At 35.4% G+C, this 137,133-nt stretch overlaps 3 protein-coding genes and 1 long non-coding RNA gene across 6 annotated transcripts in view; 3 read left to right on the top strand and 1 right to left on the bottom strand.

Annotated features, from left to right (window-relative positions):
- LOC127869137 (uncharacterized protein DDB_G0271670-like) overlaps nt 1-4,395 on the top strand; it is a 13,386-nt gene extending 8,991 nt beyond the window's left edge. Inside the window, exon 4 of the mRNA XM_052411492.1 lies at nt 3,872-4,395. Within this exon, the coding sequence (XP_052267452.1) occupies nt 3,872-4,283 (412 nt within the window). The 3' untranslated portion in view covers nt 4,284-4,395. The remainder of the gene's footprint in view (nt 1-3,871) is intronic.
- Nucleotides 4,396-8,762: 4,367 nt separating this feature from the next.
- Nucleotides 8,763-11,151, top strand: LOC127865056 (uncharacterized). 2 transcript variants are annotated; one of them, XR_008042457.1, is made up of 3 exons: nt 8,763-9,030; nt 9,541-9,748; nt 10,524-11,151. It is a non-coding gene; the product is annotated as an uncharacterized LOC127865056 (long non-coding RNA). The 2 variants fall into 2 exon arrangements; XR_008042458.1 differs by lacking the exon at nt 8,763-9,030 and adding an exon at nt 9,183-9,215.
- Nucleotides 11,152-22,557: 11,406 nt separating this feature from the next.
- On the top strand, nt 22,558-34,193 carry LOC127865046 (uncharacterized). The gene is made up of 6 exons (XM_052404930.1): nt 22,558-22,564; nt 23,122-23,224; nt 26,405-26,527; nt 28,126-28,182; nt 32,047-32,093; nt 33,702-34,193. Exons 2-6 carry the CDS (start codon nt 23,143-23,145, stop codon nt 33,921-33,923), a joined length of 531 nt encoding a protein of 176 aa, XP_052260890.1. The 5' UTR covers nt 22,558-22,564; nt 23,122-23,142; the 3' UTR covers nt 33,924-34,193.
- Nucleotides 34,194-43,580: 9,387 nt separating this feature from the next.
- On the bottom strand, nt 43,581-133,062 carry LOC127877284 (uncharacterized). 2 transcript variants are annotated; one of them, XM_052422981.1, is made up of 18 exons: nt 132,638-133,062; nt 118,269-118,491; nt 117,292-117,436; nt 115,096-115,299; nt 107,954-109,334; nt 92,957-93,018; nt 90,510-91,152; nt 85,682-87,371; nt 84,034-84,185; nt 83,238-83,345; nt 82,614-82,679; nt 77,719-77,872; nt 70,949-72,281; nt 62,222-70,810; nt 61,778-61,889; nt 51,235-51,300; nt 50,414-50,484; nt 43,581-43,830 (listed from the first exon to the last, which is right to left on the bottom strand). In XM_052422981.1, exons 1-18 carry the CDS (start codon nt 132,751-132,753, stop codon nt 43,727-43,729), a joined length of 15,219 nt encoding a protein of 5,072 aa, XP_052278941.1. In that variant the 5' UTR covers nt 132,754-133,062; the 3' UTR covers nt 43,581-43,726. The 2 variants fall into 2 exon arrangements, with proteins under 2 accessions (XP_052278941.1, XP_052278936.1); XM_052422976.1 differs by having other exon boundaries at nt 62,222-72,281.
- Nucleotides 133,063-137,133: the final 4,071 nt, after the last annotated feature.

Raw genomic sequence — 137,133 nt, 5'->3', positions numbered from 1 at the left:
TAAGTGATGTGCTCTTATATTTAATTATTAAAATATCAAATATGAAATCTAAACACTGTACGAAAAAATGTTCAAATTACGGTTGTGGTGGTTGGCGTAGTGGTTGTAATTGTAGTTTCACGTACAGTCGATGTAAACAATTCTCTGAAAAGTGACGTTAAACAAAAAAAAAATCCGGATAATACAAATATATATTGGCATCTCATGATGCAGATTATTGTTAATATTTTTATATATTATTATAGAGTTTTCAAAAAATTTAAAATTGTGAGAAAAAAAATTCCTGACTCATTGGTAGGGGTCGAATTCGTGGACATTTTAAGCAAACACGAAAAATGAATCAAAAATAATAATATAATTAGATAGAATCTACATTTTGAAAAGCACGTCTCTAAAGACGAAATTTGACGCTAAAATCGTGATGATGTAGAAAGTATAGAAACTGGGGGCGGATATAAACATCAACACGGATATGGTTGAACTAGCTAAATTAACATTCTATGTTGATTATTCTCGTTTCGCTTATGATGCTAGAATAACAGTGCATGAGGGAAATGGTAACCATTTTTAAACCGAATTGACACTTACTTCAGGAAGACACAGAAAAAACAGGCTTTAAAATACAGAAATTCCAAATACAACTACGTCAAAAGTAAACCGTTTATTACGCTAGATTTCTTTTGCTATCACATCAAATGAACATATGTCAACAGTTTTTTAAAAACAACACACCAGATTTTGTGACCGTTTGTTGACCGTTTGTTGCTGTCTTAATCTTTGGAAATAGTATGAAAAGAATATTTTCGTAGATTAACAGAGCAGAACAGAACAAACATTATATTTAGCCTTATACATCGTCTCAATATAGAATATGAATAATCACCATAACACCATAATCGGAAATTTGCAAATCAACTACAGCAATGCGATTAACACATTAGAAGAAACATTTTGGTATTGAAAGAACATGTTTAAATGCCAACAGGAAAAATAGGAACCAATTCGTTGGCAGATTTGATAAAAAAAGAACATATCAATGGTAACAAACAACAGTACTAACATGTGAAAGAAACAAACTAGTGTTTAAAACTTCTATATTAAAGTCGCATTTTAATGTGAATGGATCCGGAATATTAGTTTCAGTGTTAGAGAAAACTTTCCAATTAATGAAAACGTAGTCAAAAACAAAAGAGACAAATAACCAGGCGTTTTCGATGGGAACGAGACACAACACTGCCAATAATAAGATAAATGCAAATCAGCGATATTGGGATGACTGTCAATAAACACTCTAGTAACTTAAATCACAAAAAAAAATAAACCTCAGCCAATTATTTTATATATAACAAAAAGAATCTGTGTATTTGGAAAAAAAAACGCTAATGACGATAAAAACAAGAGCTATAGCACCAGAACCGACACAATTAAAAACAAAACATACATGATTCACAAAGGCAACACAAATGACATCATAATATCAATAACGATAATAATTACATCCCCACAAATAATACGTGCAATTATTGCGTGGAACATATAGGCCTAAATGAATAACATTTCTCTTAAAGTTATAGTGAACATAAATGAAACAATTATCAAAGTGTGCGTCCAAATTGAGAGAATTATTTATTGCAAATATAAATATTCAACAGGTCTTAACAAAATCAGATGAAATTAAAGATCACTTGTGTCTCGAAATCGCACCAATTTTCTTTAAAACTTGTCTTAACGAACATATTTCAGGTAACATTTAATACATAAATTGATATACGTTCGAAAGAAAAGACTTGATTAAAAGGGTGGCGGTAAATTATATTGCACTAGAGTTAATATGTAATGTAAGTTATTCTTATTTTGAAATTAATACTTTAGAATCAATCATAATTTAAGGTCATTTTTTCAAATTAAAAACCATTCCTGGATAATATTAATCGTTTGTCTGTATACCGGTAATCACAGACTTGGAAAGCTGCTCACGAGGAACAACTAGAACGTTTATACTGGTAAAATATAAATGTCATTGGTCTTGGTAACATCCATTTTCAATTCAATGATCCAAACTTATACAATTTTAATAACACCTAATGGTATAAAACTGTGCATAAAATAAAATTTTCAACCCGATCGTAAAAGAATAACAGATTGTTGTAAAACAATAATAGACCATAATATATGCAAATTATAACAGAACAAAAATTATCAAAACATTTGTAGAATATTTCACATTTAGTGACCATAAAACTGTTGGTTTTATTCGATCACTTAAAGTAAAGTAAAGGAAACATGTAAACGACATAAAAAATATGTTTTAATCATTTTGTTAAAAGCGTTTTACAAAATGAACGTTTTAAATTTATGAATTGGTTTACCTAAAGCAAACAGGCGCCTTTTCAAAAACGAAAATTCATGAATAACAGCCAGACTGGTTTTCCAATGCAACAAAAGCTACGATATTTGAGATTTGTGACATTAACATGGTGACTATATTCAACATAAACAGAAACAAAATCAAGTGACATCACGCATCAAATATGATTAGAGACAATCCCTCACTTATGAAATCGAGAAAAATTGAAACTGTTTATTTTAATGGCAAAACAAAAAAAACATTTCAAAATTGGATACACAAAAACTTCTCAAAATCCATACAAAACTTGTCATAGAGAGAATTGAACAATAGTTGATAATGAAATTGACATTACAAATTAAATATATAAATTCTTCATGAATAGATCAGACATAATATAGGAGGAATCATATTCTCATGAATATGTTTATAATTTAAAAGTAACGCTGAACAAACACATTTTCAACTTTGAATTTTACATAGAGTGTATCAGTTTGTTTGAAGTAAATACAATAATAGACATAACAGCTATAATAGCACCACTGGCTTGGATGTCTAATTGAGCTACAGTCTTACTATTATTTAAATCGGGCAACACTGATTTGTCCACGTAATAACCAACCAATATCAATTTTGGCTATCATTTCAAAAATATTTTTTCACAAATCCATTTGTATTTTGAACTAGTGAGTATAATGCATTATTCATAATCTGGCTTACAGAAACATTATTCTTGCAATATAGCTCATACAAGACTAATAAATACTGGTACCATGTTTGAATCGGTGTTTTTAAACAAAGAAAGATCCCGTTTACTTTCTCAGTTATTTAATTAATTATATGTTCTACAATGCATATATTTGACCTATTATTTATAACTGCTGTTACATATAGGGAAATACAAACGCATTTTTACAATAAAAACTTTCTATACTTTATATAAAAAAGTATTATTTAAAATCGTTATTAATAGAAATGTGCGATCATGATTTATTGAACTTTTTAAAACATTACGTTGAATGAAATTAATTAACATAAACACCACACGACAATACAATAACGTTGTACCGTTTGTAATTTGGCACAATTATTAGTGAATTAAATGTTAATCTTTCCAAACAACGAATCGCACGGTCATTCATACGCCACATTAAATTTTACCACAACAATCGAGAACACTTTCCTTCAAATATACATAAAAAGATGTCTGCAGAATCGTATTGAACAATTAACATGTGGAAATAGAGACTAAATCGTAAATACCATCATTTAAACGTGCACATACACAATATGTTCTTGAAAAAAATGAAACAACTTTGCAAAATTATTACACTCGTATATATACAGAATTACTTAAATGGTTGCTTTATACTGATAATGAAGAGTGTATATTTAAGCCCTTTTTATATACGAAATAAACGTTATTCAATGTACCAATTACATATTATGTTTAATTATCAATTTTATATTTATTTAAATGTTTGCAATTTAATATGTATAAATGTGTGCATTTTCAATGCTTTTATCTAGTAGTAGTAGTAGTAGAAGTAGAAGTAGTTGTAGTAGTAGTAGTAGTTGTAGTAGTAGTAGTAGTAGTAGTAGTAGTAGTAGTAGTAGTAGTAGTAGTAGTAGTAGTAGTAGTAGTAGTAGTAGTAGTAGTAGTAGTAGTAGTAGTAGTAGTAGTAGTAGTAGTAGTAGTAGTAGTAGTAGTAGTAGTAGTAGAAGTAGAAGTAGTAGTAGTAGTAGTAGTAGTAGTAGTAGTAGAAGTAGTAGTAGTAGTAGTAGTAGTAGTAGTAGTAGTAGTAGTAGTAGTAGTAGTAGTAGTAGTAGTAGTAGTGGTAGTAGTAGTAGTAGAAGTAGTAGTAGTAGAGTAGTAGTAGATTTAGAAGTATTATTAGTAGTAGTTTTAGTAGTTGTTGTTATTGTTGTTGTCTAATAGGTATTAGTTATTAAGAAATTAAAATTTGTATTAGATCACATATTCAGTTTGCAAGGCTAATCTGCCTTTATACATCTAACATCTTAAATGTAATGTTTCCCTGACAAATTGTGTTTTAGCTATGCTGACAACTCCAACCACCCCTACAACAACCTTGGTAGTTCTACCGGTAAGATGTTATTTTTTTCTCTGCATAGTTTGACATTTTTCGAACAACCACTCAGCAATAACGTTATTGTTTAACATTATATGGAATTTCTAAATCTGTAGAATATTTTAAAGAATATAGATATAAGTTTAGATTATATTTTAATATATAATGTATATAAAAAGTACTGTACTCGTTTTATTCATTTTTTCCTTGGTTACTGCATCTATGGTTCATATGTTAAGAAGATGTTACGGTGATATTAATACAATACGCAAAAACCGGCAAATCATGCTTATTGATTCCGATAATTCCTTTTAAACCACACATTTCTGGGAAAGGTTATTTACCATGGTGCCGTGAAATGTGACAATAACCTAGTGGTTTCTTTTTTGCGCTTGACGAAGTGTCTTACAATTCTTATTACCTTTTTTACTATGTATTGTGGCCAGGCAAAGTATGTTAGAGAAAATTTGCTAAGGGTGAAATCCCGTTTTACAGTATGACATTGATCATCGCACTGTGAATGCATTTATAACATTGAAAGAGTGATATTGACCTTGGACCTTTGAGGACTGGACTTTCCCGTGACACTCTTTATGTGCTTGGCAAGCTCCATCCTTGCTGGAAGAGTTCTTATCCCGACAAAGTCTTTTCCGACGGCCACCGTTCCGCCCGTTTGGGAGCTCCCTTTACACGCAGTACTTTTCCAACAGTCATGTAAAACGTATATATTGTTCATAAATATAATCATGTTTCCAACAAGTCTTATAACAAATAATATATTCACTTGCGTGTGTTAGACGCGTAATTTTATCCCGTTCGATAATGTTAGATTATTTTGGGTTTTTTAGTTTTCATCTCGTCCAGAAGAATCTCTAATTAAACAAAAATCTGACTAGCAGCTTATGAAATTTAAAAACAAAAACAATAACTGCACCTTAATCCAATGACGCAGTCTAATCTAGTCTACATAATGGTTCATATCCTGGATTAATTATTTCTTGTTTCAAGTCAGTACCATATATTATGAAATAAGTAGTTCATATAAACGAAATATTGTGTCAAAGATGCGGTCATATACTATATTTTTGAGAGAATTTTCAATGAGAAACCATGAATAAACTAAGACAATGGAGACTCAGTATTTTGTAATCTACCAAATGTACTGGTAATTGTTACAAAATAAATTATTCAATAGTTGATACCATTGATAACAAGTTCATTGAAAATCTTTTGTCTTATATTTCTTATTACTTCTTCCAAGTTACTTGAAATCAACCAGTGCTGTAAAAATTGTACAACATGAAAAGCGTTTTGCATTTGACAATAAATTACTACCTTGGCACTTAAATTAGGATCCTTGGTTTTCGGTTCCGTTCAAGCTACATGACAGCAAAGATTCTAATCACCAAACAAATATCAACGTTCTGATTTTTCAGTGTTGTTGTGAGATACCGGGATGGAACGAACGCAAACAGGAGGAGGGCAAGGGAAATGGTCTCTTAAATAGACTTCGTCGTAGTCAGGATGTGAGCTTCTCAGACTATTGTTATGAAGGAGAAGAATGTTGCAAAGGCGTGGGCGATAAATCAACAACGACAGATGACTACGTGTATTAGGGTTAATACACTAAAAATAATCCAGTCTTGCACAGTTGAGATACCGTTTGACAATTTTGATGTATTGAATTTTGAAGACTCTGCAAGAATATGTTAACACATATTGTTTATTGTAAAGAATATGTATTCGATTCCTTCTTACATTAAAGTAGTGATTTATGTATTTTTATCTTTAGTGTCTGAAACGTATTGTTATAAGGAACGAACGAAATATCTCCTAAAGAGAGATTAGCAAATAATTGATTTCCTCATACGAAACGATCCGTATGTAACGAAACAACATTTGCATATTAAGGCTTCATCAAAGTTAGGTCAGTAGAATTCTGACTGACGGACAAACATCTAGGTAATTAAAATATATTATCGGGTTAATGTGTTTCAATTCCATTTGAATAAACGTCTAATTTAGAATTCTGTTAAATATGTATATTATTAAAAATAATTTAATAAAACGACAAAACGTAAACATAAACTAAAACACCGAATCCTAGCATAAGCGTAATATTTTTTATGAATAAAATTTAAACATTTTAATGAAATCATTGTTTATCTTAGCTATATGTTAAAATGAAATGACAGAAAAAATCCGAGCCATACTGATCTGGCTGTCGTATTAAGCCCCCATTTAAGAACCAACTTTGAAAGCAGTGAGATAAATACATGTCCTATAAGAAAGACAATATCATACAACTAGACCAACCATTATGCGATGTTTATACGCAGCTATATAGACATACCATAATAGAATGATTGAAAGATAAAGAGAACAATTAGAAATAGATCAGCGCCACTGCAAACGCATAGGACATGCGAAACACTGCCAGCGACAACACTTACCATACTTAAATAAGATTATATTCGTAATAAAGTTATATTTTAACCAATAACATAAGTTTTATAACATTTATTTTAAAAACAATAATAAAGTTGGTCCGTGTAAGATAAGAACACCTACTTCTAGTTATCATTTACTGCGTTAGCTATTGTTTTCCCGAACTATCAACACATAACACAAACGTATAATACAGGATCTGTAACAAGTTGTCATTTCATACCATATTTTATTTAATAAATCATGGTATGAAATTACAACGAGTGTCATATCTTTTTTATCAAATGTTTTTGAATGAGCAATGAAACTTTATTTTGACGTAAACGTCTTGATTAAACCGTAAAGTGGTTTTCATTGATTGACGTCACCTGACGTTACAAGGTCATTTCATTAAAGGGGCCTTCTCACAGATTTTGGAATGTTTTGAAGTTTGTCATTAAATACTTTATATTGATAAATGTAAACATTGGATCTAAAAAGCTCCAGTAAAAAATCAAGAATAAAAGAAAAAAAGAAAAACAGTAACCATCAGAAGGGGCTCGAACCACTGACCCCTGAATTTCTGGAGTAAAAAGTCTACCACTTAAACCACTCGACCACCCTTCTTCATACAATGATCGATGTAATTTATACTTAATCTAAGCAATCCTCGTAGTTTCACAAAATATAACGACAACAACAGAACTCTCCAAATTATTCAATCGTTTTGCGTTGCAACGCTTTATAATTTTCAGGTTTTTAAATCGTCAAAAGATGCATATAATGGCTATTTTAGAGCATGGTAAATGTTCAGTATTACTGTTTCCTCACAACTATCATAACTAAATCGAAAATTTGCGAATCTGAAACATTTTTTTTTCAATTTTGTCAATTTAACAAAACGTGAAAAGGCCCCTTTAAAATAATGTAAAGCGATCGGTCAGTCAAATAAAAGTAATCAGTGAAAAACTGAAAGCTATATTACGTATGTTTATGATGAAAATGTTATGGTTATAAAAAAAAGAAAACAAGATGCATCATGTGATAAAAGTTGCTAACATATATTGAACACGGATACACAATTATTGTATCATAAGCACTCCATTAATAATTGGAGAAAACGAAGGCAAAACCCTTGCAATGAGAACAGTATTCTAAAAATTCAACGTCTAAATTCTAATGAAGCTTTTTAAATGAAATCGTCATTGAGAGACCCTTCTAAATTAAGAAAAGTAGCCACAGCGTTCCAAATTCAGCTTCCCATATTCTTGCGAAACTTATATGTAACTTCAACTGCTCATAAACAGCAAGAACCCCATAGTTTCAGTTTTCCCTGTTATAGTCGGTAGCAAAAACACAGCAAACGTAATGTAATGATTCGTTTTATATTCGTCACTGGAGAGCACGTTTCGAATACAAACAACGGAGCCATCGATGCCACTGAACGTTTAGCCCGCTGCACAACATACAAGGGAACTTCCGGTACCACAAAATGCATGCTCTGATCTATCATCATCACACAATGAGGAACTTCCGGTAACACAAACACCCGCTACATCTCAAGTGCATTTATCGGCAGCCGATACTCAGGCTACAAATCCAGTTCTGATATCTAAAAACACAGATCAACACAGATAGAATAATAATTATGTTGTGCCACCGATTTTTAAAACTCCACTCTTGCCAAGTGACAATCAACTTACATGCACTACAGAATGTGATATTCCTAAACAACCGTCTGTGTGTAATAACACAGACACTAGTGCTACTAGTAGCTTAAAATCCCGTGGAAGACCAGCTGCACGCAGTTCAGGTGCCTCAGTTAGAGCGGATCGACGATCGATTTCATCGAAACCCTACAGCCGAGACATCAGTGCCTCACCGTGTACGCCTTGAATAGCGATGGGCACAAGGGAGGCAACTGCGTACGGCTCATTTATTACTGAACAATTCCTGCGCGAAATCTCGTTCATAAAAATAGTGCCGATAGGGGGTCGGAATTACGTCGTTTTTAAGGTGGTTTTCGATTGGATATGGTTAAAATAACCACTAATCATATAAGTTAATACATTTATGTTCGCGGGCAAAGCACTTTCGTTTCCACACAGTTGCGTTGAAGATTAAAAGAAAGCCTAAGAAAATTTCCGAGATCGAGAAAAATAGGTAAGATACATTGCCCAGTAGAAAAATTGCTTTTATTTTGAAGGTTAATCATTCTCCTTTCCATTCATGCCACTAATTGCTTTGCAAAATGCCGTAATTCTGCTGGTTGTTGCTAATGTATGGACCCACTATAGACCCATTTCACGAATGGCAAGATGGCCGCCGTTGTTGAAAATTCATACGACGTAAATATCAATTGTTCTTTTTTTGCTCTGTAAAGTTGCCTAAAAATGTGTTGTACGTGCTAAACATCATTGAAGGATATATTTATGCCGACATTATATCGTAATGGTAGATTTCATTCGTATATCTGTAAATAGACGTTTCGATAATACAAAATACAGACTTGCACTATTCGGACAGCAAGTATTTCGGATATTGCATTAATGATACAAGATACAAGAATCTTTATTTAACGTCGGATGTGAACAACAATTCGATACAGTCACTGTATTTTAGTTATATTATGTAGATATATTATTTCTTTGATTTCAATTATTCTTTTTGCAGACATATGTTTGATACTAATAAGTCAGAGTCTCAGGATTGGGAAGAGTTTGACTCGGAGTCTAACGGTGAGCGTTCGGAGTCTGACAGTGAACGGTCGGAGTCTAACAGTGAGCGTTCGGAGTCTCACAGTGAGCGTGTATCACCGCAGCCAGGTCAATTTACACAGGACCGGGCTGCAAAAGCTGAAAAGTTGAAGCTTCCGCATCAGGTACTAGATAAAAAATAATATGCAATTTTAACCAATAAATATTATTCTTAGTATATAAATGACATTTCAGCAGAATGACATTTTGAAACATAAACCCCATGTAATTTTATTTTATGGCAATGTATCGGTCATTTTGAAATACATTTATTATCAACATTAATTAATCATCATTATTGTAATTCACTAATGTTTATGCATTTGAAATATATACTGTTATACTTTTAAGAAGTCAGATATTACAAAATGTAGTTTAAAAAGACAGATATCACATAATTGAGTTTAAGAAGACTGATCTCACAAGATAAGGAAGAGCAGTCTTTTTTTTTTTAATTCTAAAGCTGTAGCCTAATCTAGTCTACAATCCCTCGCAAATTTTCATAAAAAGGCTACATCCTCTCAATTTTTTTCATTATATTCATGCACTTAACCCAAAAAAAGAAACTTACACCTGGAAATTACATTCCCCTATGACTAACAATGCGTGAGTTGTATCCCCAAATTTTGGGTTTCACACACTTTTTCCTATATAATATGAAGGCTAAGGCCCCTTCCCCCAACAGCCTTAAAAAAGCCTTGAATGGTAAAAACAATGAACCTTTAAGCTATTTTCCGTTTAAGAAAGTCCCTTCTTAAAGAAAATCCAGTTGAAGCAGAAAGTGTTGTCTCTGATAAGCCTGTGTGGACTAAACAGGCTAATATGGGATGACACTTTAGGCTCATGCATTAAGCCCCGTTTTCCCAGAGTGCAGCTCAAATGTTCATTTACATGTTACAGAGTACCGCAAGAAGCTGCCGTTTGTGAATGCGCCCCGATAGAGGAGATTGAGGCAAAGAAGCTGAAGGCAGCGGGGGGAAAAGAGAAGAAATCAGGAAGAAATCGCCATAGGCGATAACTGAATATAAGATTTTTTAAACCATTGGATAGGTTTGTTAGTCACCTATCTTAGGAAAAATACTTACAGATACATTAAAGTTCAAATATCTAGTGTTAGGTCTTATTTAAATAAGAAGAATTTTGGTTTTTGAACCTATTTAATGAAGCAAATGATTCTACTTTTGTTAAACATGTGTGGCAGTGAACTATTGTCTGCATGTTAACCTTATTTAAGTATTGGCTGTTGTTCTTGGGGTGTATTTATAATTTGAGGACTTATTTTACCTAATGGACAATTTATTTTAATTGAGTGAACAACATATAAAACTTGTCAAAACTATTGAAAGCCCCCTTAAGAATTTCATTGTTTTGTAGTGACCACTATGTCTGCTCGTGACACTGTCGGTCTGACATGTGAGAGTGCAGTTGAAGTAAAATGATTCATCAATCATCACTTATGAAAAATTTCAATCTTTGGGATTAGTTTTTGCCTATATGCTACCTTTGACTGACAAAAAAACCAACATCAACAATGTTGTTGTTTTTAATTTGAACAACTTGCATCGTGATTGGGAGGCATGTGTCATTTTAATTCATCATTATGTAATGTCGGGTAATTGGACATTTCACAAGTATTTGTATATTGTGTATGCACAACAAATATAAATTGTGTCAACAAATTATGTGTTAGTTCACCATTAGTTATCATTGAAAATAAAACCTTAAAAAAGCTGCAGAGTTGTTGTTGATAGCAGTAAAGACAAAGGCTATTCACGCACATAAATATATATTTGTATGCCCCCTTATTTTGCCATAAACTGTGCAGTAAAAAGTGCAAAACCAATAAAAAATACGTGTTATTAATATGTTTTAATGTGTTTTATATCTAAAAAGGCATTCACATAGATAAAAATAACTTATAAATGGCCAAAATAGCTGGTTAAATGCAAATGTCAGTTGTTTGCTGGCAATGAACCAGATTTTTGGCAGAAAAAACAGTAGAAAAATTCACCTATTTTTTTACGTGTTTTAAAAAAATCATAAAAAATCTATTTTTCATCCTAATAAAAAAAGAAAGACATCATTATGTTTGTTTTAAGTAGTATAACATCAATGCCAAATATCATTCAAATATTCCCATTTTAAAAAAATCATTGCCTCTTGCTACCTTGAAAAAACACGGATGCTATAAATAAAACTGGGAAAACCGGTAAAACCAGAAAAAGGTGACACCGGGTTTATCCCGCCAGCTATAAATAGACTAATAAATTAGAACGATGGGGAGAAAGCTTCGCTTCGGTGCGTTGTTCTTAATGTACAGGGTTTAATTACACGGAGAACTAATAAACTTTTCTCAGCTGAATTAAAAACAGTTTTTGAAAATAATGATGCTGTACTTTTAACAGAAACTTGGACAAATATAAACTCTGATTTACATGTTGATAACTTTGAGTACTATGTTTTGAACAGAATAGAAAATAAGAAGGGCAGTAAACGTTCTTCAGGTGGTATTGTCATTTATCTATGAAATAAATTTGTTTGTGATAAGACACTAAATTTTACAAGCCAGGATGAAATTATATGCATAAAAATCTCAAAGGACACATTGATGTTAGATAAAGATCTATATGTTTGTTTATGTTATGTTGTACCAGATGATAGTAGTCGCCAAACAATGATCGATAACAATATTTTTGATAGACTGACAACTTTTATTACAGAAATTGATGCGAAATGTCGAAGCAATTGTTATATTTTACTTGCTGGAGACTTTAATTCACGCACATCTGACTCGCCAGATTATGTAGTAGACGATTCAAATAACTCGAATCTAGAATTTTTACCTGACGATTATATTGCCGACGTAGAAATTAAACGTTATACACAAGATAAAGGCCGCATTAATAACAACGGGTATCAATTATTGGATTTATGTAAATCTTCAGGATTACGAATGGGTGCCGATAAATATATTGGTAAATGTACATTTGTTGGGCATAGGGGCTGAAGCTTAGTTGATTATGTTATTTGTTCACCGGACTTATTCCCGGTTATTAACTATGTTCATGTCAACGAACCAAACATTCTAAGTGATCACTGTTAAATTAATTTTGAGATTAATATGTACCGAGATGAATCGATTTCGGATGACAATAATTTAAACCGCTGTAATGGTGGTAAAGATTATGTATACAAATGGGACTATCGGAAACAAGAAATATCTTTAAAAAAGATATACGGCGTTGATTGTGGTTGGAGTTTATGGAAGGTAAAGATTTAAATGAATGAGATCAAGGATAGCTAATATCTTTTTCTGTGCAGTTTTAAGCTGCATCAAACGCAGTGCGGGATGTTACGCGGAGTTTTCGCGGCTTATTTTACATTATTACATATTGCTGGTCATAAACCTATAGATACAAAACAGAAAACCAAAGTCAACCGGCCACACGCGAAGTCTCCGTACATATTTTAAATATGTATACGCGCGTTCTTCGAACAAACCTGTTTGAGTGGTTTATCGGGCATTGCTACGTGTATTTAATTCGATTATTAACAGTATCGAGAATCATCGCGCTCATATTTAGTACATTAGTCAATATGCTGCTATAATACATTAGTAAATATGATGGAATAATTCTTGTTAATCAATTAAAAATAATATTTATCATGGTATTGTTGAAAACACATTAAGAATCTATTATTGACATGCCATAAAATAATATCGCTGGATATCTTCATTTTACATCTTTCTGGTGGTAAAGAAAATTCCAGTTCACCTAGTTCACGCTATAGCGTCTTTATTATATAACTATTATGTTACTGACCGCGAACTCCGAACAGCACATAAGGTATGACCTGTATATAAACTCTGACATTCAAACACACTAACCGCGAACTGACCCCTTATACCTCGCGGGTTGAAATGCAATGCATTAAAGTGAGGCATCGCTTCCATTGCTCTTTATACTTTTACATATAACATGTTGACAGGAATATGGAAGTCAGTACTAAATATGAGAACATGGCCTTTAAGTACACAACGTTCTCGCGCGGAAAATCCTCTGAAAATAAAAGGTGCACGCACAAACTGTATTGATGTCGAGATTGAGTGTAAAACCGTTCTATCTACTAAGCCTTTTAATCAGAGATAAAACTGTTTCATGCTGAACACGCAGTAAAACAGTGTTACAAAGACGCGGACATGTTTTCAATGTTCTAGTCGTATTATCAAATCAGCCAATGCAGTCAATGAAGTGTATTTATCTGTACTTGGCCGCGGGAAGTTTTATTTGAATTCTATTGGACGCTAACAAAGGTCAGGCTAAGGTGAAAAGCTGACGTATACAGCTAACGCCGAAAAAACTTGTTTTGAAAATAGCATATCAGCAGTCCTTGTACGCAATCAGCTGGAACACATTTGCCGTTCATTATCATGCGCTGTAAATCCAGAGGACATAACCACATGTATTAGTGAATTTAAGCTGTGTATGGATAACGTTATGTCTCCCTTGTTTAAGCGAAATATTAATATTGCCGAACCAAGTAAAACATCTGATAAAAATCATACATTTAATAATAAATGGTTTAACGAAGAATGTTTTATAAAAAGGGATACGTTTTATCATATGCTTAATATTTACCGTACGAATAAATCGGATACAAATAGAGTAAATATGGTTACAGCAAGAAGTCAATATAAAACATGTTAACGTAAATGTAGGTATCAATATGATAAAAATAAAACAACCGAATTATCAAATGCTCGCTATAAAAACGCGAAAGTGTATTGGAATTTGTTGAAGGGCTGTGCCAATGTTAAACCATCGACAATACCTTTGTCTGATTTTGAGATGTACTTTAAAGCGGTTAATAACCCAGAAACACATTTCTTCACACCAGATGAAGATGTTCTGTTTTTTATTGAAAGATACGAGCGCGATGAGCTAACATGTATGTTTGATGAACTAAATGTTTGTATAACAACCGATGAAATTTTAAAAGGCATTAATAATTTAAAAACAAATAGATGTGGCGGGCCAGATGATTACCTAAATGAGTGTTTCATTTATGGTAAAGCTGTGTTACTTCCTTTGTTAGAATCATTGTTTAATAAAAGTTTTGAAATTGGATATTTTCCAACTGAATGGTAAGAAGGATTTGTAGTGCCTCTACATAAAAAGGGAAATGTGAATGATGTTAACAATTATAGGGGCATAACATTACTGAGCACTTTAGGAAAATTATTTACACGAATTTTGAATTTACGCTTGTCAAATTGGGCCGAAAAATATAATGTTTACATTGAGGCACAGTCAGGATTTAGGCCGACAATGAGCACAGTAGACAATATTTTTGTGTTACATGGTCTCATATCTCATATATTAAATTCAGGTAAACAACTATATTGTGCCTTTATAGATTTTTCGAAGGCATTTGACTATGTTACAAGAGATAACCTGTGGTTGAAACTTATACAATTAGGAATTACAGGTAGGATTTTAAATATTATACGCTCCATGTATGTCTCAACTAAATCACGTGTTAAATATTGTAATATGTTAAGTGAAGGTTTTCCATGCATGCTTGGAGTACGCCAGGGTGAATGTTTAAGCCCGTTTTTGTTTGCCATGTTTTTAAATGATATAGAAGACATCTACCTTCACAGCGGTATTGATGTAAACACGTTCAAAATGTTTCTAATTTTGTATGCTGATGATATTGTAATTTTTGCAAACAGCAATCAAGAACTGCAAACTAGTCTTTATTTACTTGAACAATATTGTAACCAATAGAAACTCACTGTTAACACGTCAAAACGAAAGTAATGATTTTCCGTAAAGGTGGAAGAAACTATCAAAACCTAGCATTTACATATAAACATAACGCTATAGAAATTGTTCACAAATTTACATATTTAGGCACAGTTTTTACAACCGGTGGCTCATTTAATGAAGCTCAGAACACCCTATCATGGCAAGCACTTAAAGCTATATTTTAAATGAATAAATACTTATACAAATTTACAGATGTGACTGTCAAACACAGGTTAGACTTATTTGAAAAACTTATTGTTCCTATTTTGAATTATGGTAGCGAAGTCTGGGGATTTAGCAAAGGCCAAGCCATTGAACGTTTACATTTACGATTTTGCAAAAATACTCTATGCGTTAAGAGAAGTACACAGAATGATTTTGTATATGGTGAGCTGGGGAGGGTGTCCATGCAGAATATTAGGCATTTTAACATAATCAAATACTGGATAAAACTATTGCAATGCAATGAAAACAAATTTGCCAAAAAAGTTTACAATTTGCTGAAAAACGACTTTGAAAATAACCCAAACAAGACAAATTGGTGCTCACAAGTTAAAGCTTTATTGTGTTCCCTGGGATTTCAGGATGTCTGGATAAAACAGGGCGTCGGAAATGTGAAACTTTTCTTGTCGACAGTCAATCAGCGTCTTAAAGACTCGTTTGTGCAAAACTGGTCAAGTCGATTAAGTGACTCCAGTTGGGCCCTATTTTATAATAACATAAAATCTTTTGAATTCCAAGAATATCTTAACCTTGTTAACATTAAAAAATTTCGCATTTGTATAACAAAATTACGTGTGTCATCACATAGATTACATATTGAATCAGGCCGATGGAGTAAACCAGTAGCTACACCACTTGAAAATAGAACGTGCTTCTATTGTGATAAACTCGAAGATGAATACCATTTTATTATGGAATGCGATTTATATAAAGATTTACGAGATGAATATATACCAAAGTTTTTTCGCACAAGATCAAGTATGCATAAGTTCATACAATTACTTCAAACAAGAAACAGAAAAGTACTTAGAAACTTTGGCACTTATATATTCTATTCTTTTGAGTTGAGAAAACAGTACTTATATCAATAACATGCTCAATCATATACTACGGGTACACTTTTAATACATGCTTTTCTGTTTAATAAGTTTGTTGTAAAATATCTCCACTTTTCAACTTATTATTTTATATTAAACTTTTGTCACACTGTTTTCATATAATAAAACGTCTATTGCACTATCTCCACCTATATGTTTATCATCATGTACTTTGTATGCGGTGTTTTTGTTGCGTTTTGCTTGTACAAGTAACATATATTGACCTCATGGGTTTTGTTGTAAAAGATCTCCACCTTTTACTTATAAGTTTATAACAACCTTCTGTCACCCTGCTCTCATGTATTAAAACGTTTTTGTTTTTGTTTTTGCACTATTTCCAACTACATGTATATGTGTATTATCATATACGTTGTAAGCGCTGTCTTGTCATTTATTGCTTGTAAATATGTTGTCCTCATGGGTCTTTTGACCTTTTGGAACTTGTGAAATAAACTATCACGAAACTATCACTATTCATTTTTGTCTGGATAACTCTATGTTTTTCATTTACATGTACTTTGTATTTAAATCAGATAAGCAAAATTTCCGGTTTAACGTATATCAATTGTAAATGTAATTATTGTCTCTAATACTATAAACAAACCACATAACTGAAATTTAATTTAGGAAAGTTAACTTGGGCAATGAAAATGATTCTGTGCAATAAATTTAATTTGCGTTGTTATAACATTATTCGCATCGCTACCATAAAGCTGAAAAATCCAACGGTATTTCGGGAAATAAACAAAGTGGCCATCTAACGTATGAAAAAATCTATCCTATATCAGCATTGAGGGTTAACTGCATTTTACCGGTATAAAACTCATTTTTGAGGATTTTGTAAGATTGTTTCTTATGGTTTGATAAGCCCCAACGTTCTATGGTTCCAGGTTTACTCCCATACTTTAATACGAGCATTTGATGAGACCATACATGGCTCTTTTGAAGTTAAATGACAAGGTGTCGATATTCATTCATCAGTCATGCTTGAACAAATTTTTTTTTAGTCACGTATACTCATTAATTCATGAGTCATGCTTGATAATGTATGCATCAGTCATACAATTTTTTGCCATGCTTGTTCATCAGTCATGATTGTTTACTTATTCTTAGCTAATGCTTGAACATGTATTCTGCAGTGGTGCTTGAACATGTATTTATCAGTCAGGTTTAAACATGTATTCCTGAGGCATGCTCGCTAATGTATGCATCAGTCATTGTACAATTTGCCATGCTTGACTTTTGTTTCCTCGCTCAATATTGTTTTTGATAGTGTATCTTTTTATTAATAATTTTTAAACATTTATTCAGTCAGACATTATTGACCTTTGACCTAAAGTCAATAGGTGTATTCTTTTCTGCAAAGTAACCAGAATTAAAATTAAGATGATCGAAGATCAAAACCTGTTTTATCCATTAAGAAACCAATTTCTCGATACACGCTCAGAGGACCTTGACCTTTGATCTCAAAATCAAAATCTGACTTCTTTTAAAAACTTAATCAATTTGAAATATCACACCAAACTTAAGTTAAATCAAACAAAAGAATTACCTTTGAAATAAAAAGACAATGCTATGATTCAATCAAAACATTTATGTTCGTGTGTGATGATAACGACTCTTTAAGCGCACACTGTGTTAATGACAAACCGCGCGTTAGCGGTCGAACTTGATGACTTGGGATCCCACATTCTGAATGATCCGGGAGATAGGTCTATTGCAGCCGTTCCATGACACGTTATACATAGGCAATGCCCGTTCAAATTAAAATGCTTTATCTGAATTCTTTTAATAAACGACGAGGTGCTTTAAATGAAACGGGAGGATTATTTGACATGGTATCTGTTGTGGATACTTAACCTATGGGCAACGTATTAAACGTCTGACTGTGTGGCCTCGAGTCAATACATTCTATGATATATGCTTAAAACATATAACTAAATAAAACAGAGGATACAATTATATCATTGCATTTGCACTCTATATTTATAATTTTGACTGTAAAGAAGAAGAAGTAGTAGTAGTAGTAGTAGTAGTAGTAGTAGTAGTAGTAGTAGTAGCAGTAGCAGTAGCAGTAGCAGTAGCAGTAGCAGTAGCAGCAGCAGCAGCAGTAGCAGTAGCAGTAGCAGTAACAGTAGTAGTAGTAGTAGTAGTAGTAGTAGTAGTAGTAGTAGTAGTAGTAGTAGTAGTAGTAGTAGTAGTAGTAGAAGTAGTAGTAGTAGTAGTAGTAGTAGTAGTAGTAGTAGTAGTAGTAGTAGTAGTAGTAGTAGTAGTAGTAGTAGTAGTAGTAGTAGTAGTAGTAAAGTAGAAGTAGTAGTAGAATTAGTAGTAGTAGTTGTAGTTGTAGAAGTAGTTGTAAAGTTGTATAAGTAGTAGTAGCAGAAGTAATAGAAGTAGTTGAATACAATAAAAAAAAATAAAGATACACACAAAAAACTTAATGTTTATTATAAACGTCGTGTATTCTTTTAATTCATGTTCAAATTGTTGACGGCTTGTAAGATTAATATGTTAAGAAAGATTGCAAATGTTACAGTGATATTAATACAAGTCGCGTAACACCAGCCCATCATGCTTATTGATTCTGCTAAATCATTTTAAACCATACGTTTCTGGGAACAGTTATTTGACATATGACTGTGAAATGTGACCATTACCTCGCGGTTTCTTTTTACTATGTTTTCTGGCCTGACAAAGTATTTTAGAGTAAAAAATGCAAACGATAAAATCCCGTTTAACAGTATGTCATGGATCAGTGCAAAGTGTGCATAAACAACATTGGAAGCGTGACCTTGACCTTTGAACTATGATGACTATGATGAGAAAGAATGAATAAACTAAGAAAATAGAAACCTAGTATTTTTCAATCTACCATATGTACCGGCTGTTGTTACAGAAGAAAAATGTCAAGAATAAATCTTATCTGTAACAAAGTCATTGAAAATCTTTTTGTATTTTTAATCACATTTGAATGAAAGATTTTTTTCATGGTTCTGTTCCAAGTTTGCGACACTCCGTCACACCAAGCTTATTTGGCAAATCTTTTGTTTTAAATCCCTGCTCATGATATACAAAATTATGCTCAGGACAATGATTGACCTTTTTGTTTAAATTATGACATTATACTGGACCTTTCGCTTATGCCATGTGACACTTAGTATAATATTGCTTGTCACTTCTTCCATGTTACTGGAAATAATTCTATGTTGTGAAAATGTGCACTACGGGAAAGTCGTTGAGGACTTAATTTTTGTTATTTGACAATCAATTATGACACGGGCACTAAATTTAAGAAACTGAGTTTTTGATTATGTTCAAGTAACATGACATCAATCAATACTTGCAACGTTATACCCCCTACATTTGATAAAACGAGCACTTCGATCTAGTTTCTTGGAAAACCCGTTCATGCTGGAGAAATAAAGGCATATGCTCAAGAAAAAGATTTATCCCCGCCAAAAAGCATCAACGTTAGGATTTTGTTGGTGTTGGTGTTGGGCCATTGAGCCCACACACTATTTGAATGACGAACAAGAGTGCTGCAAAGGCGAGAACGAGATAACAACAACAACACCTGAATGCGATGTTTTCGGGAGTAAGTACGCCATAAAAAATCCAGTCTTGGACATCTCAGACACCGTTTGGAAAGTTTGATGTATTTAATGCATAATACATTTTGAAGACACTGTAAGAACATGAAAACACTATTGTTTACTGTCAAGTATGTGTATTATATTTCCTGTTACATTAAAGGAGAGAATAAGGCAAAGTGGTTTTTGTGTATTATCTTAAGTTCCTTAAACGCATTGTAATAAGAAAATAATGAAATATCTCCTTAAAGAAAAACAAATAATAACAAAGAATTTATTTCATGGAAATCAGATATGTTAAATAACCACTTTATCTTACATCAATTGTAATTGTGAGTATATTTTCTAATACTATGAACAAACCAAATAACCGAAATCTGAATAAGGAAAGTTAATATAGCGTTAAGAACATATGACATTTATTTTTTTATACGGAACAAAATAAAAGAAGGGATATCGAATTGTTATTTTGAATTTCTTAAAAAAAATAATACAAACAATTAAAGTTATGAAACTAACATGATTGGTAAAAGGCACTTTTTAAAAGTCGACACGCGAAAAGCGTACAAGAATGTTCTTTTGAACTCATCTGCCAGCAAGTTTCATAAGATATCCATTTTACAGATTGGTAACCTATTCGGGAAGAAAGTAGTTGCTGAAAAAAAATATAATCATGTTGGTTTTAACCAGCAGTCTTAAAATGAAGCTCAACAGTGATTTGAAAGGTTTTTTAAACAACTCATCAAGCTTAAAATGTTCGTAGATGATCTCTAACAAGAAATATCTTTTAAAAAGATATACGGCGTTGATTGTGGTTTGAGTTTGTGAAAGGTAAAGAGTTCAAAAAATGAGACCAAGGATAGCGAATGTCTTTTTCTGTGCAGTTCTTAGCTGGATCACACGCAATACGGGATGTTACGCGGAGTTTTCGCGGCTTGTTTTACATAATAACATATTGCTGGTCATAAACCTATAGATACAAAACAGAAAACCAAATGAAGAATGGAAGTGAAATTTAAACATATGAGTCAACCGGCCACACGCGAAGTATCCGTACATATTTTAAATATTTATACGCGCGTTCTTCGAACAAACCTGTTTTAGTGGTTTGTCGGGCATTGCTTTTTGATTTGATTATTAACAGTATCGAGAATCATCGCGCTCATGCTGAATACATTAGGCAATATGGTGGAATAATTCTTGTTAAATTAATTAAAAATAATATTTATCATTGTATTGTTGAAAACACATTAAGAATCTATTATTGACATACCATAATTATATCGCTGAATATCTTCATTTAACATCTTTTGTGGTCTAAAGAAAATCTCAGTGCACCTAGTTCACGGATAGGGTCTATATTATATAACAAACTGGCCACGAACTCAGGTCAGCACATAAGCGTCTTCGGACGCAGCGATGACCTGTAAATAAACCCTGATAACTCGCGGGTTGAAATGCAATGCATTTAAGTGAGGCCACGCTTCCACTGCTTTTTATACTTTTACATGTTAACATGTTGATAGGAATATGAAAGTCAGTACTAAAATGAGAACATAGCCTTTAAGTAAAAACGCTGTTGCCTCTGAAAATAAAAGGTGGACGCACAAACTGTATTGATGTCGAGATTGAGTGTAAAATTGTTCTATCTATTAAGCCTTTTCATTAGAGATAAAATTGTTTCATGCTGAACACGCAGTAAAACAGTGTTACAAAGACGCGGACATGTTTCCAATGTGCTGATGGTATGCTCATATCAGCCTATGGGATAACTGAGGTGTATTCATTCTGAACTAGCCGCGGGAAATTTTATTTGAATTTTATTGGACAGTTACAAAGGTCAAGAAAGGTGAAAAGCTGGCGTATACAGCTAACGCCGAAAAAAAAATCAATATAAAGACAACTGACTGGAGAAATTTGCAGACAACAATGAATAGTTTATATATAATATACAAGAATGATTTCATGTGCGGTGCGTGGCTCCTTTTCATCGCAAGTACCTATTTTTAGAACAAATTCACAAGCTTTAATACATTCGTTAAAATGTTGTGAATTCAAAGGAAACGAGTTCTCACTGGCGACGGAAACAGACTTTAAAAAGCACGTATTTGCGTCAAATGACACCATTTTTTTTTAAATACAAACTTGCAAACGATAAAAACGTACACTCAGACTCATTTAATAAACGTTGTTTAATGCTGTGTACGTTGTGTTCATATTTAGTTTATGTTATTCAAGAGACCCTTCGTAATTGAATCGCGCAGCAATAGATTGTCAAATGCTAGCTTCCGTTTTAGCAACAAACACTTCAACGGTTCTTCGTAAAATGATATAATTGATTTATTTGCGGAGCCCTGGATTGCCAAATCCTAAATGGCAGACAATGAATCGCGTGTTTTTTCTTCTTCTTGTCTGGATAACAGCAGTATGTTTTGCAGGTGAGTTCTTAATTAGTAAGGCTTCGTCAAATACTTGTCGTTCAACATGTCTGAAAGCAGCATTAAGGTTTGCATATACAGCAGTAACCGAAAAGGATTTTATTGAAAATGTTACTAATAATTTTCTTGGGAATTTTTATTTAGGTATCAGACATATAACATTGAGAACACGATGGTTCGTTATAAAACACATGCATTGTTTTCCGTTTTATTTATTTGTTTTTATTTATGTATTAAAAGAAGTTTATTCACAGTATAATCTGTTAACGGCATTTTTAATTATGGTAAATAAAATGTGTCGATATGTTTAATGTTTCAACTATTTTTGTGTCTCATTAGCATATGCACTAATAAGTAAGTATGAATGTCAATGTAGAATGTGTATTCAAACTGAAAAACACGCACAATACCATTAACAACAACACCTGATATTTGTATAGTAAATATTTGTCCTAACTAATGTTTTGGCAACATTACTTACAGTACTTACAGTAACTAAGACAAACCACACATCTTCACTTCAAACGCATTCTTTGTTGTTGTTGTTCGAAAATAAGGTAAATGGACGGCATGGCAGGATGCCACCCTGTGTACCGGTACAAGTTGCAAGGATTGTGAAAGAGATGGACGGTTTATACCGTATCATCACATCGGACAAAAGTGAGTGTAAATCATACATTAAACAACATTAATTTTCAGTCGAATATACCCCGCACATGGCATTGCCACGAATTCGCGTTATGAGTGTTAAAGAAATCGATCAACGATAATGCTTTATCGTAATATGTAAAGAAAAAGTTGTTGGCTTTCACTTACCCGACCGGTCCTAACATTGTGCAAGTCCCCTGAACAATTATTTTTTGTATTAAAAGTTTAGTTTTCGATAATTTTGCTGCATGTGACCATAATAAATAAATTAACCTACAGGTAACTAACTTTTCTAAAGAAAGACTGTTAACTATGTTTTTGCAAGGTATCTGTTATTGAACATGTTTAAGTGGGAAATAACTCGTATATCGTAAACATGTTAACACACATGCACTGTTGCGTAAAATATTTTCTGGAAATCGTTAGTTTAGGTATATTCAAACGGAGACCTGAACGAAGCAACATTTTGTGGTTTTTAACTCAAAATCTGTTCAACCAACATAGATAAACTTGTTCAATAAGTCAGACTTTCATGGACAATCGTCCGTAAACAGTCTATTTGCAACAAACAAATATTACATAGGACCAGACCTGTGTCAAAATATCATAAATATGTGATACATTTTGTACTTAAGTTGTCCGGGATTTCAGTCAAAAGGGGCAATATTTAAAAAAAAGAAGGTCAATGACTCAAATTTATGCACGATATTAAACAAATGTTAAATTATTCAAATAAATCAAATCAATATTTTTTGGAAATATAGAGAGTCTAAAGTAGGTTTGAAACAACTTATGCTGACCATTAGGATCTAATATTTGTGAAAGAGTTTGAATGCGATCTGCCAGGTCGTTGCAGCACACAATCACTCCGGCACACCAACAATTTATTAAACTGGTATATCCATAGAAACGTTTGATATACCTAGAAACAATGTGTTTAAACAGATTAGAAATATAACTATGATTGAATATCATTTTTGAAGCGGAAACAACTTGCAAATGGTAAAAGAAAATTACGAAAACTGTTCGGCCGTCATATCTACCCTATATGACGTGGAAACTTCAACTTATGTTTTGTCTAACTTTGTCAGTCTTTAAGGGAAACGTGTAATTGTGTACAAAGATGACGTAAAAAGAGATCGCTTTGATATGGAGTAAGTATTATATGTTGATTGATAATTTGCATACTCGTGAATATTAACGAGAACCTTAATTCTCGCAATGGGTTTATTTTGGGTTCATTTGTGATTACAGAAGGATGCATCACTTAAAAATTCATACAATTAACGTTTGATGTATCGAATGATGCTATGGTACTTAAAATCAAACACTCGTTAAAATAGTTATTTCGAATATCATCTTAGCATTAAATTACAGGATTCAAGTTCGCTATTGCAAATACGCTGATGAGATAGATACCACGCCGTGTGCGAACGACAAGGATGGTGGAGAAATCAGAACGATAAATTGCAAAGCTGAACCTAACGAAGTCTGTGCCGGTAACAAAGCATTTGATGCACACAAAAAACGTTCGAATTTTAAACTTTTGTTTTCTAGTATGTTGTAAAAATAAATGAAAAAAAAAACAGTCACCGGAAAACAAAATCTACGAAATAAGAACCAAAGCGTTTCTTTGACTTTAATTTGACTCTATGACTCTGTGATTATGATACATTTATGACTTGTCAGTTTTGCAATATAAGAGGAAAAGTAATAATAGGTAGGGATGAAAATAAACTTATACAATTTTATCTTCTTTCGTAGATTTGAGTAAGTGACTTAGTTGACATTTCAAATATGTTTACATCCCGGATGGTATTGATTATTATTGCGTTACAAGCCAGTAGTTTGTTTTTAAAATATACAAACATTAAGCGCGATTAAGATGGATGGGATTTCCACCAATATGTATTGTACTTAACGAATTAACACGGTCTTATGCTTGTGCACGTGCTTGTGTATTTGCCTGCGTGCGGGTGTGCGTTCATCTCAGTTAAGTGTCACCCAAACAAACTGACATTCTACTGGTGTTGGAATATAACAACGGTATCCAAGGTGAAAAGCGCGTCTACCAAGCACTACGCTGACTGGTCATCCTGGCTGAAAACAATGCAGGTTTTTAGAGAACTTTCTCCCAGATTGTCGAAATTGCAATTGTCAAATTATCACTTATACTGAAAATATATGTTGGTTTATGAGAAATCATAAATGACGTTAATAAAATTATAAAGCGTTGAAAAAGCGAAACAAGTGAATAATTTGGAGTTCTTATGCTGTTTTCGTTATATTTGTGACATACCGTGAATTTCTTATTAAAAGTTTAAAACGCTCAAGTAATTTTACATATTAGAAAGGCTAAAGGAACTTTTTGTAATATAATGCCTTTTGATTGAAGTCTTAATTGGGCTTGCTTTCTCTTTAAAATTCTATTCTGATAGTATACTTGAGCTCTGTACAATATAGTACCGATGTTATTCATAATGATGAGCTTCAAGCAATACCAATGTCCCTTTAATGAAGAATACATGCTGTCATTTTGTATTTATTTATATGGTTACGTTATGTGTAAGTTTTATAAATATTTGCTCCTTAAAATACCAGAACATGTTAAAAAACGTTATAATTGCTTTAAAGTAAAACTTTAATAACTAGCAATTGCTGCTATAATATAGAAATAATTCACAGCATTTGTGTTTTTAGTTAATTAATTATGTACGAATTCTGGGGCACACTACGGATCTTCGCATGTTACATCAATTCAGTCTCTGGCGTGGATAAAACACATTTATTTCGAAATTCACAAAATATATATTTAAACCGCTGATTAAATGGATGAATTGATATTGACTATTATATTTAATATATTGCTTAAGTTCTGATGTCTCAAATGATATGTAGTAGATGTGTAAGGGAAAAACACGTAAAGAACTCGAATATGATTCGCACATATACAAAAAGTAATTGAAGTGTTTTACAAATTGGACATTAAAGCAAGCTGGAAAGCATTGATAATATATTCATGATACACATTATACACATTAAGTTCGTCTTCTATTTTAATTTATTATGGCACAAACCTGATTGGGCCTATGCACATGTTAATTACTTGTTTATCATGACTAAATGAATGTTTCCACAGTCATTATTGTGAAATTATGCTATTATCAACATGAGTTTTACGTAAATTCATAGGATGGTCAGAATGGCAGAATTACGGTTATTGTGAGTGTGAACCCTACACTCAAACTGGGATAATCATGCAAAAGAGGCGCTGTAACAATCCAGCGCCTGTTTACGGTGATCGCATGCGTACAAGTAAGTCACGGGTGTATATTCGCGCTTTCTTATCATTACACTTTTTACTCGCTTACTTCTTCAATCATACGTATTCCTATCGTTCAACGTTTTTTAAAACCTGAAAATGTCATGAGGTCTGGATAAAGTTACAATTGTCTTTATGGGCGTCAGTGTTCATAATCTGTGTACAATGTATAATATAAACCACTCGTTCACCTACTGTAACGCGTATCAAAACGGCGTTAACCAATAATGTTCCAGTAAAAAGATTTCAAAAAGTTATATCATATTGTTACAAAAGTGGGAAATAACAATTGTATCATAAAAACGTTAACGAAAAAAAGTAAAGTCGGTTACATACCGCTTTATCTTTTGTATTCATTGGTCTTAGATATTTAGTTCTATTGCCTGACAATGTAGTTGGATTAAAGCTCTGTGAATGGGATTTTAATGTCGACAATTTATTTGGCTGATCTTAAAGGGATCTTTTCGCGGTTTGGTAAATTGACAAAATTGAAAAAAGTTGTATCAGATTCGCAAATTTTCGTTTTAGTTATGATTTTTGTGAGGAAACAGTATTACTGAACATTTACCATAGTCCAATATAGCAATTATATGTATCTTATGACGATTTGAATACCTAAAAATTATAAAGCGTTGCAACGCGAAACGATTGAATAATTTGGAGATTTCTGTTGTTGTCGTTTAAATTTACGAAACTACGAAGATTGCTTATATAATGTATAAAATACGGAATAGCCGAGAGGGTTAATGCGTTTTTACTTCAGACTAACTCCAGGACTCCGGGGGTCACTGGTTCGAGCCCTGGTACCGGCTACTTTTTTTTCCCCATTTTTTTAATTGTATTCTTGATTTTTTACTGGAGCTTTTAAGATCCTATGTTTACATTTATCAATATAAAGCATTTAATGACAAACTTCAAAATATGCCAAAATCTGTGAAAAGGACCCTTTAAACCAACAGTGCATGAATTTGAACGAATGTTAAGATTGTTGATTCAATATTTTTTATGGCACAATAAATAAATTGTTAAGTTAAATGACATGTATTACACCAAAACAGACGCGTTTATTCGTATTTGTTGAAAATAACACGAAAATCACTATGATTTCATCAGACGAGTAGGTACGTATGAACTAATTTAAGAAAGAGATATTATATTCTCGCTTTGAACGTGATGATGCATGTGTCCATGGTTCAGTGATAGCAAATGAAGACCGCGAGTACAAGTGTTCATTTATTCCAAGCCTGGAAAGTGACAATGCTATTCCAGGGGTACATAGTTGCAATTCGTAATCATATTTTCTTCTACAAACATTCTAAACGAAAAATATGCATTTACAGAAATTTTGTCGAAATTTTGTCGTTAAAAATACACCCTTACGAACTTCTCCCAATATTTGGCAGACCATCTATACATCGCATTCACCAGATACCCTAGAAAACGTATTGTCTAGTATGTTTTAAATTGCTATGCCTAGGTTCATAGCTACATGTGTTAGGGTAATCAATATTCAGCCTGTAACTATTAAACGACCTAGCTTTTACGACTTTCAAATTTTAAGTCTCTTATAAAAGATGAGTTTTTATTGCAGCCCCCAGTGGAGAAGATGCAATGGAAGAGTCTACCGTGGAAATATGCGATTGTCCAAGTAAGTATAGAAGCTGATCCGCCATAATCGTTCTTGCAGTTTGGCGGATTTGAAAAAGGTCGCCCATTGGCACTAATAGGCTTTTCTATATGGACCAATATGCGACTGATGTTCAGACAATATTTCGTACATATTGCGTCAATCTAAATTTATGGTAAATTGATGATTAGAACAGTGTTTGAAGCGCGCAAATCGCGTTACACGATTTACACATGTTCTTTGGAATACCGCATCATACTTGCGCATACCATACATTTACTTTATGGAATCACGCGAATGCACATAGTGCGCGTGTTTGTTAACTTCAAGAAAGTTTGTGTTCATAAAATTATTTAATAAATTTATTATCGATATTGGCCTGAAATATAGAGTTTTTGTAAGTAATTAAGTAATATACTGACTATTGACTAGAGTAAAGGTTGAATGATTGATCGTTTAGGTGTTCCGAAGGGACAATGCCGCTTTTTGGTCAAATGCCCAGACAATTTTTATGGAATGTCCCGATTTGGACCTGAACAATTAGGGCATGTACTCAAACAGGAACAGTTTATTAAACAAATACAACGCTTATGATGGTAAAATAAGAACAATAGCATCAGCATCCACACAGTTTAAAACTACACTTATATGATTCACGATAGTAACAGAAAGAAATCATTACAATCAATAACGATTATAGGTACTTCGTACCCAATAACACATGGAATTATAGTACGGAAGATATAAGCATAAATGGAAAGCATTTCACATGAAGTTATAGTAACAATAATCAAAGCGCTGAAGGCACTAAAGTTGTTCGCTATTGCATAATTTAAGACGCAACTCATTTTTCAAAATTAATCGCATGTTTGAAATGAACACAAGCCATTCAACTTCATATAGAGTGTGTCCTAACGCACGGGTCGAGATGGTTGTGCACTTTTTATCCTTTTAATTTTATATAGATAACTGAGACCAAATAACAACAACATGGCCCTTTTTGACGTTCTGAAAGCATAGAAAGTATGATGAAAATGGTAATAAGTACTGAAAATAAAGAAAATTTGCAATCACAATCATATTAAATAGATATTGTTGGAATATCTTATATCTATCTTACTAAGAATATAATTTCATGATGGAAATTCCCTGTACACAACTTTTTATTTTTTGACACCATATACAAATTCAAAATATGCAATAAGATAATAGATGAAAATAAATAAAAAAATAACTCTGCGAGCAATTCTTTTAACTCACGAATTAGGAAGCCATAAAGACAGCCCTGTAGACCCGTACTTTGTTGTTTAGGTTACAATATACTAAATCTTTTTGGAGTGCAATGCTATACTCTTTAAAAACCTGAACATCATTTATAAGAAGACACAATTCTCTGTGTGGGCACTTGCCATGACTTTATTTTAGAATGTTTCTTTGTGCATGTGGTAGGGAAAACATTGATGTTTAACAGAAATTCACTCATTTGCTTGAAGGTTAAAGACTACATGAGACTTTGACAGATGGCGGGAAACCCTCATCCACTGGTACGAACCCGGTAAATTGATGGCTGTAAAACAGTGACCGCTGATTCGCATCGAGTTCTTTCTTGCAAAACGCATGACCCCCCTTTTTTATTGTCTAAATCATTGCGGCTTGGAATGCTCTTTAAGAAAAGGTATGGTTATGGGGGTCTCTATGCGCAAAAGTTTGACTTTATTTTTTGTTGAAGTTATTGCTTTTACATTGAATTTGTGTAGGAAATCTTTTGGTATATTGTACCCTTTATGCATTCATGTTAACCTTGCAGTTCACACGGTGTCAACAACTCTGACCTAAACATGGGTATAGAGCACTAATGCGCTTTTTCGGCTTAGCTGTCTTACCAAGCTTTTCATCTTAAATGACTTTTACATCACGCCAGCAGACACGCATGAATATATTCTAATATTTCATAGGCTAATTAGAGAAAAAACCTCTGAACTTTGGCTACATCACTGTGTCTGTGCTTAGCGTAAAGGATATAGCACTGTTCAGTGTAAGGAATTCCGGACTACTCTCTGTATGTTCAAACGACACAAATTTTGGCCCAGTTACAAGAACGCGTTAAAATCCATCTCGCAGAATTTCAGGGTCAGTACTCGTTCACTTAATCGTCCGGAGAATATATAATTGACTATCGATAAACACAGTTTTGCTTTCAATATGAGAAAACAAACATTACCGAAATAGTATAGTGTCACGATAAGAAGAAAATCGTTCAATTATTTAACCACAAATGTTTGCCGTACTCTGTCAGCACGACTGGAAATTGTTCCTGAACGCCTGGATAGGCTGCCCTTATTTACCAGTTTGCTATTTTGAATTTAATTTTGTATCGAAAAGCATTGTGTTAAAACATTCCATTTACAATTCGCAATGAGATTTTTAATGACCCTCGTCATGTGAAATTGGTCTTATTCCAAATGCGCCCATCATATATATAGCCCACTCAGTCTTGTCAGGAGAGACATAATGAGACCATAACACATTGAGTGATTTTATACCGAACAGCATCGCCTCTGACCAGACTGCGCAAATGCACAGGTTGGGCTTAAGATACACTGGCCCAAACGCATAATACCTATTTTCGCATGACGCGGCTATGACAGTGTGATTTAAAAGCGTCGAAAGAAAACTGCGTGTAAATCAAATATTAACATAAGATATATTTCGATGGTGAAGAAATACACTCATAATAAGGCATGTGACGACACGTATGATGCGCACCCCCATAGTATAATGTATATCTACTTACACTAATGTGTGGTTTGATGATTACACACATTCCATGCGTTGAATATCCGACTAACACGTGAAAAACACAATAGTTAAACTTTTGTTTTCAATTTAATTATTTAGAAACGTAAATTTCAAACATTATTTCAAAATCAGCATTTACGCCGACTACCTTTTCAAAAAATATTAAGATTCGGTTTTAGCGATTATAAAGCATTTTGCTGTTGTCTATAGTATACCTGTACTAATTTGTGAACTCATGTTAAACGTTTTATAAATTGAAAACTCTGAATACAAACAAACTTAACCTTCTACTATTGCGTTGTTAGCACCCGTGAATACAAAAGATCGCCGCTTTCTGTTGAGAACAAAAACACGTTTCCGAGACATATCAATTTTAATCCCGCTGTAGTAGCATGCACTATGAACGAGGTTACGCAACAGTGGTGTGATAGTGTATCCGCATCTATTAATAGCCTCAGATTATGAATGACCTGTGCTGTGCAAAAATACTACGTCATTAAAGACGCATCAAATAGTGGACTATTTTAATCATTCATAAACATTCTATTCCGCGACACGTATAATACAAACATTGTGCATTGATTCTTTTCTATATACGCTCCGTTCAAAATATTCCATTTAACACAATATTCACATATTAAATGTTTCCATTTGTGAATGAATATAGTTGAAGAACTCAAACCTCTTGCATAAATTATACAATTATAATATTATACATACCAATAATATAAATTCGTGTTAGAATCGGAATAATTAACGCCTAACAATTCGTTTTTGTGGTTAATAATGAACGGCTTGTCGTTCCGATTCATGTTATCGAACCATTTGGGCTATCGCCCTCGTGGTTTAAAATTGCATGCATCCTAACTCAAAACTGTAATATCTCACACTTAGCCGGAATGCACTTCTTAAATAAGCCTCGAAGAAGCATTTGTCAAAGTCACGTCACCGAAGAAGTCTTCTGAAGATTTTCGTAAAAGTTTAAAGTACATAAACAATATACTACAAGACAAAACACAGTTTAAGTAAATGTGTGTTTATTTAACAGTCATTTGTGTTATATAACATATAATTATTTTTTTACAGATATTGTGACAACTACTACCACAGAAAAGCCCGAACGCTTGTGGATGGTAAAATGACAAAATAAGAAAAAAAGAAATTCTGCATTTCTTTCATAATTTCTTTCGAAGTTATAAATTGACAGGAAAGAAATTCACAACGCCTTAATTTCATTTAAACATATATGTATTAGAATCATTTAAATTTCAAAATACAATGCTGCCTTTAATGAACGCAAATGTCCTCGGTTGAAGCCTTGTAACTAGCTGTATGGATTAATTGACCCATTTGAATAAGTTTAAGTGCACATTTAGAACAATGCCATGGTATAAAAGAGGTTCATTGATGTGTTTAATTGAAGTATCATAGCTTTGAAGCCCGCATAATTGATGTTAGACGAAACACGTCATTTTGGTTTCACAAAGAAATTTGACCTTTGGTGAACAAATGTTGAACCTGCTGATTACGTCCAAATGTAAGTTATTGTGGAGGTCCAATATGTATTAGGTGATGAAGGTGTGTAGAAAGTATTAAAAAAAACTGTATCTGTGTATCACAGCTTTGTAACAATATGTATAGACGAATCGAACCATTGTGGGTACCCCTCGTACGAACAAACGAACTGACTCACCCTATACATGTCGCATGAACAGATAATGGGGGAAATACAATAACTGATTGTGTCAAATGTGGCAATATGTGCTTATACATTTGGAGAATCTACATTTCAATTGAATCTTATATACCGTCCATTTTTTTTTGTTTCTATGCCAACGACTTAATTCTAGTCATCGCTTTGATTTACATGTATATTCAATACGGCTGCACTTTATTATAAGAGAAAGATCAACAGCACTCATTTAAAAGCCACATCAACATGTCTTGATGTATGTAATATTTCGATAAATTATCTCGTAGATCGTAATAGTATTAATGTAGAGAAAATGCAAAAAAAACACGAGGAATTGCTAAATCCCAAAATCTAACAAAGAGTCCCACCAATCTCACGCACTAAAAGACACAATAGATGTTCCAAGACAGAGCGCTCGACTACTCTTCCGCTTTATAGTATAGTGTTCATTTTCTGTCATTCACCTTACATTATGATCACAAGGACATATTTGATGTTGAATTTTTTTAGGATTAACATAGTTTACGTAAGCTTAAAGCTGAAATTTGATAAATTAAAATAAGAAATAGGAAAATGAAATAAAACAAGATTTTCAACTTTTTGCATATTAATATAATTAAATTTCAACAAGCGGTCTAGGTCTACGCATATGCTATCTACGCACAAAACAATAGTATAAAACACCGCCATCGAAATTCAAGAAATTTATCGGAAACCATTATACTAGTTTTAGTAACAATCGCATTGAACCAACTGTCCCCTAATGCAATCTCACGCTAGGTCTGCATGAAAGCTACCAACAAACCAATATTAAAGCACAATGCCTCGAGAAAAACAATGTGCCTCCCCTAGTTTAGAGGAAACCGTAATGAAACTTCAGAAAGATCATCAGGAAAGTAATTATGTTTTACATTCTGCTTGCATTTATTTTAAGGCAACAGCCAATTATCTATACAATAGAGTACAATACATACAAATAGTTTGGATCACAGCCTTTAAGCGGTAAGTGCAAAGCATCAGGCGTAACTGGTCATTATTTTTTATTCAGTGCTGTTGTGAGAAAGAGCGCCTCGATGGCAGCTCCCAGCCCGAGCCGGTGACCAAAGGAACAGTTTTTGGACGTGGTCGCCGACAGTCCGAGGATTCCCCGGACTACTTTTTGGACTGCATAACGGACAAAAAGGATACAAACTGCTGTAAATCCCTGGAGGAGAGCACAGCAGCAGAAAAACCAGAAGAATCCCAGCAGAAAATCTATGATAATTATTAACAATAGTACATCCAATAAAGGCCAGACACAAAAGACGAGGCCTATGGGTCGTCAAACATTGCGAATATTGTAATTTAAAATTTGAACTGTTAGAGTTTGATCGAATTAAAGGGCAATCTGTGTTACATTATGACGTTTGTACGATAATTTTAAACACTTTTATGTTTGGTGGATTTTTATGGGTACGTGGACACATGGTTTCTACATTATGAGAAAACATGCATGCCAAAGGATTGTACAAACACGCGCAAATATACGTACATATGTAAATGGTACTTTTTATGGCGAGTAAAATAAAGTGGGAAAAAGCTACAAAACCATGTCGACATGCCATATTATTTCACAGTTAGTCGAAATAAATTATTCCGACATGACAATATTATTGGGTGTGTACCAAAGGCATCAAGTGCTTAGCTAATAAACAAGTTTAAAGTATAAATAGAACAATTTTAAGGTCGCATATCAAATGAAATTTTAGTGTTCTTTTATGACTCGTGCCTGTTTCGATGTCGACTTACTTGCGTACACCTGATATTCATATACTGCCGCGGGTTTGTTACACAACTGCTGCCTTTGAAAGCGACCTATCTCTTCGTGTGCTGCGCATATGCAGTATGTGTGTCGTTTCAATTCCTTCCGACTTGCCGCTATCATGAAATGCGTATGCACGTTCATTACGTATGACATTACACTCTGTAATATTTAAATTAATTACTGATGTATGCCCTTATCTCAATTGTGTAATATCACATCAGAACTTAGTGAGCTTTTCAGTCACGACCAGGGCTCTTTAATCCATTGCCCGCGGTTTTTTCAATTGATTAATCCTAAACATTTCGACATTCCTTTATCTAAACGGAATGTACCTTCAAACTCCTGTAGTCACGACATTAAAATCGTTAAAAATTTTTATCACGTACTTCACACAGGCTACTCTTGGGTGACATAACACGCACTCTATACATCCCTCAAAGGGTTGTTTGATTCGATGATGGATAGAAGATATATGCTTGGCGACTTTTGATAATATCTGATATCAGTGTAGGAAAAGACGGGACTTATCGAGCCTTTTTAGGTGCAATATCGGATGAGTCTGATATCGCATGATATCAAAAGTCAACCATATATTACTCTTGAATGCCACTTTTTATGCAAGTGTGCAAAACTACACCCTTTACAAGTACACTTGGATACTTTTCTAACGCAACACTTTTCAAACTTGAATATCTCAGTTATGAGTTACGATTTTTAATAAAAATTTCACATGTGATTATTTGACTTTATTTTATGCTTTCCGGTGGTTTATAGAGAAATATCAAAGAAATAAAACTGGTATTTCACTGTTTGAAACAGTGAAAATAACAGTGAAAAATAACGATATTTTTCACTGTTTTACTGTAAAATGACGTAATTTTTTCGACGAAATGACGTCTTAAATCCAGCGACATAATCCAGTTAAACTCTTTTACAATGTATATAAACGGTGCAAAAAGCATAAAATAAAAAGAAAATTTGTTGGAATCGATGGAATATCGATTTTAATTCACTCGTGATCATAAACAATACATATTTTCACTCGTGGCTGCACCACTCGTGAAAATATTATTGTATATGATCACTCGTGAAATAAAATCGATATTCCATCGAATCCAACAAATATCCTCTATACATTCTGGGCAAGGTCATTATAAAATTATTCATCCATGACGATTGGACGCTTTAGCACGTGAGGTATGTATGGTTCCATCTTTTTGCACGTGGAATTTATTCTAAATTTATTCCAATTCATCATCATTCAAGGTGGGTTTTTACAGCAGGTAAACATAACACTAATGAAAAAAATGTGTTTGTGAAACGATTTGTCCCCCCCCCCCCCCCAAATATATTTGATCTTTGACCTTTAATGATGACATTGACCTTGACCTTTCACCACTCAAAATATGCAGTCCCATGCCAAATATCAAGTTGTTATGTTCAATATTGCAAAAGTGATGGCTAATGTTAAAGTTTGACGCAAACAAACCAACATACAAACCAACAGACAGGGCAAAAACAATATGTCCCCGAGTATAGACTGGGGGGACATAAACATGTATGGCTCGTATGAATATTCAGAAGCGCAACCGCGAATTTTGGCAAATTGCGGACTACCTACCTCACGTGTTAAAGCGCCCGATTTTCACGGATGAATTATTGTATGATTAGCTTTCAGGGAATGTTATCAAATGATCACAAGTAGACTACAATTTTTGAATAAAAATCATAATTGAGGCGTTTTAGTTTGAAAAGTCTTGCGTTACAAAAGTTTCCAATAAATTTTCAGGTAGCCTGCAAAATGCAAAAATGCGCGATTGCGCTCCTAAATATTCTTATAAGAAATATATGTTTTATAATTAATTTTAGGTTTTCCTGGTGTAAGAACCCACCTATAATGATGAGAGTGAGAGAACAAAATCACGGTTTACCATTTCCAAGTTCAAAACGATGAAACCATAACACCCTACGTGCTAAAACGCCCGATCGCCATGATTATGAATACTCAGCTTGTTCAGAATGTAGTCCAATCATAACATGTAAAATTTTGAATCATTATCTTATTTCATAAGTTGGATATTAAAGTTTGAAAAGTGTTGTGTTAGAAAAGTCTCCAAGTGTATAATAAATCAAACCGCAAATATTTAGCGATTTACAGTACATAGAATATGCAATTAAAAAAGCTTGATGACGTCAAGATGGATCGATGTGTGTTCAAAATAAAACGCATAAACGATATTAAATCGTGAATTATTCGATTAAAGAAACAAACACTTTAAATCAATGAGCAAACTCAACTTGGAAAGTGATTTGTGTGAGATTAAACGTAACATAAATACAATTACTTCATTTTATCTATGACAATGCGCAAACAGTGAACTGAAGTAATAAGTAAACGGCAGGGTTCAAAAATGCGTAAGGCGAAACATCAACACAATTCGGATTTTAAATTATCACAAAAAGCGTATTTTTTTACCAAGTGAGTCTTAGATCAATTTTTTTACATCATGAAATGATGCATTCAATATTGGAATACTCACGATTACTCCTGATAAAGTTGCGATTATTAACTGCGAGAGGAAAGCAAACATATATCCATGCAAGGATCAATACATTTTACTTTTTTCGCGTTTGTGATGAGAGTTTGCATCGAGTTTTAGAAAAAAAAAGCACACGATTTAATCATATTTTTATATCAATTTTTGCCCTGTGAATCAACAACAAAATCGAGCAGTGCCCGCAAGTTATGACATGTATGTAGTGCGAAAGTTGTGGGATGTGAATGGCTGCAAACAACATCGTATCGTAAACACAATCATTTTGCACAATAAGATTTGTGACTCTGTTGCAAATACAACGAAAAGGCCAGCTCAAAAATGATTCACACTTTGATGATCACAGTGGATTGTTGTCAAAACTATTTATCCATTCCCTTGTTAACTTTTCAACGACATTCCTACAAAAATAATTCTATGTGGGCGTGACTGGCGAATGATTTAACCTCGCAGAGGATGATAATCTCATAATGTGGGTTGGGCTAAACATGTGTTATCGGCCAGGGACATGATAATTTTGAGCGGAGTTAATAAGTGTTATCGATCAGGGATATAATAGAACCCAAAACAATCGGTAACAATCTCCAAGGTAATTTATTCTGGTTCCCGTGGTACTAATACTTTTGTGTCAGGGGCAGGTAATCCAGACTACAAAGTATTTTTGCACTAGTGGCGTTATATATTGCGGTAATGAATATCTTTTGGCGTACTTATCATGACAGCATGAGCACGTGTTCTTAATATTTGTATAATAAATTTTTGAGTGTGTGTGGCTCTTTGTGCCTAAAATATATTTCATATTCGTATCATTGTTTTCCTTTGTTAAATCAGATTCGTTTTTACCGAAACTGATGACGTATTTTATCGTTTATGTTACATATTGACACATTGTGTTGCTCCGTTGAAGGTTAATACTTTACCCACTTTTTCATGCATTTAATCGGGAACTAAATGACATATCTCGAGTAAGGTATGACTACATGTTGAAAGGTAGGTAGGTCTTTATACGGAAGTTCCCGCTTACCAAATCAAGAAGCTACAGCGAGTTCAAAATCGTGCCGCAATAGTAGTCTTGAACGCTTCTCTTGAAGAACCTATCACTGATCTCCTAAAAAAGTTACACTGGCTCTCAGTAGATGTTTAAAGTTTTAGATGTTGTATTTCGGGTAATAAATGGTACAGCTCCAGTTTACATAAGAGAATTGTTTGTACCTGCTCGAGGACAGTACAAATTAAGGTCACACAATGACATACAATTCTACATCCCTAGACGACGAACAAAATTAGCTGAGATCTCTTGCCTTTGTCGGTCCAAAATGGTGGAACAATCTACCAGAGTATCTTAAGCCTTGCAATAGTATTGAACAGGTGTAAATTATTAAATGCAGCAACTCATGCGACAGATGTCGATGAGCGGCCTTATTAAATAGTAAAATCAGATAAGTGCTAGTTATGCAATGCAACATAAATCATCTTGAGTGCGTACCTGAGGTAGTTTTCGTTCTTATAAAACACGTACATGTACACTGAAAAATGCACTACTTAAGATAAAAGTAGATTTCATTTGTCTGCTATAATACTTTGTCACTCAAGAGACCACAGAAAATAATCAATAGTGCTCGTGTGATGATTGTTACATGGATTTCCAATACTCATTATCATGGTCACCATTAATTGTTGAGGTAAGGAAACATTATAACCGTGTTTTTGATTTGATTGATTTTAATTCACTGGATTATAACAAGTGAATATTTGCGTTTGGTGCCATGGCAATATACATGCTACAAATACGATGGTTTTGCTCATAAGCTATCGACGACATTATGCAAAGACGCATGCGTTTAATAAGTATGTACAGTTTGCATAATACTTGAATTGGAAGAAAATACGTTGTGCTAAACGTTACTTCTAAAAGGAGTATAGAACTATAAAATTTAAAATTTACCCCTGACACATCGCCTGGAAATGCGCTAACACGTCCACAAGCATGCATACACTAGACCATTGTGAATGCTTTATGGAGCTTTCAGCAAGTGAGTTTGACAAAAAATATTATGAACATGTATTTATTAAGTCAAATAAAAAATAACATTTTGCAAAGTCCAAGAAACAAAATTTAAACTATAAAACCACTTGTATGCACAGCACTCGAACAGAGCATATAAGCACAGCTGACGTTGTGAATATACATCTACATATCCTCCCAATGGAGCCTTAAGTGCCAATTAAACTTTGCATATAACATGCTACTAGTTAGGACATTTTTTATGGATAAAATTATTTGTTACTTACAAGATATAAGAAAAATGAATTAAACACAAATCTTTACTGGCGTAGATAATGAATATTCATAAATGCTAATGAAGATATTAAACACTGAAACAGAAAACATGTTTGCATACAAAAACATAGAAATACAGATTGAATCAATAAAATCGTAGCAATATGCATAGTTTGCAAGTGAAATGAAGCACTGCCTTAAATGCAGTAAATTGCACAATTAAATGTGGAGTGTATAAATTGTAGAGCAGTAGACTAGACATTTAATGTTAGATGTATACAACACGCAGCATTTAGCAGCACATTTAAGGGTGAAACATTAAAGTTGCAGTATGATTGATATGTAAGTGTCAACATCATATCTTTCATCGTGGTAGCTTGGACCCTTGCATGTGAGATGTGTTTATTACCTTTCAATATCATGGATATTTTAGTGTGAAATGTATATGTATGGCATCCTAGTTACATGGAGATTTTAGTATTGAAATGTTTATATGGCATCATTGGAACCATGGATATTGAAGTGATACGTTAATATTAGACATCCTATAGTCACATGGATTTTTGAGTGTTGAAATGTAAATATGGCATCATAAAAACATGCATATTTAAGTGTTGACATGCTTATATTACATCCATGTAACATGGATATTTAAGTGTTTAAAGTGTATGTAAAAGTTCCTAGAAACAATGATATTTATATGTCAAATGTAAATATGGCATCCTAGTCACATGGATATTTATACGTAAAATTTGTATATTAATATGACAATCCAGTAAGATAGATATTCAAGTTTGAAATATATACATTGAATTTAAGTAATTATGTATTTGTGTTTAATAATCACATTTTTATTATTATTTAAAGAAATACAGTAAAAAACAAAACAGCAGCAAATATTTACAAAACAAAATAACTTCTGAACTTACAAACAAAAAAGGTATACTACACAAGAAACGCATCTCAAAATAATTAGTTCTGGAGCAATGCTATTTGCAGTTCTAAATATAAAGCATAACAGAGGAAAATACCAAAGAAAAGGCATATCATCATGATACCAACAGTCATACCCATACAAATAACAGCAGAATAATCTTCCAAATAGGCATGATAATAACATCAGTTTCCATGGAAATAATAGCAGCATTGATGAAAATAACCAGTATATAACATGAGCACTGCAAAACGGGTGCCAACGATCGGCTGCGGGTGCATTTTTTAATTAATTAAAGCTTGTAAGAAATATATATTTATTTTTAGGTCACAGTGACCTTGACCTTTGACCTAGTTACCCCAAAATCAAAAATGGGTGTGGCTTGTAGAACTCATCAAGGTGCATATACATATTAAGTTTGAAAGTTGTAGGTGAAAGCACTTTGATTTTAGAGCAAAATGTCAAAGTTTTAGCACGACGCCGGCGGACAGCTGACGGCAGACGACACGACAAGCTGGCTATGGCAATACCTGTTTTTTTTTCCCCAAAACAGCTGAGCTAAAATCATAGCACAATCCTGACTAAACATACATCACTGATGTCAATATGTTCAGCAGTATAACAAGCTTGTAATAGAAAAAAATGTGACTTGATGCAAGTCAATTCTGATAATACTAACAACAATCAATTGTTTAAAGAAAAACACGATATTTACAAACAACACAGCATGGCATAACAAAAGCACTCTGCTACATGTTACAGTATACATGTAACATGCATATAAACAGCACATTAAGCCACCTTTTCACTGTATAACGAACAAAGCACTCTTATTTGACACTTTTCTCATTTTTTTTGTAAAATATAAAACACGGCGCTCACCCGAGAGACCCAAACGACAAACTATTATGAGAAGTTGAAAATAAGCAGAATAAAAATAATTTATTAAACATACATATTTTTATTCTAAGCACATTAATATGCCAAACATTTGATAATTGATTAATATTTACATTACAGAAAATGTATGCAAATATTTTAATCTAGGATAAATGTATGGGTGACAACCATACATTCTTCTGGTAAAGAACAACCCAGTTCAAGTCAATAGCTGATTGTGTATCCCCTGCAGGCTGTCTATACAAATTTAAATAGGTAAATTAGTTGTAGATCAAATTGAGAGATTCCAATTACAGCATCTGAAATAAAATTTATATTATATAAAGGGTAAAATAAGATTAAAAAGAAACAATTCTTGTTATTTTCCTGCGTTTATTACTATGTGATATTCTGTTAAAATAGATATTATAATCTTAAACAAGGGCTGTTTGTAAAACATGCATGCCCCTCATAAGGGCTGTCAGTTGTAGTGGCAGCCATTGTGTGAATACGTTTTTTGTCACTGTGACCTTGACCTTTGACCTAGTGACCTGAAGATCAATAGGGTCATCTGCCAGTCAAGATCAATGTACCTATGAAGTTTCATGATCCAAGGCCTAATTATTCTTGAGTTATCATCAGAAAACCATTTTACTGTTTAGAGTCACTGTGACCTTGACCTTTCACCTAGTGACCTGATAATCAATAGGGGTCATCTGCCAGTCATGATCAATGTACCTATGAAGTTTCATGATCCTAGGCGTAAGAATTCTTGAGTTATCATCAGATTTTAATATTTCCAGTCACTGTGACCTTGACCTTTGACCTAGTGACCTGAAAATCTATAGGGGTCATCTGCCAGTCATGATCGATGTACATATGAAGTTTCATTATCCTAGGCGTAAGCATTCTTGAGTTATCATCCGGAAACCATCTGGTGGACAGACCAACCGACCGACGGACATCATCATCACCACAACCACCACCACTACCACCATCATCATCATCATCATCGTCATGAAGTTTGGGCAAAAATGTGACTAAGAGATTTTACTAGATACAATATAGCCATATAAGGAAAACTTCCATACCCACTGGCAGCCAAGTTTTTCAACAGACTGGAAACATTAACAAACTTGGGCCATATTTTGATAAAAACACATTTTCAGGGCAAGTTTCATGATCCTAGAACAAAAAAAAAGATGACTTCTAGAGTGTTAACAAAGTTTCACAATAGCTATATTTAAAAAACTAACTAATCTGCCTTGTGGCGGCCATGCTTTTCAACAGATTTATAACCATTTTCAAACTCAGCCAAGCTTTCATAAAAACAAATGTTCTTCCGAAGTATAATGAAAATTTTACATCAAATGTTAAGTTCTTAAGAGTTTACTATGTTTTACTAAAGCCATATTTATAAGGAAAACTGCTCTTCCCCTGGCAGCAATATTATTCAACGATCCCAAAATATTTTCAAAAGCAGACGAAATATCATTTGCACAAATGTTCTGACCAAGTTTCATGAAGATTGGACAATAAATATGCCTGCAAGAGTGTTATAAAGCATCTTCTTTAAAATTTGACCTTGTGACCTAGTTTTCGACTTAACGTGACCCAGGTTCAAACTCAGTCAAGCTTTGATTGGGAAAAACTTCCTGGCAAATTTTCATTAAGATCATATAATAAGTGTGCCCTCTTGAGTGATAACAAAGTAAATTGACGACAATCAACAGACAAAAGGCGTTAGAAAAAGCTGTATGTTTAAAACATTAAAGTTGATATGTTCACCATGACATAGTTACACTGTAACTCTTAATAAAACAAAACTTCTATGCTCATATAATGCAAAACATACAGGTAAACAACACAAAATAATAAAGAACAAGGTCTTTTTTCAAAGTCTCATAACTAAATCTGAACTTACTAAAATGTATACATATTTCAGATAAAATTCTCTGAAATCTTTTCTGAAAGCAAAATAGTTGAATATTAAATCATTGGAAAAAGTATTATTAAAGACATTCTTGTTTAAAAGATCTAAACAAAACATGATTAACCAGTACATGATTAATGTAAAAGGTATTCTACTTAGATATTGAGTAAAGCATCACCATAGACACTTATCTGAACAACTGCTTTTATTTCAAAGCATGTACATGGACATAAAAAACATTTGGTTGCTAATCACTGTATAACAGTTCCCATGATAGAAATTGAAATTTTCATTGAACTATTCTACAAAAACTTTCAACGGACACCAATCTTTCAACGGACATCAATTTCGACAAACTTCAAAATGCATGCTCATTATAAAAAATTTGCTACAAATTGTTTGAACAATAAAGATAGGCAATAAGCAATATCTTTCTCTGAGTACCATATTGCATATATCTGCTGATCAACCATCAACAAAAATCTTGATTTAGATTCTAAACATTTTTGTATATATTTTTTTTTTTTTTTTTTTTGGGGGGGGGGGGGGGGGGGTAAAAATAATCATTAAAAGATGTTCAATTTTCCATTCTGTCCAAGAGAGTGGGTATCAGCAAAAATCTGTTGTTTTGCTCTATATCATAGCCTATCATGATCAGCACAGCTTGCTTCTGTTCTCAGCCATAATTCATGTCGCGGTGCATGAATTAAAGACAGATTTCAAATCCCAGGCCATGAACTGTTCCAGGGTCCTATGAACAATACCAGGTGTCAGGAGTAATGGCTTTGTAGCTGAAAAACAACATAAATAATGTAAGTGTGTTTGCATGTGTGCTATTTAATATCAAGGGTAACATGAGCTTCCATGAATGGTTTACACAGGTTAACATGAGCTTCCATGAATGGTTTACACAAACCTGATAAGGAGCATCATAACTTCTTAAGGTTATTCATGCTAACACAACATATACCTACAGGATTTCAAAAGGTAACAGACTTGGAACAAGGTTTTTTTCTCTCCATACATTTGCCTTTTCTTTAAAATTATAAACTGTAAAGAATTTAATGCATGTATTTATGTACTATAATTGGCTTAATTAAGATTGTATTGTATCATATTTTCCCTCTTGTATTACCATAAAACATCACCTGCATTATAAACAAGAGGGCCATGATGGCCCTGAATCGCTCACCTGACTAACCTTGCCACATCAACTTAAATTCTATCAGCCCATATACAATCCCAAGCCAGATTTCATTAATTAATACATTCTGACAAAATTTCATTAAGACGTGATGAAAAATGTGACCTCTTTCATCTACACAAGGTTTTACTAGCATTGGCCCGGTGACCTAATTTTTGACCCCAGATGACCCATATACGATCAGGGCTCACCCTAGCCCAAAAATTACTATAGCCAACATTTTAGCAAAATGTAATTTTTTGTAGCAAAAAATTAGAAACTGTAGCCAAAGTTTTAGCAAAGCATTAGGAGCCACCTGTTGTAAGTCTAGGCTAAGGGGTGTAAAAGAAGAAACTACAAAACAAAGCTTTAATATGTTTATTACTATAATCATCATGTGTGCATAACAAAAATAAACAGTTTACAACAAACCATTTATAGAAGTACATACATCATAACTTAAGCACATGTTCATAAAATAAGCATATGATAAATTTACATTACATGAGCACATGATATCCTGAACATACATATTAGCAGAAGGCCATAATCCACATCATGTGTGCATAACAAAAAAAACAACAGTACAACCAAACATTTATAGATATACACACATCATAACTCAAGCACATGTTCATAAAATAAGCACATGATAAATTTACATTACATGAGCACATGATATCCTGAACATACATTTTAGCAGAAGGCCATAATCCGCCTCAACTTCAATCCAGCTCAAATCTTGAAAGCACGTTTGAGATCAAACTTTTCCATTGGTGGGCTGTCTATGGAGAAAATCAACAAGTTCTCCAAGTTTTCAATTTTAATAGAATTTCTGAGAGATGTTGAATGTCAATTCCCTTTCTACCAAGCAAATTAACTACATTCCCATATATGCTCTCTGCATTTGCTCTTTGAAGTTTAGCCACACCTAAAAAGTAAGTATGTGGCAAAGCCATTCCAAACTCATCAGTTTCCAAAAGTCTAACATAGGTCACTAAATTTTGCTTCACTGAAATGTCTGTACTCTCATCTATCATGATACTGTACTTGCATGATGTCTGTATCTTCTAAAGAAGATCACTCCTCAGAACGTCTGCCATACAGTTTTGAAATTCCGACACACTGGAGCTGTGTTCATATGACATGTGGCTGTCAACTCGAAGGTCATTGAGCTGGGTTGCACCCTGAAAATATATAAATACAAATTTGCATCCTGAAAATATAATTTATGATTTCAAGTTTATTTTGCTCAATATTTGTAGCAAACTTAAACAAAATCAAATTTTATCAATCAATTTAAAACAAGGGCTGTTTGTAAAACATGCATGCCCCCCATATGGGCTGTCAATTGTAGTGGCAGCCATTGTGTGAATACTCTTTTTGGGACTGTGACCTTGACCTTTGACCTAGTGACCTGAAAATCAATAGGAGTCATCTGCGAGTCATGATCAATGTACCTATGAAGTTTCATGATCCTAGGCGTAAGCTCTCTTGAGTTATCATCCGAAAACGATTTTACTGTGTCAAGTCACCGTGACCTTTGACCTAGTGACCTAAAAGTCAATAGGCGTCACTTGCGAATCATGATCAATGTACCCATGAAGTTTCATGATCCTAGGCGTTAGCGTTCTTGAGTTATCATCCAGAAACCATTTTTCTAAGTTGAGTCACCGTGACCTTGACCTTTGACCTAGTGACCTGAAAATCAATAGGGGTCATCTGCGAGTCATGATCAATGACTTATGAATTTTCATGATCCTAGGCATAAGCATTCTTGAGTTATCATCCAGAAACCATTTTACTATTTCGGGTCACCGTGACCTTGACCTTTGACCTAGTGACCTCAAAATCAATAGGGGTCATCTGCTAGTCATGATCAATGTACCTATGAAGTTTCATGATCCTAGGCATAAGCGTTCTTGAGTTATCATCTGGAAACCATTTTACTATTTCGGGTCACAGTGACCTTGACCTTTGACCTAGTGAACTGAAAATCAATAGGGGTCATCTTCAAGTCATGATCAATGTACCTATGAAGTTTCATGATCCTAGGCATAAGCATTCTTGAGTTATCATTCAGAAACCATTTTACTATTTCAGGTCACCGTGACCTTGACCTTTGACTTGAAAATCAATAGGGGTCATCTGCGAGTCATGATCAATGACTTATGAAGTTTCATGATCCTAGGCATAAGCATTCTTGAGTTATCATCCGGAAACCATTTTACTATTTCGGGTCACCGTGACCTTGACCTTTGACCTAGTGACCTCAAAATCAATAGGGGTCATCTGCGAGTCATGATCAATGTACCTAGGAAGTTTCATGATCCTAGGCCTAAGAGTTCTTGAGTTATCATCCGGAAACCATCTGGTGGACGGACGGACATACAGACGGACGGACCGACATGTGCAAAACAAAATACCCCTTCTTCTTCGAAGGGGGGCATAACAAATCAAATTTGTTTTAAAGATGTTTTATTTATTTTTTTTACCTGCAAGACACACAATCTGTTCAGGTCTGAAATCAGCGATGATGCGAGAGTATGTTGTGCAGCAAAGTACACATTAGTCATAGCCGACACTACAGCCACTTCACTTTTGGATATTGCTGCAGCCTACGCATTTGTCATTGATGTTTTCAGACTTCAAGCTTGTGAGGCCTCTTTGTGATCTGAAATAAACAAAATTAAATATGCTAAATTTCAAAACAAAAAGCTCATTTTGAAAAGTGTCAATATATATTTATTATGAACATAACAAAATATTGTTATTTTTAATATATTATTAATAATAAAAAAATTGTTCATGTATATTCATTTTAATATTGATTGTCATTCTTTTTAATTAGCTTTTGATTTTTCGTGTTTTGAAATGTTGTCTTTTTTCAACATACTACACCCAAAGTGAATGAATTTGATTTTTGAAACTGTATGCATATTTTGCAATACATTGTTTTTGATTTTGCATTATAGTCTAACCACTTGAATTCCGAAAGCCAAACATCTTTGAATGATCAATTATCAAATTTAATTTTTTTTAGACCGTGTCATTAGATTCGTCAGAGTCCAAAGGACGCTTATTGCCTATGGTCGCCATAATGGCAGTCGCAATTTCCGACACTTTCGCCCAAAATGTCAAGGGTTTTATACCCTTTCATCTATCGTCATTCACAATTGTAACACATTTAGCCTTTAATCATTACAAACATTACAAACTTCTCGAAATTAAAATCAATTATCAACTTCTTTACTTACGTTCATTGTGTGACTAAGTTGATAATTCGCTAACGGCTTTTACTCAAATTGATTGAAATTGGCAGCAATCTTTAATCTTTAATTAGATGTAATTGTTTATTTAAGCCGATAAGATGTACGATTACACCATTGTTTTGTTTTCACAACAGTCATTTTCCTTTGTCTCGATGACCGGTTCTGACCGGTGTTAATGCCGACTGCGTATCAATTTTTCGGGTCAATAACACAGCGATGTATTGAAGCACAATCTACAGCTGAAAGAGTTTATTATTTGGGACGGCATTTGTCAGGAAAAAATCGTTCTCCGAACGTTTTCGCCAACGATTATTTTATTCGCTGAATTTGCTAAATTTTCGCCATTGGCGAACGGCACCGGGAGCCCTGTAACGATTCAAAATCAGTTATTATCAGGATAAACATTCTGACAAAATTTCATAAAGATTGGATGAAAACTGTGACCTCTATTGTCTACGCAAGGTTTTTCCATTATTTGACCTAGTGACCTAGTTTTTGACCCAAGATAACCCAAATACAATCCCAACCAAGATTTCATTAAGATAAACATTCTGACAAAATTTCATAAAGAATAGATGAAAACTGTGACCTCTATTGTCTACACAAGGTTTTCCTATTATTTGACCTAGTGACCTAGTTTTTGACCCCAGATTACCCAAATACAATCCCAACCCAGATTTTATCAAGATAAACATTCTGACCAAATTTCATAAAGATTAGATGAAAACTGTGACCTCTATTGTCTACACAAGGTTTTTATATTATTTGACCTAGTGATCTAGTTTTTGACCCCAGATGACCCAAATACAATCCCAACCCAGATTTCATCAAGATAAACATTCTGACCAAATTTCATAATGATTGGATGAAAACTGTGACCTCTACTGTCTACACAAATTGTTGACGGACACACGCACGCACAACGGACGCCGGACATCACACGGTCACATAAGCTCACCATGTCACTTCTTGACAGGTGAGCTAAAAACAAGACTATTGCCAAGCAATATCTGTTCCCTACCGGCTCCACCATTGTCAATTTTTTTTCTTTTATTTGTTGCCATAGCAACCAAAATTCTTGACGTAGGAACAAAATGAAATGACGTGCATTATCTCCATATTGCCATCTTTCCATATTTCAAGTTTCATGAAAAAATATGAAGAGCTTTTAAAGTTATCGGAGAACTTTTAAAGTTATCGCAGGATCCACTATTTTCAGCCATATTTCTAGTCTATTTGTTAATATTTCTAGTCTATTTGTTGCCAAAGCAACCAGAATTTTTGACGTAGGAACAAAATGAAATGACGTGCATTATCTCCATATTGCCATCTTTCCATATTTCAAGTTTCATGAAACAAGGGCTGTTTGTAAAACATGCATTCCCCCCATATGGGCTGTCCGCGGTAGTGGCAGCCATTGTGTGAATACGATTTTTGTCACTGTGACCTTGACCTTTGACCTAGTGACCTGAAAATCAATAGGGGTCATCTGCGAGTCACGATTAATGTACCTATGAAGTGTCATGATCCTTGGCAAAAGCGTTCTTGAGTTATCATCCGAAAATCATTTTACTATTTCGGGTCATCGTGACCTTGACCTTTGACCTTGTGACCTCAAAATCAATTGGGGTCATCTGCAAGTCATGATCAATCTACCTATGAAGTTTCATGATCCTAGGCATATGCGTTCTTGAGTTATCATCCGAAAACCATTTTACTATTTCGGGTCACCGTGACCTTGACCTTTGACCTAGTGACCTAAAAATCAATAGGGGTCATCTGCGAGTCATGATCAATCTACCCATGAAGTTTCATGATCCTAGGCATATGCGTTCTTGAGTTACCATCCGGAAACCATTTTACTATTTCGGGTCACTGTGACCTTGACCTTTGACCTAGTGACCTCAAAATCAAAAGGGGTCATCTGCAAGTCATGATCAATCTACCAATGAAGTTTCATGATCCTAGGCGTATACGTTCTTGAGTTATCATTCAAAAACCATTTTACAATTTCTGGTCACCTTGACCTTGACCTTTGACCTAGTGACCTCAAAATCAATAGGGGTCATCTGCGAGTCATGATCAATGTACCTATGAAGTTTCATGATCCTAGGCCCAAGCGTTCTTGAGTTATCGTCTGACAACCACCTGGTTGACAGACCGACAGACAGACCGACCGACATGAGCAAAGCAATATACCCCCTCTTCCTCGAAGGGGGGCATAAAAATATGAAGAACTTTTAAAGTTATCGGAGAACTTTTAAAGTTATCGCAGGATCCACTATTTCCAGCCATATTTCTAGTCTATTTGTTGATATTTCTAGTCTATTTGTTGCCAAAGCAACCAGAATTTTTGACGTAGGAACAAAATGAAATGACATGCATTATGTCCATATTGCCATCCATCCATGTTTCAAGTTTCATAAAAAAAAATTAAGAACTTTTAAAGTTATCGCAGGATCCAGAAAAGTGTGACAGACTCACAGAGCGCAAACCATAAGTCCCCTCCGGTGAAACCGGTAGGGGAAAATAATGCATACAAGGCACAAAATCAATTTTAGTTTTCCAGGGGCGACTAGAGCTGATAACAGTATTGACCAAAGATGCCACATGTCATTATAAGTAAATGTAGCAAGTTGTTATAACCATGTATTTGAAAATCTAAGTAAACAATCTGACATAACTTATGATTCTTTTTTAATGTAAGGGTTAAAAAATGGCACATGTTCATCTTAATATCATACAAAAGAATGCATGATTTTTTTAATTTTGTACGTTGAAAAGTAAAGGAGGTTTACAACAATTCATGTTTTTTTTTCCAATTAAGTTGATTTGAAATCCAAAATTGACAACATTCAACCAACGACTAAACTAGACCTACTGAAATCGGGTGTGTAGACAAAATGAAATTAATTATACCTTGAATCATGATGACAGGGATTCCATTTGAACGATACTTCTCTTTCATCCCTTCTTCCAATGTTCTGTTCCTAAAACAAAAATTTCCTGTTGATTCGACTTTTTACCATTCTGAACAGTATTTCAGTCATATAATGGAGGTCCGTTAACCAACAACACTTTTACAGGGCAAGATGTCAGTGAAATATACACACACCTTAGTTTGGCAAGCACTGTTAATCTAAACTGTTAACAAGAATTATGAAGTGCACAGACTTAAGCCATATTTACATCTTCCCAACAGAAATCTGAGGCAGCAAGAACATAGCCTTTAAAGTAAGTTTAAGGCCAATCCCAAACAATATATGAAGCAGGGTAAACTAGAGCTTTGTCACATACGTGACGAAAACCCCCACATGCCGCATTGACACAGAATATTTTGCATGTTGTCTTCACAAAACACAAGGGACACCATGCTCAGGCCACTCTAAATTGATTTGTTGGTCTTCGGATTTTTTTTGAAAAAAAGTTGAAGAGGCGAGCGAATTTTTTTTTTTTTTTTTTGAAAACAGAATTTTTTTGAGCGAGCAAAGAGCGAAGAATACAAAAAATCACAGTTCAATAGAAAAATAATGCATTAACAAGAGATACATGTTTAAACAGCTATAGTTTACATTCAAATCAATTCTTATACAAAGAAAAGAATCTATGTGCAAACAAGCAATAATATATCTGAGTTAAATACTTTTTAAATAAAAATTCACTAAAATTAAGTTTCAGAACTTAAATTTTAAAATGTAGAACACATGTTTAAAGCTAGTGTTTTCATATCAGGAACTTACATATTGTCCTGCCCAAGGTAGACAACTTGACTGAACCTTTCACAGCACAGCAATTCCAGTTTTCCTCTGAAACAGATTAAAAGCGGGACTTCATAATTTTTATATGTGTTAAATTGTAATATATTGATAAAAACATGTTAAAATAACACAAAACAGGCAAGAAAAATTATACATTGAAGACGAATTTCATAAAATACAGCAAAGACAAATTAGCACCCCCAGCCGATTGTGACGAAGATATTTCGTACATTATAACATATTTTCCTACAATAACCAAAGCATTCGTCTTTTTATTAGGAGCGGAGTTAGTGTTCGTATGTTGTATGAATAGATGTTGCTGGAAATTAAAATGATCCGTAAAACTAAATACATGCATGATATACATGCTGGCAAATTCAACTGTACAGACATGTTCAATTTCAGAATTAAATATCTGACTTATTTCGCATTTTTCGACGCATGTTCTTCTTAACTTTTATTTTAATTTATATTGAAATATATGTGTAATAAGTTTTTTTACACAGATTACATAAATTCATAAATATTTGACAAAATTGTGGAGTCCAGCTTTAAATTCTTGATTATCTAGCATTGGTTTTGCATAAGCTGATATTTGAAAAACACAGCAATTGATCAGCTATGTAACAAACCAAACATTTCTGGTCTAGGCTTTTTTGTTTTTAGAGATCAAAACTTCTTTTTGCATAAGAAGTTTATTTAAAACAATCCTGAAGCATAGCCAGTTTAAAAGCCAGGTAATTGCTTAGAGAAAAACGATTTAGAGTTCTACATTACAGTGTTACATACAAAATATTACACATGTGGGTCTTATGGTTTCATGTGGCAGTTGAAAATTGAATGTAACCACGGCATTGGTCACATGCAGTTAACAAACATTATTGAATCATTTAACTTATTAAAAGAGGTTTTGTCAGAAATCTGATTAAAACAAATTTTTCTTGTAAAATTCATTTAAATTAGTAATTACTTACCTGCTATCATATTGCTTACTTACTCTGAAGGATCGTAATTTATCCGGAAACTTTCTGTCCAAAGAATCCCACACTTTTCATAAACCCGTCGTTCAGGTCAGAACGGTCACATAGTGCCGTGTAGCCGTGTAACCAAAACGGGATATTACCCAGAAATCACTCTTATTCAAATAAACAATATGAAAATATTAGACGAAGAGCGGGGTGGGAGGTGGGACTTACCGATAGCAGGTAAGTAATTACTAATTAAAATGAATTTTACTAGAAAAATTTGTTTTAATAGCTTAATTACGTTACCTGCTATCATATTGCTGACTTTGCAGCTGCGGCGGGAAGGTTCGCGAAAATCTCCCCATCACAGCGGAACCCATATCTCGGGTTCTCAGCTAATCTTCGTTATTACGGTATTAACTTAATTCACGCATAAGCGTAATATACCTATGCCGTAGAAGATACTACCGTTTGTGCAACCACAAGCGGGCCCAAAAAATACAAGTTGTCCTGTTGGCACTCCAGAGAACGAAGATGAAAAGATGAAAAAGTGGTCTGATTCCTCCAGAAAGCAACTTGAAGCACGTCAGAGAGTGGGGTATGATTAATGTACGCCCACGAAGCCGACATTGCTCGTAATTCATGCGGTCTAATCTTAAAAAGGGATGAATCCCTTGAAGAAAGAGAAGAGTAAGCCGTTTTTATAGTCGAGGCTACCCAACGGGAAATAGAAGCCGCAGACACATGGCCCCCCCCCCCTTTTTAGGGAATGAAGTCTCTTACGAGAACCTCGAATAGACTTAACTCTACTAAGATAGAACTTCAAAGACCTGACAGGGCAGAGGAGTCTATCTTCATCTTCATTTCCAAAAGTTCTAGAAAGACTTTGAACCTTGAAGAGTTTAGAAGCCATTGAGGGGAGTTGATTTTTAGCAAGGAATCCTGGCTGACACAACAAAGTGACAGAGCCATCGGAGGAATCAAAACGAAGATGGCTTTCTTCGATAGAAAGAGCATGAATTTCACTTCTACGTTTGGATGAAGCCATGGTAAGAAGGAAAACGGTCTTCCAGGTTAGGAACTGCAAAGAAGCCTGATTAAGGGGTTCATAAGGAGCTTTAATAAGCGATCAAAGAAAACAAGCCAAATCCCATTTGGGGGTAAGAGAACGAGACACAGGACGTTTAAGTTCCATGGCTCGGATCAGTTCCGAAATGGCTGGGTCAGCACAGACTTGTGATGACTTACGAAAAGCCAAGGTATGCGAAAGCACAGATCTGTATCCTTTGATGGAGCTAAGAGAAAGTTTCTTATCATCAAAGAGATAGATTAGAAAATCCGCTATGCGTTTAGCAGAGGGATTGAGGGGATCAATTTTCCCTTGAACACACCAATTAGAGAAGAGTTTCCAGGGAGCATCATAGACTGCTCTGGTGGACTTTCTCCTTGCAGAGGCAACGAGCATTGAAGCCCTGACAGAAAAGCGTTTCTTCTGCAGGGATTGCCTGATAACGGCCAGACGTGTAAGTGGAACATGTCTGGATCCACGTGAAGTCTTCCTCTCTGAGATAGGAGATCTAACCTGTGCGGGAGTTCATTGGGAAATTCGCACAGGAGACCGAGAAGGTCGTTGAACCAGGATCTCCTGGGCCACCAAGGGGCTATCAGGAGGATCCGGCAAGAGCTCACACTGATTTTCCCTAAGATTTGGGGAATTAGAATGGGTGGGGGATAAGCGTAAGTGTCCAGTTGATCCCAATCGAACGAAAGCGCGTCTACCGCCCACGCTGCTGGTTCGTACACTGGACTCACATACAGAGGAAGTCTGTGGTTGTCTCTGGTCGCAAACAGGTCGACCAGTGGATAACCGAATGTGAGGAAAATCTGGTTGGCCACTTCCTGAAGAAGTGTCCACTCCGATGGAAGTAACTGGTGTTTGCGAGACAAACCGTCCGCCAGGGTGTTGAGACGACCTGGTATGTGTTTGGACAAGAGAGACGTTGAGGCTCTTGCAAAGAACAAGTAAGTTCATTGTTTCCAGATACAGGGAGTGAGAGTGTGTACCGCCCTGTTTCTGGATGTAAGCCACGACTGATGTGTTGTCTGTCGATACCATCACACAGGAGTCCCGAAGATGTGATTGGAATTGAGAAACAGCTAGAAAGACTGCTCGCATTTCGAGATTGTTTATGTGCAGGTGAGACTCCTGAGGAGACCACATTCCTGATAATGTCAGGCTGCGGGGTTCCAGGTGAGCGCCCCAACCTTCCATGCTCGCATCCGTTATGAGATGTAAAGAAGGTTGCGGGGGAAGAAGCGGTACTCCTGCCAACAGGGTCTCCTCGTCTAGCCACCATTGAAGGTGGGGAACTATAAGGATGGAAGGATGGGAATCTGTGTTAGCAGATTGTCTGGAGACCATTTCCATCGAGCTGAGAGATAGTGCTGAAGAGGACGTAGGAAGAGACGTCTCAACTGCACAAAGTCTGCTACAGAGCTCAGGATACCGTTGAGTGAGAGGAAATCTTGAGCTGTGATATGAGATAGGGACAGCACCCATCTGACCTTCAAAAGGAGGTCTGATACACGTTGCGGTGAGACCCTGACCCGATTGATGTGGGTCAGAAAATTCATTCCCACGAATATGGAATCCTAAGAGTGAAAGAGGTCTGACTTGGCTGCATTGAGAAGGAGTCCTAAAGAGAGGAGCTCCTTCCAAGAGAACTCTAGGTGTAGCAGAAGCAGTTGACGATAGAGCTGGTGTAAGAGCCAATCGTCAAAATACTGAAGCAGTTGAACCCCGAGTAATCGGAGGTGTGCGCCCACTGCGGCCATGAGTTTGGTGAAAACTCGTGGAGCTGTGGCCAATCCAAAGGGCATCGCCCGAAACTGGTAGACCTGGCCTCGAAAGGAGAAGTGCAGGTACTTCCGGTAGTTGTGATGGATAGGAACATGGAAGAATGCATCTTCCAGGTCCAAGGAAACCCCCCAGTGCATGGGTTTGATAGAGCGCCGAATGAAGGCGGGAGTCTCCATCTTGAAAGTAGGTTTGACTAAAAACGTGTTGAACACTTTTAAGTCTATGACTGGTCTCCAGGAGCCGCTTTTCTTTTGAACAAGGAAAAGGTGACTGTAAAATCCTGGAGAACAAGGGTCGTGAACCCTTTCTACCGCCTGTGTTTCCAGGAGTCCGAGAATGGAGTCTGGAAGTTGTTGATGCGGAGATACCAGATCTAATGGGACGCGAGAGAGTGGGGGCCTTTTTTGAATTGAAAAGTGAGGCATTGTGTGACAAGGGAATGAACCCACGCGTCCGAAGTTATTTGGAGCCATCGATTTGCGAAGTGCATAAGTCTGGCCCCAACTGGTACCTCTGGCATCGGAGGTTGTGGTGGTAGAAAGGGGTATGACCTAGGGCTGACCTTTTGGAGGTCCACCCTTGCTGGAAGAAGGATTAAATGACTTCTTGTCCGCATTGGGTTTGCCCTTACTCCAATTTTGGTTTACAGACGGCTTCCGATAGGAAGATGTTCTGTTCTGAAAAGGAGGCCTATTTGTGGGCTGACGTGGAGCAGACGGACGCTTAGTAGGGAAACTGTCCCTTTAAGCTTTCTTGGCCGGTGGGGCTCCTGGGGGCTTAGAAGCAGGGCGCTTAAAAACCACAGGGCGCTGGCCAGAGTTGCTCCTAGCTAAGGAGGCATGTAACTTATCTTCACGATCAGCAGTAAGTGCCGACTGTATCCTCCCTCCGAAAAGAGAATCTGCTGTTAGTGGAGCAGTTCGAAGGGAGTTGAGGCCTGTTTCCAAATGGAAATTATTGAGCAAGGAAGAGAGGATGAGGTCTCTCCGAAGCCTTAACATGTCAGACATAGATGACGCAGCATTGTGTGATAAACACTGCGTAGTACGTGAAAGGTGTATCAACAAGGCACGGAACTCCTCTGGGATTGAATCAGAGAGCTCCCAAACCAAGTCTGAGGCAGTGGCTGCCATGAGATCTAGCTGGTTAGCTAGACCTATGGAACAGCGTTCTCTCAGCTCCAAATTTTCCAACAGGGAAAGAGGGACTGCTGTATGGGTAGATGATGAAGGCATTGTAAGCGACAGCTTACTAATGTCAGCATCAGGAACCGGAAGTTTGGAAAGGTCCAAACCGGTAGAAGGGTCGGTACCGGGGCCTTATAACTTTTCCCGCCGTCCATCTGTTTAGGCTCCGTCAGCTCCTTAGGGGCTTTCCATGGAGATGGCGAAGGCTTATTGGCTGGCTCAAGTGACTGGAATACAGCCATTGTGGAAGAGCCAATAGGAAGGCGGAGATCCTCTCGGGAAGTCGCCTTACTTATCCTGCCGGGCTCCCGTCTGCGGGCTACCTGTTCTGTAACGGTAACCGCAGATCCTGTGAGAGACAAGGAAGGGCGGGGGCAGAAGTCCTCATCTAAGGTATTCAACATTAGTTCGTAAACCTGATTGATGGAGGCCAAATAATTAAGTTCGGCCTCATTAGACTCCGAACCCGCCTCAATCGAACCGTCTGCGGGAGCATAGGATTGATTGAAACCGGTGGAGACAGAAGTAGGAATACTAGATTCATCCGCTTCTATCATGAGAGGATCGTTTTCCGGCACCATCAAAGATATAGCTGGTGAGTTAGGTCTAACAGAGATCAAGTCAGCAGACTCACTTTGAATACCAGCGGTCGCTGGTAAAGGATCAGTCGAAAAAGGGACAAAGATTCCCCGCGACTGTTGGATCCACAAAGTATTGGGATTTGATGGTATAGCGGCAGCCCGGGGTATACTTCTATGCAATGTGGAAGAGACCCGTGGGGCTGAAAACACAGCCGAAGTGGTTAGATTAACCCCTGTACCTTGAGCCTGATATGTATGCAAACTAGTGTTTGAATACAAATTATGCTCAGTGGTTGTAGGAACGGCTGAAGTGTGTGTTGAGGCCAAAATAGAGGCCGACACACGTGGAAGGGTGTCACTAGATTCCTCAGAGAAGGATCGCCTAGGGGACCTGGGAGTCCGAGAGCCCCTAATAGAGGAAGGTCCATGTCCCTTATCCCTGTGATGCCGAGACACTGTTCCGTGGCGCTGGGAATGATGATTCCTGATCGAACCTCTCCTAGAGCGTTGGCGTGATCGCTCTTTGCAAGGCAATCTACGCCGAGAAACACTCGGTGAGCGTGAATGACATCCACTCCGATAATGATGAGGGCTAGTTGAAGTAGACGATGAGTCATACGACGACGAGCCCGAGGTGGAGGAGTAGCCGGAAACATCAGACACTACGCGTTTACGTCTGTGACTCACAGTAGAAACGCGGCTGCGTGTACCTTTGTGGAGTACTGACAAGGTAGTGTCAACATCTATGGTGACCGGAACGGTCTGTGGCACAGACCGGTACCCGGTGACCGGATCGGTCATTACATGACCGGTGACCGAACCGGTCAATGACCGGTGACCGGACCGGTCATAGCATGACCGGTGACCAGACATAGCATGACTGGTGACCAGACCGGTCAGTGACCGGTGACGACACCGGTCATAGCATGACCGGTGACCGGACTGGTCAATGTTGAACGGTGATGTCTCCGGACCGGTCAACTGGTCATTCCCGATGAACGGACCGGGCAAATTTTGTCCGGTGTCGTCACCGGGCAAGGACCGATGCATGGCATCTCCTGATGGCATATGGTCAAGATCGTGTGGTGAAAAGTCACGACAAACGGAACTTTCCCTACTTTGATCTGAACTATGCATGTTGCGTCTACGACTCTTGAAAGGTCGACGCTTAATGGCCCAGGTATCTACAGACCAATGCTCACAGAAAGGGCAGCAGTTATCCTGGGTACATCTGGCACACGACAGGCAGCTAACATGGTAACAAGGGATGCTGCTCTTATGTGTCCACATGAACCACGTGTTTGAGGCATATTTTGCCTTGAACAAACAAACAACAAGGGACAAAATTGTCACAAAACCAGGTTTTCATTGTGAAAAAAAAATCTGATAAAGGGAGAAAACTCAAACTGAACTTTTGAAATGAACAAACAAAATTAACCCCTTTTGTAAGTTTGTTTTAAAAAAAAATCTATTTTTAGTCGTGGCGACCTTGACATTGGAGATATTGACGTGATTCTTTCGTGCGACACACCGTCCCATGATGGTGAACAAATGTGCCAAATGATTTTAAAATCTCACAATGAATGACATAGTTATGGCCAGGACAAGCTCATTTATGGCCATTTTTGACCTATGAACTCAAAGTGTGACCTTGACCTTGGAGATATCGACGTAATTATTTCGCGCGACACACCGTCCAATGATGGTGAACAAATGTGCCAAATGATTTTAAAATCTGACAATGAACGACATAGTTATGGCCCGGACAAGCTTGTTCAGCCCGCCCGCCAGCCAGCCAGCCAGCCCGCCCGCATTCGCCAATCTAATAACCAGTTTTTTCCTTCGGAAAACGTGGTTAAAAACACAAAACAATACAGAAATAAACGGATATATATACGGAGAATGTTTTAACACAATACAAAAACTTCTCTATTCTGTTAAACAGAAGAATCCAGCGAAACAGAAGCAACAATTAAGTAAATAACAAAAATGTCGGCCTTTGTATAACGCATCCGGAATAAGAGTGATTTCTGGGTAATAACCCGTTTTGGTTACACGGCCACACGGCACTATGTGACCGTTCTGACCTGACCGACGGGGTTATGAAAAGTGTGGGATTCTTTGGACAGAAAGTTTCCGGATAAATTACGATCCTTCGGAGTAAGTAAGCAATATGATAGCAGGTAACGTAATTAAGCTATTAAAATGTAAGGAGCAGCTGTTTGAATAAAACGATTGAACACAGCAGAAAAAAGAAGGAAAGCCATCACTTATGCTTAATATGTGCACCTGAACGTTTATCTCAGTATGAAGTACTTGAAATATACCCCCCTCCAGCATGCCATTTTGTAAGAGAGGATAAGCAGTTTTAAGAAATGGTCCACCAAAAATGCAAGCTTAAGTTTTGCCTTGGTTCCTCATTTTGTATTTGAGATGTACCCTGAACACAATTTCTGCATTAAAATTAACTAAAGCATGACAGTGAAATAAAGAAAAGAGTAATGGATCTTTTGCTGGGCACTTCTTATCATTGAGATTGCCTATTAACTCTTTCAGTGCTGGAACCGAATTTTGAAGGCTTTTGCAAACAGTTTGGATCCAGATGAGACGCCACAGAACGAGCCGTCTCATCAGGATCCAAACTGTTTGCTATTCTTATAGCATTGTTTGAAAAAAAATGAAGAAAATGCTAATTTTAGAAATTCAGCAGGAGACATTTTGGCAGACGACAAATTTTCCAGCATGCAAAAGGTTAAATGTAAAGTTGACACCTTCTTTAGTTTGCAAGACATGTCCCATTCTAAATTTAAATGTAAGAATTTACTAAAGGGAAATAATTCCGACACCATAGAAGCAAGAAAGTGATTCTGCACATCGAAGCAATGAGACCTTAATACCAATGTTGCTTAAAATTGATTATTCAAATAGTTTGTCATATGCTCCTTGTAAACACAAAAAAATGGCAAGAACTCTAACAAGAGCACCGCCTTGCGGGTGCAGGCCGCTCATCTATTTTCTTTTTAAAGGTGAAGGGACTCTCATTTTCACTCACAAAGGAGGGAGGGGTGGAGTGAAGAGCGGTGCATTGTGTGGGGGTGTGGACATTTATTACATTTTCTTCCAAAAATGCGAAAAAAAGGAAAAAAAAAATCGGGGAGGGGGGGGGGGGGGGGGGGGGGGGGGTGGGGGGGGGATTCTTGGGTGCGATGATTGGACGGTATTTCAAACATAAAATAATAAAAATAAATATTTGTGTTTTTTAACCGTTTCATAAAAAAAAAATGGGGGGGGGGTGAGGTGGGGGGGTATAGTGTGAGGGTGTGGTGGTAATTTGTGAGATGATCTTAAAAAAAAAAAAAAAAAAAAAAAAAAATAGGAGCGTGGGGGGATTCGGGTGGGGGGAGGGGGAGTGGGGGGAGGATTCTTGGGTGTGATGGTTGGACGGTATTTCAAACATAAAATAATCAAAATAAATAGTTTTGTTTTTTAACCGTTAAAAAAAAAAAATTGGGGAGGGGGTGGGGTGGGGGGAGGGTATAGTGTGAGGGTGTGGTGGTCATTTGTGAGATGATCTTAAAAAAAAAAAAAAAAAAAAAAAAAAAAAGGGGGGGGGGGGGGGGGTTGGGGGGGGCACGGGCGATGGTTTGGGTGGAGTCTATTGTGGTATGTCAGGTAAGAGTAGTTTTGTCAAAGTATCAAGTATCAATCAAATCTAATCATAAATAAAGAAGTTATGGCAATTTTAGAGAAATTTAATAATTTGACCTTGAGAGTCAAGGTCATTCAAAGGTCAAGGTAAAATTCAACTTGCCAGGTACAGTAACCTCATGATAGCATGAAAGTATTTGAAGTTTGAAAGCAATAGCCTTGATACTTAAGAAGTAAAGTGGATCGAAACACAAAATTTAACCATATATTCAAAAAAGGGCCATAATTCCGTAAAAATGACATCCAGAGTTATGCAACTTGTCCTTTTACTGTACCCTTATGATAGTTTGCGAGTGTTCCAAGTATGATAGCAATATCTATGATACTTTAGGGGTAAAGTGGACCAAAACACAAAACTTAACCAAACTTTCAATTTTCTTAGTATAAAGGGCCCATAATTCCGTCCAAATGCCAGTCAGAGTTACATAACTTTGCCTGCACAGTCCCCTTACGGTAGTTAGTAAGTGTTGCAAGTATGAAAGCAATAGCTTTGATACTTCAGGAATAAAATGGACCTTAACACAAAACTTAACCAAAATTTTCAATTTTCTAAGTATAAAAAGGGCACATAATTCTGTCAAAATGCACGCCAGAGTTATCTAACTTTGCGTGCCCAGTCCCCTCATGATAGTAAGTAAGTGTACCAAGTTTGAATGCAATAGCATTGATACTTTCTGAAAAAAGTGGACCTAAACGCAAAACTTAACAAAATTTTTCAATTTTCTAAGTATAAAAAGGGCACATAATTCAGTCAAAATGCACGCCAGAGTTATCTAACTTTGCCTGCCCAGTCCCCTCATGATAGTAAGTAAGTGTACCAAGTTTGAATGCAATAGCATTGATACTTTCTGAGAAAAGTGGACCTAAACGCAAAACTTAACCGGACGCCGACGCCGACGCCAAGGTGATAACAATAGCTCATAATTTTTTTTCAAAAAATAGATGAGCTAAAAATATATGATAAGAAGTTATGGTTCTTGTGAAAGGTAATAAGAATTACCAATGGAGTTTGAAGTTGATAACTATTATTGTTTTAAAGAAATGCTCCTGGCAAGAAATCAGACAACCAAACAAAGGACACATGAACGTTGACCAGTACACACCCCTACATAAAACTTAGTTGTGCAGACGGGGTTATAAAAATTTTAATTTTGGAAACGATTTTTCATTTCAACTGGAAAATTCTTGCACATAAGATGTGTACAAAGCACTACGAATGCTTACTTCAACTGTAATTTTTTCAGATGATTGACCTGGCGGCAGATGATGTGAAGTCTCCACGTGTTGTTTGGATCAGAAAACATCAGTAGACCTCTCAGCAAGTTTTCAAGAGAATCTGTAGAGTATTGAAAGCAACAAGTAACCAACCTAAAATACAAATATATTCTTTTTAATACAACTTAAAAGTTCCTTAATTTTAGGGACAAGTTAAAAAATGTTACTTCTGTTCTACAATGAAATTTGATAATCAACTCTCATTAGACTATCTAACTTCAGGTTGTTGAAATCTCAGCTCAATTTGTATTAAAAGTTAGATTTATTAAGACTGTTATAAACAATTACTTGGAATGTTTGAGAAAGATTGATTTCAATGCTTTATCTATTAGACAATCTCAATTTATTCACGTCCTTCAATTGTAATGACAAATAGTTTAAAACCTAAAATACCTGTACTCATAGTTTCCAGTGTCAAAGTGGATATAAACACGCTTTTCATATTCTTCCGATGAACAAAACCGGTATGACAGGACGTATTATCTGGGGAGGACATCACCACGTTACTATACCCAATTGAATTACGAAAACAAAATCTGTCTGGAGTCTTTCGGTAATTTTTTGTACTTCGGCCACAGGAATGCCTTCTGTTGCGACTGCAGCCATTATCTGTACTACTAGGTGATCGGTCCATTCTTGCCATTTTAATCCCATGTTTCTTGCGCCAGGAGTGAAAGCTGCTATCAGTCATCATGCTGCTGTCAGAGTCACTCCTGTACAACCGTTTGCCACCCTCCTTTACAAAGGACTCATCTTTAAGGTACTGAAGTCTGCTCGCGTTTCTTGAAAATCCATGGCTTTTTAAGTCAAAGGAATTATTTGATGTTGGGAAGTCTTTGTCTGACTTGTGCCGTTTTCTCTGTGTGTTGGCATCACTTTCAGACTGACTAGTGCAATGGGGGCCAGAGCTGGACTTTGAACGGCCAGGTCTTCTTTCCCGAATTTCCTGAAATCGCTTGTATCTGCTAGATTTGTTCCAGTGGCATGTATTCTTCACAAATCTTGATTCTCTCGTTAAACCTCGTCTTTCAGGATTATGTACAGGTGATGACAAACTTTTTCTCATAAGGCTGTTTACAGAACTACAGCTGCTGCTTCTGTCCAATTTGCGTTTTAATGATCTGCCTCTAACGTGTTCCACATTTTTGGGTCTTTTTGACTTGGACTTCTTTGCAGACTGAATTGCTGTTGAAGAAGATGAGAAGCTAGAAGAGGACCCAAAGGGTGACTGCCTTCTTTTTCCTTTACTATTGTTTCTTGGTGTCTTGGTATCTTTTCCAGTAGTGGTTGATGATGAAATAGAGCTTGATAGTGTGGTAGAGGATAGCGAAGATGATGATGAAGAGTAGGAGGAAGTTGAGGAGGAAGATCTTGATCTTAATTTGGATTTTTTTTTAGACTTCTTTCCAGCTTTCATGGATGATGAATACGATGCTGTTGATGAGGATAAGAAGCTATTAGTAGACCCAAATGATGATTGCCTTCTTCCTTTGCTACCATTTTTTGGCGTTTTAGATATTTTTCTAGAATTTTCAGTTGAGTGTGATAATGAAGAAAGCAAAGATGAGGAGGAAGAGTCAAATGAAGTTGATGATCTTAGTTTTGAATTTCTTTTGCTGGAATGCTTTAGACTGCTCTTTTTGCTGGACAGATGCAAGCTGTTCTTTCTGGTTCCTGCTCCAATGTGAGGACCAGAATAGACATTTTCATTCAATTTACCACAATTTGGCAATTTCTTTACCTTTGACGATTGTATCTTTTCTATGTGTTCAATATTTTTGGGCGTAAAATATTTTTCAGGTAAACTTTCTTGCCTTGAAGATTTTTTAGTATCCAGTTGGCTCGATTTATTCAACTCGGGCTCTAAATCATCAGTCTCAAAAACATGAATACTTTTGAAATCGATAATTGGAAAGCTTCTTAGTTTTTTTGTTGTTTTTGCATCATTGTCTTTGTTTTTTACTGGATTAGCAGCAGTTTGATAATGTTCATCAAAGTTTTTCTTTAGCCAGATATTAGTAAAATCCATTTTCCTTTTTGATTTGGTTGTTTTGACAGGACAAACATCTGGTAGAGCTATATTTTTCTGAGACAAGCACTCAGACTTGGCTTTCTTCACTAGTTGTAAATTTGGAGTGGCATCTTTCTTCGTTTTTGTTTTGAAACTTGGATGTTCATATACTTTATCCACTACATTCATTATTTCAGTTTCGTTATTAAACACTTCTTTTGCGAGGTCAGTAGCATCGGGATTTTTGTTTTGGTCTACACTTTTAGACTTTGGAGTAGGTGTTGAATTATCATCTCTACAATCTTTATCAACATAAGTTCTAGGTTTGACAGTATAACAATCTTGTTTTGTTCCTTGTATGTGATCCCTTATACGTGCACTTGTTGTAAATTTAGAATCTTTTGAGAAGGTTTCAAGACCAGATTTTATAATTTCACCAGTGAGGTCTATTTCTTGTTCTTCGTCTTCTTTAAGCCATCTACTCTCCTTGAATTCCTGGATAATCTCAGAATGCAGTGAAACATTTGTATGCTGCTCTGTGTATATAAGCTTCCTTGTTGCTTTTTGATTATCATGTTCATTACCATCAGATGAGTCATAAGAGTTAAGCAAAAGCTGGAATGCCTTAGGATGATCAGGAATTCGTTTATCTTCACTTGGTCTTGTTTTGTTGCCATATTGATTTTCTTTATTTTCTGAATTGATTTCAGCACTGCTGTTTGATATATCAATTTCAGTATCTGTCTTTGTACAATTATTTGTTTCTGACTGTTGAGCTTCAAAATCAACTGAACTGTGATCAAAATATGTAATTGAATTGACATTTGGTAAAATCTCGACAGCAATAATTTTTTCTTTTTCTTTGTAATGTTTGCAATGCAAGACTGATGCCTGCATACAACTAATCCATTCATGACCTGATAAAGGTGAATCTGGCTTAACTAAAGATGGAATATCTTCTAGCTCATCTGACTGTGTACGAACATCTTCAATTTTGTTTTCAGTGTTTATGTAATCAATATTTTCAAAGTGTTTGTCAACAGCATTGTGCTTGTTTTTGAAGATAGAGTTAATGTCAAAAAGTAGTATCTTCTTTCTCTGTTCCTGTGCAGAAGCAGATTGTAACATTTTTCCTATTGACCATGGTGCGTGTTCATTATTTGTGTTTCTAACATTGAAATCTAATTTCAAATTTTGCAATTTTGTTTTAGATTCTGTGTTTTCATCCAGCAATATTAATTCTCTAGAATGATTTTTTTCTTTTGATGGTTGCTCATCAACTGAATCTTCTTTTGATGTTGAAACATCAATTTGATTTGATATCTTTTCAACATATTTGTTTTTTGTCTCTAACTTTGCTTTAGCAGGCATGGCACACTGGAACTCTCTGGCAAATTTTACTTTCAATATGAATGCCATACAAATGTCTTTCAACATCCTGGGATTCCAAGCATTTTGTTCTTGCTTGTCCCCTTTTGGAATTTTATCAACAGAATTTATAGCTGGAGGCTTTCTTGTTGGATTGTCAGTTTTAAAAGACTGCTGCAATATCTCATCCGTTCTACTACTTTTAACAACAGTTTCAGTTCTTGACACTCCATTATGTGAAGCTTTATCCACTACCACTCTCACAGAAGTACTCTCTGCTGTAAAAGTAACAGTAGGTCCATGCTCAAGTGCTTCTCTGTTTTGGGGTGTTCCTTTGTGAGCTGACGACTCAATCTCTGTGTTTGGCAAGTCAAGTTTTGTCAATTCTTCAAACTTGTGAACACTTTTTCCAAGGCCATTTGGATTTTTCATTTCAGAAACATTAGTTAAACATTTTGAATTTTCTTTTTCAGATTCAGTTTTTTCATCTTCAGGGATCATATCACAGTGTCCTTCAATAGAGTCAATTAGTTCCCAGTCTGAAGTTTTGAGATATGTGTTCATATTTTCCATACATAAATGAGTTTCTGACATTGCATTGCCTTCTGAAACATAGTAGAAATAAGGATTTTGCCCGGGTGAAAACATGGCCATGTAGTCTGGTGAGAATATCCAATCTGGGTATGGAAACATTAAATTATTTGGGGAATAAGCAGCTGCATTCTGGTTTGGGTTCAGAACCCTATTTAAAAACTGTGGTGAGTACATGCTCTGTCCATTGTAGGTATTTTGAGGAGGATTGCTCATAGAACTGTAAGGCATTCTATAGCTGGGAGACAAATATTCTCTAGATTCTGAGCCTGATGATGTATGCCAATGACTGGCAAGTGGACTCTGGAACAAGGCTGAAGAACTGGGCCAACCATATGGATAGTGTTGATAAAATGGGGATTGAGTGTACATGGAACTATGGGCATTGCCTTGAAACACTAATGCATAATCCATGTAAGGATTTAGAGTGGCAGACTGGGTTTCAATGCTTTCAAAAATATTTTGGGGTTCATTACATGATGGAGGTTGAACAGGATCAATACCAGAAGAGTAACTAGAGCTTGACTGATTTTCTGAACTACATGCATCTCTATCCACCATTTGATTTTCCTCATACTGCAGTCTTGAGAGTGAAGACTGCATATCTACTGAATAAGAAGAAGTCAACTTGGCTTTGCCATTTATATCTGATTGACACACTTCAGCACTAATTGCATCTGACACAACATTGACTGCTATTACTGAAGTGATAGGATCATCATGGTCATTGCACATTCCACTCACAGTATCAACATCGTCTATACTGTCCAGTCCTGGATCAAGAACAACAAACATTTTTTGCGTTTTAGAAGCAGGTTTTTTCCTTTTTCTAACAGTCAGAGTCTTTATTGGAGACAAACCTGATTCTAATTGCATTGCAAGTTGATTTACCTTGGTACATATTGCATGTTTGCTTTCATTTTGGTTTAGTTCAGAAATACCTACATATGTTTGGTTTTCAACAGCATTTGTCAATAAGGTACCATTTGCATCAGTATCCACAGCTGATTCTAAATTTTCTGAAGAATAAGTTTTAGATGTGGACTTCTTCTCGAAATTAGAGGCCTTTATTGTTACAGAGTTGATTTCAGTTTGAGCTTCTGATGTGAAATTAAGTTCTGCATCCATTATTGATAAGGATTTCCATTCAAGATCAGTTGTAGTTGTTGATTCTTCTTCAGGTTCAGCCATTAATGAGGATCCACTTTCAGACATGCATGTTGATTCAACTTCAGTGACAGCTGTTAATATGGACTTCTGACTAGGAGAAGCTGTTTCTGTAGACTGCACTTTAGAATCAGTTGTTGATGTGAACTTCATTTCAAAATCAGCTGGTGACGTGGACACCAGTTGAGGATTAGAGGCTGGTAGGGTTTTCAATTCAGTATTAGCTGTAATTGTCGACTGCACTTTAGAATCAACTATTGATGTGGACTTCACATTAGAATAAGCTGCTTGTGTGGACTCCACTTCATGCACTTCATGATCAGCTGTAATTGTTGACTTCACTCCATTATAAGTTGCAATTGGTGACTGCACATAAGGATCTGCTCTTGATATTGACTTCACTATAGGATTATCTGCAAGTATAAACTTAACTTTAGGATCAGCTGTACTTGGTGGCTTTACTTCGGTGTCAGCTGCCATTGTGGACTTGAGTTGATTTTCAGTTTCTGGTGTTGATTTCTCTTTATAACCTTTAGTAGAAATAGACATTTGTCCAGATTGAACAATTGTTGCACCAGTATAAGCAGTCAATATTGACTTTCGTTGTGAACTTAAAAAATTTATAGGACTTTGATTTTGACTATGATTCAGTGGTGGAATCTGACTGCAATATGCATCAGGTAAAATCCCAAGTTCACTTGTTAGAAGTTGTGTAGGATCTTCTTCAGTTAATACTTTAATATTACTGGCTTGTTTTGAATCTGAATCAACCATCCTCTGTAGACATGCTTTTGCGCCCATGGCTATTGAAGAGGATGGGTTATCATCTGCACATAATTTTTTCATCATAGAAACAAAGCCACTGCCTTCTTTTATTACTTCATCAAGTCCAACATGCTTATTAAATACCTCTGATTCCATGGCTTGATGCCTAGCAGATGTCCTTTCAATGTCTTTAAGAAATTCCTCAAGAATAAGCTGTTTTTTACGCTCTTCAAGGTCATTTAACAACTTCGATAAATCTGCCACAGCAGGGTCGGATTTTGTCTCTGATATGACTTGATCACAAGCTTTAGCCTTTTTTGTCTTACATGAAATTTTCTTATGTACTGTCTCCTCTTGCACTGACATACTCTGTTCTAGAGTATTTTCAGGATTTATCACTTCAACCGCATACCTTTCAAGAGGTGTTTTTGCTTCAGAAAAAGCTAATGCTGATAAGTCACTGTTTGCTTCAGAAATTATTTCATGATGCATGCTAGCTACCAGGTGTTCTGTAGCAATGTCACCCTGATCTGATAATTTAACTTCTTTGAAATCAGTCCCAAATTGTTCAAAAGTTTTATTAATTGTATTTACCATTGCATTGACCGTTTCTGCAACTTGTAATGTTACTTGGTCTATGCTTTCCACTTTAAATGTGTGAGTTTCAACTGATCCTAGTTCATCTGTCTTAGCAGCGATGGCTTTGAATAAAACTTTTGTTTCTGAAAGTGTTTCAGTATAAATTTGCTCTAAAATAAGTTCTTCAAGTCCATGTTTGTCAGCAATTTGACACGGTTGTGAAACAGTGAGTTCTGCTGCAGATTTAGCTGTCAACTTTTTCAATTTTTCTTCAAATGACTTCAACACTTCAGAGTTATTATCTCTCAGATCAAAGTCTAGTGAATCCTGAAGCTTATCCGAAACCTCAGCTTCAAGTTCTTGATGGTGCAAAGATGACTGTTCAATGTCAATTAAAAACTCTTCAATTAGAGGTTGCCTTTTCTTGTCCTCAAAAGCATTCAAAAACACATATTTAAATCCGGAAGAACTGTCATCCTCACTGTGTTGGCTATAATCAGCAATAACAACATTTGAGCTACTGTCACAATCATCATTTTCACGATCATCTCCATTCTGCATTACAATATCATTGAATTTCAAATTTGCATCATCATTTAATGGGTATTCTCTCGCAGCCTCTGTGTTTTCATCAGGAAATACTAAAGGTTTCTGCGTGTTTTCACTCCTAGAACTCCTTGACACATCTTGTTCAAACATGGCAATTGTATCTGGTGTCATCTCATATCCACTGAAGTTACTTTCCTGAAGCTTTTTCAACTTTCTGCATACTTCATTTACGACACTTTTGACTGTATCAATTACAGCTTCACTAGTGGTCATGTCTCCTGGTTCACAATGACTGGTTTTCCATGTGGAACAAGAGTTTTCCCTTGAACTGTCACTGCTACTACAATAGGATATGCCAATCTGTTTTAAGCCTGAAATTTCTATTCTACTCGACTCTACTGTACCATTTGTTTTTTGCGGCTCAGAATCACACAGACTTGGTTTCAGGTCTTCCTTTTTACTAGATTCAAAAGAAACACTGCACTTTGTACCTAAATACATGTTTTTTCCAATCACTACATTTGTTGGTTCTGATTCTATATTATCACAAAAACCACTTTCTTTATCGGTTAAACTTGATTCTTCTGTGTTCTGTTGTCCAAGATCATCGAAATCCATTGTTCTGTTTCCAGTCCCAATATCTGTATCCTTCTTTTTCAGATCAACGATCTCTGATTCAAATTGTTGACAATTTGTCTGCATAACAAAGTTAACCTCTTGTTTCAATTCTTTCTCTAAATTGCTATACTTTAGTTGAAAACTTGTCTCACAAACCTGTTCATAGGTTGGGTTTGAACTTAAATGTGTGTGCATTGAACAATCATATTTAGTATCCAAATTCTCACTAATGCACTGAAGAGCATAATTTTCTGCATTTAAGTAACTCTTTTCAACCCCAACAGTTGTATCTTCTTTGATACCATTTTTTAGATCAGCTTTATTTTCTGACAATTGCTGAACATTATTTGAAACCTTGCAATCTTTGGTCACTTTCATGAATTTGCACATATTCAAAATGTATGTCTCTTTTTCCAGATAGTTATTGGGACCAATCAATTTAGCACAGTCCTCTATAACTGAAATATTGCTGCCTTCAAAAAGATAGTCATCAGCATATACCCTCTTTTGGACATGCTTATCTTCACTAGACATAGCTTCTGCACTAGTAGATGAGGGTACAGCTATGCTCTTTTCTTGTTGTTTGCATGCATGATTGGGCTCAAAATTCCCCACAGTTTGGTCAAATTTCTGCTCAAATCTAGCTTTGGAATCAGTTTCATTTGGCATAACGTCAGATATATTAGCATTAACAATTGCAGAATCAGTTGCCATAGAATCGCCCTGTTTCTTCACTTCTACAAGCAAGATGCTGTCATTGTTTTCACTTGAAAATGCAGGTTCAGCCTCCTCAAAAATATTTATATCTGTATCTTGCAGTAAACAATCTGACACCTCTTTCTTTTGCATTTTTTCAGAATCACTATAGCTATTTATCATTTCCACCCACTGTTTACTTTTATTTTCTTCATGCTTCTCATAATTGTTCAAACCTTCATTTGCATCATCAATCTTTTGCTTTTTCTTACTCTGTCCACACTGCACAGCCTCAGATTCTACTAACATTGGAACTTTTAGTGATTCATGGTTCTCAATATTGGAGGTTTCTAAAAAGATATCTTTAATTTCTTCTTCATCTAACTCGGAATCCAATTCTATTAAGCTACTATTATTGTTTTCATCAGTATTTTCCACCAATTCTATGTCATTCTCACTCAATAAAATATCTGATGGATTTTCTATTGAAAGTTCACCTTCGTGTAGCTTTTCAATCAGATCTGCATAATCTGATTCAGGTAAACAGTCTTTATCCATAACTTTGCGTATTATCATTTCTTTTTCAGGCTCCTCCAAATTTGAAGAAGCATCATTTATCGCAAAACCATCACAATCACCTTTGTGTAATTCAGTATTTTTTAAAGTATGTTCATATGTATCCATAATTTGGCAAACCTCTTGATCTTTTTCCATTTCTTTTTTAGGCTCCTCCCAATTTGAAGAAGCATCATTTATCGCATCACCATCACAATCACCTTTGTGTAATTCAGTATTTTTTAAAGTATGTTCATTTGCATCCATAATTTGGCAAACATCTTTTTCCTCTATTGTTTCAGGATTCATTGTTTGAATATTTATTTCTTCATCCCTTTCTTGACCAATGTCATCAAGGACAAGGAAATCTGATGACAAATTCAATTCACTTTCATCCTCATGTTCAAAACCATCATTACCAAATTTTTTAGTTATTGCATTTTTTGATTTTTGTTCATCAATTTCTCTACTAGGCATGGTACTGTGGAGTTCAATACGACCTTCCATTTTGAGACTTTCACACTGTTTAGTTTCAACAAAAAATTGTGTGTCACTCTTTGCCACAGTTTCAGAAGCTTTACTGAGCTGTTTAGTTTTGCCACTGTCAACATTTATCATATAATCATTTCCAACTGTGAAATAATCTTTCAAACCTTTTTCTTGCTGAATTGTCCGATTTGGAAGACAGCTGTTGTCTGCTACAAGCAATGCATTGTTTGAATGCTCAGGCTTATTTGAAGATGGCTGAGTGCTAACGGGAGTCTCACACATTTGCATAGAATGTAGTGGACTTCCTGACATTAAGGTTAGATTTTGAGTGACCGGTGTTTTTCTAGCAGAGGATGGACTACTTGGACATATTGTCGGACTTTTTGAAAGTCTTGGGGGTTTTCTTGAATGAGTTGGACTTCTGGACAATCTTGTTGAAGTTTTTCTAATTGGTGTGGGACTTCTTGAAGTTTTAATACCTGGTGTGGGACTTCTAGAATATTTTGATGAAGGTTTCTTAGCTTGTGTACGACTTCTAGAAGATTGCTTTGAAGTTTTTCTAGCTGATGTGGGACTTTTAGAAGGTTCTGTTGATGTTTTCCTTGATGTTAGTGGACTTATAGTTACTGATATAGTTACTGGTGTGGTGCTTCTAGAAGATTTTGTTCTACTAACTGGTGTGGGACTTCTAGAAGATTTTGTTCTACTAACTGGTGTTGGACTTCTAGAAGATTTTGTTCTTCCAACTGGTGTGGGACTTCTAGAAGATTTTGTTCTCCTAACTGGTGTGGGACTTCTAGAAGATTTTGTTCTTCCAACTGGTGTGGGACTTCTAGAAGATTTTGTTCTTCTAACTGGTGTGGGACTTCTAGAAGGTTTTGTTGTAGCTGAAGTTTTTCCACCTGGTTTTAGACTTTCATCAGAAGGTCTTGTTGAATGTGGACACTTTCCAGTTGTGACCGACTTTGTAGGAATTGGAGAAAGTGAACTGCTTTTCAACATTAACTTGGCCTTATCAATTGCTTCTTGAGAACTTCGTTTCAGCCATTCCGATGTTTCCTCAGTCTGTAAAACGTAATGTCACTTTATAATTTATACCAGGTCTATACAATATTGCTTATAATCTTAAATTATCAACTTCAAATTTAAAAATATTTCCTAAAAATCTTTCATTAGCTTTAATTATGCAAATTGTAAAAGAACCAAAGCAAAACAAAAAACAAGAGCACCGCCTTGCGGGTGCAGACCGCTCATCTATTTTCTTTTTAAAGGTGAAGGGACTCTCATTTTCAATCACAAAGGAGGGAGGTGTGGAGTGAAGAGGGGTGTATAGTGTGGGGTTGTGGACATTTATTACATTATCTTCCAAAAAAGCGAAAAAAAAAAAAAAAAAAACGGGGGGGGGGGGGGGGTGGGGGTGGGGTGGGGGTGGGGGGATGGGGGGAGGATTTTTTGGGTGCGATGTTTGGACGGTATTTCAAACATAACCGTTTAAAAAAAAATTGGGGGGGGGTGGGTGGGGGGGTATAGTGTGAGGGTGTGGTGGTAATTTATGAGATGATCTTAAAAAAAACCAAAAAATTAGGGTGGGTGGAGGGGGGGAGGGCACGGGGGATTGTTTGGGTGGAGTCTATTGTGGTATGTCAGGTAAGAGAAGTTTTGTCAAAGTATCAATCAAATCTAATCATAAATAAAGAAGTTATGACAATTTTAGCAAAATTTAATAATTTGACCTTGAGAGTCAAGGTCATTCAAAGGTCAAGGTAAAATTCAACTTGCCAGGTACAGTAACCTCATGATAGCATGAAAGTATTTGAAGTTTGAAAGCAATAGCCTTGATACTTAAGAAGTAAAGTGGATCGAAACACAAAATTTAACCATATATTCATATATTCACCATAAGTTACTAAGTCAAAAAAGGGCCATAATTCCATAACAATGACAACCAGAGTTATGCAACTTGTCCTTTTACTGTACCCTTATGATAGTTTGTGAGTGTTCCAAGTATGAAAGCAATATCTATGATACTTTAGGGGTAAAGTGGACCAAAACACAAATCTTAACCAAATTTTCAATTTTCTAAGTATAAAGGGCCCATAATTCCGTCCAAATGCCATTCAGAGTTACATAACTTTGCCTGCACGGTCCCCTTATGATAGTTAATAAGTGTTGCAAGTATGAAAGCAATAGCTTAGATACTGTAGGAATAAAGTGGACCTAAACACAAAACTTAACCAAATTTTCAATTTTCTAAGTATAAAAAGGGCACATAATTCTGTCAAAATGCCAGTCAGAGTTACATTACTTTGCCTGCACAGTCCCCTTATGATAGTTAGTAAGTGTTGCAAGTATGAAAGCAATAGCTTTGATACTTAAGGAATAAAATGGACCTAAACACAAAACTTAACCAAAATTTTCAATTTTCTAAGAGTAAAAAGGGCACATAATTCTGTCAAAATGCACGCCAGAGTTATCTAACTTTGCCTGCCCAGTCCCCTCATGATAGTTAGTAAGTGTACCAAGTTTGAATGCAATAGCATTGATACTTTTTGAGAAAATTGAATCTAAATGCAAAACTTAACCAAATTTTTTAATTTTCTAAGTATAAAAAGGGCACATAATTCTGTCAAAATGCACGCCAGAATTATCTAACTTTGCCTGCCCAGTCCCCTCATGATAGTAAGTAAGTGTACCAAGTTTGAATGCAATAGCATTGATACTTTCTGAGAAAAGTGGACCTAAACGCAAAACTTAACCGGACGCCGACACCAAGGTGATGACAATAGCTCATCATTTTTTTTCAAAAAATAGATGAGCTAACAAGTTAATATTAAAAGCGTTTACGAAAATGTATCATTACCAAATATTTTTTCTCCAGTAAAATCACTAGAGAAAACAGCAGCTTATAAGGAAATGTTGGACATCTATTCCTATAAATTGGCAAAATGTTATTGATTTCAAATGTATTGACTTGGTTTCAAAACATTGATGATTTCCATTAAAGGTAACAACAGGGCCATCTCCTGAGACTCCAAGATATCAAAGTTTTCTGCGCAGGTAGAATGACAAAATTGTATAATGCCTTCAAATGAAAAACAGCCCCAAAATCTCGCAACAAGTGCTGTCAGAGGACAGGGCGCTCGACTATTCGAGTGCTTGACAGTATAACGTAAGCCATCATGGAGTGGGGGGGGGGGGGGGGTATAATGTGGGTGTGTGATCATTTAATAGATGATCTTTCAAAAATAAGAAAGAAAAAAAAACTTTTTTGGGGGGGGGAAAGGGGGGTATAATGTGGGTGTGTGATCATTTAATAGATGATCTTTCAAAAATAAGAAAAAAAAAATTTTTGGGGTGGGGGTTGGGGTTGGGGGGGGGGGAGTTCGGGGGGGGGGGGGTGAGTGGAATGCATTGTGGTTTGTCAGGTAAGTGTTGTTTTGTCAAACTTTAACATAGATTTATCAATAATATGCATATTCTAAGTATAAAAGGGGTAATATTTCTGTCAAAATGCTTGATAGAGTTGTCTGCTCTAGTTTATAGGTTGGGGTCATGATGGTAAACAAGAATGCAAAATATGAAAGCAATATGTCAAGGGACACAGGAAATATTTGGGGTAGTACGCAAACTTTAACATAGATTTATCAATAACATGATTATTCTAAGTATAAAAGGGGGCATAATTCTGTCAAAATGCTTGATACAGTTGTCTGCTCTTGTTTATAGGTTGGGGTCATGATGGTTAACAAGTATGCAAAATATGAAAGCAATATGTCAAGGGACACAGGAAATATTTGGGGTAGTACGCAAACTTTAACATAGATTTATCAATAATATGCATATTCTAAGTATAAAAGGGGCCATAATTCTGTCAAAATGCTTGATACAGTTGTCTGCTCTTGTTTATAGGTTGGGGTCATGATGGTTAACAAGTATGCAAAATATGAAAGCAATATGTCATGGGACATTGAAAATATTTGGGGTAGTAGCAAACTTAAACATTTGCACGCAAACAGACTTGGCAACGCCGACGCTGGGGTGAGTAGGATACATGTAGCTCCACTATATATATTTCATATATAAAAGTCGAGCTAAAAATGTTTAAACAAGAGCACCGCATAACAGGTGCCACGCTGGGCTGCAGGTGCAGTTTTGAATAAATGAAAGCGTGTCAGAATTTTTTTTTTGATTTTGTTGAGAGGTCACAGTGACCTTGACCTTTGACCTAGTGACCCCAAAATGGGTGTGGCGTGTAGAACTCATCAAGGTGCATCTACATATGAAGTTTCAAAGTTGTAGGTGGAAGCACTTTGATTTTAGAGCCAATGTTAAGGTTTAGCACGACGACTGCGGATGTCGAGCTGGCTGTGACAATACCTCTGGTTTTCTCCAAAAACAGCCGAGCTAAAAAAAACTACAATCCTTTAAAAAAGAAAGTCAGATCAGATATAATAACTATTGAATTGTGTTAAATTTTGAGCATGTTTCATGATGAATGTGTCAACACTATGACTTCTAGAGTGTTCAATTGGTTTTACTGAGGCCACGTAAAGTATACTTTCCCTCCTCATAACAGTCAATTTCTTCAATGGAACTGAACCATATCTCAGCAGAGAACTCATAACAAATTTCTGAGACAGTTCAATAAAGAGAGAACAATCAAATGTGACTTAGAGAGTTTTCCAAAGTTGTTGTGTTTTTAATTTGACCACATGACCCAGCTTTTGATTCAACATGACCCACTTTCAAACTTGGCAAAGATATCATTGGGACATATTTTCTGATAACCTAGTTTTAACACCAAATGACCCAGGTTCCAACTCTGATGAGATATTATTGAGAAAAATGTTCTGACCACGTTTAATGAAAGCTCTGCAATAAATTGGGCTGTAAGTTTTTGCCAGCTCTTTAAACAATTTTACCTAGTTTTTAAATCCACAGGCTCAAAATTCGAACTCTGCCAAGACATCCTTGGAATAAATATGGTGACCAAGTTTCATACAGATTTGTCAATTCATTTGGCCTCTGAGTGTACATAGAATAAATGTTAATGAAGGACAAAAGGCAATTATAAAAGCTCAATAGGTAGAAACGTGCTCAGGCAAGAAAAAAAGAAAAACACAACTTAAATTAGAATTTGTTGTTAACAAAATGGTTAAACTTTCAAAACTACTCCTTTTAAGCAGAACCTTTTGTGTTTTTTTCCAGATTTTTCTCTAGCTTTATAAATGAAGAATGTTAGGAATTCATCTATGAATTTGAAGAAGATCCACTAGTCTGTCAACAGACTGATATATTTTTTTCTTTTCTAATTTCACAATTACTTATTGAGATGTATTGCAATACAATATCAAAGCTCCTTTTCTCTTCTGGCTGAATTTTAAGCAGATAAGAAAACGTAACTCTGTATAGTATAAGTACAGTACAAGAAGTAGGAGAGTTATCTCTATAAAAATGATAATGCAGGGCTGTAAACAGTCTAAAGATCCACGAAAAAGAGCACATAAAAGATGCAACTTCCTAATCTAGACAATTAATATAAAGAATATTTATTGAATTGCAAACAAGGTTCCTTGTTCTTTTGATATGCATTCATGTCATAGACATAATCCTCTTGTTCAGTTTGATCTATAAATTCTAAAATGTTCCGCAGTCAGAGACATATGCCCCCATCCCCGACAGACTTTGAACCCTGTGACCCCAATTTCAATAGGGTTCATCTAATGTCAAAGGCCAATGCACATGTGAAGTATCAACCCAATTGTACAATTCGTTGACCAGTTATAGATCAAAAATGATTTTCGCACTTGTTGTGACACTGACCTTGACCTTTGACCCATTTTTCAATAGGGGTGATCTACTGCCCAAGGCCAATGCAAATGTGAAGTTCCAAGCCAATCGGTCAATTTATTGACGAGTTATTGATCAGAAACAATTTTCACATGTATTGTGACAGTGACCTTTGACCGGAAACAATTTTTTCATTTCATTGTGACCCTGGCCTTTGACCTAGTGACCCCAGTTTCAATAGGAGTCATCTACTGTCCAAGGCCAATGCACATGGGAAGTATCAAGCCAATCGGTCAATTTGTTGAAAAGTTATTGATCAGAAACAATTTTCACAGGTATTGTGACAGTGACCTTTGACCTTGTGACCCCAATTTGACTAGGGGTCATATACTGTCCACGGTCAATTTACATGTTGAGTATCAAGCAATTTGTGAATCATTTGAGTTTTTGATCGGAAATCATTTTCACACTTATTGCGCTCTTGACCTTGACCTTTGACCTCAATTTCAATAGGGGTCATTTACAGTCCAAGGCCAATCAACATGTGAAATTATCAAGCCAACCAGTCAATTCTTTGATGAGGTATTGATTGGAAATGAACTGGTCTTTCGACATACCAACCAACAGACGGACCGACAGACATCCAGCAAAAAAATCTACCCCCCTTTTCTTCAAAGGGGGCATACAAATATTTAAGTGCAAAACAAGGTACCATGTCCTTTTGATATGGATCTGTTTCGTAGACATAATTGTCTTGTTCATTCACTTTATCTACAAGGAGGAACTCTTCTAGGATGTCAGCCTTCTGTTGACGCTCCAGTAAGTCTGGTATTGCAGCAGGGACCACTGGTTCCTCCTCATCAGAACTGTAACACAGAGGGAAAATGCAAGTTTTAAATTAATGTGAGCCTCGTACAGGGAAAACTGGGATTAATGTCTGTGTATAAAGTGTTGTCCAAGATTTGTCTGCGAAGTCCACACAGGTTAATCAGGGATGAAAATTTCCACTTTTTTGGAATGTTAAGGAAGTGTGTAAAGAAAGTTTTTTCTTCATGAAAATCCACTCTAAGTGGAAAGTGTCATTCCTAATTAGCCTGTGCAGACAGCACAGGATAATCTGGGACAACATTTTAGGCACATACATCAAGCCCATTTTTCTCAGAACTTTGCCCAAAGTATTGATAAGGGCATACATTTTGTCTCAGTCAAATTAAATAGGTCATCTGTAAATATGGTATAGATCAAATCGAGAGATGACCTTCACATGTATTTAGGATGAAAGGTCAAATACGATCCAAATGAAGTTCTTGGAATATTAAATATGAGCTATTTTATATCATCCTCATTATCATCATAAAAAAAAATCAACATTTCACGATCATAGCTATCACATTAATACAATTATATTAAGTGTTAAAAAGGTTTCAGTTTAGCCATATAAAATAACTGCTCTAACTCTCTAAATCGGCCGATATACCATAAGAACAAACGTTCTGGCCAAGTTACGTGAAGATTGGTCTTAAATGTGCTTCTAGAGCTTTAACAAGGTTTCACTATACCCATATACAAACCGCCCAACCAATCCCCAGATAGGGATCTGTTATGTTTTTCAATGGACTGGAACCATTTTTGCACTCTGTTAAGATAACATAATATGTTCTAAGTAAGTACGTGTATTCATGAAGATTGGATTTAACATGTAACATCTACAGTAATAAGGTTTTACTACAACCATATAGCAGTAGAATTAATATCCTTCGCAAAATTAATTTTGATTTCGGAAGAGTGCAGAACTTAAAGAAAAGGTGTAAGTGAAGGGTTGTGTTGTTTCTGTTTTAAACTAATTTGTACATATGATGAGTTTTGAAGCAGACAATAAAATGCAGATCTTCTCATTTTCTAAATTTCTAATGTATACAATTAAATACTTATAAAATCCTATCTTGATAAACTTTAACAAGAGCACCGCATAACGGGTGCCAACGCTCGGCTGCGAAAGCTGTCAGATTTTATTTTTTTAGAGGTCACAGTGACCTTGACCTTTGACCTAGTGACTCAAAACTGGGTGTGGCATGTAGAACTCATAAAGGTGCATCTACATATGAAGTTTCAAAGTTGTAGGTGGAAGCACTTTGAATTTAGAGCCAATGTTAAGGTTTTTAGCACGACAACTACGGCGGACGGCGAGCTGGCTATGACAATACCTCGGGTTTTCTCCGAAAACAGCCGAGCTAATAAAACTTTCATGAAATCTTTAAAAGCTGTTTTACAATAAAGCTCCCAATTAAAAATCCAAAATGAAGTAGTTTTTTTTTTTAATTAACATGGATGGTATTCAGTGCTTAATGCAAATTGTTATGCCTCATTCAGCTAAATGTGTATATACTCGCCTTCCAATTTGAATTTAATCTATAAAACAAGGGACAAAATTGTCACAAAACCAGGTTTACAATAAAAAAAGTATGATAAAGGGAGACAATTAAAAATGTGCATTGCTACTCCCCTTGTTTCAAATTCAATCTATTTTTACCCATGGCGACCTTGATTTCATTTTGAAAGAAAAAGTCTGATAATGGGAGACAACTCAAAATAAGCATTGTTACTAATTGTTCAAAGTAACCCCCCTTGTTTCAAAATAAATATTTCTTTATTTGTGGCGACCTTGACCTTGGAGATATCGATGTAATTCTTTCTCCCGACACACTGTCTAATGATGGTGAACAAATGTGCCAAATGATTTTAAGATCTCACAATGAACGACAAAGTTTTGGCCCAGACAAGCTTGTTCTGCCCACACCGCCAGCTGACATTCGCCAATCTAATAACCAGTTTTTTCCTATTGAAAACCTGGTTAACAACGAATAAAAGATACTTTTAAGAAAGATATAGTGATAAGTCTGCTATTAAAATACCATGTAGAACAAAATATATAAGACCTTGACCATGGCTATAGGGACATGGGCATTGCATGTGCCTTGATGCCTGAGAACGATGGGTAATTAAATCCCTTTGCTTGAAAATCCCTTGATTTATGATAAAATCCTAATGATATAAGGCATATTTAATTAACATTTGACCTCAGTTTGTGGCCTTGACCTCAGCAACATAGCATCTGACCTGTGACACACAGCCAGATAATGATGAACAATCGAAGAAAGTTACTCCTGAATCCCTAGATACATAGTGAAGTAAAAGATACATTAAGAATAATTCATCAAATGAGTGATCTTTAACCAGAATGTGTGACCTTGACCATGTCTCTAGGGGTATTGTTCTTCATGTGACTCAGCCCCAGATGATTGAAAACAAGGTATGTGTTTGTCAGAAACACTATGTCCCCTTCTGCGCCACGTTGAAACTATATATTTGACCTTTGACTTGAAGGATGACCTTGACCTTTCACCACTCAAAATCTGAAGCTCCATGAGATACACATGCATGCCAAATATGAAGTAAAGTTGCTATCTTCAATATTGCAAAAGTTATGGCAAAATGTTAAAGTTGGAGCAAACAAACACACAAACCAACCAACGAACAGACAGGGCAAAAACAATAATATAATACTATAGTGGTGGGGGACATAAAAAACTGTGGTCAGTTTCATGGCTATGGCTCACATGTTATCAGAGATACAGCTCACACCCAAAAATCCTATAAACAAGAGGGCCATCATGGCCCTGAATCACTCACCTGACTAACCTCATCAAGATAAACATTCTGACCAAATTGCATAAAGATTGGATGAAAACTGTGACCTCAATTGTCTACACAAGGTTTTTCTAATATTTGACCTATTGACCTAGTTTTTGACCTCAGGTGACCCAAATACAATCCCAACCCAGATTTCATTAAGATAAACATTCTGATTGAATTTCCTAAAGATTGGATGAAAACTGTGACCTCTACTGTCTACACAAACAAATTGTTGATGGAGCACACACGCAAGCACACACGCACGCAAACACAACGGACGCCGGACATCACATGTTCACATTAGGAACACAAGGACAGAAGGATGGATGGAAAAGGCAAAAACAATATTCCTCCTCCTACAGCAAAGATAACTGATCACAGAACACCACTGGTATGAAATTAGAACAAGAGGGCCTGAAAGGCCCAAAGTTGCTCACCTGAGATAACAAGATATTATTGGGACAAATCTTCTGACCAAGTTTCATGAAGATCGGAAAATAAATGTGGCCTCTTAAGAGTGTTTTGCTATAACCATATAAGGAAAAAATGCCCCGCCCCATTGGCAGCCATTTTTTCAACCAACGGGCATCATTTTTTAACTCGTCCAAGATATTATCGGGTTGAATCTTCTGACCAAGTTTCATGAAGATCAGACTGTAAGTGTGGCCTCTACAATGTTATTAAGATTTTACTATAGCCATATAAGGAACAAGATGTGTTTGTGAAACACTATGTCCCCGTATATGACGTTTGACCTTGACCCTTCACCACTCAAAATGTGCAGCTCCATGAGATACACATGCATGTCAAATATAAAATTGCTAGCTTCAATATTGCAGAAGTGACATTACATGAGCAATTTTGACCCATATATTTGACCTTGTAGGATGACCTTGACCTTTCACCACTCAAAATGTGCAGCTCCATGAGATACACATGCATGCCAAATATCAAGTTGCTATCTTCAATATTGAAAAAGTACTCATAAAATGAGCGATTTCGGCCACATATATTTGACCTCTGACCTTGAAGGATGACTTTGACCTTTCACCACTCAAAATGTGCAGCTCCATGAGATACACCTGCATGCCAAATATCAATTTGCTGTCTTGAATATTGAAATATTGCAAAAGTGTACATTAAATGAGCGATTTTGACCCATATATTTGACCTTTGACCTTGAAGGATGACCTTGACCTTTCACCACTCAAAATGTGCAGCTCTATGAGATACATATGCATGCCAAATATCAAGTTGCTATCTTCAATATTGCAAAAGTTATTGCAAATGTTAAAGTTGGCGCAAACCAACAGACCAACCAACAGACCAACAGACAGGGCAAAAACAATATGTCCCCCACTACTATAGTTGGGGACATAAAAATGCCCCGCCCCTTGAAAGCAATGTTTTTCAAGCAAACATAATTATCTTCGAACTCATCCAAAATATCATTGAGACCAATCTTCTGACCAAATTTCATGAAGATTGGACAATAAATGTGTCCTCTAGAGTGTTAACAAGGTTTTACTATAGCCATATAAGGAAAAATGCCCCGCACCCTGGTGGCCATGTTTTTAAAGCACACCAAAACCATTTTCTAACTCCTGCAAGATATCATTGGGACAAATCTTCTGACCAAGTTTCATAATGATCGGAAAATAAATGTGGCCTCTAGAGAGTTAACAAGGCAAATGTTGACACCACACAACGCACGACGGACAAAAGGCGATGACAAAAGCTCACCATGAGCACGTTGTGCTCAGGTGAGCTAAATAAACAACAGGTGCAAACTTATCATATGCTCATATTTGTATTTTCCACATTTTCAACAAGAGATAATGGCAAATAAACAGAATTGACTACTGTTTAAATAGATTGAGAAAAGTAATGCCTTAAAATTAATTGACTAAATACCTGCAATGCTTGTCACTCGGCGGTGAGCGTAGAATTTCTGACCGCTGAAAGTGGTATCCATAGAACCTGCCAATTTTGAAGTAAAAGGCAAGATCACTAACATGTACATATGTGTAGTTCAAGAAAATGTTTTAGTTACTTACATGCCTTTGCAATACATTTAGTGATCAATCACAATTTAAATGCTTTGTTCTAGTTTATTTTACTAGTCTCATGGTGTAAACAAGCTGCCTAAATTATCATGTATGACACCTGCTAAATTACCATGTATGACACCCGCCAATTTACCATGTATGACACCTGCTATTAATTATCATGTATAACAACTGCTATTTATTACCATGTATAACAACTGCTATTTATTACCATGTATAACAACTGCTATTTATTACCATGTAGAACACCTGCTATTTATTACCATGTATGACACCTGCTAAATTACCATGTATAACACCTGCTATTTATTACCATGTGTAACACCTGCTATTAATTACCATGTAGGATACCTGCTGAATAACCATGTATTAAACCTTAGTGATGAAAACATCAAATAATGTAACTAGACTGACAAGACACTGATAATTTTTTTTAAATAAACGCAAACCTTGGGGTGTTCATATTTACCTCCTGTTGGTACCATAGCCTTGTTTTCTTGTACCATACACAGTGGGTTTTCGTTTTTCCTTTTTGAATGTGTTCTCAGTAAGATTTTGCAGAAGAACATTCATGTCCCTTAAGGATGAAATTGAACAGTTGTGATATGTATAACATGATAAACAAGAGCACCGCATAGTGGGTGCCAACGCTTGGCTGCGGGTGCAGTTTTGAATAAATGAAAGCTTGTCAGAAGTTTTATATTAGAGGTCATAGTGATCTTGACCGTTGACCAAGTGACACAAAAATGGGTGTGGCATGTAGAACTCATAAAGGTGCATCTACATATGAAGTTTCAAAGTTGTAGGTGGAAGCACTTTGATTTTTTAGCCAATGTTAAGGTCTTAGCACGACGCAGATGGTGGACAAGCTGGCTATGACAATACCTCGGGTTTTCTCGGAAAACAGCCGAGCTAATAATCTATCAATTGGTCAGTTCCATCAGGTTAAATATTTTACACATAATGGCATTGCAGCCAATTTTCATGAAAATTCTCTTCGGGCCACAGGAGATATACAACTAGCATATGACTTCTATATATTGGCTTGTTGTTCTTAACCACAATAACCAAAATATACAAAACTGATCGGCATATACTTTAAAAAAATAAAATAAATTGTACTAACATTAAAATGGTAAATACAAGCACATCACTATGTAAACCCATTAATTCTTCAAATAGTTGGACCAACACACTCGGAGACAATAAAGCCACACCAATCTACATTCATATCCAATATATTTTCACACATTTCTGAGGCTTACCTATAGGCCAGATCAAATGACCAGCTGGGCTTATCAATCCTCTCAGTTTGTCTAGTGCTTGTCTTCTTATAGGGGTGGAACTGCCTCTCCTGTCTTTTCTCTGGGCGACTTGACCGGTCAGTGTGGAGTGATACCTGCTTTGGCTCTGTAATCTGAATGTTACCAGTCTTGTTTGGATAAAACAAAATTGTCTATTGTACTAATTTGTATTCCACTGTAAATTTTATTACTGAAGGCTTATACTTTTTAAGTAAAAGCATGTTATGTGACTAAAACCTTAACTACCATAAAAACTCGTATGTATACCCGTTCATACCAAATGGGGGGTATAAAAATGGTTCGAAAATATGACATTTTGTGTATGACTTTGTGCACTTCATTAGTCGGGAAAAAATTACAAGACAATTAAAAAATCAGCGTCAGTAAAATTGCAACCCGATAAAATTGATTGTCTGATGCTTTGATATAACTATATTGATCATTTAAATTATATTAAACAAACCGAATATTATACTTGTTAAAAATAGTATTACCTGCACTTTGATAAGTAATAATTAAAGAAAAACACAGTGCAACTATTTATGATAAATGTGTTTAGGAATTTCGTAAACACACGCGTACGCCATTGTTAGGAACTGTTCAGGAAGTTGGTAAATCGGAACTTATCGGTATTTCTTGGAAAATTCTAGATAAATGTATTTATTGTTTCAATATTTAGACAGAGTAATTATGGCAAATCGGGACTCAACTTGCACAAAACACTTGCTCAATAAACCGTTTAACTCCACATCCATTCTCTGAAAAAGATTCGAAAGGCGGAGCTATGCACATGCTGTTACTTAATTGGACGATTTCCATTTAGTGAAAACAAACGATAAGTTCAGCACATTGATTGCTAGACAAATTAAGCAAATTTTGTCAGCGAGAAAGATGTTGCTTTATGGCTAAGAGACAGGAAGCGGCTTTCTTTTGACAGTCAAACTGTCAATTCATGCAGACTGCAAATTTTTGCAATACTTGTACAGATGCCGTTAACTCTTTGTTAACAATTTCATTAAAAACACACACTCTTGCTTACATTAAACTTTGGATCAAATTATCAAAACAAAGCAAAAGTGAAGTTGAAAATGTGATTACCAGTATATTAATTTGCTTCATTTAAAATACGACGTTTTGCGTTGTAAATCAATGAGTTTTCATGACAACAACAACTTATACAAACATCTACCTCAAATTTTATTTTAAAAATTTCCTGAACTATATCAGACGATTATTTTTTATCAATTTTAGGAGGAAACAATCTCAACTTATCACTGCATTTTTACAACATAAACAAGAGCTGTCTCCATCAGAAGACATATGCCCCCAAAAAATGTTTTTAAAGGGTCGTAACTCAGGAGTGTCTTGGTCAATTTTGCAAATTATCAAACTTGACCTAGATGTTATTGCCTGACACATTCTCATGAAGTTTGGTGAAGATCTGATGACAATTGCTTGACTTATTGAGCAGAAACGAATCCGGAGGGACACACTAACTAACTAACGGACGGTGTGATTTTAATATGCCCCAAGAACCTATGTTTCTTTTTCAATTTTTTTAAATGTTAAAATAACATCTATATAAAATTGTTGTAAATACTCATCTCACCGCACTAGCTAACTGGATGTTGATCTCTTTCAAAAAGTTTCTCCCCACAATTGAAGCCGAGGACCTTCGTTCTCTGGTAATAACTTTCTCTGATATATCAAAACTTTTTATTGGGCTTAGTTGCTTATTTTTTGCATTTTGAATCCCTTTACCTATGTTTTTTTCCAGTGATAGTATTGCCCTGTTCTTTTGTGGACTTAAATCACCTCTTACCATATGTCCAACCTTTTCACCTTCACTACTTTGAAGTGTTGAAGTGCACTTGTTCAATAGTTGATCAGCATTAAAAGTTATAGTAACCAAGTTGGACCCAATCACTCCTTTGCTTTCTTCTGCTGCATTACATGTATTTAAGTTCCCATCTACTCTTGCGACCCTTTTATCCGTTTCAAACCTATCCCCTTTCTCATCAATCATTTTCACGGACTTCTTCTGAATTTCTTTCAAAATATCTGTTTCTTCAGACATTTTGATCTTTGTTTCAGGCAAATTTATTTCTTGATACTCTGTATTAAATGGCAAAAGACCATTGGAATTCTTTGAAGCTCTGATTCCAAGCTCAGCAACAGTGTGTATGTCCTTAGAATAGTTTTCCCTTATAATGGATTTACCCCTAAGCCCAGCAGCTTTTTCTACATCAGCAAGTTTGACAGACTGTGTAGTAAATTCTACCAATTCATTGCCAATCTCTATGACCTCACCAGATTCATGTCTGTCTTTTAACAATTCCCTCGATTCCCAGTGCACATCCTGTGATTCATCATCAGATAGGTAATTTGTAGGTGGTGGAAGCGCCAACACAACATCACTTTTGACTTTCCTACCATCACAATGTTCAATGTGTTTGTCAAGAACATTTTGCTGTAAGTTCTCATAGGTAGCTTCCCTGTTCAAAGCAACAAGTGTTTTGTTACTTTCAGGAAGTTTTGTAACATGCTTTCTGGGTCCATCTGTAGCTTCACTATTTTGCTTTGTAACTGCAGATTCCTCATGCACAGCATCTGGGCTCAAAGCTTCAAGTTGTGTGTTACTTTCAAGCAGTTTTGCAACATTTCTTTGGAGTTCATTGTCAGATCCACCCTTTTGCTCCGTAACTGCAGGTTCCTCGTACATAGCATTCTGTCTCAAAGCTTCAATTCTTTTATTTATTTCAGGCAGCTTTGTATCATTTCTAGTGAGTTGGTCTTTAGCTTCACACATTTGCCTCCATACTGAAGAATCTTCATGCATAGCTTCCGATCTCAAAACTTCAAGATCTGTTGCTTTTTCAAGCATATTTGCATTATGTCTACATTTTTTTAGTTTGCTCTCTGCTTCACCCTTACAGTTCGCAACTGCTAGTTCCTCATGACCAGCTTTCAGCCTTAAATCTTCAATCTTTTCGATACTTTCAGGCCGTTTTGCATATTTTTCATTTTTAATATTACCTTCTCCCGAGACCTCAGTCGTAGAGGATAGAACCAATCTTACGTCAGAGTCAGCCACACTTTCAGATGTTGGGGCTTCAAACTGAAAGTTATCAACTAGTTCTGGTTTGACATTTTGGTTCGCAACTTTCCGAGTTATTATCAATCTTTCCTTGTCCTGTCTCACACAGCGTTCAAGATCTATCGAGGCACTATCATGGAGGGTCAAACAGACTTTATACAGGTCATACTCATTTTTCTTCAAATCACAATTGAGGTCGAGACTGAAAATAGCAAACATCAGTTGAGAATACTTGTTTTTAATGCAACTGGGTTTAAAAGTTGATTTACATGGGCTTAGAAAATTTAGCTGTTTAAGTGCTATGACAATGCATGTATACTTGTAAAACTGTTGTTTTTTTTAATGTCTAATTGCAAACATATATATTTTAATACACGTCTTGAAGCAAAGTTGTAGATTTGTGCGTATTTAAAAACAAGAGGGCCAAGATGGCCCTAGTTCGCTCACCTGAGAGGAGTCGGTTCATTCAATCTTTACCAAACCTCAAACTTGACCTAGATATTGTCCAGACAAACATCCTGGTCAAGTTTCATCATTATTGAACCAAAACTCTGGCATATGTAGTGTTTTTGTTTTGTAAGATTTGACCTGGTGACCTATATTTTGAGTTGACCCTCCCCTTACCAAACATCAAACTTTGCTAACAAAAATAAATAAAAAAGGGCCAAGATGGCCCTAGTTCGCTCACCTGAGAGGAGTCAGTTCATTCAATCTTTACCAAACGTCAAACTTGAACTAGATATTGTCCAGACAAACTTCCTGGTCAAGTTTCATCATTATTGAACCAAAACTCTGGCATATGTAGTGTTTTTGTTTTTGTGAGATTTGACCTGGGGACCTATATTTTGAGTTGATCCCCCTTACCAAACATCAAACTTTGCTTACAAAAATAAATATTATGACCAAGATTCATAAAATCTGAAACAAAATTGTGACCTCTAGAGTGTCTACAAGGATTTTGTATAATATAATGAAAATTTGCACAATCTAAGGGCAATAATAATTGCATTAATTATGTGATATATATATAATCAATCTTTGTACCAAGTTTCATGATGATTGAGCAAACAATGTGATTTCTAGAGTGTTCACAAGCTTTTTTTACAATATAAATATAAGAAAACTGCCCCCACCCCCTCGGGCAGCCATGCTATTCAACTGACCGGAACCGTTTTCGAACTCAACTCTCATATCAAGGAAACAAATGTTCTGACCAAATTTCATGAAAATTGGGCTAAAAATGTGACTTCTAGAGTGTTCGCATGTTTTCACTATACATGTATACTACATAAAGAGAAAAATGCCCCGCCCACTGGCGGCCATGTTTTGTAACCGATCTGGACCATTTTCAAACTCGTCCGAGATATCAATAAAACCAATTTTTTGACAAACTTTCTTGATGATTGGGCAAAAATTGTGACTTCTAGAGTGTTTACAAGGTTTCTATATAGCAAAATAAGTAAAACTGCCCCCCCCCCCGGCAGCCATGTTATTCAACTGACCGGAACCATTTTCGAACTCAACTCTCATATCAAGGAAACAAATGTACTGACAAAATTTCATGTTAATTGGGCCAAAAATGTGACTTTTAAAGTGTACACATGTTTTCACTATATACATTTAGAGAAAAATACCCCGCCCACTGGCGGCCATGTTTTTTCACTGATCTGGACCATTTTCGAACTCATCCGAGAAATCAATAAAACCAATGTTTTTGACCAACTTTCATGATGATTTGGCAAAAATTGTGACTTCTAGAGTGTTAACAAGGTTTCTCTATAGCCAGATAAGGAAAACTGCCCCCCCCCCCCCCACCGGCAGCCATGTTATTCAACTGACTGGCACCATTTTCGAACTCAACTCTCATATCAAAGAAACAAATGTTCTGACCAAATTTCATGAAAATAGGGCCAAAAATGTGACTTCTAGAGTGTTCACATGTTTTCACTATATACATATTGAGAAAAAAGCCCCGCCCACTGGCCGCCATGTTTTTTCACCGATCTGGACCATTTTCGAACTCGTCCGAGATATCAATAAAACCAATGTTTTGACCAACTTTCATGATGATTTGGCAAAAATTGTGACTTCTAGAATGTTTATAAGGTTTCTATATAGCCAAATTAGGAAAACTGCCCTGCTCACTGGCGGCCATGTTTTTCAACGGACCGGAACCACTTTTGAACTCGACCAACATATCATTAAGGCAAACATTTTGATAAAGTTACATGAAGATTGGGCATGAAATGTGACTTCTACAGTGTTTACAAGGATTTCTTTTTTTTGACCTAGTGACCTAGTTTTTGACCCAGTCTCGAACTTGATAAAGATATCATTGGGACAAATCTTCTAACCAAGTTTCATGAAGATCGGACATAAAATGTGGCCTCTATAGTGTTTACAAACCATATAAAGACGACGGATGGACGGACGGACGGACAAAGACCGGTCACAAAAGCTCACCTGAGCAATCAGGTGAGCTAAAAAATTATATTGCATGCTCTCTTTCATCTCAAGCCAATAAGATGTCACAAGCCCTTACGTCCTAGATGTACTATGTAACAGTTTTACCAGTATACATGCATTGTCATAGCACTTAATTCTGTTGACTTGAGAACATAGAAAAAAGACCTTCCATTAGGATATATAACATTTACAGATCTAGGTCGTAGGGGCTTGCTACATCTTATTGGCTTGAAGACAGTCTATTAGGATATCTTACATTTACATATTTAGGTAGTAGGGGCTTGTTACATCTTATTGGCTTGAAGAAAGTCCATTAGGATATCTAACATTTACAGATCTAGGTCGTAGGGGCTTGTTACATCGTATTGGCTTGAAGACAGTCCATTAGAATATCTAACATTTAAATATCTAGGTAGTAGTGACTTGTAACATTTTATTGGTTTGATGACAGTCAAAGGTCATAGTGTTCTCAAGATCATGCAAACAAAATTTTTATTGTTACAATCTCCAATCACCTGTGAATATTGACCTCAAAGTGAATCACTGTTTTTTTTCCTTAAAAACTTTAATAGCAATCTGAATGATGAAAAGTAAACATATTCTCTAGTTTTCATTAACCCCCCCCCCCCCCAAAGAATTTTGTATAACAAGCCCATTTGACCTTGATCTTTGCCTGTTTGTTTGAAAATAAACATGCATCATGGTTTCATCCCAAGTATCCAGGACACCAATTTTCAGACAGATTAAGCATCTTATTGAAAGACATACGAAATACAAACCCATCGACTTCAAAGGGGCCACCATTTACAAAAGATGTACATTAAACTTTTTTCTCAACAAAGGAAACATTATTGGAAGAAACAAGCAAACCTACCCATATAAAACTGCTTCCAACACATTGCAAACATATTCAGATGTTTTGCAAATAGTAGAATTATGTGAAACTGCAACAGACAGACCTCCATCAGTTATTAAAACCTTTCGCTCAGAGATTTGAATGTCCACAGGTTTATTGTGGCACAAAACATTGACACTCTCAGTAGATGTTTTATTGTAACTGCTGTCATTGCTTCTCTCGTCACAAATACCAGGTATCCTAGAGGATTTTTTCACTGACAACACAGAGCTAAAAATGCTTGTAAGCGATTCAGAAGTCGATGGGTAAACTGTTTCATGGTCATCCAATCTTTCCGCAAATAACACAGGGTCTGAGGGAAGATGTTCTTCACTTGAATAGTTTGTTACATCATCCTCCATGCAGTCACTTGGTGTCAAAAAATTCTTATCAGGGGAGCCTGAACTGTGTTTTTTCTTCTTTGACCTTGGTTCCACCACATTTGTCTCCTTCTTGTGACCTGATTTTGAATGATCTCTGGTGTAACCACCATGAGCATATCTAGTCTTTTTTGAAGCATTGGTTTGATTTGATGCATCGTTTCTTTTGCTTCCTTTCTTGGGGATTTTACCAACATTTCTAATGTTTTCACAGCCAACTTCGGAAAAAATGGAAGAAAAAACTGAAAATAAAAAATAATTAGTACAACTTTTAGATAATTTTAGTATTACTAGATGTTGATCACAGTAAGTTTGTACTAGTAATAAGAATATATATGAATACACTTGTGCTCTACACTTTAGAAGGTTTATGTACATTTTGGTGATTGTCTCTATACGAGTATTTTTTAATACATCTAATTAATGTCCTCAAGTTTTGAGTGATTGAGTGCTATATTGGTCTACAAAATACAAAATTCATGCACATTTCAATATGCAAGCAAACTCAAACTTTCATGCAAATTCCATGCAGTTAAATTATGAACAAAACGTAATAAACAAGCATGAAACCAGTGAAAAAAGGTCCACATAAATACAAGAGGACCTGAAAGACCCTTTGTTGCTCACAGACCAGAAGGAACAGAGCCGTACTTAGCAGCTATTGTGATGTGTCTGTAACCATTTCAGATTTCAGCCAATATATCATGAGAACAAATATTCTTAGCAAGTTTCAAAATGATTGAGAAAAAAGATTACCTTTAAAGTGCATGTTCACAAGAATTTATTATAGCCTTAAAACAAAACCTGCCAAGCCATATTTAGTTTGTTGACTAAAAACCAGGGTAAGGACAATTAAGAACTCAGTGACATGATTTGAAATAGATGACCATCATATTATGTCACACAACAAATACCAATTTTCTTTTTAAGAGAAGAAAGTCAAGGGGACAAAATTTTATCCAAGGTAATGCCAATATTGACCTCAGCAGCAAGATTTAAACAAAATTGGTAAAGACAATGCTTTGATGTACCATAATGAATACAAAATCTCTTTTTCTTGCAGTTTCATACATTATTTAAAGTCTCTACTATATCCATAAAGAGAAACAAGTAACTCCCGGGAAGATGCCAATTGTAAACCCAAAGTCATGCTTTGAACAAACTTGGTAAAGGACCATCACATGATGTTTCATGACAAATAATTAACCTCTTGGCCTTGTGGTTTTATAGCTAAAAAAAAGTATGCCCTACTATTGATGTATGATATTTTGGCCGCTTTTGGAGGTATTCTCAGACTTTCAAGAAAGCAATCTGTATAAAACTTCACATCAATATTCTGGCTTCATATCCTATTGCCATGTAATTTTTTAATCAAATTAGCGGAGTGGAAGTTTGATTAGTTTTTGAAAACATATGAGAGGCCATTTTCTTCCAAGATCAACATGTGTCCTTTAAAAAAATGGTTACATTTTTGTGTTCAGCGCATTTCCAATAGTAAAATAATGTCAAATAAATGTCATGATCTAAGGAGTGATCAGACATGTTTGGTCAAGAATGAATATTTGATGTAATAAGCAAAATTTTAAACCACTAGGTATTGTTTTTATAGAAAAGATTTTTGAATTTACTTTGCAAACACAATAAATATCAATAGTCTGAACCTTGTGGTTTCAGAGAATTCGCATTATAATAATATATTTTATAGCTCTGGTAACCTACATATGCTAACATATTAAACACGTTTGAAAAAGGGATACCGAAGGATCATTTCTGGGATTTTTTTTCTGTCAAATGGTTTTGGAGATGTTGTTTGAAGAAAAAGTTTACACCTGCACACTTACATGCACTATTGAACAACAGACATGTTATCCTGAAAACTGCCCATCGGCACAATTAATGTGCTCAGGTGAGCTTAAAATAGTTCAGTAAATATGTGTTCTGAGGTGAGCAACAGTCAGTTAAGTAAACATATAATAAGGAAAGAACAAAACAAGAGCATAACATGACTGGCAACATGCTTATGCAGAAACAGAACTGGGAAAATACCATCTGAAGGTGATTGAATTCTACTAGGCCTATCACGGTCTCCATGCTGATTAGATTTTTTGCTGCAAGTGTCATCACAAATATGAAAGTTCATGAGCTATAGTAGGTGCTAGTTGAGTAGTGGGTTCTTGTTGAGTCGCGGTTATAGAGATCACATGAAATTATGTGATAGAAGGGGTTCCCAGCTTTTTGTATGAACAAAATTCCCTGATTTTACCCCGATTTTTCCCTGATGGAAAATAAAAATTCCAGGATTAATAATTTCGACCTATTTCTTGTTTTAGACACCCTCAATAAGTAGCTGTTGCAGACAATAATATGTATAATACTTATGTAATTTTAAAGCAATTGCCTCCCATCTACCCTCTAAGCCATCCTTTCCTTGCCTTTTCATTTATTTTCATTTAATGTTTGTTTTGCAATAATAATTAGAACGTATTGCTAAGTAATTCAACATTTTTAAACAGTAACAGTATACAGGAACAACAGTTCTAAGAGAATGTTCATATAGTATTACATGTAATTTATCATAAAGATTTTTGAACAGTACTTCGAACATCAGTATTAAGAGAAATTCAATGTAATTCAAACTCAGAAAGATCCTAGACCCTTGGCAGAGAAGCAGATCGCTGTTTTATTGTATGGACTTTTCGCAAAAGTCGGATAAGTCTGACCAAACAAAATTCCCTGATTTTTCACTGATTTCAGGAACTTTTCCCAAATTCCCCGCCTTTTCCCTGACTGTAAAAAGTGAAAGTCTTTTTACAGGTTTTCCCTGATTTCCAGGTTGGCTGGGAACCCTGATAGAACATTCCCAAATTATGTAGTTTTTACAGAAAAAAGTTTTGACCAGGTCACCATTGTTTTGCTGATCAAAAACGCATAAAAAAATGTCAGCATTTTAATTTATAAGAGCTCTTATAAAAAATTTCCTCTTTTATAAATTGTTCATGTAGTTATCGTAAGTGACACAAAATTGTTTAAGTATCAGTATTTTTAATACTACATCGTCAGTACACATTTTTTTCACAAGTAATTAACCTCCTCTGCAATGTCAGTTTTAAGCTATTTATAGGTATGCAAATCTTGAAATTGGATTAGCCAATCAGAATACATTGCTCCTCAAGAAAACATTTTCAAGATGGCAGTTTGACACTATCATGAAGACAATTGATTATTTACTATTATTACAAACAATAAACATTTGGAAAAAACACCACAAATACCAAGACTAAAGATTTATAATTATGTTTATAAGGATTCCTAGTCAAATATTTATAAAATATTTGTGACGTGACCACTTTATTAAAATTACCCACGACTCAACAAGCATATAGCATACTTACATAACCTAGCCAGTTTTTCTTTCAAATAAAGATGAATTTGCTAAACAGTTATAAAACAATACACATTTTTAATGAAAAACAGAAGCAAGCAAGATGTGTTTGTGAAAATATGTCCCCCCCCCCAATATATTTTACCTTTGAACTTGAAGGATGACCTTGACCTTTCACCACTCAAAATGTGCAGCTCCATGAGATACACATGCATGCCCAATATCAAGTTGCTATCTCTCATATTGCAAAAGTTATGGCAAATGTTAAAGTTTGACGCAAACCAACAAACAGACAGGGGAAAAACAATATACTGGGGAACATAAAAACAAATCATACCTTTAGTTGAAAGGATAAAAGAAATGACATAATAGAAATGAAAAACAGTACAACAAATACATAAATATCATTCCTTAAGTTGAAATATTAAGTAATGCAAATAATAAAATAAAAATTTATCAGCAAATATCAATAAAATGCAACACCAATGTTATAATTGGTAGCTTGCCCAGACAGGCAACTATTGCCAGTACTTTGGTAGCCTGGCAAAAGAGTAAATAGCCAGAAAGAACATGTCATAACTATATTATACTTATTTTAAACAAAATCAGACATTTTACAATTGCTTACAATTGCTGACAGGACAAATCGCATAATGACCTTTTATGAGCCTGAATCTTCCTGCCTTTTAAAGTGCACTGATACAAAGCACGAAGAATGGTTCAAGATTATTAAAGGCATTTGTATAATTTTGGAGACATGGATCAGTACACCTTTGTTGTTTTTTCTACATGATTTTTTATTTAATTAATAATAGAGAGAATATAATGAGAGGGATTCCAAATGAACATTTTGTATATTTTAATAATGAAACCAACAATTATAATATGTATTATTACATTCATTCTTTATTTAAATGGATTTTCGGCTGAAAATTTGAAGACATGTGCAATATTCAATTGGACTCCTACTTTTTCATTTTGAACTCACTGCTACTTTTCCGAAGTAAGAAGCTTAAGGACTTCTGTTTTAAAATCCTAGTGAGACCCCTGGGCCAAGTTTTTCAAGAAACCGGAACCATTTTCGAACTCATTGAAGATATCATTAGAACAAATGTTCTGACCAAGTTAAATGAAGATTGAACAATAAATGTGACTTTCAGAGTGTTAACAATTTTTTACTATAGCCATATAAGCAAAAATGCTCTGCCCCCTGGCAGCCATGTTTTTCAACCGACCAAAACCATTTTCAAACTTGTCCAAGATATAATTGCGACAATTCTTCTGACCAAGTTTCATGAAGATCGGACAATACAGTATTAACAAGGTTTTACTAAAGTAATATATAGCCCTATAAGGAAAAATGCCGTGCCCCAATTGAGGCCACATTTATTTACTATAGCCATTTGTAGCCATATAAGGCAAAATGCCCCGCCCCCTGGTGGCCATGTTTTCAACAGACCAGAATCATTTTGGAACTATATCAAGATGTCATTGGGACGTATGTTCTGACCAAGTTTAATGAAGATCAGTCAAGGGTGGTTAAGGTTTTACTATAGCCATATAAGGAAAAATGCCCACGCCCCCTGGGGACAATGTTTTTCAACCAACCAGAATAATTTTCGAACTTGTCCAAGATATCATGATGATTGGGAAAAATCTTGTTACCAAGTTTCATAAAGATTGGGACGATAAATGTGGTTTCAAGAATGTAAACAAGGTTTTACTATAGCCATATATATAACGATATAAGGAAAAGAACACATTTGTTTGTAACCATGTTTGAAAACTTGAGTGCTTAAACGTTTATCTAACATTTGACTTGATTACCTTGTGTTTAGACTAGCATGACCCAGATTTGAACTCAATCTTGATATTGTGAATGTCAAGATAAACATTTGAACACAATTTGAGCAATAGAGTGAGTGGTAACAACTGGTTACCTAGTTATTTAGATGAACATGACTGAAATTCAAATTCTTCCTTGAAAATGCAAAGATGACCATTCTAACCAAGTTCCTTCAACATCTTATTGAGTGGTCTCTCGCTTGGTAACAAGGTTCTTCTAAACTTTTAACTGCAGCATGGTAACGTATTATATTTAGGCACTTGACCCAGATTCAAACAGGGCTAAGATCTTAAACATTCTGACTACGTTTCATCCATGATTGGATGAAAAATGTTGCCTCTAGAATACATGCAAGCTGAAAGTTGACATCTGACACTGCATATGGCATGCCGCACAACAACTGACATCTGAATAGCTCATCTTGAGCACTTCTTGCTCAGGTAACATACAAAGAACAATTATATCTGTCATATTAAATTAATTACTTTAACAAGACCAAGACAAGGTTTCACTTCATCCATATAGGACTTATGAACAAACATTATTGTCCACTTTGACCATGATGTTTCAGCAAATGACTTGGTTGTAGCACAAAAAGATAGTTTTGATATGGTAATAATCAGTGCCAATTTTTTTAAATGCACAATAGAGTAATGGACCCAAAATAAAATGTGGACAGACCATCAAACCAACCAACAAGCTAGCAAGCCAATAAAAAACAGCAGCTCTTTAGTATGTCTGCCCTTAAAACGCAATGTGGAGGGCTTCATTATAATTTAGACCACAAGTAACCAGGCCCAGCAAGGACCAAGACTGACCCAATCCTGAAATTCTCAAATTCAAAACCCTGAAATTTGTAGAGCTGCAACGATTCGATCCGATGCATCGAAAATCAGTTTTAAATGCGTCAATTCCATTATGATACCAACCTTACCAAATTCGATTCGATTTTTTTATGGATATGCGCTCTACTCTTTTTGATACGGGAAGGTATAGGTTTTATCTTCACCTGTAATTATGACGCGTGCGATTGATTACTTATTACTTAAGTCATGCGTTATGGTCTACTTTAGGACAAAGGGCTGTTTGTAAAACATGCATGCCCCCCATACGGGCTGTCCGTTGTAGTGGCAGCCATAGTGTGAATACGTTTTTTGTCACTGTGACCTTGACCTTTGACCTAGTGACCTGAAAATCAATAGGGGTCATCTGCGAGTCACGATCAATGTACCTATGAAGCGTCATGATCCTAGGCAAAAGCGTTCTTGAGTTATCATCCGAAAATCATTTTACTATTTCGGGTCACCGTGACCTTGACTTTTGACCTTGTGACCTCAAAATCAATAGGGGTCATCTGCGATTCATGATCAATCTACCTGTGAAGTTTCATGATCCTATGCATATGCATCCTTGAGTTATCATCCGAAAACCATTTTACTATTTCGGGTCACCGTGACCTTGACCTTTGACCTAGTGACCTCAAAATCAATAGGGGTCATCTGCGAGTCATGATCAATCTACCCATGAAGTTTCATGATCCTAGGCGTATGCATTCTTGAGTTATCATCCGGAAACCATTTGACTATTACAGGTCACCGTGACCTTGACCTTTGACCTAGTGACCTCAAAATCAATAGGGGTCATCTGCGAGTCATGATCAATCTACCCATTAAGTTTCATGATCCTAGGTGTATGCGTTCTTGAGTTATCATTCAAAAACCATTTTACTATTTCGGGTCACCGTGACCTTGACCTTTGACCTAGTGACCTCAAAATCAATAGGGGTCATCTGCGAGTCATGATCAATGAACCTATGAAGTTTCATGATCCTAGGCCCAAGCGTTCTTGAGTTATCGTCTGACAACCACCTGGTGGACGGACCTACAGACCGACCGACATGAGCAAAGCCATATACCCCCTCTTCTTCGAAGGGGGGCATAAAAAGCGTCAAAATGGCTAAAAAAGTTGTGGCCGAAAAATTGAAATCATCAGATGTGCCTAAGAAGCTAAAAATCAAAAGTGTTGCAGTATTTTGGGTTTCTGGATGGTAGCCCTCCTGATAAAGCTACGTGTAAACTGTGCTTCACGGACGTGGCGTACCCTAAGTCCGGCTCAACCACTAATTTAATGCAACATGTCAAACGCAAACATAACGTTGATTTAGCAGGAGGTAGCACCAGTGCAACTACTCAAGTCGCCAGCCTTATCATTATTTATTTATTTTATTATTGTGTAGTCAACACAATCTTCTAGTCAGAAGTCAGAAGTTTATTGATACTAATATAGAGTTCCTAATTTGCTATTCTTTTTTAATTGTTTTATTGAAATATTGACATAGTTTGTCAGAAAATTGGCAGTTTCTTGCTAAATATTTCTTACAAATGTTAATTTAACCAGGGGTGGCGAAATCTCAAAAAACTATACTAGTCCACGGACAACCATTTAGGAAATTTAACTTGTCCGTTGCTGAACTACACTTGTCCATTTATGTTTATATAAATTATAAACGCATTTATTGATTAATGTAAAACAATGTGGAATATACCAAAATGAGTATGATTTGCTAGTTTTGTTTATAGTTGTATTTCAATAGTACATTCATTATAGCAGTATATTATAAACAATATAAAGACTTTCTAAAACTTTTAATATTGAAAAGCTAGTGTTAAAACATGTGTTGAACATAAGTACATAGTAATCTTAACAAATTAAACTAATCCAATATGTCGACCTCATCAGACTGAGGCTCTGCACCACTACTGGTAGCAATTTGATTATCATCAACTGATAACCATTGAAAATCTGTGAGCCAAGTTTCTTGAAAAGTTCTGGTGCGTATACTTCGATCATATTTTTTATCATAATCTTTCTTAGTTTTTTAGGGAGGTGGACTGCTCAAAGCTTCGGGTTTTTGCTGCGTTGTTGAAGATTTAAAAAAACTAAATATTCCATTTTTACCATTAAAGTCGTCTTAAATAACAAGGTAGACCGTGTTTTGATTATGTTACTTTGATACTTTTTATTTCCGTCTGATTGTAAAAATAAAGAAACCAGTCTGTACACTGTCTAACAGTCGGGCCGAATGTTTAAAATGCGGCATGCTCCTGGTCTCTTATAGAATAAGGGAGATCACTGCGCAGGAGAGTGCCCGTATTTTAGCTTGATTGCTCCGCAAATAGCACTGACAATGTAATCGCATGTCAAGATCCGGTTTTGTAAAACTTAATTACGGCTTTAATACAATGTATTTTTTTGTATACCTGGACCCGACTTTTAACAAACTTGTTGTCCACGGACAACTTAATTGAAAAAAATCAGTTGCCCAGACAAGCAAATGTACAACTCGGGCAACTCGGACATTTGATTTCGCCACCCCTGTTAACCTACTTTCAACAGTTTTTAAAACACTGTTGAACCAACCAAACTATATCTAACAAACACACAAATGCCCAAGATATCTACATTGTAGGCATGCAACACATTTGAACAGAAATGTTTATTTTGAGGCAGAAGAGCGAATATATCCTCGCTGTCGTTCTCAAACCTCGTAGCTACAAAATGCCTTGAGTTTTCAGGAGAGAGAAAAAACCGTCTCATTTTTTTATAACGCTGTTTTAGAAATAGAAATTTTGTAAAAATACCAAACAAATGAAGCTGCAAAATACGGATAGGAAACCTCAAGGCTGCAAATATAAAAACGTTTTTGTCAAATTTGTCGAAACGAAATGACGTACCTATAGATGAAATGATGTCGCTACGACATTTCGCCGGAAAAAAAGCCAACAATAAAGCCAGGGTTTTCCCCAGGCCATTTAAGGGCCCCTTGTCGGGGCGCTTGAATTTCGAAATCAGAGTCCTCGGGGCGCTATAAATTTTCCGATCAGTGTATTTTTCAGTAAAAGAAAGTGGAGATTGTCCAAAAAAAAACAAGGTTTTTCTATCAGTGTATCAATATTCCCTGTTTTAAAAGAGCACTCGGTACCTACTTTCACAAGTAATCGCCATAAACACCACATGGGGTAATGGATAATCCACTGATAAGTGAATAGCATGACGCGCGTATCGATTATTCTAGCCACATTACACAGTCATTTAAATGCTGACAAGGATGTATCTGGTAACTTTCCAGTCGTCAAACTGTGAAGTTCATCGTCCAATCGGTTACGCAAATGCTTATGAGGGCGGGGTTAATTATCAACCATTATTTTTGATTGACGTCGGGCATGAAGAAAGAGTTTATCGCAGCTTGATTAGCAAGAAGTTCCACCATTAACGTAATTTAAAACCGGTAATTAGTACAGAACAGTACATTAAAGACGGTTTTGGCATTATCATCACACCTTTTTAACTGTAAACAAGTGTTACCTATGACTCATAATTATTACGAGAAATTAATTGCAAGTGGTAAACAATTAATTATTATAGCGAGTAAGTTGTTCAAATGACTCCCGGTTACAATTATGTGATAACAATTTAATTCCAGTACATGTATATTTCATCATGTCCATTTATAGAACTGATTCACCTCGTTTTTCTGACATTTATTCGACACGTAATGCGCTTTAACAAATTTTCGTTGAATTAATTACGCACACTTTGTAAATGTTTCGTCCGATAATCGATAGTTAGAAGACTGATGATGGCAACCGGCCGTGATCCTCGTGGACATCGTGAATTTCATGCATAATTCCGTCAAAACGTTTATTCGACTCGTAAAGTGTTTAAACAAATTATCGTTGAATTTATAACGCAACGGTTAATATTTGTTGAAATCTCAAATGGGAATAATTAAATGTTTAATCCCAAACCCATTCCCGTAAGTCGATGTTAACTCGTTTTTAATCCGAAACACACTTCCGAATGTAAATGTAACCGCAACGTTAAAAATTTTTGCTTCAAATTAGCAGTGCAAATTAATTTTGTGTCGAATCTTTTTCTCAATTAAAAAGAGCGCGAAAATTATGCAGCATGTACAACGTCGCGTCATTTGCATACAAAAGCGTGCGTGTATTGAGCGTTTTAACAAGCACACAACAAGTCAGGGGATTGACCCATTGTCGCATAATTGATGTATTTCATGTCGCATAATTGGTGTATTTCATGCATATTCCTTGTTCGGTGTAACTGAATACATAATATCTGTCTTCATGAAGAAATGCATAAATGGGCATCATATGTCGTCGTCAAATTAGACGAAAAAAATGCACCAAGTTATTGCCCATGGCTGGGTTCACTAATTAGTTATGTCTATGGTAAGCACATGCAGCACTGTTAATTTGTGTATATTTTCATGTTAAATGACAGGTGAACTTTCATATATGCAGTTAAACAAACGTGGTCTCGCTTCATTATTGGCATATATATGCACAAGATATGTAAGTCACACATAAAGCCATCCCGTATCAGGTAATTCAACTCATGTTAAAGTCAATCATCCAGACAGCCGTCACCCAATTTATTTGTCCATTATTGTATAAATTGGCATCTGCGTTGTATGAAGGACAGTCTTACTTAAACGGCCGAACATACAAGTCGCATTATTGCTGGCTTTCGCGGGATGGGCCCATTGCGGGCTTCGCATGTATCTTGTATTTGATAAACATTTTGGAAACGTTGTGTTGTGTTAATAAGCAGAAATAAAACGCAAAGAAATCAGAAATGAACTTTGTTGGTTACTGTGTCTTTTCCATGAACGATACGTAATTACGTGACACAGTACATTTAATGGAGCCGTGTACCATGGATACGACCGAAGTACGATCACAAGTGCGATCACGTGCCGAAAAAATGAAAACATCACAACCACAACGCGACATGAATTCAGGTCAGTTGTTTAAAAAAATTATGGCAAACTTGGAGAGGGAATTTCAAAATTTATAAAGTAGAAAATTGAAGTAAAAGGCGTCATGACAACGAAATTTTTAAGAATTGTTTTAAAGAATTTAATGTAGTTAGATGTTAAAAATAATAGTGTTGATAAAAAATTATGTACGAACAAATTTTACAAATATCAAAATCATGCCAATTTTGCATTTATCGGCACACTTTTATAAATAGCGGTGAATTGAGAATAAAAAGAGATATTTGAGTTTTACATTATTTTTTTGAGTTATGGAACTCATTAAATTAAAGGTGTACACACAGAGAGTATTTAAAGAATTTATATGTATTTTTGGTATTGTTAGAATTTAGAATTATGTATGGACTTATGGTTTTTTTTGCTTACCAATACATTTTAAATTGTTGGAATGTTTGTAAATTTTCATTAAATTAAAATGTACGAGGAAAAATAAGAGTATTTAAAACAGTTTTGTTTATTATTTTAATAAAGAAAATTTGTGGATGATTTTATTTATTAATATAATAGAAAAACTCGAAGAAGGAACAAATATAAAAAAATATTCAAGGAATTTACCTAGTATTTTACATTGGCAGAATTAAGAATTTAGGAATTTAGATTATTTAAGACAGTTTTGTTTATTATTTTAATAAAGAACATCAGGCGGGTTTTGTTTATTAGAACGATAATGAAAATTAAAGAGGACGAATAAATAAAATTATTGGAAAATTTAACAAGAGCACCGCCTTGCGGGTGCAGACCGCTCATCTATTTTCTTTTTAAAGGTGAAGGGACTCTCATTTTCAATCACAAAGGAGGGAGGAGTGGAGTGAAGAGGGGTGTATAGTGTGGGGTTGTGGACATTTATTACATTATCTTCCAAAAAAGCGAAAAAAAAAAAAAAAAAAAAAAAATTCGGGGGGGGGGGGGGGGGGGGGGGGGGGGGGGGGGGGGGGGGGTGATGGGGGGGGGGGGGGTTTGGGTGCGATGGTTGGACGGTATTTCAAACATAACAGTTTTAAAAAAAAAAAATGGGAGGGGGGGGGGGGGGGTATAGTGTGAGGGTGTGGTGGTAATTTGTGAGATGATCTTAAAAAAAAAAAAAAAAAAAAAAAAAAAAATTGGGGGGGGGTGGGGGGGGGGTGGGGTATAGTGTGAGGGTGTGGTGGTCATTTGTGAGATGATCTTAAAAAAAAAAAAAAAAAAAAAAAAAAAAAAAAAAAGGGGGGGGGGAGGGGGGGAGGGGGGGGGGGGGGAGGGCATGGGGATGGTTTGGGTGGAGTCTATTGTGGTATGTCAGGTAAGAGTAGTTTCATCAAAGTATCAATCAAATCTAATCATAAATAAAGAAGTTATGGCAATTTTAGCAAAATTTAATAATTTGACCTTGAGAGTCAAGGTCATTCAAAGGTCAAAGTAAAATTCAAGTTGCCAGGTACAGTAACCTCATGATAGCATGTAAGTATTTGAAGTTTGAAAGCAATAGCCTTGATACTTAAGAAGTAAAGTGGATCGAAACACAAAATTTAACCATTATATTAAAAGTTACTAAGTCAAAAAAGGGCCATAATTCCGTAACAATGACAACCAGAGTTATGCAACTTGTCCTTTTACTGTACCCTTATGATAGTTTGTGAGTGTTCCAAGTATGAAAGCAATATCTATGATACTTTAGGGGTAAAATGGACCAAAACATAAATCTTAACCAAATTTTCAATTTTCTAAGTATAAAGGGCCCATAATTCCGTCCAAATGCCAGTCAGAGTTACATAACTTTGCCTGCACGGTCCCCTTATGATAGTTCATAAATCTTGCAAGTATGAAAGCAATAGCTTTGATACTGTAGGAATAAAGTGGACCTAAACACAAAACTTAATCAAATTTTCAATTTTCTAAGTATAAAAAGGGCACATAATTCTGTCAAAATGCCAGTCAGAGTTACATTACTTTGCCTGCACAGTCCCCATATGATAGTTAGTAAGTGTTGCAAGTATGAAAGCAATAGCTTTGATGCTTAAGGAATAAAATGGACCTAAACACAAAACTTAACCAAAATTGTCAATTTTCTAAGTATAAAAAGGGCACATAATTCTGTCAAAATGCATGCCAGAGTTATCTAACTTTGCCTGCCCAGTCCCCTCATGATAGTAAGTAAGTGTACCAAGTTTGAATGCAATAGCATTGATACTTACTGAGAAAAGTGGAACTAAACGCAAAACTTAACCAAAATTTTCAATTTTTTAAGTATAAAAAGGGCACATAATTCTGTCAAAATGCACGCCAGAGTTATCTAACTTTGCCTGCCCAGTCCCCTCATGATAGTAAGTAAGTGTACCAAGTTTGAATGCAATAGCATTGATACTTTCTGAGAAAAGTGGACCTAAACGCAAAACTTAACCGGACGCCGACGCCAACGCCGACGCCGACGCCGACGTGATGACAATAGCTCATAATTTTTTTTCAAAAAATAGATGAGCTAAAAATAGTTTTCTGAATTGTAAAAGAAAGAAAATAGGAAATAAGAAAAATAATGTTGATTGCGAATATGAATAGGGCAGACACACAAAAAAAAATATTATGTAAATATGTATATACGTCATTGTGTTGATGCAAATATATGTAGGATATCGGTAATATTGAAGGTCTTGAGTAATTGTAAGTAAGAATTTAATGCGATCTGACGCGTATAGCGCAGTGAAAATATAACGATATGTACGCATTAAATTTCTAATATAATTGTTTAAGGGTTACAATTATATTTTATGAGCACGGCTGACTGATCAGCGTTCGGACATACCGAGCCCGAGGTTCTGATAACCTTAGCGTCCTCATGAGTAAGAGAATTTATCCCTGTGCCATCGAAGCAAATTACGCTATGGACAGAAGATGCGATGTCGCATAAGAATTATTTGAGTAGTTCGATTAGGAGCAAAGACCTGAATTTTGAAGTATACCGATACGTGTTCTTATATTATGAATGCATATATATAAAAGTCTGCCTTGTCATATTTGCGCATTTTTACAAGTGCACAGGTCAAACATGTCAATAAATCTATGCCCAACGGCAAAACTATAGTGATAAAGATGAGGTTTATGAAACCATGATATGAACAGGTACGTCTATCATTACCCATTACTCTAGGTCAATAAAGTGGCGCGCGCCTGTCAAAAATGTACTGGCTGCACGTGCGTAAAATGATTATGCCTAAGGCGGTACACAAGTCATATTAAGTAAATGGCTTGTCAGATGTCAAACTGTCATGTACTTATCCGAAGTATGTTTTGAGGAATTGACTAATATTTTTCGTTGTAAAGAGTTTATTTTTTTTAATAAGATATCACAGTAAGTTGTCATGACGATATTTAACAATAACTAAGGGGATATTTATAAATGTTTGCCATGATTTTGAACAACTGATACTTGTATCACCACGACGCAGATAAAAATATCGAGATTTGAAGACAACGCCGAAGAAGAGCGACTTCGCGAGACAACGCCTTCCACAACGAATAGAAGAAACAAACAACATAATTAGAATGGAACATCACGGCGTTTACTCTCAAAGTGAATACCTGGTTCTATCTCTAAAAGAGGACCAACGCCAGAAGATTTCGAAGGACAACAAGTGACGCAACACTGGACACGATACTTGTGACGTTAAACACTATAGAGTAGATGCAGCCGTTCAACTGTTTGACGTGCGTAAATAACGCATTTGGAATGATACTTCCGAGACCTAAGACATCAAGGAGAACACTGCTATAGTTAATACCTCGTGAGCATTATGGCCAATAGAAGATCTTAATGTCCCAAGAGAAATGAAGACGCTGGAACCAAGAACAAAAGTACAATCAACAACAACAGAAACAACAATGCAATCACAAAGGTTTTAACAGACGTCACAATTGATAAGCAACGCGGTACGCATCAACACCATATCCAGAGACAACATCACGATGGATTCAACAACAGAAACAACGACATGATGACGGCTGGTTCAGCGACAAAAACAACAGAAACCACGATGACATATCCAGCCTCGATGTGAACCTTGATACGCAGATGAGTGCAACCGACCACGTGCGATTTGCCTACACAGCTTGGCGATAGATAGAGCTTCTTCACGACAGCAATGGTAGATAACATCACCCATGAATCAATATAGACAGAAAACAACAAACCAAGACATTTACTTGACAGCAACAGGTACATATTCAACCCGGGCAATACCTACTTCGAATGGACAGCACAGGAGGTCACTAGTCAAACAACGCCTGTAGTGTTACGTGGACAATCGATCAACGTCATTTAACATTGATACATGATATTGTAAGACACTTGTCATTCAGGATTTGATCCTTCTAAAGATTTTAAATCATAAAATATAAAATCTTTCTTTAATGAAAATGAGGTGTGTCGCATAATTGATGTATTTCATGTCGCATAATTGGTGTATTTCATGTATATTCCTTGTTCGGTGTAACTGAATACATAATATCTGTCTTCATGAAGAAATGCATAAATGGGCATCATATGTCGTCGTCAAATTAGACGAAAAAATGCACCAAGTTATTGCCCATGCCTGGGTTCACTAATTAGTTATGTCTATGGTAAGCACATGCAGCACTGTTAATTTGTGTATATTTTCATGTTAAATGACAGGTGAACTTTCATATATGCAGTTAAACAAACGTGGTCTCGCTTAATTATTGGCATATATATGCACAAGATATGTAAGTCACACATAAAGCCATCCCGTATCAGGTAATTCAACTCATGTTAAAGTCAATCATCCAGACAGCCGTCACCCAATTTATTTGTCCATTATTGTATAAATTGGCATCTGCGTTGTATGAAGGACAGTCTTACTTAAACGGCCGAACATACAAGTCGCATTATTGCTGGCTTTCGCGGGATGGGCCCATTGCGGGCTTCGCATGTATCTTGTATTTGATAAACATTTTGGAAATGTTGTGTTGTGTTAATAAGCAGAAATAAAACGCAAAGAAATCAGAAATGAACTTTGTTGGTTACTGTGTCTTTTCCACGAACGATACGTAATTACGTGACAGCATATTCAGAGGCAACATTTCATCAAATCTATAAATAGTCACTTAAAAAATGGCAAGGTTTGTGTTAAAGAAATAATTTAGAGCTTTGATCGTAAATATTTACCAGAAAGTGATTGATAAAAACGGAAAAAACGGGATTATCGGGTAATAAATAGAAACTTGAAAAGTAGTAAGTATACAGTAATAGAGTCGGTTTGAAACGGATGTATTGGGGAATCGTTCGAGTCGGGGTTTTACTATATGTGCAGGAAAGTTTGAAAACAATTAAACAATTAAAAAAAAATATTTTTAAATGACTGGGGGATTTTTTTGAAGAGTCATAGCGCACCAAATGACGTCTTTTGAAGCTGTTTTTCTTTGAGTTATAACGCACCACAGAACGTGAATTGACACGTTAAATTTAAAAAAATCAACATCGGGACGGGACACCCCTCCCGAACAACCCCTAGCAGCACGGGGGCGCCTGACAAAAATCCTGTGGAAAGCACTGAAAGCTACAACATTTCGTCACATCCATTTTTCAAGGGCTCTGAATTGCGTAGAGCTACGAGATATAGCACAAAACACGTGCCAGACTTCATATATTCGGAAAAGACGAAAATACATTTTTGAAAATTTTGGAGCTACGAGGTTTGAGAACGACAGCGACGATATGATAAAACTAGGTTGAAAGATGAATTGAATCGAAACAATCGGTATCGGACTGTCTGAATCGTTGCAGCTCTAGAAATTTATCAATTCTATACATACATATAGCTTAATTTCAGAGTATACAAGCCGTTAATCATATCCTGGCCAGAAAATGACCAGGTTTGGTCACACTGCATTAGTAAAGGTATGATGTACCTGCTGATTAACACAATTGTAGCGTTTACGAATCTCAGGCGTATTTTTTATTTTTACCTGTTGACACTGTCACCACTCGCTACTCTTTTGGATTTTCTTTCTTTCTCTGTATCTTGGCCCATCATTTCTGCTTGCTCTTTGTTGTTGTCTTTGTTATTATTCTTGTTTCGTTCATCTCTTTGTTGGATCAAGTCATTTAACTGGTTAGCTCTATGCCAGTCACTGGAAACATCTCTTTTCTTTTCAAGTTTATGTCCATCTTTTGAGCAACTCCTGTGGTTAACACTTTGCTCATGCTGCAAATTGTCTTTCCCATTTATTTGATGTCGACCTTTTGAAGAATCTCTTTCTTTTACAATATGTGTATCTTTTGAATGATCTCTTTTACTTCCTTTTCGTCCATCTTTTGAATGATTTTCCCTTGTGTTTCCCTTTATTAAATTTCTGGAATATTCATTTTGGTTAACATTTAGTTTACCTTGGAAAGCCTCTCTTTCATTACCTTTATATCTTTCTTTTGAAATATCTCTTTCTCTATGCCTGTCTTTTGAAAAGTTTTTGTCTTTATTGCCATTTTTTAAATGATGACTTACAGGGCCATCATCCTTTTCACCATCTTTCTGCATGCTTCCATTAACATTTGACAATTCGTTTTTAGCTATTTTATAGCCATCATTTGCGACAGTGTTACAATTTTGCTGATCCTTCAAAGCACAACTTTCTTTTACTTTATCCCTATCTTTGGACGAGATTCTTTCTTTATCGTTTATTTGGTGACTGGAATTGCCTTTATCTTTAGGCCAATTTTTTGCATGATCTCTTTCTTTTGTTCTGTCATTGGAAGATTCTTTCACATTATTTGTGTTATAAGAAGCATCTTTTTCTGTTTGTCTCATTTCTTTTGTTCTGTCTTTGGAAGATTCTCTTACTTTATTTGTGTCATTTGAAGCACCTTTTTCCCTATGTCTGCTTTCTTTTGTTCTGTCCCTTTTTTTCTTTTTATCGGAAGTGACCTTTTTGTTATGTTTATCTTTTGAGCAGTCATTTCTTCTTTCCTTATGCTTAAAGCTATGAGAAACAGAGTCTGATTCAGATCTCCTTACTTCTTCATTGAGTGAATCAAGCACAATGAACGGGCCAAGTTCAGAACCGTCGCTTGTTTCACTGGGGATCCCAAACTGTTGCCCCCCACCAAAATCTATTTTTAGCCAAGAATCAGTAGGACCTTCATTTCTTTGGTTACTAGAGTTAGATAATTTTCCAAGATTTGAATCTATGCTTTGAGAGTGCTTATATGCAACTTTGCCTGTTGGTCTAGAATTATGATTAGTGGTACTAGATAGGTCAAGCGTGTCTCCAGATTTATGTCGCTTTGTTGTCCGTTTGTGGCCTCTCTCGATTGAATTATGTCGTTTATCCTTTCTGAATTGCTTACCATCTGAAAAGCAAAGATTAAAATAGTTTTAATTTCAAATGGTCAAACAATTGTCTGACAAACCAGAGAGGTGTCTAAGACACTGATGCCTCAAAAAGGCATGATTGGATACAGACAAGTCCACTACATATTTTACAGCCGGCGAAAAGAATTCCACATATCAAGATCATTTACACATTCCGCCATGAAAGTTTGAGCAAAATCGCCAAAGCAGTAAGAACAGATGATTGCATAAATTTTGCCACTTATATTATAATATACAAATTTTATAGTGGATAAACTGACAAAGAGACATTATTCTGCCAAAATTCTTTTCAGCCATAATTGCTTTTTAATGATCATCTTTCCTAGAGGGAGTAATGACGTAATGATCAAGATGGCAACGTCGGTATTGTTTGCTGTTTTATCATCCTTTGTTACTTGTGTTTAATTTTCAAATGCCGCTAACTTTCCAGCCATATCAGTAAGAAAGTGCTCAGTGTTTATTTCATATTAATATTTGCTTCATATCTTGACTTTACTCGCTACAAATTTTCATACCCAAAGCTGTAATTGGTGATTCGCTTTCATATTGAATATCTTACAATATTACTTTTATATTGAGAAATGAAATAAAAAAAGATTCATTGTCATGTTATGAAATGTAAAAGGTTGATAATTACCAAAACATTCAAAATATGTTGAAAATTGACATTTTTCCAAATTAAACCATGTACTTAAAATTTTGTACAGAAAAAGGCAAAGTAAACAGAAATACTCTTTGCAAACTGGAAATTTCTCATGGTCCCAAAAGAATCTGATTAAGAGGGACTGTTCTTGAGATTTTTAAAAATATTCTCTTCATATGAATGTAAGGCAAACAAGATACCCACAAGACTTGGCAAGTTCAGAGAAGAAAATTTTCACTTACAGCAAATAAAGGAATTAATTTAAGATGGTCCCAGGGTTTGGTAAATTTTAATCCCAGTCTAATGATCTGAACAAATTTGTTAGAGCACACCATAAGATGTTATCTGCAAAATATTACACATATGGGCCGTAATATTATAGACGTTTTTTAAGTCATTTTTCTATATAAATCACATGACCATGACCTGGTCATTCTTGACCCCATAGGCATGACTTAAACACACTTAATAGTAGATGTCCACTGGATGATCTTACACTCCAAATATTTTTAGCACAAGTGACCTTAATCAGCAATATACCTGAACAATTACAACACATGTGAAGAGTCACCCAAGGCTCATTCCAATTAATTTCATTAAATTGTGCCAAGAGGTCATTACAAGAAAATTGTGCCAAGAGGTCATTACAAGAAAAAGTTAAAGCAAACACTGCCTGATAACAACTAGAGCTTTGTCACAGACGTGACACCCCACATGCTGCATTGACACAGACTATTTTGCATGCTGTCTTCACAAAATATGAGAAGCTAATTTATGGCGATTTTAAGATATTTTTTTTAATTATATCATTATCATTTATGGCCATTTTGACCTTTGAACTCTTGAATTCTTTCGCATGACACGCCATCCAATGACCATGAACAAAATTAATGAACCAAGTCATTTTAAAATCTCAAAATGAATGACAGTTATGATCCGGACAAGCTTATTTTATTTAATGGCCATTTTTTACTTTTAAACTCCAAGTGTGACATTGACCTTGGAGATATTGACGCAATTCTTTTGGATGACACACCGTCCAATTATTGTGAACAAATGTACCAAGTAATTTTGAAATCTCACAATGAATGACATAGTGATGGCCCAGACAAGATCATTTATGGCCATTTTTGACCTTTGAACTCAAAGTGTGACCTTGACCTTGGAGATATAGACGTAATTCTATCGTATGACACACTGTCCACTGATTGCGAACAAATTTACTGGGTAATTTTAAAATCTCACAATGAATGACAGAGTTATGGCCCAGACAAGATCATTAATGGCCATTTTTTAATTTTGAACTGAAAGTGTGACCTTGACCTTGGAGATATCGACGTAATTCTATCACATGACACACTGTCCAATGATTGTGAACAAATTTACAGAGTAATATTGAAATCTCACAATGAATGACATAGTTATGGCCGGGACAAGATCATTTATGGCCATTTTTTACCTTTGAACTAAAAGTGTGACCTTTATCTTGCAGATATCGATGTTATTCTTTCGCATGACACACCGTCCAATGATGGTAAACAAATGTGCCAAATGATTTTAAAATCTCACAATGATCAACATAGTGATGGCCCAGACAAGCTCATTTATGGCCATTTTCGATTTTTGAACTCAATTAAGTATAATGTTGACCTTGGAGATATCAACGTTATTCTTTTGCATGACACACCGTCCAATGATTGTGAACAAATGTGACAAATGATTTTAAAGTCTAACAATAAATGACAACGTATGGCCCAGACAAGCATTTAACCTTTGAACTCTAAGTGTGACCTTGACGTTGGAGATATCGACATACTTCTTTCGCATGACACATCTTCCCATGATGGTGAACAAATGCACCAAGTCATTTTAAAATCTAACAAGAGCACTGCCTTGAGGGTGCAGACCGCTCATCTATTTTCTTTTTAAAGGTGAAGGGACTCTCATTTTCAATCACAAAGGAGGGAGGGGTGGAGTGAAGAGGGGTGTATAGTGTGGGGTTGTGGACATTTATTACATTATTTTCCAAAAAAGGGGTAAGGGTATAGTGTGAGGGTGTGGTGGTCATTTTTGAGATAATCTTAAAAAAAAAAAAAATTGGGGGGGAGAGGGGGGGAGGGGGGAGGGCATTGGGGATGGTTTGGGTGGAGTCTATTGTTGTATGTCAGGTAAGAGTAGTTTTGTCAAAGTATCAATCAAATCTAATCATAAATAAAGAAGTTATGGCAATTTTAGCAAAATTTAATTATTTGACCTTGAGAGTCAAAGTCATTCAAAGGTCAAGGTAAAATTCAACTTGCCAGGTACAGTAACCTCATGATAGCATAAAAGTATTTGAAGTTTGAAAGCAATAGCCTTGATACTTAAGAAGTAAAGTGGATCGAAACACAAAATTTAACCATATATTCAAAGTTACTAAGTCAAAAAAGGGCCATAATTCCGTAACAATGACAACCAGAGTTATGCAACTTGTCCTTTTACTGTACCCTTATGATAGTTTGTGAGTGTTCCAAGTATGAAAGCAATGTCTATGATACTTTAGGGGTAAAGTGGACCAAAACACAAATCTTAACCAAATTTTCAATTTTCTTAGTAAAAAGGGCCCATAATTCCGTCCAAATGCCAGTCAGAGTTACATAACTTTGCCTGCACGGTCCCCTTATGATAGTTAATAAGTGTTGCAAGTATGAAAGCAATAGCTTTGATACTGTAGGAATAAAGTGGACCTAAACACAAAACTTAACCAAATTTTCAATTTTCTAAGTAAAAAAAGGGCACATAATTCTGTCAAAATGCCAGTCAGAGTTACATTACTTTGCCTGCACAGTCCCCTTATGATAGTTAGTAAGTGTTGCAAGTGTGAAAGCAATAGCTTTGATACTTAAGGAATAAAATGGAACTAAACACAAAACTTAACCAAAATTTTCAATTTTCTAAGTATAAAAAGGGCACATAATTCTGTCAAAATGCACGCCAGAGTTATCTAACTTTGCCTGCCCAGTCCCCTCATGATAGTAAGTAAGTGTACCAAGTTTGAATGCAATAGCATTGATACTTTCTGAGAAAAGTGGACCTAAACGCAAAACTTAACCAAAATTTTCAATTTTCTAAGTATAAAAAGGGCACATAATTCTGTCAAAATGCATGCCATAGTTATCTTACTTTGCCTGCCCAGTCCCCTCATGATAGTAAGTAAGTGAACCAAGTTTGAATGCAATAGCATTGATACTTTCTGAGAAAAGTGGACCTAAACGCAAAACTTAACCGGACGCCGACGCCAACGCCGACGCCAAGCTGATGACAATAGCTCATAATTTTTTTTCAAAAAATAGATGAGCTAACAATAAATGACACAGTTATGCTCCAGAAAAACTTTCGGTTTGAAACGTACTAAGTGACCCAATGACCTAGTTTTTGACCCTGCATGACCCATATACAAACTTGACTTAGACATCAACTAGATTCATTTTCTGACCAAGTTTGGTGAAGATCTGATGAAATTTTCGCTACAGACAGACAGACTGACCAACAAAGTGACTTCAATATAGCCCGCAACACCAATTGTAGTGGGGAGATAATTTTTGTGTGCTTGTGTGTGCAACTTTTTTCGGATTTATTTTCTGCCTATTTTGGATTTTTTATCTTGAAATCCGGAAGAATGGTTGCATAAGGAATTAAGTCGTATTCCATTTCCAACTTTATATAGAGGAAAACACTGGTTCTCATGACTTCACGCCGTCAACAAAATGTGATAATAAAAGTGCACTATCACAGACAATACCAAACTTCGTCGGACCGACGGACATATCTGACAGATTATGACAAGGTCTGATCGATTTTGCAATTCATTTCATTTTATGTTTTTTCTCTTTTTGTTTGGTCTGACAAACACTCATCCGGTCTGACAGAATTTGTCAATCCGTCAGACCAAATGTCTGACATCAATTTGAAAGTTTAGTATTGTCTGCTTTCAGCATGTCATGCTCAAGTGAACTTAAAAATTTGTCTTGTACAAAAAAACACAGTTTGAACTTTTATAGGGTAGAGCAGATTTCACAAAAAGCTATAACAGAACCAGGTTTCAGATTTATTCGCACACAACTGATTTCGCAATATATTATGTATCCTGTGTAACAAAAACTCATACTGTAGATGAAGGCTATGGCCAAAACATGTTTAGTATTTTAAATGAGTTTGTCACAAACATGCCCCCTATTGCGCTGCTTTTAAGCCATAAATTTTACCTTTGACCTTTAACGATGACCTTGACCTTTAGCCACTCAAAATGTGCAGCTCCATAAGATACACATGCATGCCAAATATCAAGTTGCTATCTTCAATATTCAAAACGTTATGACCAAACGAAGGTTAAAGTTTTAGGAACGAAAAATACAATGATATTTGACCTTTGACCTTGAAGGATGACCTTGACCTTGAATATTCACCACTTAAAATGTGCAGCTCCATGAGATACACATGCATGCCAAATATAAAGTTGCTATCTTCAATATTGCAACAGACAGGCCAAAAACAATATACCCCTGATCTTTCCATCCAGGGGCATAAAAACAAGAGATGTGTTTGTCAATAACACAATGCCCCCTACAGCGCCGCTTTGATTTATTTTTTGGCAAGTACAGATAATTATCTCCCTTTAAAGCTTATAACTTCCCTTGGATTTGTTTTTTTTATATTTTTGACCTTGAACCTTGAAGGATGACCTTGACCTTTCACCACTCAAAATGTGCAGCTCCATGAGATACACATGCATGCCAAATATCAAGTTGCTATCTGAAGCGACATAGAAGTTATGAGCATTTTTCGAACGCAAAGTGTGACGGAAAGACTGACAGACAGACAGACGGATGGACAGACGGACAGTCCGATCACTACATGCCCTCCTTCGGGGGCATAATAAAGATAAGTAATGTGTTTGTACAATATATTTTATTTAAGTAAGTCCAGACATTTTAAAATTTTAGTATGTACAGATTCCTCTTGAGTAAGAAAAAAATTGTTAGTTAACTACAACAATTGGATTGATTAAATAGATGTGTTGCTTGGATGGCATGCTAAAATTGTCACCGAGATAATACCTGGTGTCTGAGAGTTTATCTCCAAGCTCTGAAGCGCGAGACCAGACGCCCGCCGACACTTCTCCAAGTACTGCTGCTGAAAAGCCTCATGTACCGTCCCATTGGTCAGAAGACTTCTACGTGGTTCACTGGCCTCCCACTGATTGGTTGATGGTTCCATAAACAGCTCAGAAAGGCATATGTTGTCTAGGGCATTGAGTGTATCTGGAATAGAATCTGATGTTATTGAAATGGCATAAGGATGCCTTTCTTGTACTGGCATAAAACTGTGTTTCTTGTGATAGCATAAGGGAGCTTTTCTTGTAATTGCATATTAATGACCATGTTTATTGCAATGGCATACGTATGCCTTTCTTTCAATAGCATAAAGCTGTCTTTTTTTTAATAGCATAACAGGGGTGTGATTGAGGCAAAGTCAGAGGGGAGGAAAATTCTGTCTACTGATTTTGACTACGCGAATGGCGCGCAAAACGCAATGACACACCTTAAAACAGACATTAAAATAAACAACTCCTTGAACTTCATAACAATATTTCTTAATAAAAACCTGTTAAACTTCACATTTGACATACTAAGATGCAAAGTAAACAGTATTTATTGTGATCAATAGCAGCAGTTTTTCAATGTATTGAATTACAGTAAATGGACTATATATTTAGTTTGTTTACCTTTCAATATCTTGCATTTCACGTCTTCAGTTCAATGCTATTCCAGTTAACTGAACAGCGTGACAAACATAATAAAGCAGAATATGCATATGAATCTGATTATACACAGATCCACTAACATATAAATCAAATCATGTTTGTCTATTTCCATGTTTGAATGATACACTTCTAAATTGTTTTACTACGCGAGTAGACTGAAATCCTATTTGCAAACACTGGTTTTCGTGACACAAATTCAGTGTGCACATTTCAAAACGAAATATGTGTTGCTTGTATCTAAAACATAGTCTTTTTCGTAGACAAACACATTTCATTACCGGTACTCCTATTAAACTATATGATGTCAGTCGTTAATTCGATTGCTATTTGTCATTTAAATAGTCTTAATTTTCGCTTCACAACGACGCTATTTTTCAGCTTAAAAATACCAAACACATTTTATGAAACCGATTGTAATTGGCATATTGGGAAACGCCAGCCAATTATATCCCTGGTTTTAAAAAGGATTAGGCAGAGTCTACCAGTGTAAAATGCAGAGAGATTTCGTGGGCCGTGGATATTTCGGGCCGCTTATGAAATACATCCGCAGAATCGGTCTTACCCCTTCCTCCCACATTTTTTTAACGAACTTACACGAATCTCTGAAGTGACCCCAGGGACAACCCGATCCGCGAAAATTCGCGGAAAAATCACAACCCTGCATAAGACTACAGTCAAACCAGAGAACAGCGGTCAGTCAAGGGAAATGACCAAAGTGTTCGTTGTCCACAGGTGACCATTGTTTTCGGATCACCATTTTAAGATGGTTGGTCAGTTGGTAGTATTTCTACGTTGTTACCCAACCCAGTCGTTTGCATACAGTGTTCAACAAAGGCTCATTGCCGATAACAAAGCATAATAACAGAAATAACTTGCATTGAATAATACAGAATAATATCTTATAGATTGATTGAATTTCATATTGTCAAACTAAATCAATGACTTTACAGGGCCCTCAATCTATCAAATCTATTCGGCCGCAGTCCCCCATCTGAAAAGTATACTTTTGGGGGGAAAAATTCCCCCTGAAATATATATATATATATTTTTTTTTTTTAATAAGATGTGTCTCATGATTATTATATCTCAATTCTATTTCAATTTAATCTTGTTAAACATACTTAATTATGAAAAATGAAATGAATATAGTGCACACATGTACAAATGTAATAATGAAAGAGTAAGAAAAAAATCCCCCCAAAAGCGAAACGCCGCGAAAATTCCCCCTTATGAGGGTAGCAACCCGGTTCCCCTAAAATGGATTGAGGGCCCTGCTTTATCAACGCAAGTATAATTGTTTACTCATGCATCTCGTTCATTCAGTAAATAAAGCTTATCACATGCCATTGACGTCACGTCCAAACAAGTCTAAAAAGCAGATTCCATGTCATAAAATGATAGACTCCCCATCATCATAGTACTGTGTAACTGTACCGTTCTCATTCAACAAAAAAAAGGCACAATTTTTGTTAATGTAAATTATTAAAACCTCTGTTGCGATTCTTGGACTCCCTGGACATGAGGATGCAGTGCAGGAAAGGGGATGATGACTCGAGAAGTCCGAGGCGTGAAGTCACATGGTTACCGTTCATCAGCAAGAGTATCTCCTCCTTCTGTGGTGTGATCACTGCAACCTGACAAGCAATATGTCATATGAACAGAACACTTTTTACACTGCCACTATACACTGATCTTCAATTTAAAAATATGTCTCCCTTCTGAGGTGGCACAATTAGCCTGTTTGGATGCTCTCATTATAGAAACGAGTCTACATTAATTTAAAAACACAGTGATGTTTTTCTCAAAATAACCATTTAATGAACACAGTGATGTTTTTCTCAAAATAACCGCCTATATTTGGACGTTTCCCATGCAATAAGTAAAAGTAACATTACATTAATCTAAAAAATCTGACTAAAATCCCTCTCTCCCCCCAACATGCCAAACTTACGGATAAAGTCAATAAGATTTGAAATGTTATACGATGATAATTCTGTAGCACAGGTGATAACAGAGAACAAGTTGTCATCAAACAACATCACACTTAACTATTGGCTTGAGAAAAAAGTGATACATTTTCAATTTTACGTTGCTATGCACACATTATGCATTCGTCATTATTACTAACTACCTGTACATGTAGATAGCTGAAAACTGAACAAAGAAATGACTACACTCTGCGAAAATGACAAATAAACGTCAAAATAACAACAAAAATCACATAGTTGAAGCGATTACTGAAATGTGTATGTCAATTTATGATGAAGAATACGTTTAAGATTTCAAGCATATTTATTAGAAATCTACACAGTGAGAGTATGTCACAGAAAAAATAACAGTACACAGCAATGGCTGACATATAACATAAATTCTTTCAGTTTTTTGTCATGACAATCACATATAACATATACATTCTTTCAATTTTTTCTCAAAGAATATAAATCTTGAAATCTTTTTCACACTTACTGTCTGTTTTGCAGACAGGTACGCAACCAGCTTTTTGAAATTGACAACATCATGACCCGACGATGACGCTCCATGGTTTATCAGCGGTACAAGTTTGCCAACATTGTAGAACCAGCTGTTTTGGCAAGACTCCGAGGTGGTATCTAGCGATTCTATGCCTGCCAGGTAGCGCTTTTCAGTCTGCTGCAAGTCCAGCTTCCAGTGGACATTCAAATGGATTTTCCTACAAGTGCCATTATTCAATAAGAGTGCATATACATGTACAGTGTGTGATTACCTAGAGCTTAGTCATAAAAACACTAATGCACTACTTCATCACAGGCAAAGCAGCAATGAACATGGCTAAGTTCATGGGCAAATAACATACAAATTATTCACTTCACTCTTATGGATCAATGCACTTGAAAATTTGTATTGCACATATGCACTTTATGTTGATGACCTATTTCATGTTTTGAATTAATAGATTGAGAAATGCAAAAGCATTTTGCTCCACAAACTTAAGTTAAAACATTATATGCTTCTAGGATTAACATGCCTTAGTTCAAGGGCGAATAACAAAAGACCTAGTGGAGAGCTGGGCATAATAGTTGTATCTTGGAGATCTTCATTTCATGGTGATGACCGATTGCAAGTTTAACTTAATTACTAGCAAAAGATGTTTGCTCCACAAAGTTTGAAAATCAAAGCTTTAGGCTAATAAAATAGCTTTGTTTACGGGCACAAAACTCAAGAACATGTGGATCACTTTGAATGATCATGACATCATGCACATCTACTGTTATTCCTTATGACATACGTAAATTTTAAATTCAATCACTTAAGAAATACAGGCATTGCTTGCTCCTCAAACTTTGAACATTTTACGTTTCTGCAAATAAAAGTAGATCAACACAAAAAAACATAACTCAGAAAAATGGGAAAATTAAGTCTTACAAAATTTACACTTCATGGTGATTACACACTTCAAGTTTCAACTCAATCACTTGAGAAATGCAAAAGTAGTTTATTCTACAAACTAAATTCATAACAGTTTATGCAAATTTTAAGAGACTGGCAAACCTTCCAACCATCTCATGGTAAAAGTGGCCCTTATGTACTTCCCAATGTAAATCTTTTGCTGCATAGTGTATAATAATACTAGTAATTCCCCAATTGTATCTTTCCTTTTTTTTACAGGTTAATGTTTCAGCATTCAGATTTATTCAGGAAGTGAATATTTTGTTAATCTATCTATTATTCTTGTTATCGCCCTGACGTCACACACAGGGCAGTACCTTAGCGACTGTGAAAACAATGCCCTAGATACGTTCGATTAACAACGCTGATTGAACTATCTCTGCTGGCATTTCGCCAATTGCATTCCTATTTCAGTGCTTTCCACAGCATTTTTGTCAGGCGCCCCCGGGCTGCTAGGGGTGGTTCGGGAGGGGTGTCCCTAATTCACGTTCTCCACAAGGATCACGGCCGGTTGCCATCATCAGTCTTCTAACTATCGATTATCGGACGAAACATTTACAAGTGTGCGTAATTAATTCAACAAAAATTTGTTAAAGCGCATTATGCATCGAATAAATGTCAGAAAACGAGGTGAATCATTTCAATAAATGGACATGATGAAATATACCTGTACTGGAATTAAATTGTTATCTCATAATTGTAACCTGGAGTCATTTGCACAACTTACTCGCTATAATAATTAATTGTTTACCACTTGCAATTAATTTCTCGTATTAATTATGAGTCATAGGTAACACTTGTTTACAGTAAAAAGGTGTGATGATGATGCCCGAAACCGTCTTTAATGTACTTTACTGTACTAATTACCGGTTTTATATTACGTAAATGGTACAACTTCTTGCTAATCAAGCTGCGATAAACTCTTACTTCATGCCCGATGTCAATCAAAAATAATGGTCGATAGTTAACCCTGCCCTCATAAGCATTCGCGAAACCGATTGGACGATGAACTTCACAGTTTTACGACTGAAAAGTTACCAGATACATCCATGTCAGCATTTAAATGACTGTGTAATAAGGCTAGAATAATCGATACGCGCGTCATGCTATTCTCTTATCAGTGGATTATCCATTACCCCATGTGGTGTTTATGGCGATTACTTGTGAAAGTAGGTACCAAGTGCTCTTTTAAAACAGGGAATATTGATACACTGATAGAAAAACCTTGATTTTTTTGACAATCTCCACTTTCTTTTACTGAAAAAAAACACTGATCGGAAAAAAGTTTAAGCGCCCCGGGACTCTGATTTCCAAATTCAAGCGCCCCGGCAAGGGGCGCTTAAATGGCCTGGGGAAAACCCTGCTATTTGGAAGTTGATAAGTAATTAAATGTGCTGTAATTGACATGACGCCTTATCTATGATCGCTCCGCCCACTAGAATTGATCCACCAATCAGCGATCGATTAATCGGGCGCACTCGTTAGCAACGACCTGTCCGCCATTTTCTAGACAAGCTACATGTTTAGGTTCACTTTTATTCCAACGAGTTTCTTTTGTTTTCCTCTTAAAAAAAACGATTAAAAATGGTTAAACGGCGTCAATGGGGATTATGTAACTCGGACAATCGATATCCTGAAAGATTAGTTGGTGACATTTAATTTATATCGTTTCCAAAGCCGAAAAGAGATCTTGAGAAGTGTAAGAGATGTATAAATACATGCGGTCGTCACCACGAACAACGGAACGTCAACACTGTCAAAGACAATTATAATATATTTTTATCGGATATACTAGCAGACTTAAATAGTTTATGTTATCGATCTGATTTTCACATAATATTTCACTTAAAAAAAAAAAGTTTTGTCAGTTACTAGGTCAGAAGCGAGGTTCATCTACATTACTTAACGAGAAATAAAACCCAGCATGCAGCCTAATTCATGCTGTGTTTTATTACTCTGATAGTAATGCACTTAATTGACATCATACATGTTATTTGAAGGTGACATGTGATATATTATCTTATTAACGGTATCTACACATTTGCACTCATGTGGTGTCACCAATTAACGCTTTTAATCCACACTAGGAGCTTGAATGCCTAGATCTCATTTTTAAACGAGTTTCGTTTATTTTGTTCGGATTAAAAAACGGAAATGAAATATGGCAAAAACGGTGTAAAAAGGGTTAATGCAACTCTGACATTTGGTACCCAGAAAGATAAGTTAGATGAATTAAATGTATACCATTTCCAACGCGGCAATGCGGTCTTGACAAGAGCGAGTGGAAGCTTCAAGAATTACAGAGTTCCCCTTTATAGAACATTAATTTATTTCACAAACTTGAAATGTCATATAAGCAATAACTAAGCATTATTAAGTATGTATTATGTCACGTGTGCATGTAAAATAATTGAGAATTTTGGTACCTAATTCGTGTAACTTTACAACATCCCCGTTAAAAATCGCGTTTCTGTGTGTGTCAGAAACAAGTGAAAACCATTTTGTTATTATTTAAATAAAGACGTATCGATAAATGCTATTGTAAAAGAGTTATTATTACTGATATTAGTTAACCAATAAATGCGGTAACTTCGGGGAAGTCGGTACCTGCGCGAGCGCCTGATATTGGTAGCCTTATTAATTTATAATAGCCTGACCGTATTCCATTTCGTACAACGCTAATTTTATATCAGACAATGTCCAAACTTAATGTGCTGTTTTTGCGCTTTAAATTATAGTGATTGATAAATGTCCCATAAGCATTGTTTAATATGATTAATATAATTTTATACGCAATAACATGTGGGATTGAGGTACCCACCCGGCGTCAGAAAGCGCGTAAAACTTCACCGAATTTCCAGTTATAAAGCGCTATTTCGTGTCAAATACACGGGTAGCGGGGAATGTTTCGGTAATAATTTTGTTAATAACACGGGTAAATACCGGTGAAGTGTTAATTTATTGCAAATACCACCATTACACGTAATAACGGGTTCGATTTCGGTAAGCGCGCAAGCGTTTGAGAGCGTGTTTAATGTACCGATTTACCCGTTATAAATAGCTGATGTTCTCTTTAATCGTATATTTTTTGCATTTGCAGAATAACTAAATGGCATCAACCCCTTTACAAGTGTAATATGGTGTTAAACAAGTCCATAAAATCATCCGGAATATCGCGTAAATCTATATGTAGTCTATAGGCAAAGAAGCCATTTTGGTGTTAGATTGTCTAGGTTTTCTTCCTGCTGAGCCACGTGATTAAGTGGGCGGAGCGATCACTGATAAGGCGTCATGTCAATTGGTGTTTGAAATGTCTTTTGACTGTTATAAATGGTTAGATTGCACTTCTAAAGCCCAATATGACCAAAAAATTAAAATATTTTGACTTAATGAAATATCCGTATAAATTACATACAGGATGTTGGAAAAATGACCCGACCAAATGGCCAATGTTCGAGTACGGCGACATTCATATCTTTCTCATTGAGACACTAGGTAAATAAGTTTATTCTCTAATAATGGGAAAATCATTGTAGATGTTGATGTAATTAATATTGTCGTTCTTTTAGAGTTCATTCATTTTCGTACATTGTATATTTCTACTTGTCAATTCATAATAATAACGTGAAGCTGGAAAATTAGTAGGCAATTCTGGTACACCTACTGAAAGCCTAAGTTGTGTTATCAAAATCAAGCTTTATTTACTTGATACTTAGCTGATTTATAGTATTTCTTTTATTTTGGTGCATTATCCGTTTACATTGTGATTTACATGCCATTCCAGGGCCCTCAATCTATCAAATCTGCCGCCGAATTTCGGCGGCAGTCCCCCATCTGAAAAGTATATTTTTTCCCCCAAAAACTGATTTTTTTCCCCTTCAGAAAATGAGAAAAAAATCGCTGATTTATAATTGAAAATTGACTCCAATATATCACTGTCCGTTATATTGCGTTGTCCAATAAATATATCACAAATAGGCTATGGTTATGGCTCCCAAAAATGTGACGAGCATAATCCCCAAATAAAATGTTTTAATCAGAGAATTTGCGGAGATAAAATCAGGTAAAAGCTAGTATTTTACCCATTTTTACCCACTTTAATTTTCTATTTAATCCGACATTCATAATCCAGTTTTGACCAGATTGTTTGGTTTCATTGTACATCACTGTAACACCTGTCAGGCTGTGTACTATGATAAACAATAACTCCTCTTGCCAAACATCAGGTCATTTTGGGTGTTAACATTCTCTCTTGAAATAAAAATCCCACCAGTGCACTCATGAAGGTTTATACAATTTTAACTGTAACAAGGGCTGTTTGTAAAACATGCATGCCCACCTATATGGGCTATAAGTTGTAGTAGCAGCCATTGTGTGAATACGTTTTTTGTCACTGAATACGTTTTTTGTCAATGTGGGTGGTGGTGGTGGTGGTGGTGGTAGCAGAAGAAATAGTAGTAGTAGTAGTAGTAGTAGTAGTAGTAGCAGTAGAAGTAGTAGTAGTAGTAGTAGTAGTAGTAGTAGTAGTAGCAGTAGAAGTAGTAGTAGTAGTAGTAGTAGTAGTAGTAGTAGTAGTAGTAGTAGTAGTAGTAGTAGTAGTAGTAGAAGTAGTAGTAGTGGTAGTAGCAGCAGCAGCAGCAGCAGCAGCAGCAGCAGCAGTAGTAGCAGTAGTAGTAGTAGTAGTAGTAGTAGTAGTAGTAGTAGTAGTAGTAGTAGTAGTAGTATGCATTACAAAAATGCAGTTAGCCTTACATTTGGTAAAATTTAAATATGTTACAAAGGATGCAAATCTGTAACAATAAATTTAAACTTATTGCATTTGTTTCCCCTGTAGTGTATTACCTCCCCTGTCCTGCTTATATTTATATTAATCAACAAAATGAAACATTAACACAATATTTAATATACAAAATATACAAAAAATCTCATATTCTGATAATATTTTTACTGATCCACTGTATTTTACTAAAAGGATGATGTTTCATTGGACTGATAATTATAGATTTAGGATTACAGACCAGTTGCTTCAGTAATATTGTTCAGAGTGTGCCCTGTTGGCCGCGTATGCATTCTAAAATTATCATTCAAAAAACCATTTTACTATTTCGAGTCACCGTGACCTTGACCTTTGACCTCAAAATCAATAGGGGTCATCTGCTAGTCATGATCAATGTACCTATGAAGTTTCATGATCCTAGGCACAAGCGTTCTTGAGTTATCGTCTGACAACCACCTGGTGGACGGACCGACAGACAGACCGACAGACCGACATGAGCAAAGCAATATACCCCCTCTTCTTCGAAGGGGGGCATAAATATCACAAGTTAATACTGACCTATCTCAACAATCTTTGTGTGATAGATACAGTGTAAACTACTTACAGTCCACTCTTGTTATCTCAAAGTCGGCGGGAACAAGAAAAAATATCGAGATAACGAGAGTTCGAGATATTCGATTAGGCGTTTTCAAAGAAAAAAATGAGACAAAAATTTACCTTGTTTTTAACATCTTAATACCTGCTAAGTGATCTAAATAAAGCCGTCACCATGTGGCATATACTCTCTTCCTTATATAATTATACGCGTTTTACGAGGCACGATTAATTTTGCTATTTTAATGCTTAAAATGATGTTTTAAGTATTACAGAATTGCATGAACACATGCAGTTATAATTTTTCTAAACTGTCGAGTAAACAACGGTGTATACATGTATACGCAAAAATATAACTCAATGCATTTTGGAATGTTGTTTGTAAAAACAATTAGTCTTTCGGCCTTTCGGCAGACTGTGTATTAATTGCAGTTAATTGATGTTAAAGTGACATTTAATAGACGGGCCTTAATCAAGTGTTAATGGCTAACGACATTACACACGTGTGATCATTAATGCAATTAATGGATCCATTTCCTACCGCACAGTATCAGGAGCAGCCGGGCGAAGCGGGACGGTGAAGTCAAAAAGAAAAAGTTTCTCACCTTTTGCCGACACTTGAAAAGTAATTCGCACTTCAAGATAAACCACGACAAATACATGTTTAATCGGGACTCGGGACAAAATGTTATATCGACATATCAAATTATTCGACATAACGAAAATCGAGATAAGCGGTGTTTATTTATATGGATAAAGAAGGAAAAAAATGGGACATTGAGCTTACTTCGACATATCGAGATATCAGATGTCGAGATAACGAGAGTGGACTGTACTTTTCATTGAGAGGCAAAGCTCTCTCAGTTTGTCAAAATGCACCATGCTTTCCATGAGGATAAGATGACGTAATTGTTGTTATTTTGTACATGGGGTCTAACTTGTGCATGCTTTATTGAACAATAAAACTTGGCACTTGTTTTCAGATTACAAATGTAATTATACGCATTTGAAAATACTTACATGGAATAATGTTTTGTTTTATACCAATGAATAACATATGGACATAACACATACTTCAATAAGGTAAGAAAATAGCGTGTTTTGAGATTACCAAATTAAGCTAATGCATACTTGAACATGCAATAATAACGTGACAATTTATATTGCGCGCCGGATATATCAAGGTCGCAATCTTTGGACCCCTTCAACCGCAATATATTTGGACTTTTAAATAAGATTACTGTTATATAGATTGAGTAGAAGTCCACCTTTCTGTCATATAGACAGTCCATGGTTCAAACAGAAATCTCAAACCTAAATTCAAGCACTTTTCAAGGCCAAATTTTCATTTTCAAGGCCTAGAACCGTTTGTAAGTTTCCTTCAAAAAATGCATTTTCAAGCAAGTTTAACACAGTAAATATCATTTATTTGCTCAAACAAATTAAAATTATTCCACAATAACTCAGACATGTTATTTCTAGTTATTGCATACATGTTTTTCATCCTTTACTCAACGAGTCTCACGATTACTGGAATAAACCCCCTTCGGAAGAAACCCCCTTCCCTAAAAACGGCATAGCGGAAGAAACCCCCTTTCAAATTTTGCATACGCGGAAGAAACCCCCTCGCTAGTTTTGCATAGGCGGAACAAACCCCCTTCGAGTTTTCAGACAGGCGGAATAAACCCCCTTCGTGTTTTCAGAGAGGCGGAATAAACCCCCTTCCTAAGTGTTAAGTCTTTCCCGCAGAGGTAGTAAAATCCCGACTCGAACGATTCCCCAATACATCCGTTTCAACCCGACTCTATTACTGCATGCTTGCTACTTTTCAAGTTTATATTCATTTCCTGATAATCCCGTTTATAACATTTTTAAAGCACTTTTTGGTAAATATAAACGATAAAAACTCTCAATAATTTCTTTAACACAAACCTTGCCATTTTTTCTCTTGTATGAAATAAATTTCAGCATAAGTGACTATTTATAGACTATTTATAGACTTGATGAAATATTCCCTTCGAACATGCATCAATCCCCTGACTAGTTGTGTGCTTGTTACAACGCTCAATACACCCACGCTTTCTATCTATGCTGCATAATTTTCGCGCCTTTTTTATTGAGAAAAAGAGTCAACACAAAGAGTCAACACAAAATAGAATTTACACTGCAAAAATATTTCAACGTTGCGGTAAAATTTACATTCGGAAGTGTTTCGTATTCAAAACGCGTTAACACCAACTTACGGGAGTGTGTTTCGGATTTACAGTAAAGAAATGTACCGGCCGTTTGTTCACATGAAAAAATTGTTAATGAAGTTATTAAATTTACACACTAAATATTCAATCTGTGAAACTCATACATCGTTATCGTGATAATTGAATGAAGGTGCGAAAATCTGATTTAAGGAGTGTACCGGCCTTTTGTTCACGGCAAGCATATACTAGAAAACATTAAACAAATTGTTGTTGAAAAAAGACACGCATTTATTAACGATAAACAGGCATATATTTACATTTATTTACAAAGATCAAATCACGTCCTAAAATCACACAATTATAGCCGAATGCTAATGTAATTAAACAAAACTGTACATAACTTCACACGAGCCGCAAAGGCACCGATCATGACACAACTTCTCATCATTATCTACAATAGCCGGTACATTAAAGGACCTTTTATATAATTAAATGAAGGTGCGAAAATCTATTTCCAAACTGTTATGTGCTGAGTAAAGAGGTGTACCGGCCGTATGTTCACAAGTTGTTAATGATGATATGCTCGTGTGAATTTGTCTTGCTCTCGTTTCAGTGAGATTAGGCCACGGCTTTTATATTTCTTGGTTTACAAAACCGCCGACCCTAATTTTTGGAAAAAGGGAAAAAAAATAAAATCGGAAAATCGTCTTTTTTTTAAATATTTTATTCCCGACCGCACTGCAAAACGAGCGAAACGAGAAAAAAAACGATCCGGTTTGAGTACGGTTGCGAATAAAATCAAGTAAGTACAATCAACGATTGGTTCACATATATTGCAGAGATCGGGATATTTTTCAATGTGACACATTATGTACCAGTCCTTTTATGGGCACTTCTCAAAATTTATTTCGGGTAAAAATTACAGACAATAAGAAAATCAGCGTCAGTAAAATGTCGACCCCATCAAAATTTATTTCCGAGTCTGTGTCGCAACTATATTGTTTAACATGTTAATTATATTAAACAAACCCGATATTATAGTAGATAAAAAAGTATTTGATAATTAGTATAAATAATCCAATAAAACACTGCCATTATTTACGATATATGTGTTTAGGAATTTTGTAAACACGTCCGCCATAGTTTATAGGAACTGTACAGAAAGTTTGGAAATCGGAACAAATCGGTATATCTCGGAAAATCATTGATAAATGTATTTGTCGTTTCAATGCTTAGGGCCGAGTAATTTCGGCAAATCGGAACTCAACTTGCGTAAAACACTAGCTCAATTAACCATTTAACTCCGCCTCCGTTCTCGGCAAAAGATTCGAAGGCGGAGCTATGCACGTGCTTTTATTAAATTGGAGGATTGCAATTGAGAAACAAACACACGATTGGTTCGGCATGTTGATTGCTAGACAAAGGAAGCCAATTTTTTCGGCGCGAAATTTGTCGCTTTATTGCTTCCGACAGAAAGCAGCTTTCCTTTGATGACGTCAAACTGTCAATTCACACAGACTGCACATTTTCGGAAGACTAACTGACTCCTTGTTTACAATTCCGGTAAAAAAAAACACTTGCTAACATTAAACTTTGGATTAAATTATCAAAATAAAGCAAAAGCGAAGTTGACAAATATGATTAAATTAATTCGCATCAGTTCAAATAAGACGTTTTGCGTTGTAAATCAACGAGTTTTCATGACAACAATAACTTTGACAAACATTACCGCGACGACGCATGGATCGATCTACCTCGATTTTTTTTCATGTACGATCTCATAAGTCGAGTAAGAGCAAACACATACCGGGTAATTTGTGTATGAGTAGTTTATCTTATATAAGATTTATGCAACGGGCATTGCATTGCGTAATGAAGCGCATCGAATTATGGAAATGAAGCGCAGTTTTTCGTTTTAATGGGAGAAGAACGCATGTCATGTAATGGAGTGTTTAAAATTGCCTGATGTTACAAAAGGTGCTTTTAGGACTCATTTCATTTGAAGATATAGATGTGTTTCATTGCATAATTTGATTTTTTGTCTCTGTGTTAAGGTTATAAAAGATATGTTGTCTTTGTTCTGATGTTATTAGTATTAACTTTTTTTTCCGATGTTTTTTTTTTTTTTTTTTTCGACCGCCCGATGGACCATTTTCAAAATAATTTTTGTAAACCAATAAAAAAAAAAGTCGTGGCCTTATACCATTTTATATGCGTTAGATTGATAAAAATAACAAAATAAGCGCCCAGAGCTGATAGTGACGAAGATAATTCGTACATATTTTCCTTCAAAAACCGAAGCATTCGTCTAAAAAAAATTTAATCATGCTTCCCGGGAACTTTCTGAAAATGAAAGTGAATTTCTGTAAACAATTACCGTGCGTTTGAATGTAACAAAATCGTCTGGAAGGGGGTTTGTTCCGCTATGGAAGGGGGTTTCTTCCGCCTATGCAAAACTAGCGAGGGGGTTTCTTCCGCCTATGCAAAACTAGCGAGGGGGTTTCTTCCGCGTATGCAAACTATGAAAGGGGGTTTCTTCCACCCTGCCATTTTTAGCGAAGGGGGTTTGTTCCGGAGGGGGTTTCTTCCGTACACCGAGTCTCACATACAGTTTGTCAACCAGTTCCGGATTATCAGCAGTTCCAATTAATTTGTATTTAATTTTCCATAATGCCCCAATAAAAAAACAAAATGATAAGTGTCTAAGGTATACATTAGGTAGAGGAATAAATTAACAAAATTTTAGCAAGAAATCTTTTGTAAATAGCTTACAGGGTGGAAAAATGCAGCAAAAAGTTAACCAGAACTGATTGAAGGAGTTATGTATTGAAATGTGCATATGGATATAGAAGGCTTTATTATTTTCAAATAAACTTTTTGCTGATTGAAAACAAATGTTATAACAATGTTTTGAAATACTAATTCTGTAAGTTGAATGATATTTAATAATTTTTTACGAAGGGTGAATTTAATTGGCTATTTTTTACAAAAAACTGCATATGACGTCTGGCCTAACCTGTTATCACACAAAATAAATGTTACCCTTTATATTAACATCTTCTCACATTGACACTAAATCCCGAAAGAAATTACTGTGGTCAAAAGAATAAACGTTTTTGCCGGGTGATTCTAAACTGGTTGAATGACTGTATGTATTTACTTTTTAAAGTTATTACAAGCAAACACATTGCTTCTCATTCTCAATTTCATGTTTTCTTTGTGGGTTTCCTCTTTCTCGTGGCTTTTCAAAGCGCTTTCCCCCACCCCCCGACACCAGTGGTCTTCAAACAGACCCGACAATGTGCTTTTCGAATGTCCTTTATTTTTCTGTACCCAGTGATATTCAGTTAACCACCCTGGTTTGAAACGACACTTCCCCATTGCTGCGTTTTCACTCGCGAAAATTGCTCACAGTGGAGAACCTCTGACGTAGTATAATTTTTTGTAATATTTCCCTTAAGAACGATTTAAGTTTATAATTAAAGCGCTGATAAAAGTAATTTGAGCAGAATTAAACATTTTCAAGGCTTTTTTTTACATGAAATAAGCACTTTTCAAGCACTTTTTCAAGGCCAACCTTTGTTCAAGGGCTTTTCAAGCCTAGGAATCGTTTTCAAACACTTTTCAAGCCCTGTGCGAACCCTGCAGTCACATATATAGAAATATATGTTGATAACAGTTCAACACAGTTGTTGTGTTTTGTTATAAAAATTCCCCCATTTACAAAAAAAATCCTCTCCTAGGGGCTGCGGACCCCTTCCCCTGAAGTAGTGCGAGGGGTGCTGCATTCATTATGACCCAAGATTGGTTTAGTAAACGTGACATACTTACTTATTGTCTTTCGCTTTTATGTTTTTGATGAAATCAAATTAAAACAAGGGCTGTTTGTAAAACATGCATGCCCCCCTTATGGACTGTCAGTTGTAGTGGAAGCCATTGTGTGAATAAGTTTTTGGTCACTTTGACCTTGACCTTTGACCTAGTGACCTGTAAATCAGTATCTTTATGGTGTACAATTTCTGATAATCTTAATTGGACATGACTTTTAATTTGTACAATATGTAACATATCTAATTTAAGCAACTGTTAATATAAGTATGTCGGCGTTAATTATTCAACCAAATGACTGCTTTATACACACAGAAAGAGAAGAAGACATGGTGGCATCATCAATTGTGTTTAATGGTGCTGTCATCTACCACCCAGTGTGGTTTATGACACCATGCTGTTAGTGAAGCCTGGATAATATCTGATCAAGACAAGATAATCGGTTTATGCAGAACAAAAGGCACTGGAATACAAAGGCTTACACGATTTTAAGATTGATGCAAACAATCAAATAAAAAATATTGCATTTAATTTAATGTTAAGGTACCAACGTGTTTGTTTTCCCAGTTAAATACCATTATCAGTGCCCCAGATAAGTTGCGTATCTGCGTCTTTCACCCTATTAAAATGTTAAAAAACGCAAAGAAATACAATATCATGCGTAATGAAAACGCAACCAATTTGACTTTAACGCAAATCCATAAAATTAGATGCGTACGATACAATCTAAAATGCTTTGCTTATTTTCGGTATTTTCTCTTTTGAATTATTATCGTAACATTTAACAAGCGCCTGGATAACGGAGCAGGACAACAGTCAAAGTAATTTAAAAGCTCCATGGACTAGATTTAATAGTTAAATAAAGCGTCTCACCAAATTATTTCCTACCACATGCATGCTTTTTCAATCTGACTTAATCCGTCGCTCATTGTGCATGTAGTAGTAAAGTATCTGTACTTTCAGCTTCTAGTACGATGCAAAATAAAAAATGTTCTGCCTAAGGGTTCTTTGATTGAGTGAACAATTGCTAGAACATGTTTATATGTTTGACAGTAACAAAGATCTCAGTTAATATAAGCATTTTTTTAAAGTTTAAAGTTTATATTATGAACAGTTTCAAGGATTAAAGATGCTATGAAACATCAGTTTATTTAAGTTACATGTAATTAGGATAGATTACAGTTTTATTGAATCAATACAAGCATGACAAGTGTGCATCTTCAACAGAAGTTAAGCAACAATGATTTTAAGGTTTTCATTTTTATAACTCATTTCACCCTATTTCAAGAATGAAATCACCCTATTTTTCAAAATCAATGGGTGAAAACCCTATTTCCCAAATAATTATCTATGGCACTGCATTATGGTTAATGTATATATGTTGTATATTTGAAATTGATATATTTATTGCTTGTTTTTAATCTAATTTGTTTCAGTAAAGTAGAACAACTTGTTTGAATGTTGAAAAAAAAATTAATTTAACCTTTTAAATATATAAATAACGATCACGTTATATTTCTAAATGCAAATAAAATAGCGCAGCGCTAAGTATTGTTTCACCGTTGTCAAGGGGCACGTAACTGTAACTGACGCAAGTGCCCGGATGTTGCAATATTATCAATATATTAAGTAACAGATAATTATCTGCCTAAACTGAGAGAATATTTTATGTTCAAAAAATGCCATAATTAAGCAGGATTAACTGTTAAAATTCCTCTTTAACAAAGTAAAATGCTCAAAGATATGATTCTTGTTAAATGGGTTTTAAGTATGAATACTCAAACAAATATGAGCAAACAGAATTCACCAGAAAACACGAAATTTCCCAGACAGACAAATGCACAATCATCAAAACTACAAGAAAACTTAAGTCTGTAGTTTCTAACAAAAACTGCCATGACCGTTGCTTGCAAATAGAACATATTTTTCACAATACACAAAAACAGAATGTTCCTTAAAATTATTTCCAATGGCAATGAATAAAAGTTCAACAGATATTCAGAGAAACTTTAAACCTTTCAGAAAGTAGATATCCTTGTGCCCGTGTTCGTATTTCTGCTTTACATGCGTAGCTCTGCTTAACAAAGATCTTTCCTTTCCAAACTGAGCTCCCAACAATGCTCGAGTCCATCTCAATGATTATAATCTTTCAACTAAGAGTTACCAAGATTGTGTCCAACAAGAATCGAATTTTCAAAAGATCGGTGTTTCCTGTTGATTTGGAAACGAATCAGAACATGGAAAATGACTATTCATTGTGTTGCCATATTGTAGACAGCTTTGCAATACTGCTTTACACTATACACAGTTGTACTTTTCTTGTGATTGAAAGCAATTGTCCTGTAAAAATATTTGCAACACATTGTTTGTTATTTTCTGCACAATTTGAGACGTCCATTGTCAGCGCGTGCTAGTCATCTTGTAACATTACCCGCGATTGGTCAGGATAATTCCAGGACGAGGTCAGCAACAAAATCGATTAGGCCTTAACGTAAGATCTATTTACCGGCTGTTCACGTATAATTCTTCAACAATCTATATGATCACAATAACAATATTAAGCTGTACATGGGTTTATTTTAAAAGATTAATTACATTTTTACCTGATATGAATTATTATAAACAAATTATAAAAAATATAACGAAGCTCAAAGTCGGTAAATGTTTGGCACGAGTTAGCCGTGCTTTAATGTACCCTACGAAATTCATGTGTGGAAGCAAGTCAAATCGGCCACAAGTTTATTCGGCCTCAAAGAAGTCAAACCTCATTCTATACATAGATGGTGACGTCACTACGTTATTGTCACCTCTATACTTAGACGCATCACGCACCTCCATTTGGAGGCATTTATGACTACGACACAAAGAAGTCCGCGGATGAATGAAGAATTTGCTTTATAAGTAAACATTCGTGTTATGATTTAAAAGTTAAGTATTATTTTGTTCAGTCTTACGGTCTTATGTTAGTATCAATTATAATTTTCGTTAGTTTTCAACAATTTCGCTCTTTATTCATTTTTTTAAAAACAGTACTTTCACTTTCGGTTGTATAACAACATGTATCCCATTGTGTCACACCGGTCTTTACTGACCTGTGTGAATGCGCGCTAAGCATTGTGGGAAACGGACTTTTTTCCATCATGGCGTTGGTAAACATAATAAACACGGAAGTGAAAAATGGTAATTAATTATTATCAAAAACAGGCCCCATCAAACCGGGCCAGCTGTAATATATAGTTGGATGCAGTTTGTGCTTCAAAGGAGCCACTTTTCATGTCAGTCTATTGTTTGTAAGAATCACTAAACACGTAACTTAGACTAACTAAACTGCCTTAGTAAACATGTTACAAGACTGTATCTTCGAAATAGTAAATAAATCAAAATCATAAATAAATATTTATAATTAAATACCTGCTGAAATTTGAGAACGTAAACGATTTAAAATAAACGCTGTGAACATTACAAGGAATCTTACATTTAGGCCTAATGTGTGAGAGGATTAGTCAGGGACAAAATAAAATGGAGTTCGAAGGATCTAACATTTTGAGGAAGACGTCATGGTATCTTGGACATTTGGCACTTTCATATATTTATTTAGTAGATAGAGCTACTGAAAATGCTGAATGTGCTAATTGCAACATCAAAGACAAGCAGGTGAGATTTTTACAGCTGTATTTTTCTTGACATAATATTGAATGTTTTCCATTTAATATATATGCCTTTTTTTTCACCATTTTGGGAATGGTTTCCGGTCATTTCCCCCCAAGACGTTTCCTCCCCAAGAAGTTTCCCCCCAAAGACGTTTCCTCCCCAGACGTTTCCCCCCCATTTTAGTTTTAGTGCAGATGTTTCCCCCCCCCCAATAAATGTATAATTGTTCGGTTGAAGTATAATCTTTGTTTATTATCAAAATTATTATTTTGTTTATGAAGTCTTTAATTAACTTTTAATATCTATGAAGCAGCTTGTATGGTTTTTTGGTTTTAGAATTGTTTTTTGGAGGGTTTAACTGTGTAATGATTGCATGTAAATCATTAGTAAGTGCATGTTGGTGTACTAGTGGAATAAATGGAATATCCTCAAAATCTTACTGAGTATCTTATACATGTTGCTCAACACAAATGCAACCAAGAATAATGTGTAATCAAGACCCGTTTTGAATACACAATTAACACCTTATTTCAGTTTGAGTGAACCTGGGCAGGGTTGTGCAATTGTAGTGTTTGTTGTTTTTTATCCAAATAAATATGGTCAATTGGTGAATAGAAAAATGTTAAAATCAAATTTAAATTAATTTCGAAACTGTTTTGCTTGTAACAGTTAAATATGATAAATAAATATTTACTTTGTAACTGTCAACATTTTTTTCATGCATTCATATGTTTAAACTTTATTATCAAATTATTGGACGTCACTGATATTTTATTTTTACTAATAACTCATTTAGACTAATTAAAACAGAATTGAACTTTCCTTGCACATTATTTTATTATTAATAATATAATTTATTAGCAAATGTAATAAAAACTTATTGATATAAGAAACACAAAACACAATTACCCGTTTTTATTAAATGAATTTGTGGAATTTAAGGGAAAATTAATAACTTTATAAATTAAAAAAAGGTAAATTCAAAGCAATTTATTAATAATAATTAAAACAGTGATAAACTATATAAAAATGTTTTTGTATGATAATGTGCTAATCTCATCTTATGAATGACTATCCCCCTTCAAAGATGTCACCTAATCTCATCAATGCTGATTAATGGGCCTGTATATTGCACCATAAGTTCCCCTTTATACAATAGCTGTTATCTTGTTATATACACTTGCTAATCCAATTAACGCTTGTATATTGCACCATAAGTGCCTGATATATTGTTCAATGGTAGGTGTGTGTTGTTACTTAATATTAGTGAAAACATAACTTTCCTATTATTTGCCTGGTTTTGAAAATATTTTCATTGTTGAGTTTCCTTTAATTTTTAAAGAATATTTTTGAGAGGTAACACCTGAGTACTACAAATCAATGTCAAATGTTCATACTAGCTGTATTGGGACATTATAATTTAAATTTTACATAACAATTTTATTTACTTGTCTCAAAATAAATATCCCCATATGATATTTATTTAGTCAAAATAATTTGTGTTTCAGTTAAAACTTGGATATAGTTATTATTCTTCATTAAAAATCACAACTATTCCACTTTAAATGACCATCATAGAACATCAAAGCTGTGTTTTTAGTCAATTTTTCAAGGATCTCAATAAATGAAAGAAAAAATTCAGGTACTTATAAAAACCATTCTAATTTGATCTATTTAATTGGTAAAATTTGTTTGAGGCTTCCCTAAAAACAACCATAATTCATCATTTCACTGATCTATTGATATATCTATTTGATAGGCAGAATGACAAACAGAACTAGTGTGGTTTCTAGGGTCATAAGTCTGGCCCCTAAGCCTTAATTGGTAATAATATGCATGCAGAGTTATGTCTCTGAAAGTGACAATGAAGCAAATCTGCCCTTAGGCTACAGGGCCCTCAATATGTCAAATCCACAGCCGAAATTCGGCCGCATTCCCCCCCTGAAAAGTGTACTTTTTTCCCTTTTTTGGGGGAAAAATTCCCCCTATTTTTTTTTTAATTTTTTTTTATAGATGGATGTGTCTCATGATTATTATATCTCAATTCTATTTTAATTTAATCTTGTCAAACATACTAAATTATGAAAAAAGCAATGAAAATAGTGCAAACATGTACAAATGTTATAAATAGAGAGTAAGTAAAAAATCCCCCCAAAAGGGCAACGCCGCGAAAATTCCCCTTGCTATGGGTAGCGACCCGCTTTCCCTAAAATGGATTGAAGGCCCTGGGCTATTTCATTTCACTCACACAAAAGGAGATAACTTGCTATTAATTTAATAGTTACTTCTAACTTGTCTCCTTTCTGTATTAAGAGGGTTTTTATATTTTAAAGTTCAATTGGTCTTCAAATGAATAAGCAATCAAAGTTCTTGATTTTGCCAACAAATATTGTTACCAATTGTGGGTCTACTCTACTTTCTTTTAATAATTATTTCTAATTATGTTTTTATTTTATTTTTATATCAATGGAAAGTAAAAATATTTTTTCACTATTTTGTTTAAAAAGTACTTAAAGAAATCCAGGCAAGAATACATGACAAGTAAGGGTTGTGTCAAGAAGGTGCCATTTAAGGCCCTATTATCAGTTTTGGATGCCCTAACCTGTATAGGTGAGAAGACTGTGAGAAGACTGGGGACAGTGGGGCATGAGGAACAACTAATACACAGTAATTGACAGGTTGTGTTGAATCAAGCACATAATTTTCTGAGCATTCATGATTCATTAAAATTGAAATAAAATTCAATCAACCAGAAAAATCCAGTTGACCAGCTTTGACTTATTTGCATTGAGCATGTATAAAATTGTGGGTATTAATAGCTTAAGACATTATTGGCAACATGTCTGTTTAATTTATATTA

The sequence above is a fragment of the Dreissena polymorpha genome, chromosome 1 (genome assembly GCF_020536995.1).
Source record: "Dreissena polymorpha isolate Duluth1 chromosome 1, UMN_Dpol_1.0, whole genome shotgun sequence".
Taxonomy (NCBI): domain Eukaryota; kingdom Metazoa; phylum Mollusca; class Bivalvia; order Myida; family Dreissenidae; genus Dreissena; species Dreissena polymorpha.
Note: the sequence above shows the minus strand (reverse complement) of the source record. Positions and strands in the feature narration are given on the sequence as shown.

Coding starts and splice junctions, on each gene's coding strand:
- LOC127865046 (XM_052404930.1), top strand. CDS start 23,143: ATGCCACCCTGTGTACCGGTACAAGTTGCAAGGATTGTGAAAGAGATG. Junction 26,528..28,125: donor CGGTGATCGCATGCGTACAA/GTAAGTCACGGG, acceptor TTTTTATTGCAG/CCCCCAGTGGAGAAGATGCA. Junction 32,094..33,701: donor AGCCCGAACGCTTGTGGATG/GTAAAATGACAA, acceptor TTTTTTATTCAG/TGCTGTTGTGAGAAAGAGCG.
- LOC127877284 (XM_052422976.1), bottom strand. CDS start 132,753: ATGGACTCGAGCATTGTTGGGAGCTCAGTTTGGAAAGGAAAGATCTTT. Junction 118,492..132,637: donor GGATATCTACTTTCTGAAAG/GTTTAAAGTTTC, acceptor TGGCACTTGTAG/GAAAATCCATTTGAATGTCC. Junction 87,372..90,509: donor TTGGAAGCAGTTTTATATGG/GTAGGTTTGCTT, acceptor TGCTATTTTCAG/TCTCGACCTCAATTGTGATT.